Source organism: Stegodyphus dumicola, chromosome X1 (genome assembly GCF_044657685.1).
Source record: "Stegodyphus dumicola isolate Sdum_Otavi_A_Nest chromosome X1, ASM4465768v1".
NCBI lineage: Eukaryota > Metazoa > Arthropoda > Arachnida > Araneae > Eresidae > Stegodyphus > Stegodyphus dumicola.
In genome coordinates this window covers 188,022,139-188,166,317 of record NC_140780.1, presented here as the reverse complement: position 1 = coordinate 188,166,317, position 144,179 = coordinate 188,022,139, and the positions used below count along the sequence as shown (strand labels likewise).

General features: G+C 33.4%; 1 protein-coding gene across 1 annotated transcript; it reads right to left on the bottom strand.

Moving 5' to 3' along the window:
- Positions 1–46,953: 46,953 nt before the first annotated feature.
- Positions 46,954–124,211, bottom strand: LOC118193926 (eukaryotic translation initiation factor 4E type 3-like). The gene is made up of 6 exons (XM_035365087.2): positions 124,024–124,211; positions 98,417–98,489; positions 93,197–93,352; positions 79,260–79,326; positions 74,801–74,953; positions 46,954–56,866 (listed from the first exon to the last, which is right to left on the bottom strand). Exons 1-6 carry the CDS (start codon positions 124,128–124,130, stop codon positions 56,817–56,819), a joined length of 606 nt encoding a protein of 201 aa, XP_035220978.1. The 5' UTR covers positions 124,131–124,211; the 3' UTR covers positions 46,954–56,816.
- Between the last annotated feature and the right edge of the window lie 19,968 nt (positions 124,212–144,179).

Below are 144,179 nucleotides of genomic sequence, written 5' to 3'. Positions count from 1 at the left end.
TTCAGCTTTTAAATGCTATTTTTATATTCGATACAAAATAGTCCATCCTTTGTCAGATACGTTATTGTATTAGGAGGCTGGCAGTAAGTAGTAATTACCAAATGCAGCTTTAGTAAATCTCTTGTTGTTGTTTTTTATGTGAAAGGCAATTATTTTTCTTCGTAAAAGTTGCTATTTTTATCCTTAGTTCCCTAGATTCACTTTTACTGAAATATATTAGTAATAAAAAATTATATGTACATCAATAACAATAAATTTTCTACTACAGCTAAGGAAAATGCTTGACTTATAATTATAACAGAAAATTGCAGTATTTACAACGATTCATTTAATGTTGAGGAATCTCCTGCTATAACGAAAATGTGGTCACACACTTTTACAGTACTTTGTGAAACCAAAAGGAGTTTTAAATAGAGACAACAATAAAACATTTACTGAGCTATTGTCCAACGTCAAATTTGGGACATTTTTCAATCATTAGTCTCCAAGATTTTCTTCCCATTAAATCTCATTAAATCTTATAGAACACACAGTCTCCTATACTTTTCTGAGATTTAATTTAGTGATGTCATTAACACCTGAATATTTTTGGCGGTTATCCTATCACCTACTAACGCGACAACTTGACCTTCCTTCCACTACACATCTGCGAAAATGTCCGCTAAACTTTGCACATATCCTGCTGTACGTGTACTCATTGACACCCATCCGCTTTCAAACTTTACCGCTAATTTAAATAATCGTTCTAGCGTACCGAGCTTTTCTTACTCAAAACAAAAATCCTGAAATTGAGGAAGCAACCTGAGCAATATAATTCCTGGCAACCTGGCAATATTCTTGCATTTTCTATTTCTGTACCACGTAAGTAAGTAATTTCAATTTCTTTAAGTTTAGGATGCATCAAACGATGTTATAAAGATAACTCCTAAAAAAAAAAGAAAAAAAAAGTTGAAACTGCACGCTTCCAGGTTACTTTTATCGTATTTATTTGTTTAATAAGTGAGTTTGGCAACTCTGAAGGTGTAAAGTGTTCACGGTAATTTTTCACTGATGGCATGCCAAGAAAATCAACTTGAGATTATTGAAGTCGAAATTAAAAAAATAAGGGGCTGCAGAAATGTCAGGATTACAGTATTCAGTAGTCGTCTTTCCTGCTATAATAGTTTGCTTGCTAGAAAAATAACTTTACAAAAGAATGACCAATGAAAGAGTATAAGATCATAAATTTGATGGAACAAAATATCATAAGATAAGGTGTCTAACGAATGAAAGTTATATTCAGTTATGTTTTGATCGTTAACTAGTATTCAAGATGTCATTAAAGCGACCTTTAGGGAATTACTTTTTTTAAGGTAATTTATCATTTGATTTGTGAATTAACTGTTTGGAGTGCAGAGGAATCAGACGGGAGACAATGCATAGAATAAGGGCAATATGTTTCATAAAGCTTGGGCTAAAACTTAAAGTTCTGAAATCTAGAGGATCTTAAAGTTGGCTTGCAAAATGTCGAAATCAGATAAGAGGAATTACGAATGTAATAATTAAACTAAAATTGATAGTTTAAAATCGAAACTAAAATCGATAGTCTCACTTCACTATTTGCAAGAAATAGTGCAGTGAGGACGAACCTTTCAAGCTCAGCGTGTCAAAATTCCGAAAAACCCTAGCAACTCGTACCGTGTCACATATAGCAGCCCATTATAAAATCATCCGTCTGCCGAGAATGTTCTCGAACGCATCTAAGGTAAACGCAACCCATGTTGGCAATGAAGAGTCCGTTGCTATGCAATCTTTTGTCTCCGTCGACGGCTCTGAAAATGTGCAATGCATGTCACCTAAAATAAGTTCGGCGACACTCTTGTCGTAAGATCGCCGTCTTTGAAATAGTGTCAGATATTTACAAGAATTGTTCAAATGAACTATCAGCTATTGTATTACATGCATCACAACAATGAAGGATCTCGAATATGAAGATGTAGATTGTCTAGAAATTGTTACCTGAATCAGCGCCACTTCTACAGAATTACGCAGCATGCTTTCAAACTATACGCCAATCAATCCCTTCTCGTTGCATGTATTGCAGATGGTAGTCGTTTATTTAAACAATTCCTTGTAAATAGGGAACATATCTGTAATTAAAGCAAATTCTTCACTCTATTCATCGTACTTACTGTGTCCCCGTGTTCATAGTTAATATTCCACTACCTACTATATTAGGGAAAATGTTATTTTTGCCATATTCTAACATCTTTTAAAGTTTTAATCATCAATCTCTTTACACACTGTGTTTAGAACTTGTCATTAGTTTGCGCATTCTTAAAAATCAGCATAGAAGTTATTATAATATTCTGAATCGAGTTTTATCAGGATTATATATTTTTCTCTTCTTTCCTTGTTTCAGATTTATTCACAAAAAAAGAGGGGGAAGAAAACTTTAGAAATAGGTGAATTCTTCTAAAAAATTATTAAGGCTTTTATTCAGACATAATTTTATTCATTCATGATTTTAGCCAAGAGAAAATAAATTTCCTTAAATTTCACCAAAATACTTTCTTTGCTCCTATCATGCGTTCTTTTCACACCGTTCTTAACTCTTTTTCCAACACGGAAAGCTCTTTATGTTTTAATCAGGATATAAAGCTACTTTGACAAAGTTCATTCGTGAAATTTTAAGTACCACGCTTTTCTTTAAATTTTAACTTGAGATTTTCGATCCTTATTTTGGATAAGAAGTCAAAAAATAGAGTACCTTGGCGCTGTTCCATGAAACTTGTTACATGATGTCAAATTTCAATTGCTGTTTCTAAGCCTTTTCAATTTTATCTATGTTTTATGTACATTTTCTAAAAAACAGATGTTCTGCACAGCAAAATGAACAGTGTAATCAGCGTAATACTTGATGAGCAATACTTGACTATATGCAATACTTAATTAAGTAAACGTCTTTGTATTACGTTTGCCAAATTATCTTTACCCAGAAGCAAAACAAAGTATTTCAGAAAATATATAAAAGGGATAAAAAGAGGAATTCAAAACTTCAAACATTAAGTGCACTTGTAAAGTTAATATCAAAATACAAATTATTTTTCCTTTTTTAGAGTTTAGGAGCATAATATAACACATACATTTTTGAATAAACATTTTTTTTTATCAGAAGGCTAAAATTTATCAATCAACTTGGAAATCTTTTTTAAATATTATTTTAAAACTTTTATTCTTAGACATCACGGAATTTTTCTTTCCATTCCTTTTAAAATAGATGCAGATTATTAAAATAATTTTTGCGATGTCATTACTACTAATTAGTGAATTGAGTCCATATTTCCTCAGCATGTGTGTTATAGAGCATCACACAGGTTTTGAAAGGAAAAAATAATCTTATCATAAATGATGTATCTGCTATTTATTACTGAAATTAATTACTTTTATATTTCTAAAAAGCATTTCTTAGAAACAGCTATATGGAAAAACTTTCATATGGCTTTCACGTTTTTTTTAGAAATATTTCCTTTTCTTCCCTCCTCATTGCAATAGGCAAAGATGCACTCCTCTTCACGTGGTTCTTCGTTACAATAGAATCTTGAAGTAAGCGCACTCAACAACGTTGAGTAGCTAAAGCTATGACACAATGAAGTTGAATGGGTTGACTGCATTGAATTTTCTGATTTTCCTCATATGTAAGGCAAAGGAAACGGTTTCCATCACAAATTCCTCCACGAAACCTTCCATTCCATTATGCCTGGCTTGCCATAATTATTAAATCTAGCTCTTACGGCTGGTTTTTCATACTTGTTACTATACATGTATAGCTTCCTGGTTAAAAGTTTCTGAATATTAAATTTGATAAAATTGCTGAGCGTTTATCTCAACGGAATAATTTGCTGTAAATGACTAGTTCATAATATACAACTGGCGTTAGTATAAAGAGTTTCATTCGCCCAACTGCAAATTATTTTTTTGTTAATTAATTTAATTATTACTAACACCGGCATTACTTTCAAGTTATTTTTGTTCAAAGACATTCGTGGCATCGTAAATAGTGAGATATTTATAAAGGAGTAGCGATATTCTCATGAAGCTTTATTTCAGCATGGAAGGAGGCAAAGTCATTCATAATAGCAGCTATCAATTCTTTTTTTCTCCATACTAAAAAGAAATACTGCAAAATCAATAAAGTACTAATCTTCAAACTATATTCAAGAAGTAAAATTTCGACTTGCGTCAGATGTGAAATAACTCATTTAGGAATACTAATTCTACAAAGGTCCTTCAAATCTCTTAGCAATGTCAATGTCACACGACTTGATGTCGGTTCTTGAAATACTGCATTAAGTACAAATCTTACCAAAAAAATAATTATGAGTTATCAAGTAAAGATTAAGAAGAGGAAAAAAACAGATTTACGAGTGGCATGCATATTTCGCTACAACAGTTTGTAAAGATTCTGTACTGTTTACTTTTAGTTACAGTTGAATGTGAAGAATAAGAATTAGTAAGCGAATAATCGCTTGAGTTCGTGAGACAGTAAATAAACTTGGAAAGGATTAAAAGACCCTTTATTATTCAAATAAGATTTAACAGAATTCCGTCTTGGAGTTGTACAATAAAGCCGACACTCGGTCTTCAACTTAAGAGACTAAGAATTAAATTAAACTAATCTTAACTAAGGAGATATAGCCGAAGCTATCAAGATTCTAACGGAGTTGACCCCTTAACACTAATTGACTGCGAAGCTCTCAAGGGCCTGAATAAAGTACGGCCGAGCGTAATAATAGCTTAAGGAAGAGTAGCCTAAAAAGGCGGACGCGTGCTAAGCAGAACCTCTGGTTCTCTTTCTGGCTAAGACAGTAGAACTTCACGGTTAAATACCACTCTTCCTTAATTTACATTCAGATGTTATTCTAAAACTACGTTCTGGCCGGAAGTGGTCAGTTGAAATTAAGAAGCGATAGGAAAGGAAGTTTAACTCAAAATTTAACTGTTAATAAAATTAGCACAATCCTTACAAGTTAACAAGTCCTTAAGATTCAAGGCCTAGTATAATCAACTTTTATCACAACCTTCTTTGCAACTCGCGTTCATAATTTTGATATACTATTATTTTAGAAATATAAATACAGCTCATTATCACAGAAATAAATGTTTTAGATAATTAAGTAAGCTACTAATTCGAAATTCAAAGTCTTTCATTAAAACTATAATAAAACATATAACTTCAGTTTTAAAAATAGTAGGAAAAATATTCGGCATAAATGAAAATAATCAGAAAAGAAAATCACTTTCATTATAAATGGATTGAAAATGCTGAGTTACGTAAAACGCCCTGTAATAAAACTTTGCAAAGAAAATTTTATTAATATTATTGAGAGTTCATTTTATCATATTTATGGGGTAACATTAGCAGAATAAGAAATAGATTTATTTTATTTCACACTCAGTTATTACATAAAATAACTCAAAGACAGACGTATTTCCTCACATATTTGTCATGTTAAAGTTACTACTTCAAATGACACATCTTCATGGCTTTAATGATTACTCTTCAAATAGCAAATATCCCGAACTCCTAATTATCGGAGTGCGAATAACTTTTACATCTTCGGAGAAAAGTCTTCCGAGAGTGCTAAATGAAGAAGGTGAAAAACTTATAAATGATGAATAGAAAACCTCGATTAAAATTTTCGAATATTAAAATTTGCACGTTTTGTTGATACTGAGAATTTCATTGCTAATGCTTGGAATAAAGTTAAAACCTTAATACTAATCCAAGTCTGAAAAGATCGAACTCCAATATCCTAAAAGAATTAGGTTTGGAAAAAAAACAGAAGTAGCAGTATCGGGTCTTATTGAAATTACATTTTTTTTTTTCAAAGAAATACAAATGGAAGAAACACGCATAAAAAAATAATCTGATCAATTCTCTAAATCTACGACGGAAATTTATCTGTTTTAAGCATTAAATGATTAAACGTTAGTGACCAATTAAATGTTAACTTTGATCCCAGTGAGCTTTTGTAGTGCGCAGATATCAACCAAGTAACAACGCAAGTCAACACCGATTTTTCCATAGTTGCAGTGTTAAAACACAGATAGAATAAATGACTAAAGTAAAGCATGCAATAGATATGTGCTTATGGGAAAGGTTGTCTTCATGGATAACTTTCTTAGAAAAACTGGCTAGTATTTATTTTACACTTGAAGAAAACTACTTAAATCTCATGCATGTTATGTTCGCTCAGATTTAAACCGGGGTCGAGCTAGGATATTAATGTTCGCAGTCTATCCACTCGGCCATTCGTGAGTAAGTTTTAAAATAGAAAGGATCGTACTCGGCAGTTGCTCTTCATCAAAGAAGTAAAACTCAGATTCACTTGAACTTAATGAAAATATGAACATGCAATAGAATTGATGAGACTATGTGTAATACAAATATTTCTAACGCTGACAAATTTATATAATTAAAATCGTAGTTATGAAATTAAATGATAGTGCTCCGATGCAGAAGTCATTGAAGACCAGATGAAACCCCATTTGAAGTCTTGGATCGACAAAGACCTTTCCCTCCCCTCATCAAGAAGCTCTTCGTAGCATGCGAAAGTTCATTTATTACTATTCTAGATGCTGTACTCGCCTTCACTCCTCGATCGATTTGTAGGGAATGAAATAGATCAGCGAGAGAAGGCATGTTTGAGGCAAAAGAACTCTCTCCTTAGATCAAAATCCGATATTCAAGATGCGTGGCCAGAAGCAGTTTCAGCAATAAACCTAAACTTCAAAGGTAAGCTTCGAAATCAATAATAAAGCTTAGCATCCAGGATAAAATTGTGACTAAATCAATCTTCAAGCACGAAAACAGTTATTAAAAGAGCGCAAAAAATTTCCTTCCTGCGTATCTAATTACAGAAAAAAGCAATCCGACAGTTTGGGTAGTGTAAACGTCAGAGAGCATAAACAGGACAAGAACTGCATATATTCGTACATATGCTACAAATGGATACACAAAACAAAAATAGTAAACTTAATGCATTTTTTTAATTTTACTTTATGGGTGCTTTTGAAGCTAGGTTAATCTTTGCATTCAGTGGAATGAGTTACAGCCATATGCGCGTTATTTGCAGCTATAACAGATTACCCATTTTACAAATACGACGACAATGTTTTGTGTGAGAAAGTATACTGTATATTTACAGTAATCGAAATAAAAAAACTGGGTTTCTTCAACCTGCTTCTGCTCATTGTCTTTCGCACCGGATTAGGCGAGTCACAATTGAAGTCCCTGAGGAATATTAAACTCCGTCTTGGAGTCAACGTTTTAACAGATACATCAACTTTTCCAGAAATCAAGAGCTAAAACAAGCACAGAAATTAATTGTCAAAAGGCTGTTCACTTCAAATGCAGTAGAAACGCACTATTTTTTTATTAGAAGTTTTAAAAAAATAAAACATACACGTAATCAGTCAACGAACAGGAAAAAGAATAAAAGGTTTATCTCAAATATATCCTTATATCATTAAACAGTCTTCTCTATTATTATGACTATAATACTTATTCATGCCTCCATAGAAATGAAATTACAATGGGATCGATTTAAGGAAAGCACGAACGCAAAAACATTTGAGTAAAGCAGACCTTAAAATATAAGATATCGTTTTTCTGTGCTTGATGACTTCCACAAAAAGTGATTTCCTTAAAAGGTTGATTTTATTTTATTTTTTTTTTCAATTATAGCAAAGTACACTAGGGCTATCTGCCTAAAAGGAGGGAGGCCTCCGCGGAGGTCCTCCTAAGGGAAATGCACTCTTATCCGTGGAATTTTATCCGTAGTAACAGCGGGATGCTAGAATTTTCGGCCATATTTTTAGAAGGACTGACTGCAAACGTCAACATTTATAGGACATAAATGGAAAGATATATATCGGAGTTCAAAAAGTTAGGTTAGGTTATTTAATTACGACAAAGCCTCGAGGGCTATCTGCCTAAAGGGAGGGATGTCTTCGTGGAGGATTTTCTAAGGGAAACTAGCTCGTATACACGTTATCACATGGGGAAAACCACGAAAACACCCATGCAGCCAGCCCATTCGCGGGATTCGAACCTCGGACCGAACTACCAGTGTTCAGCGACTTTACCGCTCGGCCGCTGGTGGGCCCGGAGTTCAAAAGAGAACAAATAGTTCGTATTCATCTGGCTAGTATATCTGCAACCAAAACAGCGAATCTTTTCGATGCATCGAATGCCACAGTATCTAGGCATATGTCTGTATATCTAGAAAAAGGAATAACTTCATTCAGCTGGACGGTGAGATCTTATTCTTTTAGCTATCATGCAAGGAAAAAGATCTTGTGGGGTTCTAACCTTTTCTCTACTATGTAAGGGTGTAGGAACCTTGTGAAAATCTAAGCGAATAATCGCTTTAGTTCATGAACAGAAAAGTAAACTCAAGAAGGGTTAATTACCCTTTATTTCTCAAAATAAGAATCTCACAGTCGGCTCCTTTCTCAGAGCGTACGAAAAAACCTTGGCTTGAACTCAAGAGTACTAAGAAATAAAACTTAACTAATGCTTAACTAAAAAGATATGGCCGAAGCTATCAAAATTCTAAGCAGTTGGCCCCTAAATATCAACTAAACCGGACAATCTATCAGGGGCCTGAAATACGGCTGATCGTAGTAATAGCTTAGAGAGAGCGTAGCCAAATAGCAAACGTGTACTAGTCAGAATCTCTGGCTCTCTAACGAAGTCAGTGGAGCTTCGACTTAAATACCGCTCTTTCTCATTTGCATTAACCGCGATTCTAAAAACACATTCTGGTGGGAAATTGTATGCTGAAATTAGAAGAAATAGGAAAGTAGCTTTAAGTAAAGCTAACTGTTAAAAACTTAGGATAAACCTTACAATCTTACTAAGGCGACTACAGGCGTGAAGAAATAGCACACACGGAAAGGGTTTAAATCGCTCTTTTATTTGATTAAACTCTTTAACGAAAATGCCCGTACTTCATGTCCTTAATAACACTGACTACTAGTGGTGGGAACTAAGAATATAATAACAATAACTTAAATGACAAAGAGTTGCGCTGGACTACTTAAAACTAACAGGCTGACTCAGCAACCTACACCGGCTAGAGACTTATAAATAAATAGACTTATAAATAAATAAGACTTGTAAATAAACGGCTAGAAGGCGTATCAGCAACTCAGAGTAACAGCAGGAAGGACAAAATAGCAACGTGCGCTATGCGAAATAACGCTCTGACTAACATTCTCTTTTCACATTTTTAAATACTCTTTTTCACTTTAACTTGTAGGGTTTATATTTATTTTAACTAACATTTATTTTAAGTTTAAACTATCTTTCCTGTCAAGCCTTACTTTCCCCTGGAACTGCCAATGCCAGAGTATGTAAATTTTAGTAGAACGCGCAAGGATTCAAATTATCAGCGGAAGTATTCTGAGTTAAATAGAAAGGAAACGAGTTCGAGGTGTGCTGTTCTTACTTCACGAGCGCGGAGGTAGTTAGCCAGAAATTGAAGAACCCCGCGTTTCGGCCTGTGTGCTTGCCTGGAAGAATTGTTAATCGTTCAAGTGATCTTCAAGTTTGCTGAATTACAGCGGTATTGTACAACGCGGTGAGGTTAGTTACTTTTAGAGAGCCTCGTAGTTAGAGTCTTGTCTTTAGTTTCTTTTCAGGTTATTATTTTTATTTTACCGCCGAGTTGGCGTAGTTTGTGAGCGTCAAGAGCACGCACTTGTAATTTATTACGTTGAATAAAAAGGGACTTAAACCCTTAACAAGACTCTGTCATTTATCCAGTTTCAACAGTCACCTCTTGGTTGCGTGCACGTTGGAGGCGCGCAACGCTACATTGGCGCCCGAGCACTTATCGAACTGAAATGGCCGAAACTCGGATGGAAGCCGCTGGACAACACCAAGAAATGACAAGCCAATTGGAAGGATCTGGATACCTGGTCCAGACTTTGAGAGCGTCAATCAAGCCAAACGTCAATTTCGACGGAAAAAATTCGGTGGCCATATTTCTAGAAGGCCTAGAAAATCACTTTCAGCTCTACCCTGTGCCTGAACAACAAAACGTTGCCATCGCCACATCCGCACTAAGAGGACAGGCCGCGCTATGGTGGAAAAATATAGGAAAATTTTTATTAGGGGAATTTGGAAGCTAGACATATACATTTGAAAATTTCAAAAAATCGTTAGTAAAAGCCTTCCCCATAGTGAAAGATCGAGCAAGGCTGGAAGCCGAACTATATAGTTTCTATCAACGGGATATAGAAGAATTGACGGACTTTATTCTACGAAAAATTAAGCTGACGGATATGCTGTATGGGAAGAAACCCGATGCGGAGATTATTGAAATAATCTTACCAAGATTGTTACCCGCTGTTCAAGACTACTTCGAAATTAGAAACCCAAGCACATTGCAGGAGCTCTTCGAATTGGCGGTGAAGTTTCAAAATCGCAGAATAGCGGAAAAAGCTAGAGGGGCAACGTATTCTCAAAGTACCCGAAGGAAATCTTCAAATGAGGAAACCAGAAATGCAAATCGCTCTTATGGGGGAAAGAGCTATCAAGCTAACTCATCGAAACTCGAAGATCAAGGCCCAAAAAGAAAATTCGAAAATAAACATCTGCGTACCCAGAAGGCACAAATTGAAAGGAAAGCTTTAAACGAGTAGAGGGGCCTGTGAAAGGGAGGGTCCAGACCCCGGAAGTTTTAAAAAAAACCTCAAAAAGACATTTAAATACGGTCATCGTAAAAAACTCACATCTACCAATTATACAAGTCCTGGTTGGCGATGTACCAGTAGAAGCCCTCATCGATACAGGAGCAGAAGGAAATTTTATGAGCGAAAATTTCTTCAAAAAGAATTTTTATAGGGTACGATTATTTAAAACCAAAAATACGGAAATTATAGCGGCGCAAGGAAAAACATGTCACTGCATCGGGAAATTATCATTAAACATACAGGTAAAAGAGGAAAGCCTCAAAGTATTAATTATTGTAGTGAAGAATCTGCAAAATCCTCTTATTTTAGGTATGGAGTTTTTAAGGGCCGCGAGGGCCAAGTTGAATTTTCAAGATAGTTCCGTGGTGCTGGAGATGGACCAGAGGGTGGTGGAACCTGTGGAGAAACCGCAAGTGGACCTTAGCCATCTGAATGACAATGAAAGGCAAGCCATCCAGCAAGTGGTGAGTAATTTTTCTAACTTGTTTTCAGAAAAGCCGGAAAATTGTCAAATAGTTACGCATAAGATACAATTAACTGCCGAAAAACCTTGTAGGACTAAACCTTACCGCTACGACAAACAAAAAGACGTAATCATCGAAGAACATATTCAGGAGATGTTAAAGAATAAAATAATAACGCCCATAAATAGTAATTACGCGAGTCCAGTCGTACTATGTAGGAAAAAGAACGAGTTTCCTCCTTCGGATAAAAGGGCTTGGAGGTTTGCTATTGATTACAGAAAACTAAATAGTATTACTAAATTCCCAGTTTACCCTTTGCCGGTTATAGAGGAAATTATTACAGATGAAATCGACAAGATACATGTCTGCTTTGGACTTAACGTCTGGCTACTATCAAATAGCTATGAGACCCGAAGACATACATAAAACCGCGTTTATAACAAAATCGGGCACTTATGCATTTTTACGCATGCCCTTTGGGTTGTGTGGGGCCCCATCAACATACCAGAGAGCTATGGACATTGTTCTAAAGCCTGTCCTAGGAAAATCAACTTTAATTTATCTAGATGATATAATTATAACGGGTAGTACGTTGGAACAACACATTAATGATCGAGAACAAGCTTTTAAATTATTAAAAGAGGCCGGTCTTACAATTAACGCCTCAAAATGCAAGTTCGCAACTAAAGAACTTAAATATCTCGGTTATAAAATTTCGCAAAAGGGTATAGAAACGCAAGATTCAAAAATAAAAGCTATCAAGAATTTCCCACCACCCAACACCGCCAAGAAACTTTCTTCTTTCCTTGGGTTATGTTCTTACTATCGGTCTTTCATAAAAGATTTCGCTAATATTGTTGAACCACTCTTAGTAATCAAAAGAAAGAGAGGTAAATTTACGTGGACAGCGGAAGCAAATACAGCATTTGAAAGATTAAAAGAAGCGCTCATCAATGCCCCTGTTTTAAAATTCCCGGAGGGGGCCAAAACCTGGAAATTGCTGCAGATGCGTCAGACTATGCGGTGGGTGCGATTCTTATGCAAAATAGCCATCCTCTGGCATTTTTTAGTAAAACGTTGAATCAGACACAAAGGAATTATACAGCTACAGAAATAGAAACATTAGCCGTATTAACCCTCCTGGCGGCAAGGCCGTATATATGCGTTCGAAAATAATGGATTTCATAGCGGCAAGGCAGCATATATGCGTCCAAATATTTTGGTCCTCATGGCGGCAAGGCAGCATATATACGTAAACTTAAATTTTGGCCCGAAACGGCAAAGCAGCATATATACGGCCTATCTCAGAGTGCCCTCCCCTCTCTGCTCTTAATGTAAACTGACAGGTGATAATTTTTCTCTGCGGGAGGTTATTGAGGAGGGGAAACTATCTATTCGCTAGGGGCAAATGGGTTTTATCGTTAGGTTTTGAATAACAGCTCGGAATAAATAGCTCGTTCAAAACTTCCAGCTGTTCTGTGCTTATACCAGCTATAGTAAACTTAAATGTTTATGTTTGTAAAGAGAATTTTCATTTTCCAGCCTAATTATTCTCCAAATTTTAGATGCAGTTTGGCAAAATGTAATTGGAATTAAAATTAAAGTTGCAAGAAACTGCAACAATATTTTGAAATATGTGATTTCAATTATATTGCAATTACAATTAGAAAGTAAGTACTTTTTAAATGCAACAATAATGTATGTAATTGCATTTTAATTCTTAAGTCTTACAATTACAATGCAATTATAATCACAAACATTATAATTATATAATCTAATTACAATTACAAATTTTATTGCATCTAATCACAACTACGGTAATATTAGCTAATTACAACGCAATTTTAACTGCAATTGCAGTAGGTAATTATAACTACGTAATTAGGAAAGTAATTGTCTCTGATAATTATAATTACTTAACATAGTGAAATTATGATCATAATTGTAATTCTAAGTGTAGTATTCAATTGTAATAAAATTATGCAATTACTAAGTAGTTATAGTTAAAAAGTAGCTGTTTTTTTAATTACAATTACAATTTACGTAATTTCATTTAAATTACAATTACTCTATATTTGTGAAATCCAATTTCATATTCAATTCAACTGCAAACATATAATCTAATTACAATTACACTGTCATTGTAACTCCAGTAAGTAATTATAATAATGTAATTAAGATAGCAATTGTTTCTGATAAAAGCAGTTACGTAGCCCAGGAAAATCATGATCTTAATTGCAAATGTAATTGCAGAATGCAATTGAAAACACATAGTAATTGGAATAATATTATGCAATTAACTTGTAATTACAATATAACAATTTTTAATTATATATACAATTTACTCAAATGCATTTTAATTATAATTGCATTTTAATTGTGAAATCTAATTGAATAAACGGTATAACTGTAATTATATAATCTAATAAAAATTACAATGCAATTGTAATGACCTCTTAATTAAAATTGCGCAGCAGATGATTGTAACTATTTAATCAGAAAACAACTGCCCCTTATAATTTCAGTGACATAGGCTAAGGAAATCATGATAATATTTGAAGATTACAGTCAATAATATTATATTCGAAATGTTTCTGCATTTTGGATAATGAGTTTTTAAATAATACAACGGGATAATCACCTATAAGAAAAATATTAATATTTTCTGTCATGTCTTCTGAATCATCTTACATATATTGTAGTTTGTGGTACCAGCATAAATAGGAGTTTATTTAAAGGAAATATTTTATATAGACCGAAATGCACATAACGTTAGTAAGCAAATATGTATGTTTATGATCTTCGATATACATGTGAACTTAAATTACAAGATTAAGGGAAATCAAGCAAAGAGTTTATGCCAGTGCAAAGGGATGTTTTCGCAAAGGATTTGTTACGGGTCGCTTGTCCAACCTATTGCTTTAGCTGGTAAAAAAGGATTCTGATCAGCAATCAGTATGCTTAATTGCTGTGTGTATTAGACATTTTACTAAATCCATTTATTATGAATTACCGCCCAGACAGTAAAGCGGTTCGTGACTCTGGTTGCCGTACCGAAGAGCCTGGGTTCGAATCCCGGATAGGGCATGAATGTAATTTGTTCTTCCTCTTCATAGGTGGCAACGGTGGCCCACGTATTAGTTCCCTCCTTAATAACATGACTGTCCTTAGTAGTGATCAATGTCTATAAACGGCTACTCCCTGCCATTGGAAAAAAAAATTACGAATTGGTCTTTTATTCAACATAACACACATTTTCCATAAATAGTTAAAATGCATTATTCAGTTACAAGTGAAAGTACTTGCATGAACTATTTTGCATCATTGTTTCACGTAAGAACAAATAAAAGTACAATTTTCTTATGCACCTGTGATTGTCATATTATTTGGAATACGGTAAAGACTGCAAAGATGCTTCTGTGGAGGACTTTCTAAGGGAAACTGGCTCATGTTCACATCACCCGTTAATAAAAGCAGAAAAAGATCTTTATTTAATCGAATGCAACGAAACGTTTAAGAAGAATGATGTACTCATAGAGAACTTTCTAAAATAAAATGATTTGTATTCATGTTGCACATAAGGAAATCCACGAAGCTATCTAAACATTTAGATTGTTTGCCAAAATGGGCATCCGATTTGAACTTGTAGTATTCAAAAGACGACTTATTACTCTGCTGAGCGAAAAATCTAATTGCTTTTGAAGTTATATTGTAATTCGAACAATCATTGTATTACAATTATTATTATTATTATTATTTTCCCCAATGGCAGATTGGGAACAGTTACAGTGCAACACAGTCCATTAGTCTATACAAGGGCAGAAGTTGCAGTCACTTTATCACTATAATCAGAATAATTGGCTAAAGTATTAAATTGTAATTTTTACAGCATCAATCGAATTAGTGGATTTTATTGAAGATAAAAATGTGATGATATTGACAAGCTATATTAGTTTTTGTACTATAATGAATGCTAGCTAGTAGCTATATGAATATAATGAATGTACTATAATGAATGCTACCTAGTAGCTACTCTAGCTAATAGCTAGAGTAAAACTCAGGATATGGTAACATTAAATAAATAAATAAATAAAATAAAATAAAATAAAATAAAAAAAAAGAAGCAAAAAACGAAAGCGAAAAGGAACTGAATACATTCGGAAAGAGAAGGCTTACTATGGTGAAACATTAGAAACGTGTAGACAAAGTGTTAATACTTATATGTGAGAAAATACTAAGGAAAAATTAAAATACATCATAGCTACGTTTGGTGCTTTCTATATTATTTGTATCAATATTAATATAAGTACCGAGAAATACTTAAAAAATAGGTATTTTCGAAAATTTAAAGGAACAAAATTGCAGTCTGAAAATTTATAGCAGCGGAACTTTTGAAGCAATTTGATGCCTTCTGAAGGTCGCCATGAACATAACAATTTATAACTGTCAGCTTTTACAACTTGGAATCAGATAAACTCTATTGTTTGATAAACCGGAATGTCTAGTAATGTTTTCGGTACTGTCTAGTTTCCGGGAATGGCGATATATGCAAGCTTTTTCCTCTTTCTGCCCTGAGAATAAACAGCTCATAGGGGAATTCTGAAAAATATATAACCCTTTCATATATGTACTCATACCCCGATATTCACAATAGCGTTTCTTTATTTAGATATCTTTGAGCATGCAAATTCAGTAAAAATCAGGAAACAAGTACCATACTTATAACAAAGCAGGTTATCTCAGTAAATGAAGGGAATTAAGTACCGGCGATGGCAAAATTTTCCATGGTTTGAAGACTAAGTAATTTATTCCTTTCAGAAAATTTTCTCGGAAAGCAAATCATCACTTACGGATAGAATTATGTTCTAAGAATACGGGATAAATTTATAATGGGAATAAAAGAATGAAAGAAATCGGAAACTCTTTTCTAGTAATCATTTTACTCCTCGAAAGTTGGTTTCAGTATCACCTTTTTAAGGAAATGACACATGAAATGGATTTAAGAAACTGAATCTCGAAATCATCAATAACTATCCAATATTCTGCATTTGTAAATATTTATTTAATTTGCATTTCAACCAAATGTTGAAAACAAAGCGGAAAAAAATCTCCTTGCAAAAGGAGAAAAAAAAAAGATTCCCATTCTTTTACAGTGATATTCCATTAAATTATATCAGAAAATCATATCACTGTTGGATGCAATAAATACTAATTTCAGACATGTTACTTGTTTATGTTGTTAACTCTCTTTTGCAACTGAACACTGGTAGTTTTCCCTAAGTTTGAATTCCGGCGAATGCGTTCGTTGCTTGGTATTTTGGTGAATTTTAGGTTGAATATACCAAACCAGTTTCCCTGAAAAAGTCATCTACAAACGCATCCTTTTCCTCAAGCAGGTGCCCATCGTATGCTGCCTGACGAATGTGCAAGAATTTTTCTTCTTTTACACAGCTTTTATAATCACATATTACCCACCTGCGGCCGAGCGGTAAAGACGCTGAACACTGGTAGTTCGGTTCGTGGTTCGAATCCCACGAACGGGCTGGTTGCATGGTCGTTTTCGTTGTTTTCCCCATGTGTAACGTGTATACGAGACAGTTTCCCTTAAGTCCTCCACGAAGGCATCCCTCCATTTAGGCAGATAACCCTCGTGTGCTTTGCCTTGAATAGTACCATACCAATAATACCATAATCACATATTATATTATTGAACATTTTTAATTTGCAAAACTATAAGTTATGGAAAACTCTATGACATATTTATTTAGATTAATAAAAAGATAAAAATTAAATGCGTCATCGGCATCATTTTCTTAGTAATATCATTATATAATCTATTGTACTTTTTTTTTTTTTTAGTGTACTGGGGAATTAAAGGAAATTTCTCAAAAGTATCATGTTTTCGTAAACTGATATATAGTGTTAAATTATTATATTAAATTTCAGTTTATTATAGCAGAAATCGTAAATAGCTGCATTGTGTATAGCTCTTGCTTCACTGAGCTTTCGGAAGTTAATCTGCGTCCATCCGCATAATCGAGAAGCAGGTCGATTTGTTTCTCAGTGCAATCGCTGTGGGATCTTAATTCTACTGACCGATGTTCTATAAATTTAAAATATTTTGCCCTACCTAAATTCTGTAGCTCTCTACATTCTAAAACTTTTGCCGTTGTCAAGTGCCAAATTCTTAGAATTTCGCCATCCCTAAATTTTCTTGTTCGACGCCTCTTTAAATTCTAAGAATTTTTCAGCCATTAATCTGCCTCCTGGCCAGACGTGTTTTTCGATGCCACATATGTCACTGAAAAAGGTTGAAAAATCGGAATTTTAAAAGCAAACTTCCTACTTTTCATCAAATAAATTTTATAGATTAGCAGTGCTATGGAAGCATTAAAACATTTATGTATAAATACAGAAATACTTCAGAAACATTTTTTTCTCTCTATTGAAGAAAGGCCTGTCTCTGACTACCTGCGAATTTGATTAAGTTTTATCCAAAATCTACTTCAAAGCGTTTCTTTTTGGCCTAATATTAAATTTTACATTGGCATGTTCCTGCCCCTGCTTGATGTTGACAAGATTTAATTAAAACTGACTGTTCTTATTTTTTATTTTAAAACAAACAATTTAAATGGAAATCCTCAGCTTGCTTTTATTTATTTAACTAATAACATTTGATAATGTGAATTGAGATCTCTAAGTAATTTGCGTATTTGAACCCAAAAAAATGTTAAACACCAATTTTGAAGCTTTTGTTTTGGTTTGCTTTATTTTTCCTTCAAAGCAAGGGAGAGCTATCTGCCTAAAGGGAGGAATGCCTCCGTGGAGGACATTCTAAGAAAAACTTACTCGCGCCCACATTATGCACAGAGAATACCACAAAAATTCCACTTTGAAAGGTAAAAGTGTCTAATTTTTTAGAGCGAGATTTTCCTAACAATGAATTTTAGCAATTTAATACAAGTGTTATATTTAATTAAGAATTAAAACAATGTTCTTTTGTGATTTACGTAAGGTAACTCTTTCTGTCAAAAATAATCATATGAAAATGCACCGAATTTCAGTACCATGTAATTTAGTTCGGAAACTGAGAGGTATCTGTGACATCTTGTCTATATGTAGAAAATTTTTAATAAGGTTATTATGACTGAAATTTGTTTCAAAATATTCAATCAACCAATAAATGCGATGAAGGTAAACTCCCTTTTTATAAATATGAAACAAGATAAACGAAATAAATTTGTGGTAAAATGAATTACAAACATTATGTCGAAATGACTGACACTGAGCATGTGTTTGTTATTTTAATAGTAATTTAATTATCAATTACATGTAGCTTTCAATAGGAATTAGGTATTTTAAGCCTCTTATAAATTTTTTCTTAGCGTTAAAGCTCGATAACATGAATCAAAAACAGAAAATTAGTTAAACTACACTGTCTCACTAGTCGTAAGATTATATTACTGAAATATGCATATAAAAACAAATTAACATTCTATAAACGTACATTAAAATACCGAAACGCAATAAAAATTAATAACATTTATACTTAAAGAGCAACAAAGCCGGGCTCATGTGAATCACAAGAAGAGGCACCAAATTGGCTATGCGAATTCGAAAATTACTTTAATTATTGGGGGAAATAAGCTTCGTCAAACTTAAATCAATAAAACAAACCAAAAAAATTGCAAGAAAACCTGAAAATTAATGCAATATGCATTTCAGTGTTATTTCTTATTTATCAAAAACGAATTTTTTAACGTTTTCATTTGAAAATTATAAATAATTGGCTACATTATTTCTCTGAATTTATAAAACTACGATTAAAAAATACTTTAAGAATTATGGTATAATTATGCTATAAGAGTTATGACATTTTGATTTAATACAATTACTTTTGCTTAATACAAGTGTAGCTATTTTTACATTTATATGGACGCGCATTGACCTTTCGCCTCAGGTGAAAAAATATCTTGGCACGCCTCTGATAAGCAATTAAGATTAGAAATATGCACAAAATTAGTAACAATGCAATACAAAACTTCCTTTTCTGTTTTGGATTTCCAGAAAAAAATATCTTTTTTCGTCTAACCAAAGCATGGACACAAAACGTGTTCCTTCCTCCGTAAGGACAAAAGCAGCCCATCTGCTTAATCGCCTCTAGGCGGTAATCAAAGGACAGTAGGAAGCCATCACTTAAGTGAAACGACTTGTTGATTGCCCTACAAGGAGGGGGTAAGAAAATCTAACAAAGGCCGTTTTCAGGACAATTTTGGTTCACTCTTAAGTGAAAAAAAAATTGTAAACATGGTTAATTTTTACTGCAGTTTTCGAGACGTAAATAGATTTGAATGCGAGCCGCCCGGTGGGTTAATGGCTGTACACAAATTTCGAGTTTATTTCGGCAAATCGCCAGTAACAGTCTTTTCGGATCATGCGGCTGTTGGTAGACTTTACTCGGGGAAAAACCTAACGCCCAGGTTAATAAGATGGGCTTTAAAACTCCAAGAATATAATATCACAATAAAATATAAACCGGGTAAGGAAAACAATGTAGCTGACGCACTTTCTCGTATAAAACTGGACGATGAAGGAAATGAACTTAAATGCGCTGTGTTGACTTTAAAAATTTTAGATTCTAGAGATACGGTTATTACTGAACTGAAAGCTGATCCTGAATTTGGAAATATCTATGCTTATTTGAAAGACCCCGAAAGCTTCGAGCACACAGATATCGATGCGATAAGAAATAGAGCAAAAAACTATGAAATAATAGATAATTTATTATTCTATACGAAAACAACAAACGAAAATCTTGAGTATAAACCAGTCATCCCAGCCTCGCTTCGGTTAAGCATTTTGAAGGAATTACACGACGCGAAAACAGCGGGCCATTTGGGGGTCAGAAAGACTTTAAAAAGGGTACGCGAGGCGGTATATTTCCCGCAATTATACAAAATAGTAACGGCGTATGTCAGGTCCTGCAATCAATGTCAGTTAATAAATGATATTAATTACAGCCCGGCCGGGTACTTAAATAGCATTCGCGCTACATTTCCGAATGAAATTTTAGGCATAGATCTTCTTGGTCCCTTCCCCCAGAGCGAGTTAAATAAAAATCGTTTTCTTTTAGTAATAGTAGATCATTTTTCAAAATGGACAGAAATTGTTCCACTTAAACGCGCGTCAGCCAAAACAGTCGCAGATGCATTCTTACACAGATACATTTTAAAATACGGTGCACCGATAAAAGTCATTAGCGATAACGAAAAACAATTCATTAGTCAAATATTTGAAAACATATGCAATGGACTTGGCATACGCCATATCAAAATGGTTCCATGTAGACCACAGGCAAACATAGCAGAAAGATGTGCAAAAACTTATTCATCAGGCGCTTAAAAGCTCGGATACGGCAAGAAATAAGCAAAAAGCATATTATGATAGAAAACGCCGTGAAGCAGATTTTAAAGTTGGGGATAAAGTATTGAAGCGGAAATTTTCTTTATCAAGTGCCCCAGACAATTTTACGGCAAAGCTAGCTCCAAAATTTCAAGGCCCCTATGTAATTCAGGAAATCAAAGGAGTCGTATTATATCTTAAGAACGAGAGAGGGGAGATCTGTAAATCAAGTCCCGACCAGGTGAAGAAATACTATAATCCAAGTGATTTTGAAATCCTTAAAAGTTTCTTGCAGGACTCAAGTCTAAACGAAGTAGAAGGTCCAGAAATAACAACAACTGTTCCACCACCCAAGAAGCAGAGAACTGAAGAGACACCTAGCCCTTCTACAACCCGGACGACGGTACCAAAAAGAAAAAATAAAAACTTTCAAACTCCAGCATTTAAGAAAAACAAGAAGGCAGATGCACCGCGTAAAGAAACCGTGGTAAAGAGCAAAACACCACATACAACGTATCGCACGAGAAATTATACATCAAGGAGAACGCTCCTAGGGCCAGAGAGTCAGGTGCCAGCAAGGCCGCCGTTCCGGAAACTGAAACGGCAGCAGGAGGAACAAAAATACCAGGAACAACAGAAGAAATTCAAGGAGGACTCCAGACCGGAGGATGTCAAGACCAGTCGTCCCATGGAAAAACGGAAACGACAACAACCCGACGATTACTCCGCCAAGAGGCCAGCATGCAGAGGACGCAAAAGAAAAACTAATGTGGACGACACTCGGAGGTCAGTAAGGAAACGATTGACGTCCATGAAACCTATAACTTGGGAACAATATTGCCAGAAAAGAATGACGGAGTTTCAATCATCGAAAACTCAAAGATAAGTTAAAATCTTCTATAACATTTTTTTTTTCTCTTTTATTCCGAAATGTTATGCATAAGTACGAAGTTCTATGTTTTGACGAAAGTCAATATGTCTCGGTTGAGACTTAGTTTTGTTTTACTTTATTTAGCTAAGGCAAAAGTATTATATTCTTTAAGTATAAAAGCTAAGAACAAGCATTTTCTGTTGGTCGAAAGACTAATTCTGTTATGTTAAAGCCAAAATTTGGCCGAAGATAAAAATAACTTCGTATTCTTGTATTAATAAGAATTTTAGTTTCAGTGCCGCCAGCTTGGCGAAGAATGAGTAAAGTAAAAATTTATTTTCTCTTATTCATTTTATGGTAAATTGTAAAAATTATATGTATTAAAATTTTGTAAATGTACGTAAATACTTGAATGTTATGTAAAAGTAGAATTTAATCTAGAAGCATAAAATTGTAGATGCTAAAAGTAAAATGCTCAAAAGCAATGAATTCAAAAGTTAAGTATTAAACTGTAGATAAAGTCATGCTTTAGAGCGAAAGCCTGCATGTTTAAAGATGAATGAGGGGGAAGTTAGAATGAATGTGTTTTGTAGGGTTCTCCACCTACACTTGAACTTTAAGAATGTTAATTATAGCTCATCGAGTTTTAGTATGTCGATTAAGGTGTGTCTATTTGGTCGCTGAATTCTAACAAATCATTGTGGTTAGGGGAAGTGTTGCAATACTAAAACACGAATATTCCCGTTTGACACCACACATGGTGGAGAACCAGGATAAAGTTAAATTCATGTTTGAATACTTGAATGAATGTGAATTAAGCAGTTAATTGAGGAAAATAAAACGATCAAAAACGAAAACTTTATTCAGTGTCAAGAAAGTGTAAATTATAATGTATTTAGAAGATACTGATACTTATTCCTTCCAGATGCTGGAAGGAAAAGCACAAGATTGATTGATGAAGTTCAGGAAAAGTTGCTTTAAGAAGAGAGAGTTATAAGTATCCACAGAAATTTAGTATACAATTTGTTACATAAGATTTTTTTTGTGTAAACGAGGTTCTCAAGAGTTAGTTCAGAATTAGAGAAACTTACAACAGGTCGTTTGTAGGACCTGCTTCCAAGTTTTCCAAATTCTGGCAGCGGCAAATGTAGGGTTTATATTTATTTTAACTAACATTTATTTTAAGTTTAAACTATCTTTCCTGTCAAGCCTTACTTTCCCCTGGAACTGCCAATGCCAGACAGAGTATGTAAATTTTAGTAGAACGCGCAAGGATTCAAATTATCAGCGGAAGTATTCTGAGTTAAATAGAAAGGAAACGAGTTCGAGGTGTGCTGTTCTTACTTCACGAGCGCGGATGTAGTTAGCCAGAAATTGAAGAACCCCGCGTTTCGGCCTGTGTGCTTGCCTGGAAGAATTGTTAATCGTTCAAGTGATCTTCAAGTTTGCTGAATTAGCAGCGGTATTGTACAACGCGGTGAGGTTAGTTACTTTTAGAGAGCCTCGTAGTTAGAGTCTTGTCTTTAGTTTCTTTTCAGGTTATTATTTTTATTTTACCGCCGAGTTGGCGTAGTTTGTGAGCGTCAAGATCACGCACTTGTAATTTATTACGTTGAATAAAAAGGGACTTAAACCCTTAACAAGACTCTGTCATTTATCCAGTTTCAACAGTCACCTCTTGGTTGCGTGCAAGTTGGAGGCGCACAACGCTACAACTTAATTTGAATCCTGGCGAGGAAATGCGAGGGGGATTGAGGAGTTCAGAATAGATAACAAAAATTATAATAATTGGTTTTTCCTACTAAGGAAATTTTTATACGGCCCCGCATGGTGTCAAAGTTTATGTTAGCAAACATTTTAAACCTCCAGAAGTCGTACAAAAGTTAAAAAGCGACATATGTATACGTCATTAACTAAAAATTAAATATCAATTTAGAAAATGACATGCTTGCTATGCAGATTGTCGAGAAAAGTATTGATCAACATAACTCTCAAAAATCAGATCCTTTCGAAGAATCTTGTGGAATTAGTGTTCTATTAGAAAACAGTAAAGGTTTAAATATTTACTCATGGCCAACACGTGACATTATTTGCATAAATTAAAAAATGAAAATTATTTCTAATGTAATGAATATTTTGAATGATTATTCGATTCTGATTCCACAGTAGTAAATATGCATGAGAATATTAATTACGTACTTTTAGCATTAAAAAAACGTAATAAATTACTTGCGGGAACATTTTCTCGGCATTTCCGTTTGTAACAAAATTATAAATTAAAGAATGTTACGCACTAATAAATCACACATTATCTATGACATTAAATGGCACTGAAGGCAAAAAAAAATCAATTTTGGTATATTCTAATTTATTTTTTAATCAACACATCAAAGAAAGTTAAAAATAGCAAAATTTAAATTTAAATATCTCGGTCACTTCTTTTTATCTTATGGGAGTCTCACATTTTTGTGTTACAGCTATTTTTTTTAAATATATACTTTTATTAAACATAGTAAATACAGGGGCCGGAAGAACATATAAAAAGTTAAATGTCGTAATTTTTACAAAACTGAATCATGAATTTTAAGTTCCCAAAACAAGGCTATTTGCACCATTTAAAAACTTTTTGCGTTTGGAAGTACATGTCTGCTATCAATAGTTGTGAAAACAGAAGTTGCATAAGGACTTTTATAGACATATTTTATAATAGCAAACTACTCAGATGGATAAATTTAAAATTGTCCTGAACTCCTCCATTTCTTTTTCGTTAGGAGCTTTACAGGGTTAATATTCACGGTTGCAGTAAAGCAATTGATAACCAACGACCATAATAAACGCTGACTTCAAATTATAAGGTACTTTATGTTAATTAACCACTTACTGTGATTTAAAACTTTACTATAACGTTTTCTTTCCTTATTCCTCACCACAATGCAAATTAGTTGTTTAAGTATTTAAGTTGAGGGTTTTGAATGTCTTAGAGTTAGAGATTTCAGCAACCTTGCCTGCAAAATAGCCGGCCCTCCAGCAGATTATTCTGGCAATAGCTATTTTGCTAGCAGAAGTTGGAAACGGGCCATTAACATTTTGGATCCAACTTAAGTAAACCATTTTGTGTAGTCTCTGACTAAGTCACTTGAATTTGAATTTCAACTTATGTTATTTTAAAAACCCGCAAGGGGCGGAGTTATTTCTATTCACAGGTGGTGCCTGCTTTTAACCATATCAGAACAAGGTCATCTTAATTCAGATCGTACAGGTAACTTGCTTTCAGTCTAGTTGAGGCTGATGGACATTGATTTAAACGTCTACACAAATAAGACCCTATATCTGGAGCCCTAATCTCTCAAGAACAATGTCCGGCGACAGCTCAGTTTTTACTTTGCTCTCCCCTAGACTCCAAGTTAATACAACACGAGTAAATCCAGTGGAAGGATTTGGGTATATTTTGAATACTACGCGTGCATCGATGAAATCATCGAGTAGTTTCGACGGCTGCAGCTCAGTGTCGACGTTTTTAGAGAGCAATTTTTATTATATCCGGTTGCAGGAGTTCAGAAGTTTGCTATAGCAACTGTCACATTGCGAGGTCAAGCGCTGAATAAGTACAAGGACACTGTAAAATATCGGCTAAATAAACCGAAAAGTGATAGTTTCAGATTCGACAATTTAAACCAGCACATTTGAAAGATTTTCCTGTGGTTAGAAACAGGGCAAAACTAGAATCCGAACTGCATAGAAAAAGCCAAAAAAAAATGCGGATGGGTTAACTGATTTCGTTCTAAGAATAGTCTAGATGGTAAAACCTTTATATAAAAAAATACATAATTAAATAAAATTAAATAATAGTACCCAGATTGCTGTCACATATCCAAGACTTTGCAGAGTTGAAAAACCTGTTAAATACGTCTGGTACGTTAGAGCAACTTTTTGAGTTAGCCTTGAAATTAGAAAGTCGAATTATTTCAGCGAATGTCCGTAGACCGGAGTTTGATGAAAGATTTAGCCGAAATTTAAAAAGCCTGTAGCCGAAAGAGGTGACAAATTTCAGGGAGAAGATTTTGGTGGCAGGCAGAATTTATCGTCTACTAATGGCGATCGCCAAGATCTCCAAGCAGGTTCGATAAAAGGTAAGCGGGTATTGATAAGCAGAGACCTTTAATCTAGACAGGAATGCTATGAGTCACACAAGTCAGTCATAATAGATAAAATAAAAAGGCCTATCAGACTCAATTAAATAAGGTTTTAATTAAAAATATTCAGTTTCCCAACTTTCAAATATTTCTAAATTCGATATCATCAGTAGCGTTTCTAGATGCAGGACGCATTGTAACTTTTTGGAGGGAAAGCTTTAAATAAAACTTTTTAAGATTATCAGTTATTTGATATTACAAGAACTTAAAGTGAAAATAGCGGAAGTAAAACATTGTGAATGAATGCATCGGGCGAATAACTTTGGATGTACAAGTTAAGAATGAGCAGCATAAAGGTTTTTTTATCCTTGTGTGTGGTTAGAAATTTGCAGGCAAACGTGATTTTGGGGTTAGATTTCTTAAAAATAGACGCCGCGCTAATTAATTTTCAGGAACATTCGTTAAAACTGGACATGAGCGATTGAAAGGAAACGAGGTTGAGTCACTAAGCTTTGGACTTGAAGGATTTGCCTCCGGGAAGAAAAGATAACATCGGAGCAGTTTATAAGTACTTTTTTCAGATTTATTTAACAGGTTATTTATTTAAGAACGCATACGGTGAGACACTCAATCGAAACGAGAAATAGCCCCCCCCCCATGTAGAGAAAATTTTACTGCTACGATAACGTTCAGGACGAGATCGTACAAAGGTGCGTTTGGGAAACACTGAAGAAGAAAATAATAATCCCCACCAGTAGTCCTTACTCTAGCCCTGTTTAACTTCGGAGGAAGATCACCATTCATATACTTAAATGACATAATAGTCACGAGTAACACAGTTAACGAGCACACTGAGTATTTGAAAGAAGTTTTTAAGCTTTTAAAAAAAGCACGGTTAAAACCTAATGCAAAAAAACGTAAATTCGCACCCAAAAAAACTTCGGCTCCTGGGATATAAAATATAAAATGTGGAATAAAGTCCAAAGACTAAAACATTTCTGTTATTAAAAATTATCTGCCACCTAATACGGCAAAGAATTCGGCATTAGTTTTAGTTTGTGTTCCTAACGTAGAACATGCATTAAAAATTCTGCTCACATAGCAGACCCCTTATTAAATCTAAAAAGAAAAAGACTGGATTTACTTATCCGTAGGAAGAAAATTTTTGAAAAACTGAAACCACATTTTGAACTTTTGGAAGCCTTAAATCAGCATTAACCCAAGTCTCAGTCAAGAAGTTTCCTGAAACAGTTAGACGGCTAGATGCATCTGATTTTGCACTAGAAGTCGTGCTTATGCAAGATCTAAAATTACTAGAATATTTTAGAAAAACACTTTATGAACTCAACAAAATTATGCTACTACCGAAAAAGAAACTACCAGTCCTTCTGGCCGTTCATAAATTTGGAATGGTTCTGGCAAAGAACCTATTGCCGTATACAAGGACCATGCAGCTATATTACGTCTGTATTCTTAGAAGCATATATCGCCTTGACTAATAAGATGGGCTTTAATATTACAATCATTTAATTCGATGATTTTGAATGTTTGGGATTTAGTGATTTAGCAGACTCGCCTGCAAGTTACGCCTTCTCCCCAGCTTTGTCAGAGATTACATCGGCCTATGTCGATTTTAAAAACGCGCTGTTAACATACTTCAGTCAGCTAATTAAAGTAACATACACTCTTGTGCAAAATTAAGAGGATTTTCAAGTTATGTCTACTTTACGAAAAGTATCAAACCAAAGGTTACTAACTATACCACCAAAGAATGATGCAAATATGCAAGAGTCGAATACATAAGCGTACACGTGAGTGTTTGCAAAGCTGTAATTGTGGGGGTTGGGGGGTATATAAGCAAACGAAGGGTTTTTCGGTTATTTGTATGATTACTTGTATTCCTTCATGACTTTCGCCATTTTTCTCTCGAGAGTTGGGTAAATTTTATACGATCAAGTAAAATGTGTAACCTCGAACATATCGATGACGGAATGAGATGGAGAATTGTCGGTATATTAGAGGCAGACCAATCGCAATCGCAGGTGTCTACAGAGCTCAATGTAACACCCAGTGTCGTCTGTAATTTGTGGAAACAGTTTCAGGGCATTGGATAGATAATGAGAAAAACCTAGTTAAGGTCAACCAAGATCCACAACGACGAATGAGGGTCGTTATTTACCACGGCGACACAGGACTGCTACAGCTTCACAGCTCTCATATGAGACGTATGCTGCCACTGGAGACAGTTTCATGGTCTTCGGTTGTCTGAAGGTTTCATGAGATAAAACTGCATGCTAGAAGATTCGCTGTTAGCGCCATGCTCAAACCAGACCGCGTTTAGGATGTTGCAGACAACATGCGTCTTGTACCAGACTTTAGTGGAGCACCGTGCTTTTTACAGATAAGTCGAGATTCAGCGTGCATACTGATTATCCACGTACCTATATTAGGAGAGAGCCTGGAGCACGATACCATGCCTTTCAGCATGCGTTGCACGAAGCTGAAACGCCATGTAGTAGAATGTTTTCTGTTACTATATAGTACTACAGTTTTTGTAATTTTGGGGATATCTCCAAGTTGCTTGCAGCCGTGAATTTCTGATAGTTGCATAAGATAAAGAGCTTGTTTCTGATACATTTTATGTGTTGATGCCAGGAGAGTCTGTTATCTATTATGGCGCTCAGATAAGGGATATTATTTTCCATTTTGATTTTTCTCAATAGATATCAAAAATTATTGGGTATCTAGGATTTCTGAGCGAAGCTCCCGGTTTTGGAACGTAAAGTGCTTTGCATTTTTGTATCGATCTCTTTAGCTGAAATTTATGCGACCATTCTTTGAATTTAATATAAGTGAATTGTTTGAGTTTTCCTTTATTTCCCTGCGGCTTGTGCCGTGCGTGACTAAGAAGAAATCGTCGACATAGACCTGGGCATGCGTGTGCAGGACGTTGTCATACATTTTAGGCGCTTCCATTGGCGATTAGGTTCCAAATGACTGGTTCTAAACAAGACTTTTGTGGTCATCCTCTAGTGATCTCGTATGTTTGAATGCCAGAGTTGGAGGCTTACTACAGCGATCTGTTACTTAGATAATCTCTTAATAACCTTAGAATTCCATCGGAACTGTTTATCGTTGATACGATTTGCAATGCATCCTTCCAACATATTGATTCAAAGACTGCTTGTATGTCCAACAAGGTAACTAGAGAATGTAGATTCTGAATTTATTCTGTTTTAGTATTTTTTGCAGATTCTGGAATGCATGATCTGTGGATTTATTAGCCAAGAAGCCGAATTGGTGCATTAGTTTATTTTTGCTCAGATGGTAGTTTAATCTCGCTAATATTAACTTTTCTAGAAGCGTTTCGAGAGCATATTGGTTGCAGTATTTGAAACATGTGCATTTATATAGTATGATGGACTGATAACTATACTAACTGTAATGAAAAATTAGTTGCAGCATTTGAAACATGTGCATTTATATGGTATAATTGATTGGTATATAATATGTACTGAATAATTTTTGGTATTTCATGTTTGTTACAATTAGGAATTGGTTCCTGTTTTACTGTCGATGTTTTTAATTATTTGAAGAAATTGGGCACTATTATAGCCATTTTATAAGAATGATTAGCTATATTTGAATATGTGCTCTTATATTGTAGGAATACCTGTCAATTTGTATAGATTGAAATTGTCTATTTGTGCTATTTATAATTGTATAATAGAAATTTATTATTTTAACTGTAATGAAAAATTAGTTGCAGCATTTGAAACATGTGTATTTTTATGGTATGACGATTGGTAAATAATATGTGCTGAATAATTATGTATTTTATGTCTATTTTAATTGGGAATTAGTTCCTGTTTTCCATTAGACGTTTTATTTTAGAATATGTGCTTTTGACTGGAATTGTTTAACAAATCTGTAGTTTTGCACAATTTAGAATTGTATTAAAAAATTTTAAGAATTAGTTTTTTTCTTTTCTTATCATCTGGGAGCCAAGTCATTATTTACAAAACATTTGCTTCTGTGGATAATAATAGTAAACTAGTGTACATATTACAATGAACTTCCCAACTGCAATTTCGTGATTGCTTTGTGGATAATTGCGACACAGTGTGCAAATTGCTATGGACACACATAATGAGGTGTGCAAACTGTTAAGAACACTAAATTATGATGTATCGAAGTGGACAAGTAGTATTTACTTGAACAATGAACTTAACAAAAGTGTACTTCTAATTTATCAAAAGTTAACTTAGAATTCAGTTTATATGAATAGTCTACACAACATCATATACTTTGGGCTATGAAACTATCAACTACCTGAACTGATGTGACTGGCCTACTCTGTGGGTAACTGCAAAAATAATACGGACACACATCATTAGGTGTGTAACTGATAAGAACATGAAGTTATGACGCATTGAAGAAGACATAGGTTTAAAAACTGGTTAATATATAAGTTCTACTCTCCACAACATAGATCCTATCCATGACAATTTAATTATTAATTGATCGTATATTTATTTTTCATACGGATTATTATGTAACAATTATTGTATAGATGACATTGTCAATTTAGCAGTGTAATATTACTATCATTGATTCAGTAAATGCCGCCGGCAGTGGATGGTAAATTCTTTTCTTTCGCATGGACATATAACTCTGATTGGTGTAGAACCTTAGGTCGGAGGTCCATGCGACTACGTCTCGGCCATACAAGGGCAAAGTATCAGATTTTTCTGCATGCGGAATTAAACATTCTCCTAGTTACATCGCATGTTAACACACTGCTACACATACTCGTTACACTATATATTTTATAATATGCATTGCATTGATCATTGCACTGTACTTAAGGTTCATTTACAACTCAGTGCTACACTAATACACTATACATTCTTTGCAACATATTACGCTGAACATTATTCTTGACAATTCAACATAGATTCTGAATAATGTAATTGATTATATAAGACATATTTGTTTATATAGTACAAAACTTCATTACATAGTACATAACTTCATTATATAGTACATAACTTGTTTATATAGTACAGAACTTCATTATATAGTACATAACTTCATTATATAGTACATGACTTCATTATATAGTACATAACTTGGTTATATAAGACAGGCTTAAATAAATAACTTGATACAGCATAATATGTTATATACAGCAAATCTTCCGTAAGTAATAAAATCATCATTTTGTGAGCGTAATTTAAATTTATCATAATAAAAAGAATAAAATATCGAGAGGAGCTGCATACTAGCCAATATGCAAACGACTTCCGTCGAAACTGTTTTAAAGCATCTGGTCAGAAACAGCAGCTAGGGTCGTTGTATTGTATCTAACTTATTTCTGATTAGTTGCAGGTCCGCGGCCCTGGAACCCCAAGCCTCAACACCATATAATATAATGGCACTAATAACGACTTTGTAAATTAATCTAATAATGTTACTTTTTAGTGCTAATGACTCAGCTGAGAAATTTCTTTTATAATACATCAAAATAGAGTTATTTCTTTTATAAATATTATTAAAATGTTCTTCAAAATTCGGTTTACAATCGAAAACAACAAGATATTTAAGCATTGCAACATATTTAATTCCAACAGCTTCATATTTTACTTTTAAGAGTCTAGTTTATTTTCCACCCTTTGTGTAAAACAATAAATTAGTTTTTTTTCTAAATTTAATCTCAGCTTTTCTTTTTCATTCCGCACTCTTAAATCTTCTGTAGCAAATGAAAACAGTTTCCCGAATTTCTCCAAAGAGTTTTCACGAATTACCTATAAAATGTCATCAGCATAATTCTATTATTCTTACACCTAGTATTCTTACACCATTGGATGCTCTTTCTTTAACAATTCATACATTACGGTGTTCCAGAGCAGCGGAGGCACTGCAAGAACCCTGTAAGCATCCTTTGTAAACCATTCTTTCAATACAAATTTCTTTATTAAATTTGAAAATATAGCTTTTTTTTTTTTTTTCATTAAAATAACTAAGAAAAAGGTCCATAAATATTTTTGGGTATCCCAAAATCTCTAAGAGCGGAAAGCAAAGATGTCTATCTAATAGAAACAAAGGCTCCTGAGACATCGAAATGGAACACAGCCATCAAGAGCATTTTCTCTGGAGCGGCCTGGTGTAAATCCGTATTGTTTTGTAGATACGAAATCATTTTTTAACAAAACGTAGTACAGTCTATTTCTAAATAACTTTATAAGGTATTTCTCCCGCCTTCTTAGCATGCCTTGATAGAGTACTAGTCAGCACGCTCGGCGCGTATTCGAGAGGCCCGTGGTTCGAGTTCCAGCGAAGGCGTTGCTTATCTTTCACTTCTCCTGCTTCCAAAAAATACGAGTAACTAATGTCTCTACAGTGGCGTTCGAGCTAAAAGGGTGGTGGATGATTCTCCACCACCAGGATTTGGCGATTAGGTCCCCTAATCCCCAGTCGCCTTTTAAAAGGGGGAGTAAATAAAGTATTTCAACCGCCTTCTTAGCATGCCTTCGTAGTGTACTGGTCAGCACATTCGGCGCGTATTCGAGAGCCTCGTGGTTCGAGACCCGGCGAAGGCGTTGTTCAATTTTCACTTCTCCTTCTTGCAAAAAATATCTAATGTCTCTAAAACTTATCCAAAATTGTGCACAAAATTTTAACAAACATATAGGTCTGGTCGCCCCACCAAGCTTTGGAATAAACAAAACTCTAGAAACTTTGCACACTTTAGGAAAATAGCACAAATGAAAGCATTAAGTATATAATAACACAAAGAAATCAGAATATTTCCAAAATAAAAATTTTACCATAGTGGCCGTAACCCCATCCGGTCCCGAGGCACTAAGATTACGTAATTTCTTAACCATGTCGTTAATTTCTGCCAAACTAAACGGCAAATCATCTGAATATGGTACCAGGAGCGCAAAATTTGGGACAGTATACTATGCAAAATTTGCCTTGTTCCTCGATGAGTCCATCTTCACCAAACTTTCTATTTCCGAGAGTATTTAAATTTTGAAAACTCACTTACAGGTACATGATAACGAGTGTCTCGTAGCCAGAGGAAAGCAACATGGGGGATTGTTGTCGGTTTAGGCCCCACTATCGTCGAAGACTCTAGGAATACTGATTGATCTTGGTGGTGCATTACTTTCAAGTACTATCGATGGAGCAAGTTCATTCATTAGTTCAAAGTGAGTATCGAAGTACACTGCTGGCCATTAAAATTGCGACACCATGAAGGAATGATCTGAGAAACGTCAAAACCACATGAAAGGAAGAAGATGTTGGGATATGCAAATGATTAGAATTTCAAGTGCATTTAGACGACGTAGGAGACAGAAACGACTGTAGAAATAAAAGAAATGTTGTGTAGTGGATTTCTCATTCGGAAACCGCTTTGTAAGGTCGGAGTTTGCTCAGAACATCGTGTTATGCCTCGTTTAAGAAGAAATGCTTACCAGCAGGTGTCGGAATTCGACAGAGGTGGGATCGTTACCTATCGAGAGTGTGGATTATATTGATATTATTACTGTGATATTGTCCGCCGCACTGGTCAACATCCAACCACTGTCATGCGAATATGGAATCAGTGAGTTGCTGTGGACCACACTGAATAGCATGCAGGATCTCAACGCCCTCCTATGAATAACAAATGAAAGGACAGACATATTGTGAGGTCTGCCCTGCAAAGCCGTACAACCACATCACGGACAATTAGTCAGGAAAGAGGCATGTTTGCAGCCCACCCAGTATCCGCTCTTTCGGTGCGTTGATGTTTGCAGCAACGTGGACTATGAGCTCGGCGACCATTACTTCGGCTTCTTTTGACAATGCTGCATACAGAAAGACGGCTACTCTGGTGCGCCGAACGACAAAACTGGATACAGGAGTGGCACAATGTCGTCTTTTCTGACGAGTCCCGAATCTGCGTGCAATATTCTGATGGCCATATACGTGTCAGAAGGCTCCGAGGAGACTACATGTCACCTGCTTGCATTCGTTATCGGTATAGGTGCCCTGCACCTGGAGTGATGGTTTGGGTAGCCATTGAGTACACGACACGGTAATTTGAAAGCAAATCGGTACATTTCTGACATATTAGGTCCAGTGATTGTGCCCTATCTTCGAGGCCTGCCAAACACTATCTTCCAACAAGATAATACAAGACCACATGTTGCACATCTTGTTCTAACCTTCCTCGATACACATGATATTCGATTGCTGGCCTGGTCTGCACGGTCTCCAGATCTGCCACACATTTAAAAATCTGATCATTTGTTGCAGAGAGACTCCACCCCTCTCCAGCTAATACGGTTGATGAAGTGAGACATAGACTTGAAGCAGCATGGAATGAGTTGCATGTTTCTGTCACCCAAGTCCAATTCGACTCCATGCCTAACCGGGTAAGGGCCGTTTTAGCTGCCAAGGGTGGCAACTGTTTCCACTAATTTCGCACCCCTGTAAACCCACTACTGCTTACAATTGTAATCATTTTGTCTTCATGCCTTACTGTTTACCTACGTTAAATATTTTTTTGTATTTGCTTTCCTTCATGGTGTTGCAATTTGAATGGCCAGCAGTGTAGTTCAAACTGAGAGCCCTAAGGAAGTGCCATCGGAATGACAACAGAATAGTTCATATCGAGAAACTAGAAGCAAAATGGGGACGAAGCTGAAAAGCGTGAAAATGAGTTTGAACATCTATATCAGACCTGTGCAACACGCAGGCCGCGGGCCAAATCGAGCGTGAGTCCTGATATTGTACAGCTCACGATGACTTTTTCAAACATCACTGAATCTGGCTAGTCGTCGGATTAAATTTGAACTGCTAGCACTTTTTTAAGGATGAAGTACGTGAAATCCATCACAGAGACGGGAATTACTGAAAACGCGTTGCTAGTTTCCAACGCCTAATGTGCCTCAGAATATTGACCATCATGAGTCAGCCATGATGCTAAACCGGCGCATTATTTTTTTTAACTTAAGATTATTACCTTATTTTGTATTTTATATTTTTATCGATTTTATGATGGGATTTATGAAGAAATGCAGAGATTAAGCTAATTAAGATGTAGTCATTTTTACTTCCTTATACGAAGTAAAAGAAGTATATCATACATAATCCTGAATAATTTCAGGTATTATATTTCAACGGAAATATCAATTTTGACAGTTCTCGGATTCATTTGGCCGATTTTAAGTCTGTACGTAGGGACAGAACAATTGACTTTTTTTTATCAAATGTATTTAAAATGAATTCAAAAGGGATTTTTTTCGCGACGTCTGTACACATATATGTATTTATTTCGCATAACTCAAAAACGATTCGGCGTAGAACCCTGAAATTTTGTATATGGGACTGCTATAACATCTAGTTGTGCAACTTCCTTTTTTATTGCAATCAAAGATACCAAACTTATATATGTGTATATCTATCCCCTTACGCGGCTTAAAAATCCTTACTCGGCTTTTATTTTCGCAGTCGTTGCTCTTAGACATATGCTTCCAATTACGGAAGTGTCTTCCAATTACAGAAGTAAAATGACGAAAATACTCATGCTTTAGAAATACCAAATTTAAAAAAAAAATTAATTTTCAACAATTAACGATATCTAACTTTCAATGCGATCTCCCGGTTCCTATATTTATGTTTGGGAAAGATTCATACTCGTTATAAAAAAAAATAAAATTTTGGAAAGTTTAACTCCCGTAGAACGAAAATTGACCGGAATATTTAATATCCAAAATTTGCAATTTTTGATGTTATTTTCAACTGCCTTAAGGAATCTGTTAATTAAGTTAGAATAATTCGAGGAAATAAGTTTAAATGATGAGCAGCAAAAAATGTATATAATTTAATAAGCCGTAGAAGGAAGTCATGTGTGATGTTAACATTCAGCTATTTATATTTTCGTATAAATAAACCCTGAAGAACTCTTGTCCACAAAATACTTTTATTTTCTAATCCGACCCATAATTCTGTCAAAGTTGCACATGCTTGATCTATACTCATGTCCATAAATTAAGGATAATTCGGAGTCATGCAGAAATCGAACTCTAAAATAAATATATCACCTGTAAAATTACTCCACACATCTTCAAGAATCATATGGAAATTTCAGGAAGTAACCAGATGACACCAATGGTACGTCACAATGGCAAAGAAGTAACATTGTTCGCAGGCGCTTTATAAGCATTTCAGTGCAATAACCCAATAGTTATGACACAAAGGACGCATTTGGATGATTTTTTACGTAGTAGAATTATCGGCCGTCTGGAATGTGGGCGTACCCAACTGGAAGTATCAGACGAACTTGGAATTGCCCGGAGTGTCATCTCCAGGCTTTGGCAACGATTCCAAGATGATGGTAATGTAAGTAGACGTTACAGCACAGGTCGCCCCAGAGTTACAACGCCGAATGAGGACCGGTATTTGGCAGTTACTGCCAAAAGAAACAGGCGGAGCACAGCCTCAGACCTGTCTCGTCAGCTCTCTTCAGCCACTGGTACGACAATTTCAATGCAGACCGTGTACAGACGCTTAGGGCAGATTGGTCTATATGCTCGTAGACTGTCAGATGCGTTCCACTTACTGCAACTCAATGTCGCCTGCGGTTAGCCTGGAGTAGAGAGCATGCATTGTGGACACCGCAACAGTGGGCTTGTGTGATGTTTTCCGACGAGTCCAGGTTTAGCTTGCAGTCTGATTCTCGCCGGACTTTCATATGGAGAGCTCCAGGTACCCGATACCACCAAGAAAACATCATTGAACGACACCGTTACGGTGGTGCAGGAGTGCTCGTTTGGGGTGGAATTATTCTGGGTTCCAGAACTGACCTACATGTTCAAATTGGAACCATGACAAGCCAAATCTATCGGGACGTCATTCTGGAACAACATCAACGTTTGTTTCGAGGCGCCATGGGCGCACAATTTGTGTTTATGGATGACAACGCCCGTCCTTACCGTGCAAACATCGTAAACGAATGCCTTCAATCGGAGGATATCACCCGTATGGACTGGCCAGCATTCTCACCGGACCTGAATCCAGTAGAGCACGTGTGGGACATGCTTGGCCGACGAGTTGCAGCCCATCAACCTCCTCCTACATGTCTACCGGAACTTCGGAGAGCACTGCTTTTTGAGTGGTGTAATATCCCCCAAGATCAGATCGATAATTTGATACTCAGCATGCCTGGGCGTTGTACGGACTGTATTGCATCGTCTGGGAGACATACAATGTATTAACAATCATACCAACCATGTAATATTGGTTTTTTGTAAATAGTTTTTTTTTTTTTTTTTTTTTTTTTTTTTTGTAATTTGCTCCAGGGAGAAAAAAACGCTAATTTTTTTAATAATATCAAACATATAGCATCTTTTTTTGCTCTTTACCTTTTGTTTAATAAATAAGCTTTACAAATAAGTCAAATTTGTTTTGCTTCTAACTCTGCCTTTGCCTGATTTTGCATTATCCTTAATTTATGGACATGAGTGTATATCCTACCCACTACAAGAATCTTAACACCATTTAGTCTGTCTGTGGTATATTAGAATAGAGATTTGAAATCTTTCTCCTCTTCTACCATAATAAAATAGCCAATTTTTTGCAAGAGAAATGATAAGAAATACCTTAAATTTTTGAAAAGCCCACCAGCGGCCAAGCGGTAAAAGCCGCAGAACACTGGTAGTTTGCCATTTTTCGAGTTCCGTCAAACGGTCTGGCTGGATGGGCGTTTTCGTGTTTTTCTCCGTGTGTAACATGGATACGAGCCAGTTTTTCTTATAAAAATCATCACCTGGCATACCTCCCTTTCGTTCCTTACGTGTAGTGCCTAAGGGCGGTGCACGTAATAAGTAAATTGTTGAACAAAACTTGTAAATATCATTTCCAAAAAGAATCGCTCTAGTACTAGTCTCCAAAAGAATCCATACACTATGTTAATTAAGGATTACATTTTAAATCAGTATTTCTCATATGATTGTACATTACACTGTTTCTGGAATTATAATTTTTACACAAATTATTTAAATGAATGTACATTCATGACCATGAATGTACATTAAGAATAACTCAGAATCACACGGAAATCAAACTCTAAAGTAAAAATTTCACGTGTAGAATTATCGCACATACCTTCAAGAATAATATGCAAATTACAGTAAGTCATCAGAGACGCCGATAGCACGTCACAATGATGAGAGTGTACGAGAAGTGTATATAAGGAATGGTAGCAAAGAAGTTAAATTGTTCACAAACGTTCTGTAAACCGCTCAGTGCCACCACCGAATAGTTATGACACAGAGGACGTAAGTGGAGGATTTTTTACGTCGGTAGAATTATCGGCCGCCTGGAATGTGAGCATACTCAGATGGAAGTATCCCAGGAACTTGGAATAGCCCAAAGTGTCATCTCTAGGCTTTGGCAACGATTCCAAAATGATGGAAATGTCAGTAGATGTTACAGTGCAGGTCACCCCTGAGTTACAACCCCGAATGACGACAGGTATTTGCCAGTAACTGCCAAAAGAAGCAGATGGAGCACAGCATCAGACCTGTCTCGCCAGCTGTCTTCAGCCACTGGTACAACGTTTGAAGACAAACCATTTATAGACGTTTGGGTAGATTGATCTATATGCTTGCAAGCTTGTCAGATATGTTGCCCTCACGGCAACTCATTTTCGCCAGCGGTTAGCATGGAGTAAAGAACTTACAATGTGGACATCGTCACAGTGGGCATGTGTGATGTTTTGCGACGAGTCTAGGTTTAGCTTGCAGTCTGATTCACGTCGGACGTTTGTATGGAAAATTCCAAGCACCCTCTAACACCAACATAGCATCATTGAACGACACCGCTACGGAGGTGCAGGATTGCTCGTTTGGGATGGAATTATTCTGGGATCCAAAATAGATCTGCGTGTATAGATCGGAACCATGACAGGCCAGATTTATCGGGACATCATTCTGGAACAACATGTACGTTTGTTTAGAGGTGCTATGGGAGTAATGTGTGTTTAAAGATGACAACACCCGTCCTCACCGTGCAAACATTGTAAAGAAATGTCTTCAATCTGAGAATGAAACCCATATAGAATGGCTAGCATTTTCACTTGATTTGAATCCGATAAAGCATGTGTGGAACATGCTTAGCCGTGAACTGCAGCCCGTCAAGCACCTCCTACATGTGTACCGGAACTTCGGACTGCATTGCTTGCTGAGTGAAGTAATCTTCCCCAAGATCAGTTCGATAATTTGACACTCAAGCATGCTTAGGCGTTGTATGGTCTGTATTTTCATCATCTGGGAAACATACAATGTATTAATCATCATACCAGCCATGTAACGTTAAGTTTTTATAAGGAAAATATTTTTTGCAATTGCTCCCGGGAGCAAAAATCGTAGCTTTTATGAATGGTATCATACATATTTTTGTTCATCTTTTGTTTAATAAATAGGGCCTTATGAATGAGTCACGTTTGTTTGTTTCTGAACATTTATTTGCCATTATCCTTAATTTATGGACATGATGTCGCGTTTTTTAGCATTTTGGCTTAATGTTTATTGTTCAGATATATTATATACATAAAGAAACATAAGAATAGGCTAAAAATTAAAAACAAATTTTTTAAACCCGTTCTGCGCAATAGCTGAAGGATTTTTGAAGGGCAGATAGAAGCTGATAGGACTGATAAAGCTAGCATTCCTAATTTTAATCTTGAATGTCCCGATGCCTTCAGAAAATGAAATGCTACTGCTACAAGAGAGCATAATAAAATTATTTCGAAAATGCAGTTTTTTGTGTGGGGTGACAATTATGAAAACTATTTTACGAACAATTTTCGAATCACTCAAGAAGCCATTTCTTCTGCTACGCAGTTTTCAAAATAAACTCGCCAGTTTAACTATTAAACCTCCCGAATTTTTTAAACGAACCGAAATGAAAATCAGTGTACGTTCACTGCATTCCTTCACTACAGTCAGCGAAAGAGTAGCGAAAGCATCATATTTGGTTAGTTTGAGAATTACTCAAACCACATGTAGGGTGCTCATGAAAAAATTTCCCCGATATATGAAACCGTAGCGGCCTACCTGGTCAACCAACCAAAATGAAATTTTAGATATTTTTACCTGAAGGTATGTGCTCGAGATTGTGATGATTTAAAACAATAAATGATTTAATCCTTTACGTTCCAAATTACTTAAAGAGAGTTAAATTCGTTAAAGAGAGTTTGAAACTTTTTTGTTATATTTCTTTATGCATGAGAAACATCTCACATTAAATTTACGAAAATGTTATTAAGTTTTTATTGTTCTTTAAATTGGGGCTTAAAAGTCCCGTTCGAACATGAATGAGCGATTTTATTGATGGGACGTCTCGTAGGTATAAATGGTTAAAACAACAGAGCTTTCATAGTTACACTTACAGTGAAATAATATCGAAAGTTCCGAGAGCCAACAGCCATTTTCTTCCGGCGCAAATTGATCAGCGCATTGAAAAACAATAAATGGCGCTGAAACGATACAAGTATGATGAACACTGCAGGTGTAAATCATTTGCAACGAAGAGCATTGCAATGGACCAGTGACGACATAGAAAGGAAGTGTACTGAAGCACTTTAGCACTTTGTACTGAAGAGACAGACAGTAGAAACATCAAGCCCAGCAAGGAATTTTGCCGCCAGGTGCAATCTTTGCAGGTACTAAAATCTGCTTCCTAGGATTTCCATAAATGTAAAAAACGTTGCCGCCTCTTAATTCTGCTGGCCAGCTCGTGCCCTTTATTCTAAAACTTTGATTATTCCTACATTTTGTTGCTTGATGCTTCACTTAATATTAAAATTTTTGTAGCCCCGGTTGCACAGCAAAGCATCCTTGGTCCTTTTACAACACTCTTCTTTTACAAAAGTTTTTACAGGCAATTTTCCTTATATGTGTATCGTTCAAACGCTAAAGATGGTTTTTGAATGCGCCGAATAATTTGCTAAACGTGGGTGTTGCCATTCAAAAATTTCGAAATTTATTCACCGTAACCGTGATTGCTTAGTTTTTTTTTTAAATCATCAGACCTCGAGTACATGCCTTCAAATAACAATGTGTGAAATTTCATTTCGATTGGTTGAACAGATGGGCTGCTAGGGGTTCATACATCGAGGGAGTTTTATTTGACCACCGTTTTCTTTAATATTCCTTGCAGAAGGGCCGAATTAAGATATTTAGATGCCCTAAGAACTTAAAACATTAAGTATCTCCTCATACGTTTACGCCAGTTTTTTTCCTCTTCCCAAAGTGCCCTATTTTTATTTAGTGCCCCATTTCCTAAATACCTAAGGATTTTTTCTGGCGCCCCCTTTCTCTGAAGCCCTAAGAACGTCTTATATAGCTTGAAGGTTAATCCAGCCCTGACTTGCAGCTAAAGATACTGTGATGTCTATTCTTGGCCCTTCTGCAGCAGCAAAGTTGTGTGTTAGTCAAATGAGACTTTCGCGAAGAATAAACGATATTGCAGCTCATGCAAAGCAAACGCTAACTGAAAATATAAAAAAGGAAATGAGGGAGAAACAAATATTTTGGTATTCAGTTCGATAAACCACACATGTAACCAAATTTGCTTAGTTGATGGTTTATATTCAACTTGAAGAAAACAAGTCATAGATGTAAAATTCTTATTCTGTGAACCGCTTTCAAGTCATACCATAGTGGATGAGATTTTAAAGAAAATTATTTAGTTTATCAGAGGCCAAGAAATAACTTGGGAAAAGTGTCTAGTAGTGTGTGCTTATGGTGAACTATGAATAATAGGTGTCGTGGGGGACTTTTCGCTAAAATCAGAGAAACTGCGCCAGATCCAAAGTTCATACATAGCAGCATATATCTTGAAGCATTAGCTACCAAAACAATACCCACAGAACTAAAGATCATTTTAAATCAGTCTGTGCAAATAGTGAATCTAATTAAATGCCGAGACTTCATTTACGCCTGTTTACGGTTTTGTGCGATGAAATTGGTAGTGACAACAATGAACTCATTTTACTCAGTGAAGTTCGATGGTTGTCAAGGGGAAAAATTTTAATTACGATCTTTGAATTACCTTCAGAGGCCTGACACAATCCAAATTTGAACACCGTCATTATTTTACCGATGAGCTTGGGGTATTTACCTGACATTTTTGAAAAAAGAAAAAAAAAAAAAAAATGAATGAATGAGTGAAATTTTAATTTACAAGGTTACAATAAAACTCTATTTACTGTATATGCAAAATAAATGCAGCTGCGAAAAAGCTAGAATGAGCAGCAGAAAAAAAAAAAAAGTTGCTTCATTAGCAACATTAGAAGAGTTTCTCAAGGAAAATAATCTATCACTGACTGAGCAACAACTTGAAAATATACAAAACACTGTTAAGAATTTTCATTCCTACTTTCCTGAAAATTTAGAAAATGAAAGTAGTGTAAGAGGTCAGTCATCTATTTTGAACGTTTTACTAGATAGTTTTCGTGTTCAAGAAAGATGTCTATAGAAATTTTCAGCTCTTTTACTTATTTTGCATGAAGAATGCTCACGAATAAGTTAAAAAAATATAACTTATTCAGCTTTTAATTAAAACGATGAGGTGGATGTATTTCCAACAAAGCGATAAAAATTTTAATGCCTTTCAACACAGAATATCTGCAAAACTGGCGAGTTTTGTAGATATGATGTCCATGCTATCTACAATGCCCTCCAAAAATTAAGGAACAGCATGTTTTTCGTCTCTAATTTGAGAATGAAGCAGCATAGAATAAATTTACAGGACATGTTCACTAAACAGTTCTTTAATGAATGCGACATAGAATGTTTCTAAAGTTCAACACAAACATGAATTACCAAATTTTTGAGGAAAAATGGGATGGTAACATTACAAAAACGGATTCTAATACGGAACGTGTCTATCCCTAGCCGCAATTCATTGGCGGCAGCGTCGTTCCCTGCTGTCAATTAAGTTGTCGGTCAGTGAAATGGGAAGCAACGACCATAAACGGAGCAGTCTTTGTTCAAATTCATTTAACATCATTGGAGGACATAAAGCAGCAACCTCTCTGCCAAAGTAGTCCCAAAGATGCTCTATCGGATTCAGGTCTGGTGATTGAACTGGCCATTTCATCCGTTTCATACCGCGATTCTCAAGATAAGCAACCCAAGCTCGGTGCGGTCACGCATCGTCATCCATCAGAAGAAATCCAGGATCAATAGCATCCGCAAATAGGCGGACATATTGATCAAGGATCTCGTCTCGATATTTCACACCGGTCAAAATTCTTCCATGAAACACACGCAGATCAGTGTGACCACCGAGAGAGATCCCAACCCAAACCATTATTCCACCACCTCTAACTGTGTCTTTCCACAATGTGGGATTGGTTGTATCTGGTGCGTTGTTTCCTCCAGATCAGGACGACCTGAATCACTCTCCAATGTGAACATAGACTCGTCTGTGAAGAAAGCAGACGCCCATTACTAGTAATTGTTGACTGACTGGTCCAGGAGACATGTTCTCTTGCCAAACTTAAACGGACACCTCTGTGTCCTCGGGTCAAGGGGACACAAACAACTGGTCTTCTTGCATACAGATCAATATTGTGCAGGCGTCTGAGCACTGTAGTAGCTGAGATTCTTATTCCTGTAACCACTAAATAATCTGCCATGAGCTGATGCACAGTAATGTTACTCTTCTTTCGGGCCGAAAGAGCTAAATAATGGTCTCCATTAGGTGTCGTAACGCTTTGTCAGCCTGTAACATGTCCTCTAGCCACAGAATCCTCGGTTTCAAACAGATTCCACGGTCGGTGGACCACATTGGGACGTCTAGCAGAATCAGCTTGTGACATACACATTTCCTTTTACCCGATCGCCCGCCACCTCAACGAATCCAGGTAAACGACTTCTCTTGGACACTGATACACTCTCCTGAATATTGTCAACGAAACTGTAATAACAACTGAAGATCAACACTCGTGAACAAAAATTTCAATTTTAGAATTTTTTCTCTTATATAAGTATTCATTTCCATAAAATAAAAGTGGTAGTTATCGTTTTTGCAAATATGTCCTTAAACTTCGTTACTGTCATGCATATAAACTGTGAATTTGAATGTTACCGACACTTTTGGAATGGTGAGCCTTCAAAAACATGCTGTTCCTTAACTTCTTAACTATATTTCTCTTATACAAATTTCATCTCTCATAATCTTATTAGTCCCTTACAAAAACAATGCAAGTGTTGGAGGTCTCTGACTGTCTTAATCGGGCTTTCGTAGGACGAGGATATTTAGCACTGCTACAAACAAATGGTACTCTAAATATAAACAGTTCCTTTCGCAAATGTACCAAGCCATGTGAAAGAGAAATCAGCACTTAATACTCAATTTAAACCATTGAAAAACACCAAAACATGCTTTCTATTGAAGCAAAAAGATAAAAATTTCCTTTATGCCAGGGCAAGTTTAACCCATCGATCGCGCTGAAGCCCTTTCGGGAAACTCGTGCTCACGAAAAGCGGCCGAGCGGTAAAGTCGCTGAACACTGGTAGTTCGGTCCGAGGTTCGAATCCCGCAAACGGGCTGGCTGCATGGGCGTTTTCGTGGTTTTCCCCATGTGTAACGTGTATACGAGACAGTTTCCCTTCGAGGCTTTGCCATAATCACACACACACGTGCTCACGAAAATGTTGAGTACCAGCAATTTTAAAAAAGTATAATTTTTTTTACCTCCAATCCATTTAAAAAAAATTCAGTGCAGTACATTAAAAATTCTTAATATTTTACTGAAATGAGATTCACGAAATTATGTAGTATGATCTCCTTCAAAATAACAAAACACGCTTATATAAACAACACAAGCTAAAACATTGTTAGAAAATGTCCTAGTTTTTTCTGTATATTTCCAAGGAGGTTATATTCTAACTTCCTTGTATATTTTTGGAAATTCCCTGAAGCTAAACTACGGGGGTCGGCTTATATACAGATCCGCTAATCTCGCAAATATTTTTCCGTTAGTTGAACGCAGGTGATAAATCTCTAAATATCGCACCTTATTTCTTACATTTATTAAAAGAATTAATTTTAAATGAAATGAGTTGTTTTATTTTCAGAATTGTTTAAAATGCCGGTTTTTTGCGTCATTGTCAAAATGAAAAATCTGTTGGCGAAATTAGCGCCCAGCTTTTTCCACTCTTGAATTTGTTTCATTTACGGAGAACTGTCAAGCAGCCATACTGCTGTTACAATCTTCAGCAAATGCGACCGTGTGAAATTTGCCACATTAGATTTTCTCTCCCAGCTCATCTTTTAGACAAAATATAAGACTAGCAAGATAAGACTGCATAAAAACAAAATGAATGGAATAAGTGTGCTAGCATACAACTGAGTTACTAGTAATTAAAACTATCGTCATTGGCGGTTGGCGTTTTATTTTCGGCTTACGTACACGTTTTGAATTTTAGTAAACATTAGATGAAAAAAAGCACGTTTGGCTTATATTCGGAAAGTTCGATATTTCAAAAAATACCAATAGTGTTTAAAAGCTTAATTACACATAAAATTTGGAATGAATAGCTTTTAGAACTTAAAATCCTCCAAATTTTACTCATCTATTTCAATTCACTGACGCGAATCAGCCTGTTTTCTCATTTACAAAATAATCCCAATAATGTGCGATTCAGACCATTTATTTCCCTAGTTTCCTGCACCTTTACTCAGATATAATTATTACATCACTGTGACCCACTTTTACTATTTCCTTAGAAAATGTTTTAAAAAAACAGGCCATGCTTGGTTTCTTCCTTCTTCTTACTAACTCAGCTAATGAATAACTTGCAGACATTTACATAACAATAACTAAAATTTCATTCTCAGATTTATTTTTGCCCATGCCTTGGTTTCAGCCTACAAAATCAGTGCAAGATTCTTCTAGAGTGCTACTACTGTCTCCAGATACCATTCTTTTTTCATATCATCTTCACCTGATTCGAAGATATGCAATTTTTTTTTTCTTCTTTGCTAACTCATTGGTTTATTTACTTATCGACTTTTTTGAAATTTTTGAGCATGTACTTGGGCAATGGTTGGTTGAATTAGTCTCACTTTTTCAAATGAGATGATTGCCTCAAACAGAGAAAAATATAACCCTGATTAACCTCAAGTGTTCTTAGCATTACTAAACTTTTACTGGTTTGGAGAGGGCATACCTGCTACACTAACTTTATTACATTTATTTTTGGAGCAGCTATCTTGCACTAAACTCAATACAATATTATCTTTCTTTAAGCCAATTTTCATAATTCGCAAAGTAAAGAGTTAGCAGGATTTAAATGCTCAAATTTCAGTAATTAAATATACCAATATTAAATATAAAGAAGAGGACATACGTCAGAATATATGTTATTACACCAAAACTATGTTTTTAGGAGGTAGGGAACTCCTTATGTCAGCTACTAGCCTCTTCATTAACTAGTAATTTTATTTTATTACGAAGTCTTCTGGAAAAGTTGTTATAAGTTGGATAAACAATTGTGCATATTCCCCCTGTTAACAGTAAGCAAAAAACATAAATACACATACAGGTAAATATATCCAGTTGTGTTAAGAAACTCGAACATTTCAAAAACAGACAAAACATATTATCAAGAAAAGTGAACTTGGAAAGTGGAATTATTTGTGCAGTTTTAATATTCAAATACATTTATACCAGATTTCCAATAAACGCTTATACTGAACTCGAGAAGTTTGCTGAAGATGTTGAATGAAGAAGCAAAGTATGTTATTCATGTCATATTGAGCATATTACACAAAATAAAACACAATTACAACAAAAATGAAAATATATAAATTTTACTAACTTATTCAGAAAAATATGCAGTTTTACACATAATTTAAATGTGAAATGAAATAATAGCTATTATTAGACAGATAAATTTTGAATAAAAAAGCATACGTTTGGTGCAGAACAAGTTTTTTTCCTTAAAACAATCCAATAACAAATGTGACTATATCCTAACTTTTGATAAAGAAATTTAAAAGTTGGTTACATTTCAGGTTACCAAAGCATTAACTGAACTTAACTGTGGTGAATGTAAACTTAATTTATGCATTTTTGCTTACGATGGTAAAATGTAGTAGGCAACTGATGTAGAACGCTCAAACTATAAATGGGAATGATAGCATAAAAGTTAACTCATAACTGCATGAAAATTAAATATAGTAGGTTAAGCGATCATTAGATGAATATGGTCAGTGTCAGAAGATTCATGTTGCTAACTTAAGTAGAAATGAAAAGACTTACTGCATTTTAATGACACTTTATAACATACCACAGAAAATTAATTAACCAGCATAATATTGAGAACACTCAAGTAATTCTTACAAATGCTGCATACACATCACAAATTTGGAGAGATTAAAAAACAAAACTTTTCAACACTAACATCACCAGATTGAAAACTAACAATGCATTCACTTTCAGCTGAAAACAGAAAGTGAAACTCATTTATCTGAACTAAAATGCTTGATTAGTTTTCAGTGTGCATTAAAAATACTTTACTTTATATTAGCCGCAAATTAGTTCACTAAAGTGCCTAAAAATTAAGTAATGTCATCTCTGTTCTTGTTATACATTAACCAAATACCATAAATTTTAAAAATTTCATCACCCCTTCCCTCAAGGTTTATAAATACAAGGGTCATGTGAAGGAAAAAATAGCAATTTTGGTGGTGGTATAACAAATGGCTACAGGGAGAAAAGTGTGGAATGAAATATATTATAAATTATTCTCAGTTTAGTGTTTAAGAATATATATGGACTTTTATTCAGTGCATCCTACTTTTCCAAATATTCTACAGATCTATGATCTACAGAGTTACACTTTAGTTTTGGCTTTGGGAGTAATTGCTAACTCACTCCTCTACTGCTTATGAGACGAATAATTTCATTCCATTTTTAGGTAAAACAACATACTTATTTTTATATGTCTAAAACTTTTTTAATACAAAAGGAAAAAAAAAACACTTACTTTTGCATTTTTAATCTCACTTCTATATATAATATATGCTTACCTCTGCTTATACATACATGTACACAAATTATGAAACTGCTGTACAAAGATATATGAACTACAAATAATATCTTAATTTGATAATTAATCATATTATGAAATAGAAAGGAAAGAGATATTTGTTTAAGACTCTTACATGAGTATGTGACATCAGCCTGTGAAGAAATAAACTACTAAATAAAAATTCAGTTATAAGTCACATGTTATAATTTTATTTTACATTACATTAAACAGATGCTGTAAATGCTAAAAATGCCAGTGACTGGATAAATGAGAAAAAAAAAAAAAACTTTTTTTTTTTAACCTCTGCTGCTCTGTTTTGATTGTCTAGACTGTACTGCAAGCTACAGTCAATATTCCTTCATGTTATTTGCATTATAATTATTAATTTTAAAGGAAAACATCCTTTCTACAGTATAATTTTATACTTCTTTAAAATCAGAACAGAGTGTATTACACACAATTTTCTTCTGTCACTGCTGTGAAACAGATTGTTTTAAACATACTGAAACTAAATAATTATATAGAGTAATAACATAAATCAGGAATACGGATGAAATTTTGATTTCAGCAACAGCAGCCAATGAAGGAAAGTAATAAATAACTTGAAAGTTATTTTCCAAAACATGAATCATTCTACTTAAATACAGGAAAATTTCAGCTGCAACACTCTTACTTCTGCCCTCTTTAATACAAAGAGATGGTGAATAAGGCACTAAAATATGTTTCAACACACAAATAATTCTACATGTATAATCAAACAAATATACACAATACATTTTTCCATCTGTAACATATTTCATATTTCCTTCTTTCTTTACATATAAAAATATCAGAAGTTTTATTAAGAAAATGCTAAAATTCCTAAGAGCATTTGTTTAAATTAAACAGTTATAAATTTGTTTTTCTTACCCTCTAAATTAAACATCAGAACCTAAAAATGAAGGCATAAACCATGGAATACATTCAGCTGGTTTGGAAAGTATTCAAATTGGAAGAAATGCAGACATAATTAGACATTCAATAAACGGTCAGAATTATTGACATTTATATAACTTTCAAAGCAATATAAAGCAATTTTTAGACTTGAAAAATTAGTTTTAAAAAATGAAATTTTTTTTTCTTTCTTTTCTAAAAGCATGGGACATTATAAAATTTAGAGTAACTAAATAAAATCTCCTGAAAGAAATACACCTAACAAAGTTTCAAAATTTATTTGTTAGCAAGTCAAAATGCAATAACAATAATAATTATTTTGAGTCAATTCTTAAAAGTGACTATGCATTTAATACCTATATCACAGCATATAATATAACATCAGTTTGTGATGAATTTTTCATGATTAAGTTCTCAAGGGTGCCCAACCCTTGAAGCATCTAGCCACACCAATGGATAAAACAGCTAGGGCTGCATACACAATTTAGTATTATTAAAGACTACAATATAACTAAACCAAAAGATATCTAATTCACAAGTCAAACAACAAAAATCAGCGTTAATTTTCAAAATTTTCACAGGACTACTTTCGATGGTTTTACCGAACCACCATCTTCAGCTGCCATCCATCGAAACTAGCCCTGTGAAAATTTTGAAAATTAACACTGATTTTTGTTGTTTGACTTGTGAATTAGTACTTCTTTGCATGTTATTGTGTCTTAATCAAAAGATATCTATTAGAAATAAGCATTAAAAAAATTATTTTTAATGTGAACATTAAGTCTGTTTTTCATATAGCAATACATATATTAATCTTATAAAAGCAATAGCGACTGATGTAATCTCATAAAAGCAACAGCGACTGATGTATTACACATCCATAGTGCTTTAAATTTTTGATAATTTTTAGAATACTACACATGCAAAAAAGATATCATACACAGATATGCTTTCAGACAAAGACTCTTATGAACATGGAATGTCCACAAATGGCTAGAAATTTTTCCTTAGATAGGTCAGCTAAAATATATTTTCTTTAACGCTGTATATCTGAATACAATTTTACATATTTCAAGTTTGCAGTTAAGCTGCATATCAAGACTAGCCAATGTACCAAAATGCAGTAGTTCTTTCTGAAATATTTTCTCAATTTTCTGATAAATTAACAATCAATGCCATAAATTTTTCAAGTTGCACGACTTTCTCCTGATAGAGCTCCAGCTTCAGGTTGGTTATCACTTTTAATGCACAAATGCAAGAATTTCAGTTTTAAATTTTCCATTCTACTATTTGTTTTTCAAATATCATGTATCAGTTGCTTGGTCTTAAAAGGGACATGTTCAATTTATTAACATTTATAACAATAAGTAGTCATGTCAGCTACAACTCCTTCAGTCATTTCTCGTTTTCTTTATATGATGCCTGCAGCAAGTTGGACACAACCATTTTTAAGCACAATATATTCTTTGAAAATTATGATATGGCTTTCATTAAAGAGAGTTCTTGAAATTTCAGTGAAAATTACATAAGCAAAATTTGTAATGATTTTCAGTTTGGGCATCGAAATTTTAATAATCCAGCACTTAAAAAAAATCTACAGGATAATACTTTAATTTTTTTGCAGAGTGGGAATATCTTATGCTAACTGCATCAGTTTCACACAGCAACAAAAATAATGGCCATTCTCTAACCATATGGTTATTTCAATATTTTACTAATTACTGCCACCTGAATTCCAGATTTTAATCAATTTATGACATATTTTAAAACATTTATGTAAATTTAAGCTGAAACTGTTTACAGAACTTCTTTATCCTAGATTCTTACAAATCTTGAATGCTACATATAAGTCATGACTACACAAATGCAGTGAAAAAATTTTCACTACTCCTCTTCATTTTAATAAGATTACTCAGTAATTGCCACAAAGTTTTGAATTTACTATAAACTGATTAGTCATATACTATTATATGGACTTTTTCAGGTGTTTATAAAAAATCTCAGTCAAATCAACAATTGCACAAAATGTTTAATGCTAATGCAGACTTTTGCAAAAGGAAACAAACTATTTTTAGGACACTTGTATAATGAAAATCTACACGCTTTAGTGAATGAAGTTACGATCATACAATGTTAGAATGAACATTTCCAACATTTCTTTCTATTTCTAGTTTGTGGAAATTTATCATACATTATTTTTGACAGTATTTAGATTGCATGCAAAGTTTCAAGTTGAACTTAAATCTTTACTTTCATTGCAGAAATATTAATAGTGTACATATATATATTATACATATATTTACATTTTAATAGCTATCAATAATAGCGCAAATTTTATGAGAAATACAAGCAAATGTTAAAAGAGAGAAGATTTAAAATAAATTTCAGACACACTTCTATATTAAATATTCAACATATAGCTTGAATGCAAATAATTGTAAAACACAAGGAACAGCAAGTGTGAACACTAACGTTTTAGCCAACTTTTTAAGAACGGTAATAAAAATATGGTTTAATCTTGCCTTGAACCTAAAGGCAAAATTCAGACATTCGATGTATAGTTGAATATCAAGATAAGTTGAAAATATAAATCATTATCTCTATTCTAAATTGAAACCTTTTGCTTGTAACATACATATAAATCTTACAAGCAAACTGAAAAGCCTAATACAGTTGACTTTTGAATTATGCAAGTTTTAATTCAGCAGTTTCCCTCATATGACTTTTTCCAAGAAATATATTAATACGACTATTTCCACAGGGTTCATAGCCACATTTTAGTTAAAAAAAATAAGCACCTACAAACACTTTTCAAGCACATTTTAAGGAAAAATAAGCACCTGTCTAATTATATTATACACAACTGCATAACCTTAAGAGAAAAATTAGACTTGTAATTTCAAATATAAGCAATGCAATATTTATTAAGAAAATGAGCATTACCTCAACCATGGAAAACAATTAACCTTTTTTTTTTAATTTTAAATGACAGTTCAATTTACAGAATTAGTTTACAATGAGAAGAAAAAAAAAACTATGCAAAACTAAACTATATTACAAGATTTAATGAAGAAATCAGTTCAAAATATAGAAAATAAATAATAATAAGCCATATAAATTGTATTTGTTTGGCACCAAATAAAAAATACAATTTATTTTTCCACTCATATTAATATTTAAATAATTTAACTTAAATCAAAATTCTGAACAATTTTTAAATTTTCACTGCATAACTGTTTTCCCTTAACATATATTCCAAGCAAAGTAATTTAAGTAAAAAAGAGGCACATTTCTGAAATCAGAAGAAGGGAAATTCCTTCATGCAGTCTCCTTTAACAGTAAAAGCTTAACTAACCCGCATACTCGGAAATTGCCAAATATTCTGGATAGTAACTGGAAAAAGAGGAGTGGGGGGAGATAGTAGCCGTTCTTTAGATTTCTCGGCTAAATAAATGATTTTGACATTTCGATATGTGCATCATATAAAAACAGACCAACGGAACTGAGAAATATTCTACTTAAAAAGCACAGAAAAACTCTTTTAAGTGTTCATAAACAAATCTCAGACGGAACATCAAAATGAATTATCTCTGCAAAATACCGCAAATGTTATTGCGCAATACATGCGGCGTAATTCTTCCACGTGATATTACGCAATCGGAATCAACAGCTGCCAGTATTCGGAGAATAAAGAACTAAATAAAGGAAAAGAAAGAGACTTACTAATTTGGGGTGTTTCTGATTCTAATTTTCAACAGACTGCGTTAAATTTCTGGAATAGAATCAATCTTCGCTTAAGTTGCGTAGACCGCAAAAACTTTTAGTCCTATTCAATCCAGATTGGACAGTTGGGGGGGGGGGGGAATCCGCTGCTTCAATATTAGAGATTTTGAGGAGAAAGTGGAGAACCTCCCAACCTCCGTACTGTATAATGTATTGGGGGGGAAAGAAATTATTTTGACTATTCGATTACCTTCCTTTTATTTAAGCCATTCCGAATATTATTCCCTAGAAAGCTAATCTGTGTAAAAACACATGCATTTTTGGAAGTTTATCTATACTTCAGCAGTTACTGCAACTATATGATTATAAATATTCATGCATATACTCATAATATAAGCATAACGATCATAATAAACACGAATATGAACTGACCACGCGGAACGAGAATGCAAATTATTAAAATCTTGATAGAAATTCAAACGTGTGTAGTATTTGGGTGGGTGTTGGTGTATTTAATTATGTAATTATGGCAAAGCACACTAGGGCTATCTGCCTAATGGGAGGGGTGCCTTCGAGGAGGACTTTCTAAGAGAAACTGGCTCGTATACACGTTACACATGGGGAAAACCACTATGTATTTGGGTGGGAGGAAAAGAATACCGAATGTAACGGAATTTTCTACCATTTTCACAATTCTTTGACCAATAGAACGACGTGCACCTGTCTGTACTCTCGTGCGCACCATAGGTTACGGTAATGCAGAGAAAGGGGGGAAAAGCAATTTCCGGGAGTATGATTCACCATCTGACATTGCATATAAGGAAGAAAAGTTGTTTATTTAGTTTCGGCTTCGGTACGGGAAAAAAATGCACGTTCATTAAAAAAAAAGCGCTAAAAGCAAAAAATAAGCACTAAAAACAAAATAAAAAAATAAGAGCTTTAAAGAAAAAGTAAGCACCTATAAGGGCCTTTATATTTTATTTTCAAATATAAGGACTTATAAGCACTTGTAAGGACCGCTACGAACCCTGTTCCAATAAATATAAAGATTTAGGGAAATTTACAGAAACTTAAAAAACTATCAGACAAATTAACTGGTCTACAAATATTTAAAGAAAAAAAAAAACTTATATAAGTTAGATATCTATGAGCTTTATCACCTATTATCCCACAAAGAACACCATTAAAGTTTTTAATTTGCCCCCACATGCACTTCGAAATCTCAAATTATGTCACTGGCAATGAAAACATATGTAATAAAAACATACATAAAAAGATGCACTATAGCACACGATACCACTAAAATAGGTTCTTAGCCAAATTATACTAATATTGAGCTGAATTAATGCCACATGAATATCTGCTTAAAACATACTATATGATCCTGGTCATCTCTGCCTGAAATAATTCATCATTCAATGCAATGAACTATTGTAATAAAAGGTGATCTTTTACAGTTCTTGGTTGGTTTATTTAGTTTGTTCCTAAACACATTTTGTAACAAAGCAAATCTTAAATAACTTAATTTCCATATGAAATGCAGCTGGTTATTCTGGCATTGCTTCTAAGAAGCACAGAAAAGTCATGCTATTTCAGAAAGAGTTTAATTGCCTGATATATACACTAGCTTTTACTAATATTTAATTTTTTGTGTCTAGAGAATAACAAACATAGCACATACAATAATTTGTAACCAATATAACAATATTAACATATTGTGCTAACAGACAGATAATTCATATTGGAAAACAGATGACCTAAACTTATGGCATGGATGTATACAGAACAACATTCCAAAAGTATTTTCTCTTTCCTATTATTTTCCTTCACAGGAAACATTTAAAAAAAAAAACTCTAACTTAACTTACAGTAAGAATGCAGCATATAATATACATAAATGAACATATTATATATTAATCTATTTTTTACATACATGGATTTTGAATTTTGCAGTATGTTGACGCCCTTAACCACTGCATACTTCATGGGTCAACTGTTTACTAAATTTTTCATAAACTTAATTATTAAACCACTTAGTAGTTAAAATCAGCTTTTTGACTAATTATACATTCTGGAGATATCAACAATAAATGTTAATTCAAATAAAAAATACTTCATTTATTTGCATTTCCCAAACTATCCCAAAATATCATAAGTTTATTTGCATTTTCATCTCACAACAAATTAAAAGTTACACTGATTTTTCTTTAGAAATTTTTGACATTTCTTTAGAATAATACAGTCAAAAGTCGTTAATTCGGACACCCATAATTCAGAATGATCTATAATCCGGACATCAAAGCTACAAACTTTCTGCGCATGCGTCGCGTTGATGCATGCGCGTAAGACTTTTACGGCTGTGAATATGCATGTGCGTAATACATTTATGCTTGTACATTTAATGTATAATGGACGGTATAAGCTAAGTTAAAATTATCTAATTCAGTTAATGTTGCAGATTGCGTTGTTCCTTAATCTTCGAATTGAATCCGGCTTATTACTTTTTGCAGACTGTTAGAGCAATTTTATAAAAGTAAGCTTGAACTTTTGATTATGTCAACTAGAATTTCCGATATGTATTTACTATTATGTAAGGGATCTACAAAGCAAAAGTATGTTTAGAAGTCCATTAAACAAAAAGTGGAATTGCTGCAAGAAATGGATAAAGGCATACCCTTTGTTCCTCAAACATTCCGAAATCTGTTTATCAATTTCACGCTGCTCTGCGGCCTGGGAGGTGGGGGGATGCCAAAACGCCACGGCGCACAATGATTTGGAAGTTAATCTGTCAGCACTATCCTTATCTTCAGGGCAGATGTTTTTATTTTATTTGGCTTATAATTCCTTACTAAATGTAGTATTTCATCCTGATGTACTCCGTCTTTGATATGATTTAAATCAAATTCCTCGTCATTATAATTCGCTTCTGATAAAGAAGAAAGTAATACAGAGGTTATTGAAAACGAAAAAATTTCGATTGACAAATTAGTCGGTATTCTCGACACAGCAATTATAGGACTTTAACAGCGGAACTTTGTAACTGAAGAAGAAATTATGTCTGTTTATAGAATTAAAGAGAAAGTATTATCACATAAAACGATGCAACTTAAACAACTTACATTGAAAGAAATGTTTAATAAAGTAAACAAATAATATTAAGCTTTTTTTTTTGTAAATTTTGATACCCTTTATATCATAATTGTTCTTTATTTCATAAATTACGGTTTCATATTTTTAATTTTATAATTTCTGCATGCCATCTTACCAGATTTAAACTGATGATCTATAATCCGAAAAATTCGATAATCCGGAAATGCCGAAGTCCCGACGAGTCCGGATTAACGACTTTTGACTGTATAAAGATTGAGTTAACCTGTGATGCAATCGCATTTTAAGATATGCAAATTAAGTTTATCCAAAACCTCCCAACTTATATGTAGAGGTCAATAATACAGTCAATGAGCATTTAAATGCAGTTGTCAGTTTTACAGATCTCTTATAAAAATATAAAATGAAGATGTAAACAGAATTTTTTACTTTGACATGAACGTAAGATTTTAAAACTATCATTTTTAGAAATAGTTTTATAAAAATAACACAGAAATAGAAGAATTTCAAAAATATCTCTGCATCCGAATACGTGTTTCCACAATTTTCAATAAAACAAAGCATAGACTTTTCGCTTTTCTAACACAATATCGCATAAAAAAATTCAAAATCCAAATTTGGTAAATAGTAAACTTTCAGAAACAAGCCAGTTGACATTCCAGATGATAATCTACACAGCAGATGCACATTAACAAACTATCAGCTAGAAATTTATTTTAGAGACACTTCTCAAAATAAAAACTGATATGCATTTTATTAAAACACTGAACAAATCATATTATTACAAGAAATGAAATGTAAGCTCTCATAAAACTCCAGATACTTTGCAAATAAAATTGCAGAATCCATAGTACAAATAATGGAAGGCTAACCATTGTGTATGTCTGAAAAGTAATGATCAAAATCAAGTTGAGTCTTAAAATAACATTTAATATAAAAAATACAGCTTAACAAATGTACATATCTGACATTCTTAAAACTTATTCCTCGGCTCATTGCAAATTCATAAAACATATTTTTGAATTAGTTTTCAACTAAAAACATTTCCATAATATTCATAAACTTGAAAACATACAATATATATTATTAGGCACAGAAAGATTGCACAATGCCCTACATAATTTTGGAAGAAATTAATGTAAAAATGTACAAGTTTATGATTTATTTTACAAGAGTTTAATTTAACATTTAATAGGCTGCACAAGAACATAAAGATTTCATGCATGAAAATAGTTTTTATTTGTACGTAAAGGGGAGTAATAAATCCTTGCAGTTAACAATGCTTCTCTGTAAAAAAATAACATTTCTGTTTGGATATTTACAAAAGCTAATGCTTAAGATTCTTCTCACTTTCATAAGAACGATGCGTATAATGAGCTGGGAAAAAAAAAAAAAAAAAATTATTAAGTGTAAAACATAGACGTTTTCAGTACAAATATTATATACATGCATTATTACAAAGAAAAAAAAACTTTTACACTGGTTGATTAGTCCCTTGTAATTAATATACATTCATTCCAGTAATGGAAATTTTGCACATTTATACTCTGTCATTACTATGTTATGCTCCTCATAGCCAAACACACACAGCTAAAAACATCATGAGCATACAACCATCACTGACCAAATTTGGATGTGGCTGACATTTCAGGTCCTTAAGCTGAAAATGGCAGGGATTTGTCATGGGAATACAAAGACAATTCAGATCAGAATGATAATGGCTGTGAAACTTTTCTAGAGCTTTGAATGGCTAAACTAGAAATGTAACAAAAAGCTTGAACGTATTTTAGAAAATAAAACTCTTGTCTACCTGTAAAATCTAATTTTAATATAACGAGCCCCCAAACTATTTGAAAAGAATTGTCAAACTTAGCAAATTCAAACCTGACAAATTCTAATATCCAATTTTGATTTTTCTTTCATTTAATGCTAATTGCATCTTAAATATCAATTTTTAATTAAAAAATTTAAAGCTTTTAAGTCAAATTTGGAGGAACCTCATATTAAAAAAAAAAAATGAGTTTAGGCACTCCAAAATATCCCTTTCCTGGTTAAAAAAAGGGTTACTTTTTTTTTTTTTTGGCTGTGATGATGTCAAGGATGGAAAGTGTTAAATTGAAGAAATGAAAAAGTAGAAATTTTCTTAATTTTTCTTGGTGCAGGCGGGTGCTAATATTATATTTATATATTAGCACCCACCCGCGGGTTCTAAATATTATATTTAGGAAATTCAACTTAAACAGCTTAACTATTATATATAGAAAATTTTAGGGAAAAAAATAAAATTTTACTGCTTCCATTCAATGCGCAACCCGCAAGTGGTGCTTTGCCTCTAAACAGAAAAAAAAAAAAAAAAAAAAAAAAACTATGATAATAAAGTAAATTCAACAAATTTGATACAAAATGATTTTAAGAGAACGATCAATCAATGATATAGTTCATCTTAATGAAGAAGTAGTAGCATAGCAATCACTAGGATTAAGATTTATTGTTAAGTCTCGGTCATCATATTCCATGTATTTGTTAAGTGATGACTTTAACGAAAAGTTGATATATAACCTAAAATAATATTTGGGGAGGGAGGGTGTAGCATGAAGAAGACTATTTTGCAGCTAAAGGTATAATGTTGAATTAATTGCGTCTAATCTGGTTATATATTATAATTATAGCAAGTTCTGCTTTCTTTAGAAATTTAACATCTCTTGCTATCTCCTTCATTCTTAGAACTTTGAGATAATCTAAATGCCCCTAAAAGGCTGGTATTTCCTACTTTTAGAAATATTAGTGTGCATGGAAAATCAATATTAGCATGTCATGCCTCTGATATTATACAGTAAAAACCTTATGCTCTCAGAAGATTTGATGGTAAATATGGTGAAAGAGGAAGAAACATTTACAGCTAATTATTACTAGCTAGCATTGTAAGGCTCACTCTCACTCACTTGAACATGAAGCTGAGTAAAGAAGCTGTCAATATAGACATGGTAATGGCAACAGTTTCCCAAAGAATTGTTGGCATTTATTAATGACAAAGTTTATCTACCAAAGCAAGTTTTCAGGGCCATAAAGAACTTGTCTTTCAATGAACACTAAAGACCTTGTCAACACTTCTCAGTGCCAATAAAAACTAAGAATATTCTGAAGAAAATGCCAGAGAATATATATAACAAGAAATAAAAAAAAAAAAAAAAAATTGTATGTAAGGGAGAAAAGCACATAAAAAAAGAAGTTATTGACTTGCAGTTCCACAAATCAAAAATATACATTTTGCAGTTAAATTATTGCTAGCAGCTGCAAAATTAAACCTGAGTCAATTATTCCAAAAACTTTAAAATATTTGAAAGTTATTACCCAAGGTTTACTTTATCATATTTGCCAACCTACGACACTCAAAAATCAGGAGATTTTTCACAATGTTAAAAAGACTTTTTAAATGATAAAAATATAGTTTTAATAATGAATTAACTTTAAATAGTAACTAATTCTTAAATGCAAGCAAAACAAAAATACCTTATACATAAAAAACATTTTCATTACTTGCATCGTTTATGAAAAAAAAAAAAAGACACTTTAATCAGTTTTCGTACAAATGTTATGAACAGTGTCAGATTTTGCTTTCTTTAAGAAAGAAACTTCATAATTTTGTTCACAGCAATTGCCACGTAGGCCTGCTTTCGCTAATAAAAGTTTTTCTAATGTGTCATCACTAGTATTAGATCTAAATTTAGTCCTCGTTTTCTCAACAAAACTGAGAATCCTCTCACACTCTGCATTACTATGGGAAACTGTCAAGATGGCCAACACAATTCTAGACAGTTCACTATATTTTAACATTAAATCAGCACCTTTCAATTTTCCAATTAAACTCTACTGGGTGTCAATCTTAGCTGATTTTATAACTTCATCCAAGTTTTCTAATTGTAAACTGCTGTTATGCAGCTGTTGGAACTGTTTCAATTTTTCCTTCCTCTTAGAACTCCTTTCAAGATAATAATAAATATCAACAATGTTTTCATCCATATTTAGTGGTAAAGAAGCTGCCCCTTTTTCAGCTGCTAAATTTAAGAGGTGACAGGTGCACCTCATAATCTGAAAATCTGAATTTTCCTTTCTTAAGATGCCTGCAACACCAGTCTTCCAAGCCTACCAATGCTGGTGCATTATCGGCACCAAGTGCTAAGCAATTATCCAGAGGGCCTGCATTTTCTTTTGTTTAGTTTTAATAATTAGTTAAAGTTTTAATAATTAGCTGTGCTATATTAAAGCCTGTCAAATGTCCTTCTAAAGTGGGAACATAAAGTAAACTGCACTCAATTTCTGAAGACTCTGGATCAAAAAAAGAAACAACAATTGGATATAGTTTTGAATCTGTGTTATTGCTTCCATCCGTAGAGAGGCAGAATGGAGCTGTTTTAATGCAATCAACAACTGAAGATTTATTTTTCAAACCCATTTCTTTAACAATTGCACCTGTTTTGATTCCTGCACCTTGAGTATTTCTTAGCGATTTGGCTATCGGGAAACATTTTTCTAAATAAAGCTGCAGCGTGATCCGATGCATTCAGTGGCAGGTTGTGCTCCAGTAAAAAGGCAGAGAACAGACATTCTGCATTAATAACTTTTTGGTCCTTTGTTTCCGAAGAAAAATTTAATTTTTCGTTTTTTTAAAAACAACTTATGTTATCCTTGTGTTTTTGTGTACACACATGTTTGAGAACATCCGCCCTTCCACCATGCGAAATCGAAAAATCGCAACGACAGGCGGTACACATCGCAAATTTATTACATTTCCTCGAGGAAATAATGGAAGGAAAGTCAACTGTGTACGATTTTTGAAACGTACACGAGTTTTTCACCTTTCTCGCAGACGTAACAAAAGATGATAATTTCTAAAACTTTCTCTAAGGCACGTGTACTCATACAACTCAGGACAAAATAACTAAAGAACGTCCAAATAACAACTTGCTTTGTCCTCATTGGCTAATATATGCCAGCTGACATGCAGTGGAGCTCGAAGTCCATTGGACAACTGGAGAACGTTTCTGGATATGTATAATGCTCTCACTCACAAAGCAGAAGCTATCTCATTCGCAAGGTTTTGTTTTAGATATAATGTAGAGAAAATTCAATTGCTTTCAGACATCCAAAAGCACTTTTTCTTTATTCATATAACAAAGTATTAAGCCAAGTTGCATAAAAATCGTGAGAAATTTTAAGAATAAAAAAAGTCGGGAGAAATATATTGTAAATCGGGTTGGCGGGAGAGTGGTCGAAAATCGGGAGTCTCCCGCCTAAATCGGGAGAGTTGGCAACTCTGCTTTATGCTGTGTGGAAGACATTTCATCTGCCTTTCCCAGCACAAAAAAGGCCTGCCTTTCAACACAGATACCCCTTTCCAGTAGGTCATATGCAAGGGCTAATTTAAGTAGTGTAGCAGTATCACAGGCCCCACAGCATGTTTTGTTTAACCAATGTTTAGAAATATGTTCCATTACAGTAAATATCAGTTATTTATAGCAGTAATTATTTTTTTTAATTATTAGTATCAAGAAGTTTCCGAAGACCACAACATAACAAAACAAAAATAAATGTTAAAATTACATGAACATGAAACTGAAAATGCTATTTTGAATACCTATTTCTCATTTAAAGATTTACTTCCTTAAAGTATAAAGCTTATAGGAACATTAAATATAGTGATGCAGAAAAACACTAAAAGTAGTGACGCAAAGAAATAAACTTTCCAAAATAAATCTTTGATGATGATATTTTCAATATGTTTTGCTAGAAGTCATCAATGAGCTGGCTTCCTGAAGATTTCACAACTTCTGTAATATAAATGTTGCATCGATATACTCAAACAGAACTGCTTAATGTGCCCCTATTCATTAATTTACTTGAGTATTGCATTTACATATCTGGAATAATTTGTTTAATAAAATTTTATACAGTATGAATAATAAGCATAATGCAGTACACATTGCCAAAAACATACAAAAATAAATATGCTTCAGTAAGTCCAAAATCAAAAATAATAATAATAATAGTCATTCCTGCTACAGGCTAGAGAAAAGCAGACTGAGCTCCAGGCCAGCAGATGGCTTTCTCAGCACTAGATATAGCTACAATCTGCAAGGCTGTGTACCTTGATGTGAAATGCTATTGTCTCTGTCTTTCAAGTCAATATATCAAGGCCTCTCAGTAAACTTTTAAACCTTTTGATCTCTGCAAAACTTTGTTAGAGCTGTGACTTTGTTACAGCTGTGAAGGAAACATCTAAGATATGTACAGGCCATCATCTAGAAGCCGATTTAACTGAGTATTTTCATTATGTCTAATCACGAATATCCACACCAAACTTTGTTGCATTGTAAAATGCTATTGAATCGGGCAACTTTTTGAGACTGTCTTCAGTTTTTACAGTAGAATGTAATGAGCTCAGCTTTTGTTTCTTTTGCCTTGATAGATAGTAAGTGTGATATTATCATGTTCCACTATTGTCGATAAATAAAGATTACTATGCATATTTTTCAAGGATATAGGAATTCCTCTTCTGTTCTTTTTCATTGCGTCAACCAGTTATATATTTTTATTTTAGCATTTCTGCTAATTTAATGCTAGTAAAATAGTTATTCGTGGTAATATCCCCCCCTTTGTTTAGATGTGGCTCGATTAACTTTATGACAACATTTTCAGACAAACTTAATTGAGGATTTGCTGTTTCATCTTTTCCTAGGTAAGGAAATCATTTCAAGAGGTATTTAGTATCAACGTCGACAGATAACCAAAATTTTATTCCAAATTTGTCAGGTTTATTATTTTCATTAGGCATATATTGTGTAAATCTACACCTAACTTTAGATGGGAATAATTGTTCATCAACCATAATATTTTGTCCTGGCCTATTGCACATTTTGCAGTTTTCAATAAATTTATTCCACATGTCTGATGCAAGAGCAAATTTATCAGTCTGCAATCGAGTAGATCTTGTTGTCTTTTCATCGAACCTTAAAAATCATTTTATTTCTTTGAATCTATCTCTTGATATAGTTTCTTTGCAAAATGGTATTCCCCACGCTTCAGACAACAAGGAATATAAATCTATGCCCTTTGCTCCTATTACTCCTCAAACACACAATATAACGACGAAAGCTTCTAACTCAGCCATAGATAACTTCCAGTCTTTATTTCCAAGTTGCCGATGAGCTTCAGATTCTGTACATTTTTTTATATCCAGCAAGATATCATCATCAATAAAAAGCTTGAAAGCACTAGACACTTTGTCCTCAGAAACACAAATCTTTGCAAAAGATGTTGGTCCTGCTGTTTCTTTTAGAATATTATAAGCAGGAACACGGCTGCAGACTGAATTTTTGGAATTTATTTCATTCCATATAGTGTTATTAGGAGCTGTAAAAACAGTTTTGCAAATACCCTGGTCCGTTTTTGCCCATTTATTTCTGCTGGGTTCTTTGTTTACTTTGCTGTCCTCAGATTCATTAATAGTTTGTGTCTGGAATTCATGTTCAGTTTCTACAGAAAAATTATATCAATTTCACTTTCGTCAGACTCATTTTTAAATAGCTCCTGCAACATTTTTTTAAATTTCTTCATCTGTAAGACTTCTTTTCTGCTTATTAGACATATTTTGTAAAAGTTGAAAAATAGAAAAATATCAGACTATCAGAAAACGTTAAGGAATATATTTTAGCATATGATTCTTACAGTGTAAAGGAAAGGTGATAATGAACTTGATGGCAGAATTCATATCTACTCACATACTGATTTGGGATTACCTAGAAAATATCTATCCTAACTGTTATCACCTGAAGTAAGTAAGCTGAACTAACAAACGGGAAAATACATCTGTAAAATAAACTATTTCTGAAAAGAAATGTAAACATGAAAAACCCTGCATCTACCTTCCTTGCAGTATTTTCTTCAAACGATGGATAATTTCAAACAAAGGAACAACTTATGTAGACATTACAAAGTAGTGAGACCACCGAGGTTTTCATCCCTCTGGGAGATAGTATGAATTCAATAGAAAAATGCTTATCAGTGAATGCTTTTCATGGGTTATTTGACAATGCCTCGAGCAGAAATAGGGATAAAAGTAAAGGAGTCAAAATGACCCCCGTCCGCCATTCTAGGAATACATGCCAATATTTCAAAAACTAATAAACATAGAATGCTGAAATTTTTTTTACAAATATTTGTTATCTATTTAGGAAAAGTAAAAAAATTCCAAACGATTTCTTCCAATAAAATAAAAGTAATCAACGGTCAAAAGTGTTCAGGGGTTAAAATTACCCCTACCGCCATTCTGATGTTAAGCAACCATCTCAATTATTCCTTGGCTATAAAGAGTTATATATACAGGGTGTTTCATAGATCATGGGACAAACTTGGAGGTTTGGTGGAGCATACTAAAACATGCATTTTTTTGTATAGGAATGTAGGGTCTAAAGTGACGGTTAAGGCAGGAATGCAAAAAACGACACGAGAGGAACATGTGTTTATGTACAAAATCAACGCAAAGTGCTTCTTTGCAGCAATACAGTATTCACAATAAATGTTCAAAGAAGGGAACACTAACAGTAATAGGAACCACAGCTGTGATTGGCTGCTATAGAGGGTGGCAGTGAGCCGGACAAACCCCGATCCGATACATCAGAAGATCATTCGCAACTCTGATGTTGAGCATGATGGGTGGAGTTTATGCACAGGGAAAAAGCTGATATGCATCTCATGTATGGTGCTGCTAATGGGAACGGCAAAGCAGTGCTACGGTTGTACCAGGAATGGTTTCCGAACAGGCATATCCGAAGCACACAATATTCGAGAGGTTGCATCGGTCTCTGTGTGAAAACGGGTCATTTGAAGCCACGTCAGACAGAGTGGAAGAAGTGCACGATAACCTAGCATTGAAGAATCCACCTTGAGCATTGTGCATGAATCACCTCAGACAAGTACAACAGCTATTGCACGGTGTCTGCAGCCGAGTCATTCCACCATTTGGAGAGTATTGCATGAAAATGGTTTGCACCCACACCATTTGCAGAGAGTCCAAGCCTTGCAAGAGACAAATTACCCTCTTCGAGTTCATTTCTGTCACTGGTTCTTGCAGTAGTGTGTGGTGCAGGCAGATTAACCATCGGATATGCTATTCACGATCAAGGAAACTCTCTCGCAGGACGACATCTTCAATAGCCACAACATACACATGTTGGCAACTCATAATCCACAAGCCACACATCCACATGCATTCCAAACCCGCTTCTCCATGAATGTGTGGGCGGGTAGTGTTAATGACTACCTCATAGGCCCATTACCTGAACATACATATGGCTTATGTTATCATACTTTTCTGCAAGACGTGCTACCAGAATTGCTGCAGGATGTTCCGGCTGTCGTTCGTGAATGTATGTGGTTCTAGCATAATGGTGCACCAGCTCATAACCACGTGCGGGTCCACAATTACTTAGATGGGACATTTCCAGGCCAATGGATTGGCCGTGGTGGATCCGTTCGACGGCTACCTCGTTTGCCAGATTTACCCAGCTTGGATTTTTTATGGGGGCATCTGAAGAGCATTGTATACGAGACTCCCGTTAACTCACTGGAGGACGTCGTTGCATGACTATCCATTGCGGCTGCAAGCATGTGTGAAATACCTGTTGTTTTTCAAAATGTTCGTCAATCCCTTCTACGATGTTACAAAGCATGTATTACTGCTGGTGGTCGAAATTTTGAACATTTATTGTGAATACTGTATTGCTGCAAAGAAGCACTTTGCGTTGATTTTGTACATAAACACATTTTCCTCTCGTGTCCTTGTTTTTGCGTTCCTGCCTTAACCTATCACTTTAGACCCTACATTCCTATAAAAAATGTATGTTTTAGTACACTCCACCCCCTCCAAGTTTGTCCCATGATCTATGAAACACCCTGTATATACAGTAAAGACATAAATTAAAAAATTTAGAACTAATTTTTCACAAAGAACAAAAATTGAAATTCCTAATTAATAAATTTCAAATAATTCTATAAATACAACAGAGAATTTAAAAAACTTTAAAAACCAAAACTCTTAAACAAGCAATACCCCACTTAAAAAAATTTAATGAAATTTAAAGAAACAAGAACATAATAGAAGAGGAATTCAATCAACTTCCTCAGGGGAGAGGAACACTGAAATCAATTGAAATCTCTCTTCTATAAAAATCCTTGCTTTTTTGTATCCAGAATCAGCCAATGAACTATTTTAATATAGTGTAATTATAATAGTTTGCCCAAAAATTCTGGCCTTTCCCTTGGAAGTAAGGAAAAAACAAAGTAAATTCTAATTAGAATCTTGTACCTTAAATAAAGAGAATTCTAATTTATTTAAAGAATTGAAAACGTAAGTGAAATAATAAAATACTTCAGTAAAAATTATAAATCAAAATTTTACTTTTAAACACATAGCATATAATGCAAAGAATTTAAAACATTATTGAAATTATAAAACTTAGGTGAAAAGTCTTAATTACAACTCACAATAAACAATTAAAAACTTCACTTCACTTTGAAACTGTTAGATGTCAGTTGAAACTAGGAATATCGTTATAGTAGTGACATACAGGTTTGCCATTTTGGCTTTATTGGCGATACTAAAAAACCTTAGCAAGAAAGTAATCGCTCAAAAGGCTACAATTTGGAACAAAAGATGGAATTTTGAAACCAAAAGAAAACTTTTAAATACTTCGATGAATTTTTTTTTTAAATTTTGACAAAGAAAAAGATTACTTTTTAATTGAATGAAATTAAAGTAAATTAATGTATTTAAAAAAATGGAAATACATATTATTCAGTGAAAAACTTTAATTCAATTTTAAAATTAATTATTCTTAAAAAATTTTATTTTTAATTGAATGAAATTAAAGTAAATTAATGTATTAAAAAATGGAAATACATATTATTCAGTGAAAAACTTTAATTTTAAAATCAATTATTCTTTAAAAATAGTACACTCAAAAAAGGCATCTAAAAAATGGTCAAACAGTTTTTAATAACTGTATTGTAGATATGATTAATAAAAATCCATAAAGTTGAATTTTAGATTTTTTAATATTGCTATTTAAAATTACAGAAAAAGGCAGAAAAAGAAGTAAAGGATCTATTGTTAGAAAAGTAAAAGGTCATCACATCATGGGCTTATCATGACGACTTTAAATATATATGGCCCTTTTTTAGTAACAAAACAGTAATAAAGAGGGAAAAAAAACAAATAAAAAATAAAGTGTATTATAGGGTGTAGACAATTCCAGATTTTTTAGCAAGACTATTAATGAATTTTAAAGGAACATCATCTTTAAAAATTTTGATGAGAATTAGAATTTCTTCTTTTTGTGTTTCTATTTTTAGTGTAAACTTTTTTAATTATGCTAATTTGGTTAATAATAGTATTTGCAATAACTTTTTTAGATATGTTGGAATTCCAATTTATTACTAGAAAAAATAAAATCTTTTCTTTTATCAAATAATTTAATTTCTGTTAAATTATGAATGCTTAGATAAAGATACACTATTTCTCTTTGGTTTTTATTGGTCTAAGGCAGTGTTTCTTCAGGGCTAAAGGGCTGGCTCATCAGCTCCTCGCCGCTGAAACCGGAAGAAGAGAGTGATGACGTAGATGGGTTTCGCTTGCTGCTTTGAGAGTGCCTTATACCACCTTCGGTTTCATGAGTATTTGCTTGAAAATCAAAAGTTTTTGAACAACTGTTTGGTAAATAATATGAGGAAGAGATTTTATCTAATGAAATTACAATGTGTATGGATATATAGCTGACCTAGTAATGTAGCTATGGTCGATTTAATTAAACTATAGTACGCGTAAAATATAAGCCTTAAACTAATATTTAAAGTCCAATATACATTAAATATGGTTAATTTTTTTCTACAATATTTTTTGAAATGTATGTAAATAGAGTAACATATCGATAAAAAACATTGACAAATTTCTATATTTACGAATAATTCTTTTTGAGTTAAAATATGACAAGTTGGGTTATAGAAATATCAAATAAAATTATGCAAACGTATTTTCAGAATACGTCCTTACAAACTCATCTGTTTAAAAGCTAATGAATGCTAACAACAAATTTCATAATATATTAAATCCAAACAAATTTCACTTCATTTAATTTTGTCTTTCAACTAGCACTGGAAATGAGATAATTAGGTTTTTGTAAGTCTTGACAATGACTATTATGAAAGCATTATTATTGATCATCAGGATTACTATGCAGTGTCCATTACTCAGAAATTAATAAAAATATTTTAAATTGACATTTATATACTTTCTTATGAATAGTGTAGTCTTATATTTTAAAAGCATGTATTCTAATGCTAATTTATCTCTATGCAGAATTTCATGACTTGTTTTGTATAGTTTCATAAATAACCAAAAACGCATAAAATAAATCACATAACACATTATGAATAATAAACCAAATAATAAAATCTTATATTTAATACAATAAAATGAATTAGTTTACATGATTTATTTCCATTTACCTATTTTATGGTTAACTTTTCTTGCCGACACAAGGGATGCATTCCAATTTAAGTGTCAAACTCTTATGACTGTTCATAATCAGCAAAATAAACGAATCGTGTTCTTATTGAGGGACGAAAGACGTTTTTTAAGTTTAGAAATATGATTTTCAATTGCTCACATACATTTTGAAGAATTTTCTTCAACCTTCGGGGAGGCTTTTCAAGGAAAATTGCTGATATCTACCAATCATTTTACGCATAATCATTTAATTACAATGCTTTCTGAAGTGCCATTTGGAAACAATTTAATTCGCTTTTGTTTCACTAATGCAGTTATTTGTATTTCGATGGTTAAAACATAAATTTTCATTTTCCATAATTTTCCATTTTCTCGATTAATTTTTAGGCCCGAAAGGGATGTTATTCTCGAATGGGATATTAGTCTCGATACGGCGTTTTGAGTTGAATAACTGTAAACGACGTATGCGTTTCAAATTGTTGCCACCAAACATTATCACACTGTATTATATTTAAAGAAATTACATAATGAAGAATCTGCATGAATGTATACATGTTTCTCGAACTGTAAAAAAACAACTGTACAGAGCCACCAAATTTTGAATAACATAATCCTCCACCTGAACATGGCCACCTGGAAGCTCGAATTTTGAATATCGTATTTGTTTTATTATCTATTTCATATTTTGTAAAATGTTTAATGAATTTTTAAATAACAAGCTCAACGATCACAAAGCAAGCAGTGGCAACACTGTACGGAAAAAACCATTTTTATCTCCAGCGCTCGAGACTGTCTGTCGGAAATTTTAAGAAAAATATTTTTAAATATTTTGAGATTTTGCTGTTGAATCGAATTTTATGTGTAGGAGGCGCCGAGAAAGGGATGTTTGATAAATAAAGTAAACATCAAAACGTTAATAATAAAAAGGCCAAAACAATTTGTAAAGCCAACTCAGTAAGAAAACTGAACATTGATATGATGAACTGATTAAATACTGGACCACCACCTTTGCACTTAAACCATAAAATTCAATTCAACAGAAATATCGCAAAAGGATTTTAAAAATGAGTATCTCTTTAGAATTTCCGATTCAGATTATCGCGCGCTGGAGATAATTTTTTTGGGGGGGATACAGTGCTGCCACTGCTCGCATGGAAATCGTTGAGTTTGTTAATAAAAAATTCATTAAAGTGTTACAAAATATGAAATCGATAATAAACAAATTCCAAATTAGGGCTTACAGATGCCCATATTCGGTGGAGGATTACGTTATTCAAAATGTGATGTCTCTAGGTACTGTCATTTTATCACAATGTGAGAAACATACATACATTTATGCAAATTCTTCATTATTTAATTTATTTAAATATAATGCAGGGCTCTACAATTTGCTGGCAATAATTTCAAAAGTGATACCGCGTTTATAGTGATTCAACGCAGAATGCCAAAACGAAATTAATAGCCCTTTGGGCTTAAAATAATAATAATAATAATAATAAAAACAGAAAAACGTATGCTTGCTATGCTGCCATTCTTTCGTCTACTGAAGGTTTCTGCACGGAAATTGTTGAAATATCACGTTTGTTTGTTTCGTATTATGGTACGCATTACCGCAGGTAGCAACGGCACAGGGCTCCATTTTTTTGAATGATTTCCCGTTACAAACACTAATTCATTTTAAAAATATCCTCAGCTATAATTTTCAATTCAAAGAAACCTCTTTCAAAGAAATAAGAAGTAAAGATTTAAGCTTTCGCACTGTGAAGCTCTGGTCAGTAGACGAGGCGACGAACCCAGTGACGTCACACTGCTTCCCAACTGGGTTCGTGTCGGCATCGTTTCCCCTCAAACGGATGACCTAGCCCTTCTTTTTCTTTAGCCCTGGTGTTTCTTAACCTTTTTAGCAAGTCGCACCCCACTGAATCTGAAAATATATCTCCCGCACCCCATTGAAAATTGTGTTTTAATTTTTTTAGTCTAGAAAAATACATTTTTTGCGAAACTTATTCTTTATAGAAAAACATTGTATATTTTATATAAATACAAAACAATATTATTTTTATTAATGACTAGTCTGTTGTTGTTTTTTCATTATTATACTGGCGAAGCGAGGTTCTTTTTTGAAAGACATACGCGTAAGTCACCACTTGCATTTAAGCGATTTCTGGCTTTAGATTTTATATGCAAAAGTGATGAAAATCCCATTTCGCACAAGCAGGTGGTAGCAAAGGGTAAGAGTAACTGCAGTGCTCCGTTCACCAATTCTGGATAAGGTTGTAACTGTGAACACCAGAATTGTTGCAATTCTAATTGTTCGAATTCCATTTGAACATGTCCACTTGCTCGCATTTCAATAAGTTGATCTTTTTTCAGATCACTATCATCCATCAAATTTAAGTCAAATAGAAATGGATCCAGTTTCCATCTCTGAGTTTTGGTAATATTTCCGGTAGAAAAATATCCATTGAATGATTCTCTCAATCGTCTCAAATGTATTGCAATGTCGGGTATAATTGTATTCTTTTCATTTTTTGCAATAACAGAATCAAGCAAGGGAAAGTTTGCAAAATTCCCCTTTTCTACTCGACGTATCCAAATTTCTAATTTTGCGATAAATGAAGATAATTTTTCACTAGATATTATTATATTTACACCAAATCCTTGCATTGATAGATTCAATTCATTTAAATGGCTAAATATGTCTGTTACGCAGGCCAGCCTCAGCATTGCATCATAACTCTCAAAATCTTTTACTAAATAACAATTTTGACTAGTCAGTAATTGAATAATTTCCTCATCCAATTCAAAAACTCTGTTAAGCATGTGACCCTTAGATAACCATCGTATTTCGGTGTTATATAGGAACACGGTATGATCAGCACCGATTTCTTCGCAAAATGCACGGAAAATGCGATGATTAAGTGCTCGCCGTCGGATGTATTTTACTATATTTACTGCTGTAGTTAGATGTTGTTTTAAACTTTCTGGCAATGCTTTCAACGCAAGTGCATGACGAATCAACATGTAATGCATCATTATAACTTTCGGTAATTCTCTTTTCATGTGTGAAAAAAATCCTGAATTTTTGCCTAACATTGCTGGGGCTCCATCAGTGCATATTGAGCCAATCACATTCATTGGTAATTGATATTTGGTAAAAAAATCTTTGATGCGATTGAAAATATCAATTCCTCTTGTATTCACCTCCAGTGGTTCACAAAATAGAAATTCTTCTATCACCTCTTTTTCCTTCACATACCTGACAAATATCAAAAGTTGGCTACAATTATCAACATCAGTTGACTCATCCAGTTGCATGCTTATTTTTAGTGGACTGATTTTTATATCTTCAATTACTTGCATTAAAATATCTTCACTGAGATCTTGTATTTGCGATCGTATAATATCATTCGATAATGGAATTTGTTGGAGTTTTTTATGTGCTTCCGAATCTAAAACTGTTTTAGCAATAATTAAAGCAGAAGGTTTAATCAACTCGTCAGCGATCGTGTGAGGTGTCTTTTTTTTTTTTTTTTTACATAAATATGCCACTTGATATGACGTTTCTAATAAAGGTTTTTGAATTGCTGGTCTGCACAATTTTAGGATAGTTCCACTGGTATCAAACCGAACCTTCTTTGACTTCAAGCTGTTAATGCTATGCGCTTTTTCGCCACCATGCACATTGTTGAAATGCTCTAATAACTTTGATGGTTTGAGATTGCTGTTTGAAAATATCTTGGAACACAAGATTCATTGCAGTCGTTGCATGCCGTCTTTTTCGGTTGCGCAGGTAAATCCATAACCGGCATACTTAGCGTTCCATTGTTGTTTTTTTGACATAGTGGGCTTCACTATAATTGATTTAATTATTTAGAAATAATGTAATATAATAGATATAATGTTCTTACATTTGTAATATCACTGAATTCTATTCGGCTTGAACGGGCAATTAAAAATCTATTAGTCTCAAGAGGTTTCTGAACAAGTCAGAATACACAATACACATGTCGCAGACACAATAGTTGACTCTACCTAACACAGTCGCAGTAGATGCAGATACAAATCTGTGAATCCGTAGATTTCATTGGAGTAGCACATGTTGAACTCAGCTCATGCGCAAGCTGGGATAACGTTCTCCTCTTGTATCGTTGCTTCGTGGCTATCAAGGTTTCTTGAAGGTCACGCTTGTATTCCCACAAAGTTTTTTTTTTTTTCTTTTCGCCGTCACCTAGCTGCCTGTTCGCGTTCATTTGTAGTGTTCTATGCCTTTTCGTAGTGTAGTGTATACGCCCATCGGCACCAGCTCTTTCCTGTGTCTTTTGCCGATAAGTGAGCTAAGTGCTACCAATTTTTATGAGCTTCAGTATTGGGGACACTACTGCAGATTTCAAATCTTTTATTATAAGAAATTTAATGAATGATATTTAATAATTTTTATGTTTAGGTAGGGGCTTCTCCCGCACCCCCAAAAATACATTCCCGCACCCCTTGGTCTAAGGTGTGTCTGAATGTGATAAAAATTTAAAGTATTTATGACAAATTTTAACCCTTAGGGTACATTTTATTAATGAAAGAATTAATTATTTTTATGATCAAATTTATATCAATGCATTGGCCTGTCTACTTAGATACTTTTTTTAACTGAAGTAAATGATACATTTACTTAAGTGGACTCATTTTACTTTGATAACACTCATGAAGAAGACATTGACAAAACTGAATTGAAGAATCACCATCTTTATTTTTACACATATCATATAATCTCTTTGGCAGACAAAGTATTTTTCTATCATCGTTGAACATAATGAATTTTTATGTAGGCTGATATTAAAAGTATCATGTAAGCAGGAAAGCATAAGCAGCGTGGAGATGTTTGCATGGCAGAAGTCAGGAAAAAAGGAATGTAGTTCCTTGCAAAGCCGTATTTATACTGCATAGGTACATATGTGAATCTAAGCCACGATTGGTTAATTTTACTTTTAGTTACCTTTTTCAAGTATTGTTATGTAATTTGGAATGGTTTGGTTTATTAGATTACGGCAAAGCACTCGAGGGCTATCTGCCTTAAGGGAGAGATGCCTTCGTGGAGGACTTTTTAAGGGAAACTGGCTTGTATACACGTTACACATGGGGAAAACCATGAAAACGCCCATGCAGCCAGCCCGTTCGCGGGATTCGAACCTCGTAATTTGGAATGATCTCAAATTTGGGAGAAAGGATTTATTTACGGGGAGCGCACCAAATCTAAACAGTTAATTTTGAGTTTGCCAATTATTTTTTAAAGCAGTCATTGTATTTTATTATATCTTACACATATATATATTAGTTGCAAGTAAAATAATTAAATATTTTAACTGGATATTTCCATCAGAAAAACAATGCATAAATTTGTAGTGACATGCACTCACAGGGTGCAATCAAAAATTTAGACACATACATCCACTTGAAATTAATAGTGATTGTTATTGTCTCTAACGACATAGACACACACTTATCTTTCAACAACTAAAACATTATGTGAAAACATTAATTTAAATAACATTAATAACATTTTTGGTAGGTTGCACTTTGATTTCTTAGACCAGGGAATGATGGGTGGAACACATATTTATTCTTTGAATGTAATTTTATAGGTTGACATGGTTAATATACATAATATACAAGAAAGCAGTTCTAAAAATACCTTTTTAAAATATAAAAATTAATGATGGTATTCTTACACAAAATAAACCACTAACAAATTCTTTGGTTTACCATTCGTTGGTATGAAATTTCCTTATAATAATGTAATTTAAAATGTTAATGTGATATTTAACAGTGCATTTCTTAGGATCATTGCTCCATAAATAGGAGAGTATGATAATATTGCTACTTGTAAATAATCATCAAGATGTTTATCTCTAAGTTGACATTTGTATATTGATTCCATGATATTCACTGTTGAAAACAATATATGACATCTTTTCCTTTTTAGCATATACACAGGTCAAAATGAGAAATTGGTCAAGACCATACCTTCAAAATTGGGATAATCCCAATCACACCAGAACAACTGTTAAGCCTATTTAAAATAGCAAACTTATACACACAAAAAGGTTTAAATAAAGTTTTATTGAAAACTTAAATAAATTTTTTAATCATGCACAGCAGCAGGCATATGTAAAAGTACTGGTGGGTGCAATGGTATCTACTAGCATAGCTTTGGGGGCCCGTCTTGAATTAGCATTTTAAAAAATAAATTAGAAACACAAAACATGGAAGAGTTCAATTTTGCTCGGTTCAGTATAAAAAAATAGTATATTTAAAATAATTCTTTAAAGTGCAATTTTTTAAAAATAATTCCTTCTTTTAGTTTTCTTTAAAGTGCCTTTTTAAATATTCATAAAAGCAAGAGAGTAGCTGCTTCAAAGATTGACTAAATGACCCAGAAATCTGGAAATGGCAAATTACTTAATATTTGAAGATTTTATAAAAGGTTTAAGGCATGGCATTAAAACAGTAATTTCAGCCTTATTTGAAAAAAAGTTTGACTACAAAATATTTCTACCATTTAAATTTTAAAAAATTCAGACTTCTTAAGAAAAGTTACCATTAATGTTTAATGCATTTTGCCTCAACAGACATTCAAAGAAGAGTAAAATTATTAGTTCTCAAAGTTCACATAAGCAGATTTTTCTGTGTGAAGGACCTCTAAATCAAAGAAGCATTTTCTACCTAAAGAAATTAAAACATGAATATAATATTACCTCTATAAAATTCTGTAGTGAATTTTACCCCAGGTAAAAGCTCATTAACTTTATGTTTAATTCCTTCTGTTCCTAAATTAGCATCACTATTCCACACCTGTATTATGTCATCCTTCTCTCGGACAGTTACACTTACACCACAGACATCATCACCTATAAAATAATATAAGTCCTGAAATGGTAATTTTATATCAGACCATATGCATTTCAGTAATGCTGCTATAGAAAAATTAATAATATTAAAGGCAACTCCATAGGTGATGCTACTACTACATGCATAATTCACATTTCAACTCGGTACATACAATTCCATTGCTAGAATACATACTATATAGCAATACTTAACACATTCTATTTAATAACGATGAATGTAAACTGTTTTGTTTTCATAATAAAACATGAAAAAATAAAGCTAAGAGATGTCATTGTTAGCAACATCTCCAAACATCTAAAGTTCAATTTATTAAAAAAAATGAAAATGATATAAAAATGAAGAAGTTATTGCCCTTAAATGTTACACATTTATTTTCCAACATAGTTGCCAATGTTTTTTTTTTAATCAATTTGCACACATCTTCATCATCAACTTCTGTATCAGATAGAAAATTATTGACTTTTCATCATCAAATAATTTTGAGAACAACCAAATTTTACATTCCCAAACTTGAACTAAACAGACGATTCTCTTTGATTATCATCATGTGTTGTTGAAATACATTGTCATAATCACTGCTCAATAAAGTCACTCAGATCACCTTTACTACAGCTTCTAGCATATAAAAGCTACTGACAGATATTGCTCATATATATGAAACAATTACCATAGAGTTTTATTATACATCTATGAATTTTGATAGGTGAGTAAACTTTTAGCATCAAAAACTCTATTATGTCTGCTATTTTATGTATATTGAAGATATTATTCACAACTAATGAATTCAAACAGACAAGCAGTGAAATGAAATTAAGTTCTTTTGCACATGGGACTTGCTAGCGCCAAAAGCAAAGTGCTTTTCTATACCAACTACAAATAATGCAATTTTTGCGGCTTGAACTTATGCAGAAAATTTAAATAATGATTAATATTGTTTTATTTGTTTTTTGTTTTTTTGAAATGTCAACAAAAAGATTATTCAATTTTGTTGTTCTAAGATTTTTTTATGTTTTTGCTAAGAACTTTAAAACATTATTTTCGAATAAAAAGTGTGGCTTAAAATTATTTAAAGAAACAGAGTTCTAATTATAAAGATCACTTTGGAGTCAGGAGCCTATAACTGGTGAATTGGAATTTTGATTTTACAGCGACTATGTCTGAAGACGATAAAACTGTTGAATATACTGCACACGAACAGTGTAAGGTAAGTGTTAAAATTTCTCCATTTTGGTTGGATCGTCCAGATGTCCGGTTTTTTCAAGTTGAGGCTCAGTTCAAGATAAATGGAATTGTTTCAGAAGAAACCAAATTTAACTACTTAAAGTTAGAACCCAAATTTGTTAAGAACATCTGGGATATCATAACAATTCCATATAATATAATAAAATATTCAGAATAAATAGCATAATGAAATATTCAGAATCTGCAACAAGGCTTCTGGATTTATTTAAGGAAAGTGAAAGTACTTGAATTAAAAAACTTACTACAGGAATCGATTTAGGCAACTTGAGACCCAGTGAATTATTACAAAAACTAACATCTGTTGCAACATCGGATGTGTCCGAAAAGTTTAAAAACGTTATAGTTGGAGAAATTGCCAGATTCTATGCATACTACTTGATAGTAACGAAGAATTATCCAAGTTGGTGATCATGCCTGATAAAATTTCAGATAAGACACCTTCTAATCAGATTTGTGGTGTATCACAACAGCTGGTAATTGCTCAAATACAGAACTGTGATAAATTCAATCCCTTAAACAGACAATTGCCGAAATGACTGTTCATCATATATCGAGACCATAATTTAGGAACAACTCTCAGTCCCACAGACGATCTTGCAGTACTTCTAGGAAAAGATTTAATCCTAAAGGAAAATATTGTTTTTATCATTTCCGTTTTGGAACAAATTTCATCAGGATAAATGTACTCGGCAGTGCAGTTGGTCAACTGATAGGCCATCCAATCAGGGAAACAACAACGTGTAGTAGAGGAGGCGGCAAGGTCTACTGCCGATTATGTTCCAGATTGTTGCCAGTTTTGCTTATTTATCACAAATAAAAACAATATCTGTAATAACTAGACAAACAAATTTGTGATAAATATGAAAAGTGCATTTCTTACTGGATAGTGATGCAGATGTTAACATTTTACACGTATCAACACAAGACAAACAATCTGTGGATTTCAAATTGTATGCAGCAAATGGTACCAAAATCGAAACATATGGTACAAAAATATTAACACTTGATTTGGGACTTAGGCGTGAATTCTAATTTCCGTTTATAGTAGCCAAAATTAAAAGGTATTTTAGGAGCTGATTTCCTTAACATATTTAAATTAATCATTGATCTACATGGCAAGAAACTGATTGATGGAATAACTCAACTAAAGAACTGGTGAAGTTGCTTCCATCGGTGAAAATAGTGGTATGGGTACAGTAAACCATTTGACAAAATTTCATAATCTTCTAAAACAAAACTCATAATTATGCAAACCAAATTTTTTCTCATCAGCTTTAAAACATAATGTTCAATGACATATGGTCAGCCTATACATTCTAAAGCAAGACAGTTGGATCCTCAAAATCTTGCAGTAGTTAAGCAAGAATTCCACTTCATGCTGGATAATAACATTGTAAGAGCCTCAAGTTTTCAATGGAGCAAGTCCTCTTCGTGTGGTGCTAAAAAAAAGGTGGTACTCTTCGCCCATGTGGAGATTATAGACAGCTAAACAATAGAACAGTTCCTAATAGATATCCTATTCTTAGGATAGAGGACTTCCATCATATTTTAAATGGTACAAATATTTACTCCAAAATGGATTTATTTAAAGTTTACTATAAAATGCCCATTGCCAAAGAAGACATGTAAAACTGCTATTATTACTCCTTCTGGATTACACGAATTTAATGTCATGAGCTTTGGTTTGAGAAATGCACCAGCAACATTTCAAAGATTTATAAATATAGTTCTTTCTGGTCTAAATTTCACTTTTCCCTACTTAGATGACATTCTGATAGCATCTGCTAGTGAGGAATAACACAGAATCCATTTGAAGCTAGTGTTTGAAAGATTAAATTATTATGGACCTCGCATTAATGTTTCCAAATCCATCTTTGGCACACAAGAATTAGAACTCTTGAGTTATTTAATTACTCCTCAAGGATCACAACCTTTACCTGACAAAGTCCAAACTATTGTTAATTACAAACTTCCAACAACCATTCATGAACTTAGAACATTCTCAGGCCTTATTAATTTGTATTGGCGATATTTAAAAAATACATAAAAAAAACCAATCTCTCCTACATGACTACCTTCAAAGAACGCGGAAAAAAGATAAATGGAAAATTCAGTGGACAGATGAAGCTAAGGAACAATTTCAGTTATGCAAAGATGACTTAGTCAATACAACACTCTTATTTCCAAATCATGAACTACCTCTGTCATTATATAAAGACGCTTTAGACTCCACGATTGGAGCAGTACTTCAACAATTTGAAGATAAGGGATGGAAACCTATTGCATTTTATTCCAAAAATCTAAATGAAGCATAAAAGCATTACAGTACTTACGATAGAAAGTTACTAGGAATTTACTTCTCCATCAAACATTTCAAATTTTTACTGGATGGAAGAACATTTAAAATATTCACAGATCATAAGCCCATAATCTTTGCATTTAAACAAAAGCCGGGAAAAGCACTCGTCAACTTAGACATTTACAATACATCTCTCAATTTTCAACTGATATACACCACACAGAAGATCGAGACAACATCGTTGCAGATACCTTATCTAGAATTGAAGAAATTTCTTTGATCAACTATGATAAAACTTCAGATGAACAAATTATGGATAAAGAATGCCATCTGCCAAAGGATGGATACTTTTGCACATATTTTGAGGAAAACTGCCTTGGATTCATATTACACATGGGTAAAACCACAAAAGTGCCAATGCAGTCAGTCCACTCACTAAAATCTATATCCGGAGAAGAAATGCAAGTCATAAAATGTGTGATTATTGCGAATTTTGCCCAAATTCGAAAAGAATCCCCATAAAATTTTAAGTAGCATAACATAAAGCTCTTAAAGTTGAAAAAATTAATATTAAAATCTAGAAATTTAAACAAAGAAAAAAAAAAGTAGAACAATTTAAGAATATTTATAATTTAACTTTTGGTTTTTCAAAAATTTTCACTGTAAATGTCCATTAGAGTTGCAGACAAATCATCTTGATTTATTAAAAAAGAGTAAAAAAGCTTAAAATGTCCTCTTTTTGAAACAGAGCAAATTATAATTACCTTCATTAACACAGTCAGCAAATTGCTCTCCAATGGCAGCTAACAAAAGTTCCTTCCAGACACAAGGCTGCAAGTAAATAAAATAGATGACAGGAATTCAAATTTGACAAAATGTTTTCAAAAAGCCAGCACTTGAAAAAATGTAATTGGTGCTTGTATGCTTATACAGAAAGAAATAAAAATATTAATGCATAAAATACTGATTCAGTAGATACGTGATTACTTTTTCCTTTATACTTAAGTCTTAGCACAGGAAAGGTGAAAAAAACTACACCATTAACAAATCTGTCTAGATTTTACAGTGCAACATATTTATTCAATTTTCTGATTCATTGTGTATAACGCACAAGAATTAATGCATTGACATTTTCCCAGCCAAAATATTTAAAAAATCAATATGAAATTGATTTTATGCTATTCTGCATCCAAATAACAGGTTTAATCTATTTACATAACTAATTATTTCAAAAACATGTCTTTAAGATTTCAACTGTTGTAAAAATGCAGCATTAGCATAATTCCTTACAAACAATCGTGCTTTGCTTGTGAAATATTTCACATGCACAGAAACTTTGCACTTATATGTGGTTATTGTGTGACTGCTGCAATGCAAACATTTTTCCTTCATTTTCAAATTTTCCACAACCATATGATCTAACACATCAGTTCTAGTCACTTACTGAGTTTGTATGTCAGAGGATGATCCTGATCTACAGATGGAGGACAAAATAATAGGAATACCAGTGAAATAAAGTAAAATCTTTATTAATAGGGGGTTGGACCACCCTTTGACTGAAGAACAGATTTAATGCGATGTGGGGCAGATGCATAAAGTCATGGACAATATTTAAAGGAATATTAAGCCATTCCTCCTGCAGAGCTGTCTCTAATTCTGAAAATCTGAATGGGAACGAAGTTTGGATTCCAAATGTGCCCATAAAGCTTCAATAATATTCAAGTCCGGAGACTGAGGGGGCCAAGCGAGATGTTCAATTGCATTGTCATGCTCTTCGAACCATTCTTGAATACACCTAGTAGTGTGGATAGGCACGTTGTCGTTTTGAAAAAGCAGTCGCTATCCAGGGAATACAGTATGGACAAAAGGACAGACATGATCCCCTGGAATGCTTAGATAGTGATTGGATGTGATCCATGCAGAATAACAAGTGGCTCAAGACCGTGCCAAGATATCGCAATCTATACCATAATGGCGCCACCCCCATGCTTTAAAGTCAGCGAGAGGCAGTCAGGATGAAACACTTCTTTGGGCGTTCTTCAGGCATAAAAGTGTCCAATCATCTGAAATGGGGGGAATGACAATTCATCTGAAGCTAAGAAACAATTTTACAACAGAGCTTTAAAGTCGCTTGAAAGCATTAGCTGCTGTCACCAAGGGTTTACGCATTACCACTCTGCTATAAATGTTCGCAGCATGAAATTCCCTTTTGACAGTTTTTGTTGAAATGGGGTCCTGGAGATGACTGTTTATTTTGGATGTTATCTCGGATAAAATTGCTTCTGCTTTCAGACTACTATGTACTTCAAGACCCGTCTATCCCTATCAGCCAGCTTTGACTTTCGGCCACTGTTGTGCTTTGAAGACGCCGTCTTACCCTCTTTCGTGTATGCTGTAATAACGGTTGATGCCATACTCCTTGCACACCCCACAAGGTTTGATGTTTCCATAACCGATGCTTCACTTAAACGCACTCCAAGTATTATTCCTCTTTGGAACTCTGGCAGGTCTGACATTTCAACTTCTCACAGACAGTTTGATTGAAGCATGAAATGCAGGTGACTGCTGTTGAGAGACTGATACCTTCCTCTTCATGCTCACTAGGTGGCAGACAAGTAGCGCGGCTGTACTGCAGGTGTGAAATACATCATATTTTTTCACAGGTGTTCGCATTATTTTGTCCTCCATCTGTATATTCTGTAATATGAATTTCCCTTTCTCCAGATATTCTTAAATATATACAATTTCAAAAATAATATGGTATCTACTATCTGATATTCAATAAATGTATTCTAGGGATAAGTTGCAGTTCTGTAAAGATTCCATACATTTGACTTTTCTACAAAAATAAACTGCACAAGTAATGGCTACCCCTTTTCATTCCTTTGAATTTTATTTCATTAGCAGCAAAACAATTATGAAGGCAATCAATATCACCTGTGCTCTTATTACAAGTCACTATCAATTGCAATTGTGGAATTATGGGGATTTTTGCAACCCCATTATATTTAACATTAATTATATTTAACCATTACATTTACCATTATATATTAACAACCCAAGCAGGTGCAGAAATAGAAAACTGAAATATGTTCTTTTGGTACTTTTTAATACTTTTTAAACCTTTCAGTTGTATGTTCATCAAATTTAACCAAATACTGAAGAAACACTTCCAAGTGTTTATGTTACACATAAGTAACACCAGAAAACACACATGCAGCCACCTCCTCTGCCAGAATTCAAATCCAAGCCAAGCAATCAGGATTTAGCAGTCTTAATGATCTCTGCAGGTGATACCAAATGCAAATAATAGTAGACTTTTCTTCCTAAGGCATTTCTTAGCATATTTTTTTAACTGCAGGTTTTTCTCTTTTTCCAAATATTATTCTGAAAATACTCTCAACTTCCCACAATGCTTTCAGATAATGTTGCATTGTTGTATGGTATACAATCAATTAGAACTGTTCATTTCAAAATGGTTATTACTTTTCATCTGCAACATGATCTATTTTTCATACAAGAAGAATTATAAGAGTATGATTTATTTTATATTTGAAATCCTCATGACAAATTTGATAAGTCATTGCTTAATTCCTTGTGGTACGCAAGCACTTATTTATGAGCCAAGAATAACTTGCAACACATGGACCACTTGCAACACAATGAGTAGAGTGTTATTCATATAGTTAAACTATCTAAAAGTAGTTTCACTACGTGAATAACACTCTACTCATTTTCACAATGATTTATGCTAATGCTGCATTTTTGCAGCATTAAATAAATTGATAAAAATTATTAATAAGTAATCCAAAACAGTTTACAAGAACATGTCTGTTTCATAGAAAACAGCCACAATATTATAGCTTCTAAAAGTTATTTTGTGTTTAGTGTTGTCTGCGAAAAATGTTTTTAATTATTTTTATGAATTAACCAATTTTAAAAATATAAGAAAATATTCCTATTAACAAATACAGCCTGCAGTTTTTTCCAGCATATATTGAGCTGTATTTTATCAATTTATAAAAAATTTATATGAAATACAACAGAAGATTTTTTTTTAGTAACTATAGCAAATCATCATAGAATAGCTTAAAATATATTCATTGTGAAAGAAAATAATATTCATTATCATATAATGACATCTGGAAGTTTATAATGTATACAATTTTTTTTTTTTTTTTTTTTTTTTTTTTTTTTTTTTTTTGTGTGTGTGTGTGTGTGTGTGTGGTGCTATAAGCAAAACTTGGCTCAATGCTCTTCTAAACTACTCTCAAACAGAGGTATTCATGCTTGATGGACAAAAGAAGCATATTTTTCTAATATGTGGCACTTAAAATCAGAAAGATACTAACTTTTGTAATATGTATCTCTATTTCACATATCTTCTATAATTTTGACACTAAACACTAAACACTTTCTCAAGCCTTGGACAGTCTAATACTATGCTATCACAAATAAGTTTCACCTGTGATATTTTAAGAATAAGGACTGAGCTTTGGGGGAAAAAAATGGCACAGCAGACCAGGTTTCCTAAATAACTTTTCAAGTTAAAACTAATACTGGTCACAATATCTGAAATTTAAATAAATTTATACCTAAAACTTCACAACATTGACAAAACAAACTTAAATTTTTGTAAAAATATATATATATATATATATATATATATAAAACTTTTCAGCATTCCACTAAACATTTGTGTTCTTATTGAGTCTATAAATTTTTATGCAGCAGTCAGGAATGCACAGCGAAGCCAAACAAACTGAAATTTTATGCAAGTTTAATAACCTAGGCAAAATTTTGTAAATTTAATGGGATCTAGGAAAATTTTATATAAGTTTAATGATGACATCTCATGCTACATATTTATCTACTTGACTAAAATATTTTAACTAATGCAGGATCATTCAATTATGTTTTGTACAAAAATTACAAAACAACTCATGTTAAGCATTGTTCTATATATCAGAAAAATTTACTAGTCATGCAGCTATAGAAATAGAGAAATTTAATATTTTTTAAAGTTTCATTTTTAAAATTCTGTAATGCTTTGTGAATTGTGTAGATGTAAAATATGAATTTTGATTGACATATAACTGTAATTGCACTTACGTTATTGCTATAGCAGAAATGTATCAATGGACTATCTGCGTCCAAGTAGATAATATGACCATTGAATACAGGTAGTTTTCCAAATTTCAGTTCCCAGTAAATGGGCAGGTTGCATGGGATTTTTATGGCTTTCCCCATGTATAACAAAAACTGTGCACGTTTCTATTTGAAAGTCCCATATTAGTCCTCTTAACAGTCATTATACGGATTGCTATATTGCTATATGTATATTAACCAAACTTTGAACTAATTCAGTGTTTCACATAGTAAGTTCAAACATTGATAAACCATACAGATTTCTGATAACTTAAAATGTATATACAAAGGAGGAAACAATTAAATTATGAAAAAAATATGACTGTTCCTTTCAGTAAAAATAAGTACTTTACTGGCATTAAATTGAACACAAACATTGCTTCACATGCTGCAGAAATAATGTACATGCTTTTTTCACATTCAGTTAGGAATGATGTTTGGATTCATTTCTGCTACTGATGATTATGTATCGAGCATTCTGCTTCACACTGATCTAGACCTATGCTAAAGTAAGTAAAAAATCTCTATTTATGAAACATATATAACATGCTATTCATATCCTTTTTATACTTACTATGGTTCTATTAAAATAACTTTACAAAACCTAAAATGAATATGGGTTACAAATTTCTCATACAATCAGTGATAAGTATTCATGACAGGTCTCTTATTTGCATTTTACTTCTGAAATCTGACTAACAGCAATATGTAAAGAAGTTAAGAATTTTCTGGACCTTACACTAATTTATTACTAGAATTCTTTAAAATACACGACAAGGTACTTCATGGAATGATTAAAGAATCCTGATCATCTCAGTTTGCATTTAATTAAGATAAAATAAATTTTAACAAAAAATATAAAACAAATTTGGAGAAATTAGCTAATTATATTAGCATCCTCACACAAATCACACCTATTGGATTAGTTCAACAGAAATCATATTAGCATTCTCGCACAAATCACACCTATTAGATTAGTCCAACAGGATAGTGAATGCACAATCAAAATTAATCACAAACAAAAACTGTAAAACATTTCTCTTAGACTTTACAAATAAATTTCTAAACTATTCAGAAATAAGTTATTTATATATGAAATTACAATTATCTTAGAAATTCTGCAGTTAAATTTTATCTCAAAACACCAGCTAATGTGACTGAGATTATTTACTTTTTGTCAAACATATGAAGAATAAGTTAGATTGACCAAATTTTACTTTAAAGGCCTCAGGTAATGAGACTGAATATAATTAGCTTAATTATTTAGACTGTTAAAGTATATGAAATCATTAACAAAGTTAACAGCATTTAGCATATTTAGCTAATAATTACACATGAATATACAAAATACTTGCATAAAATCCCTTTACTTTTATGGAATATACATAATTTTTTAAATCATAAGCACTTTAATAATTTACGCAGATTATTATACATCTTCTGTTTTACACTAAAGAATTTTGAATGTCAAACCTATTTAAAATGAATGACTTTAAGCAAATTTTATTAATCGTACTCAGTTAAACATCAATTTTAAAAGTCATCTTAGCATTTTTTCAAATCTGTGTGATTTAAAATAAGTCTACTAAGTGTAACAGAAGGAAAACACTCACATTTGGAAATTAAGGCCTTCTCTTCAATAAAATATGCACATGAAAATTATATTTTTCTAGTTTAACTACTTGTGCTATGATTATTCACATATATATATAACAACTGAACAATGTTCCTCAAGAACAGAATTTTTACATTTTAAACAGTCATATTAGTTTTTTGCATTACACAAAAGTATTGAAAATTGCTTAATAATAGATCAAATTCTACACTCAGAATCTGCTCTGATTGATTTCCATTTCAGAAATATAATACATTATATTTACGAGTAAAAAGTAATCTTAATTTGTAAAACAAGAGTTAATTCCAAGCAAGAGGCACTGATGTAAACCAGCATGCTGTAAAATGATTCTTAGTGACACATAGCTGTCTGCTGCTCCTTCAAATTTTAGACAGCAATGAGAATAGAAATATGGATGCCTCATGACTGCACCATTCACTGACAAAGTACCCTAGTGTGTTTTCTCTTGATACAGAAAGTGGTAATCCATCACCATATGATGGCTCAATATGCAGGAAACACCATGAATGAATTAAAAAGTTTTATGCTGTAAACCAAGAACTTGGTGTTGACCACTAGCGCCTATAATTGAGTAAATGACAGACTGAGAATAGTTGGCTAAAGAATAGATGCATTTGCAATGTATTGAGAAACTCATTTACATTTTTGTGCATAATGCCATAAATAAAAGCTGTTCATGGGACTGGGGGAACATAAGAATGGTGAGATGCTGCGATATACGAGTTCTCAGCTACATAAATAGTAGAAGTAGAAAACAAAGTAAGATTTTGATTTCAATGGAACTTTACTTCTACTTAAGTTACAATTAGAATAAAATGTAAGCCACCCCAATCAGTATAAGGATTAGCAGAGTCAATTGCCATATTACTAGGCCTGGGTTCATATCCCCAGAGAAATGCATGGTTGTTTGTAACTGTTTTAACTTCTTCCTTGGTGATGTAACATTCATTCTTTTTGGTGTACCCTTGGCAGTGTGCTTGGTGACGAGCCGGCTAAATGACCAATGGTTTCAGCCATTTCAATGAAAGCAAGTGTCGCACTATTCCCTAAACAACTGAGTGTCACACGATTATATTTTAGGAAAAGGAGTAATCCTTCTTCAATCTTGAATTTGTATAATTAATGAACAGATAAAACGATTTAACTGGAAAGAACATGTAAAATTAACAAAATTCAATACTACACACAGACATTTATGAAGCAAATGTAGATGTTGTTATCAGAGGAAAAAAAAAAAAAAAAGTTTTTAGAACTGGCTGAATACTTAAAAATCAACTATCAATTTGCACAAAACATTTTTGAAAGATGACTTAGAATACCATGAACTTTGTATAACACTTTGTATAAAATGGGGAATAACCGACCTGCATAAGCATGAGCACAGGAGTTTTATGCTGAAAGCCAAGAGTTCCTGCTACCCTCTAATGACTATAATTGAATAACTGAGAGACAGAGACTAGATCGTGGTTTCATTAGCTATTCCTCGAATATTACAAAGAAAATTCTAGCATCTTGAAAAAAAATAAGTATATACAATGAAATTTAGGTACACCTTTCAAAACTAAAGTGCAAGGTGCAAAGCAGGGAATGCAAACATCCATCATCATCAACAGAGAAGAAAATCAAACTACAGCCCTCTGACAACAAAATCATAATAATGTTATTTGGATATGATGAGATTCTGAGCTATTCTGATATATTTCCAAGCAGATGACCAGATAGCAAACAGCACAAAATACTCTGCTCACAGTGAGACAAACTAAAACCTGCAATTTGTAGCAAAAGAATGCTCTTCTAAAATAGTCTTACAATTCCATGACAATGTACAACCCTATACAGATTTAGCAACAATACAAACTGCACAGCAGCTAGAATTTGAACATTTTCTCTATGCCTTTTACAGCCGTGATCTGTTTTCATGTGATTATCACATTCTTTGGCTTACTGAAGAAAGTACTACACATTTACAAGTTCCACTCTAGTCACAAGAAGAAATAAGAAAAATTTGCTTTGGGAACAGAAGAAAAGCTTTTCTTCTCTGAAAGATAAAAAACACCAGTGGAACAATACAAGTCTCTGTAGAAGAACAATGCTGTTAATCTTGCAATATTCAATGTGAAGTGACTTAAAGGTTTTATATGGAATTTCCCTTTATTTTTTTAATCACCCTGGAATTTGTCAGAACAAGATAGAATAAAGCCATAAACTTATTTAAAGTTCATTGTCAGAATTGGCTCAGACTTCCTTCTGTATGGTCTTTCATCCATGAAAGCTTTCTCCAAAAGATCACAAATACAGTGTCTATGATAGAAAATTAACCAGAGGACATGCATCAATAAAACAATTCCGAGATATACTAAAATTTAGATAATTTATTTACTTATCTTTAACCTTTACTTATACGTATGAATAAAATCCAGAAACATTATCACCTAGACAAAGCACTTTATTCCAAGTTTAAAAATAACATCCATCATATAAGCCATTCAGAAAATGCAAAAGTGGATAATCTTTCCTGCTTAACCACTTAACTGTTTTGCCTGAACACCATTTGGGCGCAACGAAAACGGACTTTTTTTTATTTTCCTACACCAAACCACTGATTTTCCTAGATTTTTCCTATTTTTTTACTTTGAAGTGTTTCTAATAGATGTCTCTAGTAGTTCAGGAGAGACTAGATTGTAAAATCAGTTCAAGGATAGGTTTTACCAGTTTTCGTTAGGTGAAGAAATCCAATGAGTTTGCTTGCACGTGTTCAGTGTATTAGGCTTAGTGAATAGTATTTCTTCCTAGTTTTGGCATGAAATAAAAGAATGATGGGTGACAGTATATGGCTCATAACAAAGCCTAATTCTGATATTGGACCAGATAGCGAATTTCAATTTTCTATAAATGATTCTGGTAGTCCTTGAAAGTTCTTTACCGGAATTCTTTAGCGATGAAGAAACGGAAAGTTCAGATGATCTAATTCAGGTTTGGAACTTTTGTAAAATGGATACTAGTAATCCTCCTCCACTACCTCCGTGATTTCCTTTCTAAGCGAATTCACTCCTATCACATTTATCTCCTATAAAGTGTCCTTTCAAGTTCTGTAGTTTTGTCAGAAAAAAGACAAATTCAAGTAAAAATACCTTAATTTAGCCATAATTGAAAATTACCTTAAATTAATAAATGCAATACTTGTAACAGTTTTGACTGCTGATTTGAATTCATGTAATCGATTAGAATACAAAATTATTTATAAAAATATGCTTATTTTTTGTCACAATATAGCAGGAAAATGAAACGTCAAGTGGTACATAATAACAAAAATGGAGTCCATATACTAGATTATGAAATTGCTGGGGCTCAAGAATTAGACCTTGAAATGGAGACATTGCTCAGACAGCTCAATGACTTACAACTTAACATAAATCTACCAAATCCAAATGTTACTTTAGACTGTAAAATTTCATAAGGACCATACATTATTGATTTTTGATGAACTGCATAAAGTTTTGCAACATAGATCACTACATTTTTTCTAGACCAACTGGACTTTTCTTAAAAAATGATTATAACAATTGTGCTAAAATTTGCATCTCTCATCAGAATTTAAAAATCATTAAACACACTGAAATGCCATTTGATTTTCCCCCTCCGATTTTTTTTTTTTTTTTTTTCAAATGGCTGAATGCTTGCTCCTCAAGCATGTGACAGAAATGGCCAAAATCATTGTTCATTTTGTCATAAAATAGCCAACAACATTACCCAGGGTTTACAACAAGGGGTAGACGATACTCCTGAATAAACCAAAAGGTTTGATCATATTTGCCTTAATATTATAGGTCACTCTTACAATTTACTAAGAAGTTTAGTTTTATTGACTGAATGACCATTTCAAGAGATGGAAAAAGATCATTCCATTGGAGGATATACATACAAACACCTTTGTAAAATTACCTTATGATGGCTGGATCATTTACGCATTTTATTCCACATCATTGTGGACCAGGATAGACAGTTTGAAGTTCACTTACTCATTTTTCCTCTTGGGAATTAAACATTCTTCACCATACCACTGTCTAACTAGCAGATTCATTGAAGAATTTTACCATCTATTTAAAATGGCCTTAACACTGGACAAATATATCCTATCATATTTTTCAATATTGACATGCTTTTTCATCCCACACCCCTCTGGTACGTCTTCAAAACAATTCAAGGCAAGCTTATTTTAAGCTGACTGCCAGCCAAATTCACTCTTCATTCACTTGCATCGAATGAATGCATACATATTTGTATGAAATGACATGGGTCTTCAGACCACTGCTACTTCTGTATGATGGATCTTTTAAGATATTCAGAACTTGCTTACATAGATTGATTTCGGAATGAAGAGACAGAAACCTACTGCTTCTGTATGTAAACTGAAAACTGCATTTCTTGCACAGGATTCTGGACCTGCTCCTTCCACCAAAAGATATTAATTTACTGCTCATATTCAGAAAGAACAATATGTTTTTCAAATTGTTTCAGGCCAAAGAAAGGCAGTAACAGTACTTGGTGGCTTGAAAACACAAAAAAATATCTTCTTATGAAAGATATCTCATGATGTAGAGATAATAGTCCATCAAAAACAAGCATAGTTTGCAAAAACTGAGAACTCATTTGCACCTTTCTTAAAATGGCATTTTATTAGTCTCTCAACTGTATGTAGTACAATGAAAATATATGCAAAATAATATTACATACAGTAACTCTTTTAAATATTAAAATGGTAAAACCAGAAGCTTTACATAAAAATAAGCACACATATGTTGGGTAATTTCTTGACACATTTCTTTATCCTTTAAATAGTAAAGATTTTGAGCAATAAATTTTAGCAATTATTTATGATAAATGTTATGATGATAACTTCTTGCAGTGAAAAAGGAATTCTTCCAGAATGTTTATATTTTAAAACTTTGAAAAAAATTTTAGAATATTTAATAAATATTTAAAGCGAGAAACAATTTAGAAATATCACACTATTTAGGAAATAAAAATACTTTAAAAAATTTTCATTACAATTAATCATTAGCTTTACTTTTCTTAATACCTTCATCAACGTTATTGAAAAAATTTCCACCAAGCATTCTTATTAAATACACTTTAAATTACAAATGTACCAGAACTACAGCAGGCAAAATAGGTGAATTACATTACCAAAATAGGAGTGCTAGCACTTACGTAAACTTATCACAAAATTTAGAACTAAATTCAGATTACTGAAGCTGAAACATACTTAACTTACAATACCTGAAAAACAGCACCTTCAAAAGTATATTACCTTACATTTACTTTCAGAGGACATGCATGACCTTGAACTTAAGTGTATGTTCTGCTGTAAAGTAATTTGAGCATCTGACATAACATAATAATTATGCAAAATATGTAATTATGTCCTGAACCACAATGGCTACAATATCTTACAATGTTATTTGATGTATCTCCTAATGAATATGCGGGTACATGAGACAATACCAAGTGACCTCTTCATAGAATGATGATGTCTCCATCGCCCATTGATTATAAACTGTTAATGAAATACACCAAAATAGTAACCTTATTGAAAAGCTCTTGCAAATTGCTGCTCTCTTGCTATCAAAAAGCTGGTTTTTGTCCATCATGAGAAGAGGTCTGTGTATGGTTGCCACATTAGAACAATTCATCAAAAAAGGGCTCTTTGTGTCATTTAAGGTTATGTTATTTGAACACAACCAAAGCACATGAAGGCTTTGTGCTGAAAGGGTAAGATGCCTTTGTGGAGGACTTTTTAGGGGATACTACCTCATATTCATATTACATATGAAGAAACCAACAGAAGCAGCCATACAGCCAGCTCATTCCCCTGAGTTCAACCCTAGGTCAAACTAAAATGGTCACCTGGATCAAACTCCAGGTCACTATTCAGCAGTTTAACAACTCACCCACTGGTGAAAGCCCCTTGGCACCATTTAAATAATGGAAGCTGTGACAATAAGTACTAATTATATTTATCATAAAAACAGTCAAAACATAAAATACTAGCATCAAGTACTCTGAATAAATAATAATTTAGTACAAGCAAAATTTTTATTTTTGATGTAAGCTTGTGAATTGCAAAAATACAGAGGAAGAAGATGAAGATCTATTAAACCTTTTAATGTTACATAAGTAGATATTTTTTAGAATGTTAATAATGTGCACTTTCAGTGAAATTTTAAATATATTTTGTTCAAAATAAATTTTTTAATTGCAATGATTATAATTAATTACATAATTTACTTGTGTGCTACACCAGCTTTGCTATTTTAAATATTTTTATATGTCACCTATTGCAGTAAAAGCTTAACTTGGGAAATGACGAATTTCAGATATGCAAAAATTTCAAACAATTCAGCATATAAAAAGAGTAATTCATGACAGAAAAACCAGATGAATGGAATAAAAAATTTCTAATCTAAAATTACAAATAGTTACTTTATTTGTTATTAACTGGAACATTAAATGCCTACATATACATTATGTCAAACTTTGAAAGAAAAAAGGGTATTCCAGACATGAAGGAAGTATGACCATATTTCGAAAAACATTCTGTAACCATATTAGGAAATTACATTGACCATGAAAACTGGTGGACATCTCACCAAAATTGCACCAGTTATATCAGGAGAAATTTGAAGATACAGATCACTTTTTATTTAGTTAATCAACATATACAAGTTATGGACATAATATATAAAAACTTAAATCACTTGTCATAATTTTTAATGTTGAAGAGCCAACACTCATCCATTTTCATATAAGTTGCACTTTTCTTGGTGGCAAGATCCCCAAAAATTTAATACTCTTACTGCATGCTGCTACGTGGAAGGCAAGTCAAAAATTTTTATCAGTTTTTCAAAATGCTACAGAAAAACAGATAACACCTGTTAATTCATATTGTATTTTACAAAAATTAAATCGACTTATCAAGAACTAATCCGGTTTATAAAAAGCCAAAGTGTTACATTGTATTTATAACATTAATGATGCTAACTTGCACTGTCTGGTGGTAGTTTTTATTTGATTCGAATCACAGTCCTATTTGTGCTTTATAACAGAGTTACATGTCACCTATTTGCTTTCATATTAAAAAAAAATTCTAAAATTTGAAAATATTCTGATTATTTGAGCTTTCCAGTAAGTTGTATACCAGATAGTCTGGCTTACACTGCAATTATAAATTTGATTTGTGGAAAAATACAATAACAAAATTTTTTAATGAAAATTTTATATCATTTTTTGTGTTATTACCCTAGAAATATTTTTCATTATTATATTTTCTCCAAAAATAAGATAACTTTAACAGAATTAATATTACCAAGGAAAAACCTTGATATCGCCTGCTAGATTTAAACTGCAGACATCTATCTGAAGCATTGTGCATTGTAAGTATGGTTATCAGTACTTGAAGCAAATGCAGGAAATGAAATAAAATGTTGCTTAACATTTTTAGTTTTTCACACTTATTTAGGAAGAATGCACACTAGGTGTCTGAAAAGGCATTCACTTTAGTACTTCTATAATTATGTAAAGCTTGAGAGAAATCAGTTAATCCTATGTCAAGTACTCCATTGCGAGTATTAATTTCCTTTTATTTATAAAATCATATTTGATATGCCTATCTATATCACTATCAGAGGCAAGAAAATAAATAACAATTTAAGAAGTATTAAGCATATCGTACTTAATTTAGCTGTCTTGCAAGGTAATCAATAATAAACGATTTAATTTTCTAAGTATTCCTCTTTTTTAATTTAAACAAAAACAGTACCACTAGTAAGACTGATTTATAATGGAACAAGTCAAATATGCAGGTTTTGATTACCTAATATAGTACACACGAACAAAATTTAAAGAAACAGTACTCACTGAATCAAACTTATTGACTTTAAAATGCCATGAACCTCCTTTCCGATTAGCTTCATCTTCCCACAATGGCCTTCGCTCCCCTCGCATAAGATGATAACTGTACTTTTTCTGAAGTTCTTGAACATCAGGAATGTTGTTATATACACTCCAAAAGGTCTACAAAATAAAACGTCATAAATAATAAATACTGAAAGACTTTTCTTAATTTCTATTCAAAGTACTAGAGCAAGAATTTTTAAATTTTTGTTTAAAAATGAAACTAGAAAGAATTTGCTTTGTGCAACAAGAAACATTTAACACAACATTACTTAAAAAGGCAAAGATTCAGTACTGACATTACATGCAACCAGGCTACATTATCCATTAAGCAAAATACGCACATTCTGTTATTGCATTACGGAAAGGGGCACCACAAAAAAGTCATTAGGAACTCGAGAAAAGGGAACACCACAAAAAATGTCAATTGTACTGGAAAATCGCATAGCTGAAACAAGACCAAGAGAATGGGCAAAAAAAACAGCCATAAAGTACGTGGGGGTCCCAAAATCTTTTAAGTGTTAAGGCCTCTAAATGTCTTAATCTGGCCCAGTACGCAACCTATGATATATCATTCTTAAGTATTAAACCTAGAAATTAAAACACGTTTATCTCTAATTCACCATACACTCCACTGATATTCTTTCACTTCTTCAAAAATTTTCCTTTAACAGTTGCAACTTATTCTTTTAAATTTAAACTTCTTCTCAATGTTCAATAATTGTGCAAGCACTACAACTACCTACAATTAACATCAAGGGAGAAAAAAAAAATTGACTTTTTTTTTTTTCATAGCTACAAATTTGTGATAATTCTGATATATTCTTGCTTAACTCAAAAATTTATAATCCACTTGCTAAAATGCGGTTTATTTTTTTACTTTCATTCTATAAGTTTTGTCAGCAACAACTATTTCTGAATACATAAATAGTAATCTGATAATTTAATCTAATAGTTCATTTGTTTGAGTTTTCAGTTTTCATTCATGAACCAAAAATGTCATTTAATTTTACCCTTTTTTCTGAAAAAACAGTGCATTTTATCCCGTAATTCAGTGTCTTAACAATACCAAAATGAGTCTCAACAAATATCATAATGAAACTGAAAAGTTTAAATATTTTAAGTTGGTTGATTGGTTGGTTGATTTTTAATGGCACAAAACCTTGAGAGTTATTATGCACCAGACAAATGGTGAATAGAATTCAAGATACACAAAAACACTGTATCAAATGAATTGATGAAATGAAACTGAAATGCTGATGAAGGCATGAAGAAATGACTTTGAGAAATGCTCTAGCAACAGGTTGAGCTGGATAAAAGGAAAATAACTTCAAATCACGTGGTAAAAAGTGATGTCTTTTAAAAATCTTATGAGGTTGATGTGGGGGTTTCTTCCAATGAGATCTATTAAATTAACATCCGTTGATTTAAAATGTTGAATATTTTAAGAAAAATTTCAAAAACCAGCAGTATTCTGACAAAGTATATTGCTATTCAATGTTTTGCACAATCAAACCAAATGATATTGTTGATCATTGATATTTTATTGATATGCCATACATATATTTTTATTAATACTTAGCATTGTGAATAGGCAACAATGTTTAATTTCCCAATGAGTGCTGTGTGAAACCAAAAATGACACTGTCTGCATCTCTGTATGAGTAATGTAATGCTTTTATTGTTAAAAAGCAGTTCTTTTCCTTCATTTTTAAGTATAATTGAACATATTTATATTTAGTTTTTTTGTCCAACAACATACTAAGTATAAAAACACTTTCTTCACAAATTTACAAGCAACACACTACTTACAATAACATTTTACTTTTTAATTTCTTCACTCAACAATCATGAAATAAGTCTACCTGATGTTTTTCAAGTTTTCTTACAAAATCTTAAGAATTAATGAAACTAAATTAAAATCAATATGATATTTAAATTTCAACACCCCCCCCCAAATGCAATAAATGTTTTCAAGTATAATAGTTCAATACTATCCTAGTTAGGGGATTGTACCAACTAACAAAGAATTTTTTCCTTTTAATAATCTATTTTAAATATATAATTTAGATAGTTGCATATTTCAAGAGTTCTTGTAATATGAAATTTGCATTAAGCATTTTTTTAATCAACAGCGGATGTTGTAATTTATTGAACCATTGTGTCGTTTTTTTAACTGGTGTATGATTTTCAGCACTTGTAATACCATTACACAAGCTCTCCCAGATACATTATATTCAAAATAAACAAAACTGAAATATAGAATTCTGAAATGAAGAAATTTTACCACCTTTAAAATTTTCTCAACTGGCAGAAATCCATTATCTGCACCATCATCAATATTATGAAAAACAGGAACAAAACAGAAATCAGAAACAGATTTTATTTACCACACCACTTTAGTGTGAGCTTCATAAGTATAAGCAAGGCTACACAAGCATTTTAAGAATTAACACCCATTTTATTAATTTACATGTGTTTTTTACTACATTTCAGAAATTCAGATTCTGCATTCTAATAATTATCAGTAAATTACTTTTGCTAATGCAAGTTATAAAAGTTGTTGCATCAAATAAAATATTCATCCTTATTATTTACAACGTAAAAATATAACATGCAGACTATGGAACTTTTATTGAATGTCAAACTAGTGTGAAATTCAAGAGAAATACGAGAAAAATGTAGGGTTCTTATGGGTCATTCCAAACTATAAGTTACAAAAGACACCAAAAATGCTGGTAACTTGCAAACAAATATGTGCCTCTCTGTGCAATGTCTTTTAACCTTCAGTGTGTAGCAAAATTATAATAAACTGTTTTCATTAAGATCTTAATAACACAGCCAATAATATATGAACTAAGCAAGACTACAGAGAAGATGAGAGACCAGGTGCAACAAACAATTTATCTTGCCTAATAGACTTTTTTCTAACCCCCACCTCATCCTTGTACAGATGGAGGACAAAATAATGAGAACACCTGTGAAAAAGTATGATGTATTTCACACCTGCAGTCCAGCTGTGCCACCTGCAACAGAAGTCTACCACCTAGTGAGCATGAAGAGGAAGGTATCAGTCTCTCAACAGCAGTTACCTGCCTTGAATGCTTCGATCAAACTGTCTGTGAGAAAGTTGAAATGTCAGACCTATAAGAGTTCCTAAGGGGAATAATAGTTGGAGCGTGTTTAAGTGGGGCATCGGTTACGGAAACAGCAAACCTTGTGAGGTGTGCAAGGAGTAGGGTATCAGCCGTTATGACAGCATATATGAAAGAGGGTAAGACGACGTCTTCAAAGCACAGCAATAGCCGAAAATCAAAGCTGGCTGATAGGGATAGACAGGCCTTAAAGCGCATAGTAGCCCGAAAGCACAACAAATTGTTATCTGAGATAAAATCCGAAATGAACAGTCATCTCTAGGACACCATTTCAACAAAAACTGTCAAAAGGGACCTTCATGCTGCGAACATTTATGACAGAGTAGCAATTCGTAAACCCTTCAAGACAACAACTAATGCTTTCAAGAGATGCCAATGGTGCAGAGATCACAAAGGCTGGCTCCCACAGCAGTGGCAACAAGTAATATGGTCAGATGAATCGTCATTCGCCCTATTTCAGACGATCGGACATGTTTATGTCTGGAGAACGCCTAAAGAAGCATTTCATCCCGACTGCCTCTTGCTGACTCTGAAGCACGGGGGTGGTGCCATTATGGTATGGGGGTGAGATATCTTGGCCCGGTCTTGGGCCACTTGTTATTCTCCATAGGAGGATCACATCCAATCACTATCTAAGCATTCTAGGGGATCACGTCCATCCTTTTGTCCAGACTGTATTCCCTGGGTAGCGACTGCTTTTTCAAATCGACAACGTGCCTATCCACACTGCTAGGTGTATTCAAGAATGGTTCGAAGAGCATGACGATGCAATTGAACATCTCGTTTGGCCCCCTCAGTCTCCAGACTTGAATATTATTGAACATTTATGGGCATATTTGGAGTCCAAACTTCATTCCCGGTTTCCCCCTCCATTTGGACTTTCAGAATTAGAGACCACTCTGCAGGAGAAATGGCTTAATGTTCCTTTAAATATTGTCCATGACCTTTATGTATCTATCACACGTTGCATTCAATCTGTACTTCAGTCAAAGGGTGGTACAACCCCCTATTAATAAAGATTTTCCATTATTTCACAGGTGTTCGTATTATTTTGTCCTCCACCTGTACGTTAAAACTATATGAAAAGTGAGAGTAGCTAAGCATTATCTGTTTAAAAAGTGGAAAAAAGTATGCCCCCACTATTGTCATTGTTACTCCACAATAACTAATTCTGAGATCACAGCCAGAGTTAATTTAGTGCCTTCTATAGCTCTCACTTCTGGATACTCCACATATCAAATTTAGTCCAAGTTTTTAGAAAATAAGAACATAAATAAAATCGATTCATGCAATTAAATAGGATCACAGATTACCATCCACTATTTCAGATGTTTACATTCTATTACAAAGAAAGCAATATGACTATCAATTATGTTCAATATATTTATGCTCTCAGATACATTGATCATTTCGAATGAATACTCATCACGAAAAGTTTAACTGTATGCCCATATTATTGAAAATTATATGCACCCACTGATGAATCATGGTAGTTTATATATAAGATTATTTTCAACTTAAAATGCCTGTCTAAAGATCATGTCGGTCTAATATGCACAATGTGACATTTAAAAAGATATATTAAATTAGTTTGATTTATTCAATGACTTATAAGTTAACACATTTGTTTTCCCACAAAGCTACATATTTAAACTATTTTAATTGCATTTTTTAAAAATGGTTTGTATTATATTAAGCTCAAATATGAAGGTCATTTAGTATACAAAAGTTCTCTTCCCCCTTGTCCATTGAATAACAACTGTAAAAAAAAAAAATCTGGGGTGTACCTAACGAAATCCTTTGGCCTATTAAATATGGTGTCATCATACAAATGATTTTACCTATAATCAAGCCCATACATTTACTCGATTAATGTATTAGAAAATTAATATCAAACATCGTGTATCTTGAAACTAACTATCAATAATCGCATATATGATTACCTTTTTGTTTTAAATGCTTCAGAACAGCAAAAAAAAAAAATTAAATTTCATGGCTTATATTAAATTTACAAACTATGATTATTTACCTGAACTGTATCGACAGTATAGACTTTTTGAAGGCTAGCTTCATATTCAGCTGCAGAAGCTCCTCTTTCAGTCCTAATTAAATTTAAACAAAAATTAGTCAAAACACCTGAAAATATTTATTTGTTGTTAATGAAAAGTACTACACTAGTACAATAACTATTAAAAATGCTGGTTATAATTTAATTGGAAAGCATTAAATAAAATTCACAGCCAAAAATATAACCTTGATTTTTTCTTTTTAACTTATATTTATTATATGGATTATACAGGAAAACAAAATTCCAACTGTTATTGAGACAAGAGTTATAAAACAAGAGAATAAATAAACGATTCATTTAAAAAATTCCTGAAACATTTAAACTGTGTTTCATTACATAATAGATTTCAAAGTAAATAAAAAACACAATAATTCTAAAGCTATATTAGACCAAATAGAAATGTACTGAACTAAGATTAGGGTAACAGCTGTTCAGGGTTGGCTTGTTCAATCCTGGATTCCTAATTACATCCAGGGCTGCATTACAAATAGTAAAAAAAAAAAAAAAAAAAAAAAATCCAGGATTTAAAAAAAAAAAGAAGTTATAATTTACAGAAGAAAGGAGGAAAAAGTGTGAAACTTGTGTAATGCAGATATTTTATGATAAGAATTGGGTAATTTTTTAGATCTCAGTGGCTAATTTCATTAACATAACTTCACATCATCTATACAGTGAGCATAAAGTCTTCCCCTCATTAAAAATATTTTACAGAAAACAACCACGTGATAGAAATGTGAATTTTTACCATTGTGTGTCTTAATCATATTTTTCTTTTCCATAATGCAGTAGATAACATTACAATATTGGAAGCAAGGATAAGTAACAAAATGCTACCTATGAAAGAAAAAGCTAATTCTGTGGTAAAAAAAACTAAATCACCCATCAAGAATGATTAAGAATTTTCCAGGGATGCAATCCACCAGATGTTAATAGCATCAGGAACTGGTATGGGAAAATGCTTTAAAGAAGCTCATAGCACTGGTTGACAGCATTTGTGAATTGATGAATAAAAAGACAAGAGTCTTTGCCACACCAGTATGTGACACTGATAATTTGAAAGCTAGAAAAACAGATACTGTGCCAAGTGGTACAAAACAAATGTAGAAAAACCTGCAATGAGAAATAAAATACTAACTTTCACATTTCGCAAACTACAAAAGGGAAATGCTGAAATTTACTAATGTAGCAATACTCATTAAAAAAAAAATCAATTACTGCAGTAACCATTTCTAAAAAACAATTTTTGTCTTGTAATAATTTTTATGAAATTAAATTTTTATAATCAGATAAAGATTCTATGCTCTCTCTATATATCCTAACAACAAATCACTTAGAGCTGGAGCCTCAGTATTTCTCAATTCTGACAGAAGTGCATCCCAAATAATAAAAGCACCCGCATAAACATAAGCTTTCGTACTTTGCTCGGCAACTGAGTTGCAATGCGTTATCAATGGAACATTTTTTAGCAGTTAATAAAATTGATACTGGTACTGGATTCTGAATGTATGCCTCATTTTTCCTGCAAACAGAAAAATACTTGGGAAAACTTAGGAAGCTAAGAGGGTAAAGGAAACCAAGAGAAAATGTGATCCACTCAGAAAAAGGTATTTTTACAGGCTGCAATCATCTGATCAAGAACAAATGGTTAGAAGCCAAAATAAAGATAGTTTTATTTTATCCCAAAGAATGCTGTTTAAAATGCTTAGCTTATGTTTCATATTTTATTTTAGGGCCCACCAGCAGCCAAGCGATAAAATCGCTGAACACTGGTAGTTCGGTCTGAGGTTCGAATCCCACGAATGGGCTGGCTGCATGGGTGTGTGTAACGTGTATACGAGCCAGTTTCCCTTAGAAAGTCCTCCACGAAGGCATCCCTCCCCTTAGGCAGATAGCCCTAGTGTGATTTGCCGTATTCTCAATACACCTCAAATACACATTTTATTTTATAGTTACTTATTTATCATTTATTTATCATTACTTTTATTGCTTTAGATTTTATCTAATTTTAATAATTTTTTATTATCTTATTTACTTTTGTTCATTGTACCAGATGGCCTTCTAAAAAGTTCCAGCACTTCTAATTTTAGAAAGTAATCCTTCTAATTAGAACTGCTGAAGAACGTGATTTACTTTGCATTATTCTGAGTATTTTTGTTGATCAAGTTCTTTGCCTTTACTCCTTTATAGCAACTTTTTGTCACATTAACTTAAAAACCTTACAGATTTTTTATCACTGAAATTAATTTTCAATAAAGAATCCCAGATCAGTTTTCTTAAAATATGGTAACACTTACTATAATAATCACTTAAACCATTGTAATAATTAAAGAAAAAGTTATGTAAATAAAGTCCTAAAATATGATACTTGTCTTCATAACAGAAATAGTTACATTTTTAACATTTAAATATATTACAGTAAAAAATATAGTTTATAATGTGCTGATGCGTTTAAAATTAAAAAGATGCATGATAATTCAAAACTAGTGCACAACAAGCAGATAGTTAATTCCAACTGTTATCACCTTCTTCAATGACTGTAATGCCAATTTGTTTGTGATTAGAATTAAATTATGTAATTTCTTCTAAGCTACTTGCGCTTTACATGTATTTAGCTGACAATGATTTGCAATTTTCTGCCTCTTATTTTACATATTACTGCACACCTTCATCACATTCATTAATAACTTATGATACAAATTATATATAAAGAATACAATTACTATCAGTGAATTATCTCCTCCTCTAAATTCTGAAAATACAAATTACAGTAAAGATATAAATTATAGGAACAAAAAATCAATAAATAGTGAAAACTCAACATTTGACATTAAGCTCAATAAAAACAGAAGTTCAATCCATTTTAAAGAACAAAAATTATGTTGTGCAAGCCCCCTAACTATAATGAAATGCAAAGAATATCAGATGGAGGAAAAAAACAAATACTAAAACCTATTGAAGTGAAAAATATTCATAGGGTATGGTGAGCAAAAACACTTTGATAGTGATGAATAGACTTAAACTGTTAACTAAAATTAATGATTTGGGTGAATTCCTCCTCCTTCCAATGGCCAGCTCTAACTGCTTATATGCATTTGCCACTACTAAGACTGGAAGCAGTGGTCACTTCATTATGGAGGCACCTAATAGGTAGGCCACCATAGCCTCCTCTGAGAAGCAGAAAAATTGCATCCATGCCTTTTCTGGGATTCGAACCTCGGCCTTTGGTACAGCAGTTAGAGACACATTCTAGTGCGGGAAGCATTTGGATGAATGCAAAAAGTTTAATTTTCAATCCCTGCTCTACAACTATAAAGTGCAAGATACAACATGTAACTTGTCATGTTGAGCAAGTTAATCATAAAAGAATGTTTCATATTTCCCATGAATGAAATTTTAATATGTTAATAAGTATTATGTGCAGTATTTATTGCTTCTATGGGGTGAGGATCAAGAAGTAAACTATGAATTTGTTACATCTCTGACAAAGGATAAGAAGCATCGAAGACCATACAACAGACCACGATTCTAAGTATCAAATTGATTACATTCAACAAACTAATAAGTGCTCAAAAATTGGAATAACATAAAAATTACAAATGAGAGAAAAAGGATCACCAACAAGTTTAACTGCCATTCTTATACATCTGGCTAGAAAAATTAAAGCAGTTAAAAATTGCAAAATAGAGTAAGTGGTTTAACGAGCAAAACACGCTTCACATATTACTCATGACATGTCAGTAAAACTGCCATGTTTTCTTAGCAAAATAATTGTACATAACTAGTAGTAAAAGATTATAAAATTTTCTGAATTGAACTTAATAGGATCTTTCCATCAGGGTTACGATAATCTTAAGTAAATTACATTTCTTTGTGTTCATGTTTATTATTGGAAGGTATTACTATTTCAGTATTTTACAATACTTTGTGTTACATTACAGCATATAAATATATTTAATTATGCATTGCTTGCATTCAATATATACTTCAGATGCAAATCATTAGTAGCTATGGCATACATGACACTAGCAGCAAATAACGTAAAAAGTGATACAAAATATGAAACCTCAACGTCGGCCGAGTGGTAAAATTGCTGAACAGTAGTAGTTTCAACCAGGGTTCAATTCCTAGTCAATGGGCTGGCTTCACAGGCATTTTGGTGATTTTTGCCATGTGTAAAGTGCACAGGAGTTGGCTTCCCTCAGAAAGTCCACCATGAAGGCATCCCTCCTCCTTTGGCAGATAGCCCCAGTGTGCTTTGCCATAATCAATTAAACCAAAATGCAAAATATCAATTTGGCAACATTTATAAGCCTAAATACCAAATTTCATGTTGGCTTCAAGCAAATGTTCAGAAATATTTTTCTAACATTATTGACGGTAAAACTATCTAGTGACTACTGATTGAAGAGAAATTAAAAGTTAAAAAATTGATCTACATATAATCTGCCTTGAGAAAAAAAGAAAGTCTAAAGACATTTGTCTCCAAGTAAAGAAGAAATTAAAAAGTTAAAACCTGAAAGCTTCAAAAACAGCAATAAAATGAAAAATCTACCTTCAGAATCTCAGTTTAACCAAAATGTTTCATTGTCTAATCAAAACCGTTTGATAGCACTGTAAATAAAATCTCCATATAATTTTGAAATAAAAATTTCTATCCTAGGTTCCATTTAGTTAGTTACTACAAGGAACACCAATGATAATTTAATTTTATTTAAGTATCTGCAAAACATATGCAGTCTAGTATGTAACTTTTTTCTTTACTGTTTTTTAACCAACTATAAAATATAAGCAAAACTTAATAAAGTTCATATAAGATGACATATTTCCAACCAATATATAAAAAATAAAACCCAACCAATTCAAATAAACTTTAAAAATGTCCCAAAAATTAGATGAGGATTTGGATTTATTAGTTTATGGCAAAGCACACTACTGTAATATACTAAAAAAAAAAAAGGAATATCTTCATTAAAGTCTTTCTTGAGGAACCTGGCTCATATTCATATTACACAAGCAGAAAATTATGAAAATGCCAATGCAGCTAGCTTGCTCACTAGAATTTGAAATAAGGTCAAACTACAAGTGTTCAGAGGTCTTATCAGCTTGGCTACTGGTGAGCCTGCACTGGAATGAGTTGCAAATTTTGTACAGTAAATGGCATCAACTGAATAAACCTGTTTAATTTCAGATTGCAAATTTTGTATAGTAAATGGCATCAACTGAATAAAACTGTTTAATTTCAGATTGCAAATTTTGTACAGTAAATGGCATCAACTGAATAAAACTGTTTAATTTCGGATTCAATTATGATAGTTGTCACATGAAACAGCATACAATTCTTCCATACCACCTATCAGAATATCCTCCTCAAAAGACATCATAAACCAAGGCATATTACCAACATTAAATTTACCATCAATCAAGTTCAGATTTCATGTTAACCCTTCAGCAAATGTATTGATACGTGTTGAGTAAATTAGACTGAAATTCATTAGGATTCACAAATCTCATATATGATTTAAAAAAAAAAAAAGTAAGGTAATGCACTGATGGCAAGTGGGACAAGTGTAAAGCATAACAGTGATGTATGCTCATTATTTCAGTAGAAAGTACAGGCTGTCCGAAAAGTCTTTCCCTGATTACATAAATTGATAACTCAGGCTAGAAGTAAGATACAAATATGAAACTTGTGTCGAATTGTTTACAAACTATTCAAGTTTTTTTCTGTTTTAGGTTCGCAGTACGTAAGTAGTGGATGAGGTGCAGTGCCCAACAAGCCATGTTAACCAATCAGGAGAAGGCACAGTGTGTCCTGTGGTACCATGAGATACGACCATCAACCACAGTACAGAGACACTTCCAGACAACATTTGGAAGGAATCCACCTGATGTCAAGAGCATTAAAGCCTGGTATGAGAAGTTCAAGAACACAGGATCGGTTGCTGACCTTCCGAGGTCTGGTTGACCAAGAACCTCAGCAGACAGGGTGGAAGCTGTGAGGCAGTCTTCTCTGCGAAGTCCGAAGAAATCGGTGCGCAGGGCATCGCGTGAATTACAGATACCAAAAAGCTCTCTCCATGACATTTTACACAAATGTTTATTGTTTCGTGCATACAAAGTGCAAATCGTTCAGGCCTTGTTGCCCAATGACAGTACACGTTGATATGACTCTGCGGTCGAAATGCTATCACGTATTAAGGACGATGATGGTTATCTCGGACGAATTGCCTTTTCCGACGAAGCGACCTTTTTTGTCAGTGGAGTAGTGAATCGCCATAATGTGCGCATTTGGGGTTCACAACCCCCTGGCGAGGTCATGGAGTGCACCAGAGGCAGTCCAAAGGTGAATGTTTGGTGCGTGCTATTGCACGATCAAATTATCGGTCATTCTTCTTCGCTGAGGCTACCATCACATCTGCAGTGTATCTGGACATGTTGCAACTGTATGCTGTTCTTCAGCTGCTTCAGTATCACCCCGATGTCTTGTTTCAGCAAGACGGTGCACCACCTCATTGGGATTTGGATGTCTGTGCCTATCTACCAAGCACGTGTACCAGATCTTGAAACCCTGCGGCAATGGATAACCACAGTCGTTGAATCGATCCCTCCAGTGATGTTGGCTAATGTGTGAACGGAAATTGAATATCGCCTAGATGTGCTACGTGCTACCAAGGGTGCTCATGTGGAAGTTTACTGATGTGTGAAAAAAACTTTGATAGTTTGTAAACAATTAGACACCAGTTTCATATTTGTATTTTACTTCTAGCCTGAGTTATCGATTTATGTAATCAGGGAAAGATTTTTCGGACACCCTGTATTACACATAGCGCACATTGGTTTGGATGTCTTTAAATTGTTGTTGCAGTATGATATGCCTAATATACAATCCTGTACACAATAGCTTGACTTTAACCAAACTCAAATGATTGGGATGTTGAAAGAAGTTGAAGTTAAATTAGTGTGGCTAAAACATTTAAGATTGCTTATGCAATTTTGAACTTTAAGCATCATGTCATTAAGCCCAAACAGCATTTCAAATGACAATAACAGCATTTCAAAGATTTAGTAGTAAATATCCACAAATGACCATAGTGGTTGAGGATCAGTATATTGCCCTATAGATGAGGACAGATTAATAACAGAAAGTATGGGGAATCAGAAGCACACACAGTGCACTACTGAATGCCAGATATTGCATTTTATCCTAGCCAGAATGTGCACAGGTGGCTTGTTCACATGACAACCAGTAGAGTGAGCCCCTTAATGGCTATCTATCACATACTATGATTCCTGTAATCCAGCGCTTTGTATAGACGAGAGCTTATGTCATTAGTGATTCCAGATATCTAAGCATCTGGAGAGAATAGGGAATAATCAGCCCTCCAACAACCTTGAAAAGCAAACAATCAAGTGTTCTTGTTTGAAGAAGCATAATACCTGACAAGTGAATGAAGGTTATCATTTAAGAAGGTTTAGTTATTTGTACATGTCATTATACCCGTAGTTCCTTACATTCACCTTCCAAAGGAAGTTAAGGGCTCCAGATTCTGCTTCATAAATGACAATGCTACATTACAGTAGCTGTCAATGAACTGTTGGAAAGAGAAGAAATTGCTGCATGGATTAACCCACTCAGTCCCACACCTAAATCCAACCTAACACACAAGATATTCTCCAGAAGCATCTAGCAACATACCACCAGTCACTAACAATGATTCTGGAAACGAAATGGATACTACAAGAAGAAAAACCTATGATTTCTCAAGAACGCATTAATGACTCTTTACGGAGCATGAACAGATGATGCACATTTTGAATTGCAGTCATAACTCCAACTGAGGCACACACTTTTCTTGCTTGCCAAGAGAACATTTCTGCCTTGAGAACTCGTTTTGAACTCATTTCACTTTTGCATCTTTTGGATTCCTTTCTTGGTTAGTGTTGTTAAATCTCTCCCTATAGTACTCCCCACATTATCATAAAGCACAGTTACATCTTTAAGATGTTACATTATGCTTTATATAGTTTTGATTTGAAATATGTTATGCAACATTACATGTGAAAAACCTGTCTCAACCTTAACTTCTCCATACAGTGTATTTTAAAATGTCAAAGGTAAAAAAACAGTATACCAATTAATCTAAAAATTGAAGCATCTTTTCTCTGGTTTAATTTCATTACAGATCACATTGTTAGAGGAATTTCTTCCTGCTTATACAATATTTTGGAAGCAAACAAAACTACAACAAAAGGCAAACTATCTAAGACTCAAACTGACCAGAAAGCTCAAGTAACAGAAAATTTTAGAATTTTAAATACCTTTCTTACCCCCAGTTGGAAAAATGAGACTTATAAAGCCATTAAGAGGTACATATAGGACACTGTCACCAAACAGTCTGATTTAGTGCCAATAATGGATAAACATAAAGTCAAAACACAATCATAAGATTTTCACCTTGGTTTTAGGTAAGCCCAACTAATTCTCGATAAGCCAGTTTAGCTTTCGTAGGCTAGGTTAGTTGAAGTTAGTTGATTATGGTAAGCACATAAGGGCTATCTGCTAAAGAGAGGTATGCTTTCATAAACAATTTTCTAAGGAAAACAGGCTTGCATTCATATGACACACAGGAAAAAAACACAAAAACCAACCATGCTGCCAGTCTATTTCATCTGGTATCAAACTCAGGTTGAACTCCAAGTATGTTTTAATCACTGGCCATTAGGAAGGCATTTTAGTTTTTGTAAAGAAAGATATAAAGTAACTGATACTCTCATTTCTTCCTTCATATTTTGAAAAAATAATTAAAATTGAGAATCCGTCTTCTATGGAACAGCATGTGGAGTATTTCCAGAGTTATGGGATCCTAACATCAAGAGAAGTATGCATTAATGTCCATTATTTGCAACTTCATTTAAGAACAGATAAACAATGATAATGCAGTGTGTTTCTTTTATATGCTACACCCATCACTTGTACCTGTTGATTACTTAACTAAAGAGAAAAATTATTTAGCCCATTAAAATTCTGCTGCAATAACTGGCATAATTGTCATGCTTTATAGGGTTTCATAATCAGATAAAATGCACTGTTTTTGTAACATTAAACAATTTTAAGTGTAAGCTTTTGATAAGCAAGATATTAAATATGATGATTATATGTACAATCTTAGACTGGAAACTTATTCCATTCATTTGGTTTTTTCTAGCATGAATAGCATTTTTTATATGCTCTTTTATCCATAGTTTTCACAAATCTTGCATTTAGCATTTCCCAAGCTTTCCAGACAGTCGAGCTTTTACTGTCACTTCTGAAAACATCACAGACAAAATCATAAAAAAACTCTCCGAACAGAATATACATGCCAAGACAAAAAAGGCCAGTGCTTCCAGCAAAAAATAATCCAACTGTAACGAAATTTTTTACATAAATATCTCACAATCCAACATACAAATGATTAAAATTTGGCATCAAAGGAATGAATAACTGGAGCTCCAATGCATCAGAAGCAAGCATCCTGAAGGTGAAACCACATTAAATAAACAAAACTTGATTTTAAAACAAAATTTCTATTATATTTTTAGTGCAACTTACATTCTTGATTGCAGTAATGCCTCTTTAAAGGGTTTGCTCTCATTTTGAAAGTATGCCGTAGTTTTAAAGAACTCTTGCTGAAAGCTTTGGACTGAAACCGAATGGATGAGCAAATCAAACAGGTTTTCAGTATTTGGGTCAGAGATATGTGCTGATTAGATGATAATAAAGTATAGTAACAGATGCTTTACAGCATCCAGTTTATCTGCATCAATGTAGCATGTTACACTGCCCTGTTATCCTAACTTGAATTACAATGCCTAATGCCTTGCTATTTAAAACATTTTTTTAAAAAAATCAGTTTTATGGTGTGTGCCATTTAAAATATTTTTAAATAAAAAAAATTATAATTTTGCAAAATTTAATTTTTTAAAAATCAGTTTTGAAGAAAATACGAAATCTGACTTCTTATACATTTTCTATATAGTTATATTTAGTTGAAATTTATATTTATTCCAAAAAAATCAAAAATGCAAAAAAAAAAAATGTCATTCCTGCATGACAAAATCGACTAATATACTTAAAGCTTGGGATATCTGTTAAAAAAATAAATAAGGATATTTCAAGGTTGAATTTGTTTTTCCATGTCATTATATGTTTCCCTTTGTGTTTTAATAACATGTAGCATTCTATAATACATAATTTTGTTGCATTTGGTATGCTGAAAGTATATTCACTAAATTAATTTACAAGTTTTCAGATGTTTAAAATACGTTAATAAAATTATGTGCAGTTTTATTACTTCAGGATCAAAATCTAATCATCACACACACACGAAAAAAAAAAAAGAAAAGAAAACCTTCATTGAACTGGAAATATTTTGTACTTTAATTTATGCTTTTAATTTTAATGCCTATATGCCAATATTTGAGGACCGCCACTATTTTCTAAAACATGAATTCTACAAGAGTATGTGAATAAGATCTCCTTTTGCAAAAAATCTGCATTTTCTAGAACACAAATTATGCAAATCAGTGAATAAGATCTCATTTTCAAAAAATTTGGAGTGATTATAATTTTTCATGAGAATCTGCATATTAGCGTTCATTTATTAACCTATTAATATCAAAAATCTCTTTCTAAATTGTAATTTCATTTTTGGTTACATACAAATTAAAATATTTCTTTTTAATTTATGTACAACCCTGAATTTTCAGAAAACATGATTTCAAGCTTTAAAATTAAAAATCTTGGTAATTTTTTACCATGTGACAGTCTACGACATTTTGGATTTTACTTTGGAATAAACTCTTATCAAACATAACAATAGGATTTGGAGACTACATAAAAAATTAGATTTCATAACCTTTATAAAATTGATTTTTAAGAATTTTGAAATCCTAAAACATGAATATTTGCTTCATTTGAACCCTTTCTGTAGTTGAAATTATTATGTCTACAAACAACACTTGCAAAAATAATAGCCATACAAGGACTTTCATGGACATGGTATATATTCTGAAGGGGGGAAAAACTCAAATTATTTCCCAAAGCCTCCAATTTCAATCCTCCTTTCACTTTATGGACAGCCCATTTCACAAACAGCTCATTTTACAATTGATCAAGCCAAAAAAAAAATTCTAGTGTGACCCCTCTTGCCTTGATGTCTTGCTATCTAAGAATTAATCCAACTGTAACAAATTCATTAGTATTTCAAATATTCGCTCTTGAATTTTTTGTTTTTACTTTTTCTTGGAGCTATTGTAAAGGAAAGGAGTTCAGAAAACTTGTATGTAGGGACCTAAGAGTTTTAATAATACATCTGACGATAATTATAAACGTATGTTATACATAAAATTTTAAAACAAAAATTTTCATTTTATTCTCACAGAAGTTTATCAAATCAGATAACAGTGAAATTGCCTTTCAAACTTTCATCAAACTGTTTCAAAATTTTAGTATGATTCTCAATTACAAATTTTAAAAGTTACAGCGCTTTAATTTTAAATCGTTAAAACTTTCCTGGTGATTTACTTAAGGATTGGTTAGTGAGGAAAAAGTATAAAATAATATTTTGGGAATTTTCCGTTACCTACCTTTTTTTTTTTTTTTTTTTTTTTTTATATATATATCTGTCTTCCATTTTCCTGAGACAGCAGTCTCTTAACAGATAATGACTTAAACTAATAAGGTATGTTTAATTAGGTATGCTTTACAATATTACCAATTAAAGATAGTACATATTTAAATAAATAACTCAAACATACAAAACAAAAGTAGGGAAACTTATGTCTGTTAAGTTCAATTCATTCTGTTGGCCAACCTAAAATTTCCACTGGTGTGACCTATGAGCCAAGGCATAAACTGTGCTGAAACCCTGCAGAGCTCAGTTCTTTTTTCAATTTTCGAGATAAATTAATTCTAGATAAAGTGCATTCGAGGCCAAATAAGATGAGCTAGGATTCTTTTATTTATGAAACTGAACCATAAATATGGCAGAAAATTCTTTTTATGTCGTAACATTTTATTTTAATAAAAGTAAAACCTGGAAATGTACACTAACAATATCTGTCTTTGCCTGGATGGCAAGAAAAGCACCTACCCCCAAATCCAAATCTTACACGGAATGCAATAAATTTATTACAGCATGTCTAGGAGAACATTTGTTCTCAATACTAGTGGTGATCATGCTGGTCACCATCGATTTGGTATTGGCAGTTTCAGCTACCTGTGGTTTACAACAGAATAAAGATGAGAGCCACTATTTTTATTCATAAATGAGCTCCAGATTACAATGGACCTGATATAGTGAAATATGAAGATAAATGGCTCAAACACACCCAACATCATTGACCTGCCAAGGGAAGAAGCATCTACAGACCTTTCAGAATGATGTAATTAACTATGGGGAATGAAAATGGTAACATACAGAAAGCGTTGCACTTATATTCTCAACTTACAGATTGATTCTTGGATTTGGGAGTCTTATTTTTCCTCTGTGACTCTCTCTCCTTTACATTTATAACCACATCTGTGCATGAACATGACTAAAAAATTTTAACTCTTCTTTGTTTTCATTTAGAAGATTATTTTTCCTCTTTACTCTCCCTCCTTTACAGTTATAATCATATCTGCAGCTGATCCTAAAAAAATGAAATCTTCTCTGTTTATGCACCTAATTTTCTCTGTTAAGATTTTTTTCCCATGCTCTCACACTATATCTAGCATTCTTTTTTCTTGGTAATGCTTTGACCATTTCACCTTCTTTCACTGGTGTGCTGGGAAAGAATGGTTTTTGTTTCTACCATTCCTTGAAATAGCACATTACACTATATGTTTAGACAGAGCTAGGCTTTGTTCTTTTTAGTTTTTGAGTGGAGCTGTAATTCCAGCTGGCATGCCAAATAAGATAAGGTTAGATTTATTACATTATTTAGTTATTTGCAATTAATTTAGCTTCATTAAATTTTGTATTGCTTATTTTAATTATTTGTTCTTTTATTACTTTGTCTAGGTTAGTTTGAAGCGTGTGTGTGTGATTATGGCAAAGCCTCGAGGGCTATCTGCCTAAGAGGAGGGATGCCTTCGTGGAGGACTTTCTAAGGGAAACTGACTCGTATATACGTTACACATGGGGAAAACCACGAAAACGCCCATGCAGCCAGCCCGTTCGCGGGATTCGAACCTCAGACCGAACTACCAGTGTTCAGCGACTTTACCGCTCGGCCGCTGGTGGGCCGTTAGTTTGAAGCAGATATGAAAAATGTATAATGCCTTCACCAGGACTCAAACCTGGATCTCTCAAATACGTGCCAAATGTGCTACCATTACAGCACAAAAGCATGCAGGATGGAGTGAGAAAATACCTTATGATTTTACAATTATGTTAATTCATTAATATTTGACTATTTAGTAGTTCAGCTTTTCTGATGATGTTCCATAAGACTCAGACACCTCTAATTTTAGAAATTAGCCCTGCTATGAACATTTATGCAGTGTGGATGTTTAGATCATAGTAAGAAAATTAAGATTTAAACTAAAAAATGGAGAAAAAATAAAAAAATCAAACAAAGCACATAAGAACAATTAATCGCTTTTTGACACTGATTATTTAGCTGAATGAGGTCTTTTAAGTTTATCTAAATTTTGTCATCAAATCCACAATGCTGTGTTTTTAGAATACTTGATCATTTTCCTTTAATTTCTTTCCCACAGAGAAGCAATACTTTAGTGAATTCATTTTAAATTCAAAAAAATTCCACCACTCGCATACTATTTTGAAGAAGTGAAATGCCCATAAGTTGTACCACCCATTTATCAAGATAAGTGTAGATGCAGAAGTTTTCAGTACTTAGCTTTGTGGTTGGGCAGTCTTATTATTTGTAAATTTTACTAATTATATCTGAGAAGTGTGGATATCAGGTGTTAATGGGTTTTCATTTGGTGGACTTCTGATCTTCTACTTACTGTAAAAGCATTTAAGCATAGCTATTGAAAAAGTAACTGAAACAAGTTTTCAAACACAGTAAACACTAGAAAATAGCTTTGTTAAAATAATCACCTTAATAAGTTTTTTTTTTTTTTTTTTTTTTTTTTTTTAAGGAAATTCTAAATATCAGAAAAATATTTCCAATTAAATGTACATTCCAAACACCAACTTAGCACATTTGCTTCAAACCAAGACCATATTTTACGTTTTTAGAATAAATTTTAAAAAGTACTGTAGATGAATAAAAAGTGTAACATACAGTGCCTCACAAAAGTGTTCATACACTTATGATTTTCATTGAAATAGGGCTCTATCCATTAATTAAAAGTAAACTTTCTGAATGAGATTTTAATAATAACATCTATAATCTATTCTTAACAAAATTACATTAAATAATTTTAAAATATAGTGAAACTTTATTTTTAAGAAATTAATAATCAAAAAATGACAAACATTTTATTTCAGAAAAGTCTTCGTATACACTTCAAAAAAATCTTAACATATTAGTAAATATTTTCATTTTTCATTAAATTAATATTTAGTAGGATACCCTTTAGCATCCACAACAGTTTTTAAAGTCTGGGAATAGATTTTACTAGTTTTTTTGTAATTTCCGTATCAATGTTGATCCATTCTTCCATCATGGCTGTTTTGAGTTCGCTTTTCGTTTTGATGTCGTGTTTTCGTACTCTAACCTCCAGTTCTTTCCAAATCTGCTCTATGGGGTTTAAATCTGGTGACTGAGGTGGTGCTTTCAAAACCTGTGAACAATTATAGAGACACCACAGGCGAATGTTTGACAGCCGTATCCTTAGGACCGTTATCATGATTAAAAATAAAGTTGTTTCCAATACCCGAATTTTGGGCTGATAATTTTAAATTGTCTCTTAAAATATTTAAATAAAGAGAATGATTCATTATACCATCAATAAATACCAAATTACCTAGTCCTGATGCCATGCACCCCGACACAAGAACACCTCCACCGCCACGCTTAACTGCTCCAACTAAGTTCTTAGAATGAAGTTCCTCATTTTTTCTTCTGCATACAGTTATTCCACTATCGGAACCAAAAATGTTAAATTTGCTTTTGTCAGCAAATAGGACATTATTCCAGAAGTTTTCCAGTGTATTTATCATTGATTTTGCGAAAAAGCCTAAGCTTTCTGTTTTTCTCACTAACAAAAAAATTTTTATGGGCAGAACGCCCATGTAATCCAACTTCTCCGAGAACTCATCGAACAGTTTCAGTTGAAATTGAAGTAGAAAACTTTGCATTAAATTCAGCAGAAACTTTTACAGCACTCAAATGTGGGTTTTTCACTAATTTTCTAACGATAAATTTCTCATCACGTTTAATTAACTTTCTCTGTTGATCTTTTCTTACCTTGTTTTCAATCCGATTTTCTTCTTTAAAGCGTTTTATCACATACTACACTGTAGAATGGGATAAATTAATTTAGTGATATTGAGTTCCCACTACTATGGTGAAAAATTATCACTTTTCGAATGCTGTTTGTAATTTCTTTATGACTGTGACGCATTTTTCAATAATAGAATATTATGAAGTAAACTATAAAAATTTAAAGCAAATGATTTTTTAAATGCCACAACACAAAAATTTTTGAAAAGCGGCAAACGATAATTCTAATTTTGATTTTATCCAAAAATATTTCAGTGTATGAAGACATATGTGAGATAAAATAATTGTCATTTTTTTATTATTAATTTCTTTAAAATAAAGTTTCGCTACATCTAAAAAATATTTCATGTAATTTTGTTACGAATAAATTATAGATGTTATTATTAAAGTCTCATTCAGAAAGTTTACTTTTAATTAATGGATAAAGCCCTACTTCAATGAAAATCATACGTATACAAACACTTTTGGGAGCCACTGTATATGCAATAAAATTGTAGATGAATGTTTGATAACTGATTAGAAGTCATTTAATTCAGATTAGAATAAACAGCTAGCTAGCTAATCAAATACAATCTTTTACTATGGTATAGACAGAAAATTTTTTTTTTTAATTAATGGTATAATATTATCTATTTGTTTCCCAGCATACCAGTAGTTGATGCAGGCCCAAACTGAAATCTTTGAATTGGGTATGGCTATTGTAATTAGCAGTAGCTTTGCAGTTCATATACATAGTAATAGCGGTGTGATTTATTTAGTATTTAAACCATGTAATTATTTTATACAGCATGACGATTAAACTCCTTCTCATTCTGCAATTTTATTATTAAAATACTCGATTATAAGGCCCTACCAAATTTTAGAACAAAAATATGGCAAAAAAAAGGGTGTCTTATTTTTGAGTAAATACAATATTAACCTGCTATATGAGAATTTTACTTTCAACTTGTTAGTACTTCTTTAAGCATCTCCTTTCAAACCAACACCTTTCAAACTTCTTTTTTTTTTTTTTTTTTTTTTTTTTATTTTATTTTAACGTATAAGAAAGGCATACTAAATAATAGAAATGGACGTTCTCACTATTTTAAAATATTTATTTCTTTCATTAGGGAGAAAAATACTTGACTGAATGCAGGATTTAAAAGAGTTACATTGCAAATATAACAATGCATATGTTAGGAAATAAACTTCTTTGAATAAAAAAATGGTTATGATAACATCAGTTGTTGAAACTAGCAGCAGTAGATCTCTAGTAGCTTGTTCAAGTTAGCAGTTTTAGTTTTGAGGATATTTTTCTCTTAAATCTGGACATCTATAAAAAATCAAAAAGCTTATTTTCTTACAACTTTTGTTGCTCGTGAATCTATGAGCTGTTTAAAAATATAAATTCTAAAAACTTTACTGTTTTGACATTTCTATGAAATATATTTCCAGAATAACCAAACAGATGAAGGTAAAGAAAATTTTTAAACCTCAAACCTTTCAGTTTCATTCAACAAAACGTAAATTCTTTCACTGTTAAACTTAATCACGGATAAATTCTTCAATTTAAATGTTATATTTAATGAGTCTGTTAAGCACTAACAAAACGAGTTACTTAAAAGTAATTAACTTACTTCTTGATTTTAGTTCATATTTTGCTTTCTTTAATCATATATCTAACTGATACAAACTAAAATACATTCAATTTATAATATATCCAATTGATAAGTTTTTTTAATTAATAAAAGATGCTTGAATTACATTAACAGGAATTATTTACATTAACGGGAACAAAATCCTTTTTCTTGTTTTTTTTTTTTTTTAATGATGCTTTATAAATTTCCATTTATTTATTTTATTTTTAATCTTGCTTTCTGATATTTTTAAGAAAAAATACTTTCAGGTGTTAGATCATAATCTAAAGTTTTGAGATTCCAATATTTTTCTTATACTCTTTCTTTCTTATTATAGACAAATGTGCTGCTCTCATTATCAAGCTATGTGTTTTCAATAAATAATAATTCTTTTTAATGACCATATCTCACTTTGATATTGATGTAATTCAAGTTTTCTTATAGAAAATAAAATATTGCATTATGAGAAAAGTAAATCTGCAAATGAAACTGCTGTAGCTATGCATTGTTATGTGTCATGATATGGATAAAGTCTTGTGAACATGTGCATACACATACTATTCATAAAAGTTTGGGGAAATGGTTTTTTTTTTTTTTTTTTTTCTTTTTTTCAAAAACTTCTGTGTAATACTGACAATGATGAAATTTCTAATGCAAACAGATTTTTAAATATGCAGTGTTTTATCAATTAACAGCTTTCAAATGATAAGGTATACATGCTGAAAATTTTAGTACTAGATAAAAGAACAGCGATCTCAAAGCATCAAACATCTATAAGTAACTTGTTTACTGCATCATGAATAGCTGTGTTATACTTAACTTGTGCAATGCCAAATTTATGTAATTCTTTGATCTCTTACCTTTAAAAAATCACAAATTTCACAAATTTGGCATGGTACATGTTAAACATTATGTATGTAACATTATATGTTACATTTTTGTTATTACAAGTTCATTTCGCTTTTCATGAAGCTTCAGGTATTAAGGCTGTTGTCATCTAGACTGAACCAACATTTATGTTTGGCACAAAGTGGCACTTGTTTAACAGAAAAGTACAAAAGTGGTTTATTTTTACTTTATTTTTTAAATTTTTTGACAGTGATAAACCATCATGTAACAGTTTAACGATTCAAGAAATCTTTAAACAATGACATTACTAATATTACTTTCAATAAATAGAAAATTAAACAATATATTTTTAATACTGGACCAAAAAATGATGCCCATTTATGATAGTGAAAGGGAAGATATGTGTTAGAAAATTAAATCAAATGGTTTATATAACTTTTTAAGGAACTCATTAGGAAGATAAAAAAAGGATATAATTTCAATAAAAATATTTTAATTCCCTTCTCCTCTCTATAATAGAAATTCAATATAATTTCAGATTATAAAACCAACAGTGTATTTAAACACATCTTCATGAAAAAAAGTCATTTTTTATTACATTAAAAAGTTTAAAAATACGCTATTTGATAAATTATTACATCAAAGTTCTTTTAAACCTCTCAAATGTGTATAATCATGCCCTATTCTTATCACAGTGAGTCAACAAGTACTACAAAAAAAAAAAAAAAAAATGCAGTTTTGTGCTCTACATTTAAATTCTTTCTATAAAGTGACCAATGTTTTAGTCCTGTGTATACATATTTGTAATCTATATCTGAAAAAAGAAAAAAACTTACATTTGTAATGTAAAATCTTATTTTCCTACAGGACACAGACTAACTTTTTATATATATTTAACATAATGATATACAGAAAATTAAAAGTACATAAATCTTGTGAATTCAGAAACTTCCATTAAAGGCTATTAAAACATTATCTAGTAAATATTCATTTGCATTTTTTACTTTCTAAATCAATATATTTCATCCAATGAAAGGCAATGCTTTGGAAGAGAAATACATGAATGTATAACTAGGCAAAAATATTTTAAACCTACATCAATTCAAGGTTGTATGCATGTAAAATAATTAAAAAAACTATTTTACATGCCTACAACTTTAATATAAAATACAGCAGCTAACTTTATGCCATAATGGTTGCTCACAATTTTTTGTTTTCTTTCTGACATTAATATTTCTAATATATTTCTGTATTAAAATTTCTGTACTTGCATATTATTGCAACCACCTTGGCACAGTTTGGCAAATTTTATCGAAGGAAAAGGAGAATTATTTTTATTGTAAAACATTATATTTACATACATATGCTACATTTCAACTACATATTTATTCCAAAAGGCAATGAGTAAACCTAATTACGAATTACATTTATTACATTTATTTATGGACGAATTACAGTTCTTTAATCGGAAAAGGGAGGAAATTTGGAAATATATCTGCAGTACTTTATAGCATTTTGTATTTAGCTTCATTGTGTGTTGTGTGAAAGAGTGTTGATTAATTTTTGGATCCCACAGCGCTATCTAAAGTGAATTCTAAATTTTTATTGCATTTATCTGATAATCAAAAAGAATTGCTTGAATGGTGTATGAGTGTAGGATTAATTGTGGATAAGTATGAATGTCTAACATGTGTGAATGAAATGAGATTGTGTGAAAGGAAGGATATTACTGATAAGTTTGAATGGCGGTGCAAGAAATCTGGTGAAAATGGACATTTTGTGAAACGGAGTGTAAGGAAGGGTACGTGGTTTGCTGAAAGTCGTTTGAGTATGGGTGAAATTTTATTAATTTCTTATTACTGGGTGAACAGACTGCCAGTTGACTACTGGATTATTGAATCTATAAGAAAAATTTATCCGCCATGCAATCAAGATTCTGAAGAAGATTAGGTAAGTTAGTATTTTTAATCATTTGAAGATATTATTTTTATGCATGTAAGGAATAAATAAATTAATATGATATTATTGGAAAATTGTTATTAGCAATGAATTAGTTTAAACTAATTAGGATTGTAAGCTAATTTTTATTAATTTAATGTATGTGCTTATTTATATTTTAAGTAGTGTTTTTTAATTTAATTATATTTTAATTTAATGATCATGATTTTGTGAGTTATATGTTTGTAGTACTTTGGAATACGTTTGAGTAGAAGTAAATGTGCATGGAAAGAATTTAAATATTTGACACTAAGTATTTGGAACCATTTTTAATGTTTGCGTTATAAATTTGCAGGTGACATTTATAATAGATAATTTAGAGGGACTACGTTTTGACTACTTTGGAATACGTTTGAGTAGAAGTAAATGTGCATGGAAAGAATTTAAATATTTGACACTAAGTATTTGGAACCATTTTTAATGTTTGCGTTATAAATTTGCAGGTGACGTTTATAATAGATAATTTAGAGGGAAAAGTTTTTGGATATTTTATTTATTTTATACGTGCAAATGTTAATCCTTGGAAAGAGTATATAATTTTTCGCGATCAGGTAATTTCATATATGTCCTTTTTACCGAATTTAAAGATTCACAAAATTTTCCTGCATTTTCGTGAAATTTTTCCAATTTATGAGAAAAAAGCAGTGTACATGGATATAGTGAAGAGTGTGCGCAATGCCATTTTTGTGCAATTCTGGGATGTTTTTTTAAGGAAAAATAAGTCGACGTGTACATGGTTTAATTATATTTTAATTAAATGATAGTTATTTTGTGAATTATATGTTTGTAGCAATTTCGAATACGTTTCAGTAGAAGTAAACGTGCATGGAAATAATTTCAATATTTGACACTAAGTATTTGCAACCATTTTTAATGTTTGCGTTATAAATTCGTTGGTGACATTTATAATAGATAATTTAGAGGGAAAAGTTTTTGGATAGTTTATTTTATACGTGGAAATGTTCATCCTTGGAAAGGGTATATACTTTTTCGCGATCAGGTAATTTCATAATGTGCTTTTTACCAAGTTTAAAGATTCACAAAATTTTCCGGCAAATTTTTCTAATTTATGAGAAAAAAGCAGTGTACATGGATAAAGTCAAGAGTGTGAGCAATGCCATTTTTGTGCAATTCTGGGATTTTTTTTAAGTAAAAATAAGTCGACGTGTACATGGTTACTGTGTATGTGCGATTCTGAAAAACGCGGCAAGGAGTTTGCGATTCTGCACTTTTTCCCAATTTTGCAGTTAATATTTGTCAAGATTAAGCAGCTTTGTTCCATAAAATTTCTAGCATAAGTGTAATTCGGCTAGCATATTGCTGGAAAAAGTGTTGAGTAAATAAAAAGAAAAGAAACATGCCTTTACTTCGTGAAGACAAAATGGCGCCGGAAAAAAAAAAGTAAAAGTTTGCTGTAGCAGAGTTGGTCGCCAAATTTTCGCCAAGTTACCATAATCCAAAGATTAACCCTCCTTCTTAATTTTCAAGCAATAAAGTTCAAAAAAGAAGGGGAAAATCCACAAGTAAAAATGATAATTCTACAGAAAGGTTGGGGGGAAGAAACTATTAATAAACTTGAAACTTGCTTTAAATTTTTTTAATATGTCAACTTTACGAAATAACTTTTTGAATTAAAAATTCATCACATAAGTGGAAATTGTTATTATTGATGGTACAAGTGGCAAGATTTGGGGCTAGTAATATTTCAATTAAATTCCGTGTTGTAATTTACAATATACAGCATAAGTGTTTATTTGGCGAACATAACCTTCTTTAAAAATTTTATGATTTGTGTGTGTGATTATGGCAAAGCCTCGAGGGCTATCTGCCTAAGGAAGGATGACTTCTTGGAGGACTTTCTAAGGGGAACTGACTCGTATACACATTTCATGATTTGAATAGCACAGTATATGTACTGTAGGTATTTTGCTTAATTAATATAACTTGTTTTTCACAAGATCTATATAAAAATAACCCCAGAATTCACAGTAAACTCTCTACATATTTTATATATATCCATGGTGTATATTTTTAGAAGACTTGGAGGAGGAGAGAAAAAGGGGGACAAATGTTAATATCTTATTTCATTTCTTTTACCATACTAAATAAAAGGTACTGAATAAAAAATATCACCTAAAACTTTACAAAAATTCAAAAGAGACAACAATTTCCATATAACATAATAAATTTCTTTGTAAAATGTATATTGTATTTGAGAAAATAATTTATGACAAAATCAAAAACTTTAGATCTGAAAAGAAGTAAATTGCCAAATACATATCACATATACAAATGATTATTTGACGAAGAATTCAATGGTTTTTAGATTAGCAAAGTACTGAGAATTGCTTTCAAATTAACCATACAGTTTCTATTACTACCTTAAATGTCCTAAACATACACACACACACACACAAAAACAAAAAACAAAAAAAAAAGAGAGAGAGATAACACAGCATTAATATTAATTAAAACCTTAAAAATACTGTGAAATTGCATTGATGAGATAAATAAGGAAATATGGCTGGAAATGCATAAAAGAATGCATATAAATATTATACGAAAGAAATATTACTTAAAGATTCAGGAGCAGCCTGAAACATTAAGTCAAATGATGGGCTGACTTTTAACAGTCATTTAACTTAATGAAAATGCCATCAATGTAAATTATTATTCCTATTTACTATTACTGGTAAGTAAATGTTTTAATTCAAAAATGATTTATCCAACCGATTTAGAGCAATTTTAATTTTCATGTATAGTACTGTATTTACTCGACAGTATGACCCCCTTTTATGGCTACACATTTTTTCTAAAATTTGGTAAATGTAGAATGAGATGATGGAATTTAACCATATAACATACAGTAATTAGCCACCCAGACGATATAATGGTTAGGAGAGCCTGACGGCGATAACGAAGGGCCCGCCCGGAGAAGGAATAGATGTAAAATTGTCTGTCCCTTCATGGGAGGTAACAGCGGCTGCCTATTAGGTGTCCCCAGAATAAAATGGCAACCACTTCTGGCCTCAGCAACGGCCAATGCCATTATAGACAAGTGATTGCCATTGGAAAAATAAAATACAGGAATTATGTTGGTTAACTACTGTATAAATTACAGAGGTTATTACCCTTCACAAGAACTAAAAAACTACTGCTAAACAGCCACTTCCAGCATAGCAATTTTAATTTGGACATCCATCTACAATACTCATTACTGGTATGACTGAAAAAAAGCAGGTAATAATATACAGTCGCTCCCAAAAGTGTTCGTACACTTACGATTTTCATTGGAATAGGACTCTATCCATTAATTAAAAGTAAACTTTCTGAATGAGATTTTAATAATAAGATCTATAATCTATTCATAACAAAATTACATGAAATATTTTTTAAATATAATGAAACTTTATTTTAAAGAAATTAATAATCAAAAAATGATAAACATTTTATCTCACTAAAGTCTTCATACATTGAAATATTTTTGGATAAAATCAAAATTAGAATTACCGTTTGTCGCTTTTTTTAATTTTTGCATTGTGGTGGCATTTAAAAAATTGTTTGCTTTAATTTTTTATTGTTTACTTCATAATATTCTATTTATTACTGAAAAATGGGTCGCAGTCGTAAAGAAATTACAAACAGCATTCAAAATTGATAATTTTTCACCACAGTAGTGTTAAATCAATTCGAAATATCGCTAAATTAGTTAATTTATCAAATTCTACAGTGCAGTATGTGATAGAATGCTTTAAAGAAGAAAATCGTATTGAAAACAAGGTAAGAAAAGGTTGACCGAGAAAGTTAGCTAAACGTGATGAGAGATTTATCATTAGAAAATTTGTGAAAAACCCATATTTGAGTGCTGTAAAAGTTTCTGCAGAATTTAATGCAAAGGTTTCTGTTTCAATTTCACCTTAAACTGTTCTACAAGTTCTTAGAGAAACTGGATTACATGGTGTTCTGTCCGTAAAAAAAATTTTTTTAGTGAGAAAAACAGAAAGCTTTGGCTTTCATTCGCAAAATCAATGATAAATACACCCGAAACGTACTGGAATAATGTCCTATTTGCCGACGAAAGCAAATTTAACATTTTTGGTTCCGATGGTCAAATAACTATATGGAGAAGAAAAAAATGAGGAACTTCATTCTAAGAACTTAGTTGGAACAGTTAAGCATGGCGGTGGAGGTGGGGTGCATGGCCGCATCAGGACTATGTAATTTGGTATTTATTGATGTCAAAATGAATCATTCTCTTAATTTAAATATTTTAAGAGACAATTTAATATTATCAGCCCAAAATTTGGGTATTGGAAATAACTTTATTTTTAATCATGATAACGAGTCTAAGTATATGGCTCTCAACGTTCACCTGTAGTATCTCTATAATTGTCCACAGGTTTTGAAAATACCATCTCAGTCGCCAAATTTAAACCCCATAGAACACAAATAGCCATGATGGAAGAATGGATGAATATTTATACAGAAATTACCAAAAAAAACTTATAAAATGTATTCCCAGATGTTTAAAAGCTGTTGTAGATGCTCAAGGATATCCTACTAATATTAATTTAATGAAAAATGAAAATATTTACTAATATGTTAAGATTTTTTTTAAGTGTATGAAGACTTTCGTGAGATAAAATGTTAGTCATTTCTTGATTATTAATTTCTTTAAAATAAAGTTTCGCTTATTTTAAAAATATTTCATGTAATTTTGTTACAAATAGATTATAGATTTTTATTAAAAATCTCATTCAGAAAGTTTACTTTTAATTAATGGATAGAGCCCTATTTCAATGAAAATCGTAAGTGTACGAACACTTTTCGAAGCCATTACTGTTGTTAATTTTTCTGTCTAATATTATTGCTAAATTCATTACTTCATAAGGTAGTTTGCCTTTCATTCTAATCAGAACCGTTCTTTAAATGAATATTCACCTTACAATTTTATTTCTTAAAACTTAACCTAATATGTAAGACATCTTTTATTTGAAGGGGTCTTATTTCCGAGTAAATACGGTAGAAACTGGACTCTAAAATGCTTAAATATACATTTTACATTATAGCATGCAAAATTAAAGTAATATAAAATTAATTAAAAATTATCTCTTTGGTGAAGAAAGAGAATATTTATCCCAAATTGAGAATATTCACAATTTTCGATGCTAACAGAAAATAAAATTTAAAACAGAAAAAAAAAGATCTACATGAAAAATATACAGATAATTAATGGAATACTTCAGTTACTAAGTACAACGTTTTTCTGAAACACTAAGCTAGGATAATGAATAGAATATTATGCTCTATAAATATTGCGCGAATAGTTGGAAAATTTTTAAACAAACATCACATATTAGAAGGAACGCTATACAATAGGAAAAATAAAATTTGTTTATAGAACAGTGATAACATGCACCCAAAGTTAACTAATCAAAATTTGCGGGAATGACTGCTATTCTTATCGAAACACCAGCTATCAAATGAGTACTCTTTGACAAATTAAAAGTTACAAAAGAGTTATAAAATTTTTATATATAGTCCAATTTGGCTGAAACAAAAGCAATCGCAGAGGACTGGAAAAAAAAAACCCTGCTAGTTACTACCGCTATTACATGTTACTAAGCGGAGTATCAGAGAAGAGAAATTTATTTAGCTAACTTATCAATCCAAAATGTCCAACAGGTATTCAGAGGTACAGGCAAGTTATCACAGTTTTTATTCTTCATAGTCGATTCAGCTACTTCGAAATTTGCATCAAGTTCCATTCTTTATTTACAGGATAACGTAATGTCAAAATACCTTTCCCCGGTAGCTAGAATAGACTACACTTTACCGTCTGTGGGAACACAGGTGGCGCGCACAACATTTCGAAATGTTTAGAATGACTTAACGAATTCCATGTAGTCATATGGTTCCTCCTACAGACATGTTTCTGGAAAATAGAATTCATTTTTCCAACTGGGTGCGGCCGCTACGGGCGGCAGAATTTTTCGAATTTAACAAGGAACTGCCCGGCATAATTTTTAGAGACAGAATTTCGGAATCGCAGAATTGGCACCGGGTAAGAAAAAAGGCCTAACACCGGCCATATCTGAATGTTCATTGTTTTGAAATAATATATTTGAAACATGTTTTGAAATAATATATAAAATGCTGATATTTTGAAAAAAGGCTCATTGATATTCAAATACTAAAATAAAAATATGAAGAAAACAGCTTCTAAATGATTCATCTAAAAGCTAACATTAGAAATCGCCCTTCTTTAGCACTTTCGTTACTGTCTTTTGCAAGTTTTGCTTATGGATTCGTAAGGGTGTTCTTATTTGTAGCTAAAATAATTAATTTCTTTATTTCTAACTTTTTCTGAGAGTTTTTAAATCTTGGCTTTTCTCGAAACAATATTAGTTACAGTAAGAAAGAAATTCTGCTAACAAGGAAGATTTCCTTAGCCTGAACTCTAAATTTTTCTGAAAGTAAATAATGTATGAATCAGTTCATCTAGGAATGCATAACAGTAAAAATTTTAGCTGCTAGCAGTTTACAGATAAGTAATTTTAAAAATATAAATAATACAAGATTTAAAGATGCAATGCAGTTACCAAAGTTTTAAAACATAGCTTTGAGAAGCATAGCTAGCATAGAAAATTTGGAAAGTCATTAAGCTATCGATTCATACAATAAAAATGTTAAATAATGAATGAAGAGTAAAAATGGAAAAATATAAATTTTGGTTCTGAGTATATGGTAACTCAATAGGAAAAGCAAAACAGAACTCAGAAAGAATTAATCTTTAAAAATTTAAGACATAATGTAATAAGATACTGGAAATCAGCTTACTGTAAAAAAAAATTTCATATGAGCAAAGTTTTATCGCGGTACAAATAAATATGTAAACTGTGGAATGAATGTATAACCCAAAATAGGCACCCTCCCCCCCCCAAAAAAAAAGGCACGGAACACTAATCTGTTTTGAACCAGCTGCAATAGAGAACTGAATCGAACTACAAGTTTCAGAGAAATGTCTACGATCAGCCGAGTGATAAAATTCGCTAAACACGATTTCAAATTCTGGACAACGGATTAACTGCTCGAGAGTGTGTGTGAATGTTCTCCATGGTAACATGAATATCAGCCAATTTCTTTCAAAAAAAAATTTTGTTTTTCTTTTTTAGACTACCATTCTTCTGCAGCTCTTTTTCCCAATACTAAAAATCCTAAAAAATTTTTCACCTGTCTAAATTCATTACGGACACACTGCAAGACATATTTCATTTCTTTTTTGTTTTATGCTGCACCAAAATGCTTCCGCCTTTTCCTCATGAATCTGTTATACGGGAGTGAGACTGATTTTATTCGTATTCAGTATTTGACGAAATATCAGTTAATTTATTTTAAAATGTGTCACCTGATTTATTTTCAGACAGATTCTATTTAGATCATGAGGCGAGGTTTTCTTATACAGGGTGGGGCAAATAAAAGTGGCCCGGAGAACAGAGTTCCAGGTTGCAAAGTAACACAGCAAAGGAAAGTAATAAAAGTGGCCCGGACGAGCGGATACGATTCGAAGCAGGTTGTTTCGACGCCGACGGTTCGACGCCAACGTTTCGACACCGGGGCAGTTCGACGCAGGGACGGTTCGACGCCATATTTTTTTCGTATTTTTATTTATTTTTAGAATAAATATGAAGTAATATGACTGATTTTTATTAAGTAATATGACTTAAAAATCAGTCAATAATAGTCAATAGTTTAATAAGTAATATGACTGATTTTTTTTATTGAATTAGCGATTGTTTGCATGCATATTTGAAATAAATATATGTGTGTATATATGTGAAAGTGTTCTAGATTTTTGTTTGTGTCCCAGATTAGTGAGAAGCCCCATCGCCAACGTCAAGGCCCCGGGACATGGAGGGTTTTTTTATTTATTTATTTCACAAAACAGCATCAAAAGGCAAAATACACAAATGGTAAATAATGGTTACAAAGTAGTTATATTATATTGCAGACAAATATAATTACAGATAAATAAGATTACAGATAAATAAGATTAGAGATAAATAAGATTACATCACAGAACTGTTATTATACTAATCCATTGCAAAATTATGCGCCCCACCTTTCAGGTATTCCATTATTTCTCTATTTGCAAAATCTTCAATTATTACTTTAATTCTCATATCAGCTCGCAGATACCTATTCCGCTTGGGCTGCGGTTCATCTCCACGTAAGAATTGTTCATAACCTTGATCAATTGATTTTTGAACACGCCTGAGACCATCTATGAATTCCCTTAATGTGGGGTGTGAAACACCAAATGATGATGACACCAATGAATGATGATGCAAACTTATTCTAAAAATAAATAAAATTACGAAAAGTATGGCGTCAAACAAAAGGAAAAAGTATGGCGTCGAACTGACCCCGCGTCGAAACGACCTCGTGTCGAACTGACAAAGCGTCGAAACGCTGGGGTCGAAACGCTGGCGTCGAACCGTTGGCGTCGAACTGACCTGTACTGGATACGATTAGACATGCAAACAGGCATATTACCACGCCACGCAGAGTCGTAGCTGGGGTTTTCAGCGTTCAGGGACAACTGAAAATTTCGCGCCCCCTACTGCTTGTCAAGGATGGAAAACATTTAATTCTAAAATGTCGTAACATCAGTTTGGCACCCCTTGGATTCTACGCCCGGGGACAGATGCCCCCCTTGCCCCCCTCTAGCTACGCCTCTGACGCACACATCACGTTTTCCAAACCGGTTCAGATCTTAGTGCAGTGTCAAAGTGAAAGCAAAGTGTGCAATGCAACGATTAGTCAGGAAATGGCGTCAGACAGGATCTGTTTTGAACAAGTCAAAAACCAAATAGTCAAACGTGCCTGAACACCAGAAAATGTGGCTGCAGTTCATTCATTAAAACCAGCAGATGCTCTTCATCGACTCCAGTTTTGTGAGTGGCTGTTCACTGAGATAACAATGAATGGCTTGGAAATGGATCTTTTCTCTATTTATGATGAAACCTGGTTTCACCTGAGTGGCTATGTCAACTCACAGAATCACAGATTCTGGGCGAGAATCCGCATACCTTCCACCAAACACCATTCATGATCAGAAGGTTGGAGTTTAATGTGCAGTGTCTGCACGCCATATTATTGGTCCCATCTTCTTTCATCAGACGCTGAATTCGGAGTGTTACATTTCCGCCAGTTTTAATCCATTTGAGGCAGCATTAACTCAGGTGGAAAAGACCTACAGTTGCTTCCAAAAGCATGGGGTAACTGCCCGTACAGCCGGCTGCCCCTTGGATCACATTCATACAATCCTCAAACCTGACAGAGTTAGCAGAAGTCAGTCTGATCTCGGCCCTAGATGGCCACCCAGGTCACCTGATCTGTCAGTGGGAGATTGCATTTTGTGGGGAACCTCCAAGTCTAACATGTATCGCAACAACTCTCATATTCTTCAAGAAGTGCAGCAGACCATTTCAAATGAGATTTTAGAAATTTCTGCAGACCAGGTTTGATCTGAATTCAGTAATTTGATAACCAGGGCCCCAAAGTGCCAACAGATGAATGGTGGTCAATTTCAACATCTTCTATACTTAGTACTGTATTTACTTTCCTTTGCTGTGCTTCTTTGCAACCTGGAACTCTGTTCTCCGAGTCGCTTTTATTTGCCCCACGCTGCATTACTTAATCAACTGTAATTGCCCTTGAACTTTAATGTTCGTTTAAAATTTCAGAAATCGAATTTTCCAGTTTAATGTCCTCTTGCGTCGTCTATTAATATCAAATGATTAGTTATACAATCGTAAGCGACATTTATGCCATATTGTATGTATTTGTATTCTCAGATAATGATATAGCTTAAAATTAAAAATCTAATCCAATGTATCCTTACTATTTTAGGCAATGGAAAGCCTCCTAAGTATATATTAAAATTATGTTATTTGGAGCCTTTAAAAACATAAATATTTACAAAATAGTAACAGCAGTTTCTCTTTAAATGAATGTATTACTGCGAGCTACGGGTCCGTGGGTGTTTCTTTAAATGATCACACTGGATGAGAAGGAAGAAATCGACAATTTATTGCAATTAATAAGAATAAATGAAAAAATAATGATCAGTAAATAATAATTAATTAATAAGAGATAGTAGATATTAGGACTTCAATTTAAGAGGAACGTCGTAAATTCCCAATATTACTCCCACAGTAAATTGAGTTAACATTGAGTAAATGGCTATCTCTCTAAATTAGTGACATATCAACGGTTGGCAACGTTTTGGTGACTAATTTTTGTCGCAGAACTTAAGGAGAAATCGACAAAAGTTGTAAAACTTGGCTTTCAGTTTGCGACATTTTGGTCCGGTCCCTATATAACTGTAATAGGTATTGTGATTGAATGAATGTATTTGATTCCTATATGTAACAGCAATCGCATCTGGCCTTCACATGCCCTTCCAGTAATTTCGAGAAGTTAAAGGTACTAGAGACTTCTCGGGGGCCGGGGAAACACTATATAAGACCGGAGAAAGCATCAGTTCCTCAGTTGTTTAGCGTTAGTTCGAAGAATTAACAGATCTCCGTAGGAGCTTATCCTTTTTAGATGCGCTTTGCATTACACTGTGTTTAAAGTTCTTAGTAAGTGTAACTGCTGTTTAAAGTTCTTATTTTAAGTGTAACTGCTGATTGTAGTCTGTGACAATGATAAAATCTTTTCAAGTATTCTTGTGAAAAGTTCCAAAAACGTAGTGTTTCTTTTGGTAACAGTAAATTTTATAAATCTATCATCAATTCTGTGTGCATTCAAACTATTACGAACCCGTACGCATACAACAATTCTTGGTGTCAGAAATGGGATTGAACACTAGTGACAAGAGCGATGGAAGTGCAGTTAAGACAGTTGGTGGCAGCCTATGCTGCACCTGCACTCAAGGAAGAGATAAAAGCCGCCCAAGAAAAGATTGAAGCAGGTGAAGAAGAAATGAAAAGAGAAATAACTACCAAAGTAGTACACATTCGAGGTTATGGAGACAAAATAGACAAGGTTGAAGACAGAGATGGATAGATTCAAGAAAGAGTTTTTGCTGTCAAACAACAAATCGAAGAAAAAGTTTCATCTGTCCAACAACAAAACGAAGAAAGTGCTTCTGCATTCCAATAACAAATCGAAGAAGAGTTTCTAGTGTCGAACAACAAATTGTTTAGAGCGTTTCTGCTGTCCCGAAAGAAATTGATAGCTTAAAGAAATTCATAACGACAGCAAGGAGCAATTCTGACGGCTGTAAATTTTTGCCCATGCCTTCTCAGTCCTCTCTAAGGCTGTCCACTTATGATTGAAAAATCTCCTGGCAAGTATATAAGACTCAGTTCCCTTTAGTAACGGACGAAAATAAATGCAAATTCCCAGGCTAAGGCCTTCCATCTCCCCGCTTCTCTGCAAGCAGACGCAGGGGATATCCTTCAAACTCTGCTTCAGACTCAGAGGCTAGACTTCGAAGCTTTATCCAGCGCGTTGCAGCTGAAATTTGGTGAGAAGTGTTTAAAAGACTACAGCAGATTTTGATTAAAATCTCGCCAACAGAAGCCCACGGAAGCACTCCAGGAGCTCGCCACGGATGTTGAAAAACTCTCTTGTCTCGCCTTTTCTGACTGAAACAAAGGATATCCTGTTCCTACAATGCTTCATCGATGGCATTCGGAATCCTGAGCTACAGAAAACCCTGCTGATGGCGGATAACAATTCTCTAAAAAGCGCTTTAATGTAAGTCATGAAATTTGAAGCAGCCTAGCAAGCAACTGATAAAGGCTGCCATCGAATCAGAACTGCTAAATTTCAAGAGCCAATGAATCAATTGATTGCTCATCTCGACGATTTAAACAAGAAAGTCAATGCCTTGATTAGAAACCGAGTGTTCTGGAACAAATGGCAACACTGTGCGTATATATATGGCTGACGTAGATTTTGTTCAAAACTACCATACGTTGATTCTTAAACTTTATAGCAAATGGGCCACAAAAATCAATATCAGTGATGTTAAATGGGTAAGATGGTGTAACACGCTCTTTAGGCAACTCAGCCATTAAGTGTTGAATTGTGATGGGCTTGTTCATAAAACATGTCACAAATCTGTAGACGATTTTTCTGTAAATGTTTCTGTCATTAAGCGGCCAGAACTTTTTTCGTACCTGGACGTAACAGAGATTGTGATCCTAAATGAAAGTACTTCAAATGAAAAGCCTCCATAATAATAGTAGTTAAACTATGCTTTACTGGTAAAATGATAGTCCGTTTACATGAACGAGCAGGTTCGAGTGGGACTATGGTCCGTCCACTCTAATTAGTCCCATGTCATCAAGAAAGATATTCAGGCGTGCTAGTTCACTTTGAGAGTGAACTCACTAACCCCTTCTTAGTTGATTTATCTCTTCTCCAAACTCATCTTTTGGCTCTCTAATAAAATCCATACCTCAGCAGCTTTCATGCCTTGTAAAGTAAGTACTCCATACCTCTTTGCTTTGGGTTTCTTATAATTACGGATAAGCGTGACAATGAAACTTGCAGCACGAATAAGATTAGTATAATTAGCAAACAAACTAATAATATCATTAAAAAAGGTTTAGTTCACTCAGACAATTAAAAGCAAGTTAGAATCGTTATGCAGTTCATTGTCCTTTTAGAGTTCGTTTGGACACACTTCTTCAGCTCAATTTATAAGTCCTGATAAAGAATCTCTGGCCGTGTTAGAAAATCACAGCATAACCATCATTTGAAACTGTTTATCAGATAGTCAGTTCTAACACCACGTGTCAGAATATCTCCTGGGTTGTCTTTCGTTAGACCATGGAATCGGTCTCTCGGCTGTGATAACTTTTTAATCTAGTAATTCTGCTGGCGATGATGCAACAAAATATTGTCAAGGATTTCTTTTTTCAACGTTTTTACTTCTGAATCTAAACGCGCTGCCAATAATGCTCCAAGTAACTCAAGACTAGGTAAAGTATCGCTTTTCGCAGCTGCAACACGACATTTCGATGCAACAAAACTCACAGAAATTTTCTCTTGCCTACGCAGTCTTACGTAAACAACAGTACCCTACGCATTTTGACTGACATATGAGAAGCAATGGATCTATATAGAATCAGCTTCGGGATTCCAAAATAAATCTAGGAACTTTAATCTTACTTAGATGATGACACTCACAACACCACTTTTCCAACTCTTGACAGAGATCTGTGGGTAGTTCATCATTATAGCATTATAAAGTTTATGAAATGTTACACACATCCCTATATGTTGATGATTTAATTTGCAGTTCAAATTCTGATGAAGAGGCGTAGTATTTATCTTCTACTGCCACTAAAATTCTTAAAGATTTTGGGATGCATTTACGCAAATTTAATTCTAATTAAAAAAGAAAATTTGAGTTAAGAAAAAGAAATTTCCACATTTCTCTTACACATTTAAACTAAGCGAAATGTGGAAAGAAAATAAGTCATGCAGTAAACAAGAAAATCCTGGTCTCCACTTAAAAGTTTTAAGAATATTATGAAATACCGATTCTAGTACCTTTCAACTGGATGCTCAGCCTCTTTTAGATAACATAGAGAGTGTCAAACCTACAAAGCATTGTATTTTAAAGATTATGCTAAAGGTAGGATTCCGTAGGGTTTATAACTCCATTCGCCATAGGAATTAAAAGCTTATTGCTAGACATTTGGGAAAAGGTTTTGGCCAGGGATGATCAGTTATTTCTAGATTCGGAAAATGAATGGAGGGTTTAGGACTTTTCGCCGTCATCATTTCACCTTGGACGTTTCGCCGTCGGGACGTTTCACCGTGGGGACGTTTCGCAGTCGGGATGTTTCGACGTTGGGACGTTTCCCCGTCAAGACATATTTTCTTTATATGACTGTATTTTATCTTGCCGTGTTATATTCGTATTAAATTTATTTGGTTTAATAATTCTGTTTAACTTTTGTATACTTAATAAACTGCTTTTAATATATATAGTTTTTTACAAATATGAGATACAAAGAAATTACACATAGTTAGTTGGAAAACTATGTTAGTACCAAAGAGAACCGGTGCTGAACTTCTGATATAACAGAAGTTAAATTATCGATTTTAAAATTATGCGGGTACGATTGTAGAGACATTAGGTATTTTTGGAAACAAACAAGATGAAAAATTAGCAACGCCTTCGCCGGGAATCGAACTGAGGACCTCTGGAATACGCGCTCAGCGTGCAGACCACCACACCACGAAGGCATGCCAAGAAAGCGGGAGAAATACCTTATATACTCCCTCTTTTAAAAAGCGACTGGTTTTTTTAGGGGACCCAATTGCCAAATTCTGTGTGAGGAGAATCATCATTCAACATCCTCTTAGGCGCCACTGTAGAGACATTAGGTATTTTTGGAAGCAGGCAATATGAAAAATTAGCAACGCCTTTGCCGGGAATCGAACTGCGGACCTCTGGAATACGCTCTCAGCGTGCAGACCACCACACCACGAAGGCATGACAAGAAGGCGGGAGAAGTACCTTATACAATATTTACATGATTCGTCAAAATTTCTTAACATTTAAACGGCTAATTCAGAGAAATCCGAGAAATTCACATTTTTATGAAATCTGAATGGTAAACAGAATTACTTTGGAATCTTGTCAGCATCTTACTCTCTTAAAACTAAACATGTCATGTGAAACGGTGTATTTGTATAAAACTGTACACAATTTTTTTTATATAAAATGTTTATTAAATTAAATTAAGTTATTAAACTAAACAGAGTTATTAATTTAAAGCAACTTAATATAATACAGTCGTGTAGAGAAACGGCGAAACGGCCACTGTGAAATGGCCACGGCAAATAGTCCCCATTCCCTGAATGGAAAGGTTGGTGCTCTGAAACGGAACATCTTAAGAGATTAAAGATACCTAGAAAACATTTCCGACAGGGAATGAGTTCGATAAAAATCAGTTACAAATCCACATTTTCTGTGATTCTAGTCCTAAGGCATTTGGTGCAGTACTTAATTTAGGTACTTGATTAAAGACAATGAAATTAAAACAAGTTTCATCTGGGCAAAAAGTAAAATGGCTCTTTCGAAACGAGTTACGCTTCACCGGTTAGAATTAACGGGTTCCGTAATTGCTGCAGTGATATTTAAAACTTTGAATATGGCACTAGACTTTCAAAATGCAAAGGTAAAGTTGTGGACAAATTAAAAGCTGAATTGGGTAAAAGCACCTGATACGAATTGGAAGTGCATCACTGATTTTGCACACTTAACTTTGCCAATTTTTTGTGGCAACTCTGTTGCATTTTATTGTTAGGATTGTTTTTAGTACCAACTGAGTCGGTAATAATAATTTTGAAATCTCGTTTGAGAGTAATTTAAAACAACGAATAACTTTGTAAATAAACTTTGTAAATAGTTAGCTTGTGTCTTGATCTGTTCGCATATTGAAGTGATTTTCTTGAACCGTATTTACGGTAAGGCTAACGTGCTTTTGAAGGGCAAATGGCGCTTCACTCCTGTTTATATAATTCCGGATCCACTAAATTCATTTTCTCGGGTATCACAAGGTTACTAACATCGACAAACTTTGAGTATGTTTGTAGAGTCATTAGGTTAATTGGAAGCCGGAGAGATGAAAAATTAACAACGCCTTCGCCGGTAATCAAACCGCTGACCTCTGGAATAGCGGCCCAGCGTGCTACCGTTACACCACGAAGGCGCTAGGGAAGTGGGAGAAATACCTTATATACTCCCCTTTTTAAAGGGTGACTAGGGTTTTAGGGGACTTAGTCGAGAAATCCTGGGTGCGGAGAATCATCATCCACAACCCTTTTAGTTCGGGCGCCACTGTAAAGTCATTAGGATTCTTTGGAAGCAGGCAAGATGAAAAATTAGCAACCGCCTTCGCCGGGAATCGAACCACGGACCTCTGGAATACCGGCCCAGCGTGCTTACCGTTACACCACGAAGGCACGCTAGGGAAGTGGGAGAAATAATTTATATGTTAAACCTGCTATTTTCGAAATTGCTGAAAACTCTTTTATAAGTCTGTTTATGATTATAAGAGCAACTGTTTTTTCTTCTTTCCTTAGTTGAAATACCTGATGTACAGCAAACCGAAATGTTTGTCTTTTCATTTTTGAATTAAGTTATGAGTCATTTCTCCCGCTTGCTTAGCATGCCTTCGTGGTGTATTGGTCAGCACACTTGGCGCGTATTCGAGAGGTCCGTGGTTCGAATCTCTGTGAGGGCACTACTCATTTTTCATCTCTCCTGCTTTCAAAAAATACCTAATGTGTCCGCAGTTGCGCCCGAACTAAAAAAGGTGGTGGATGATGATTCTCCACCACCAGGATTTGGCAAATGGGTCCCCTAATTCCCAGTCGCTTTTTAAAAGGGGGCGCATATAAGGTATTTCTTGCGCCTTTTTGGTGTAGTGGTCAGCACGCTCGGCGCGTATTCGAGAGGTCCGTGTACGAGTCCCGGCGAGGGCACTGCACATTTTTCATGACTCCTACTTCGAAATCATCTAATGTTTCTACAGCGGCGCCCGAACTGAAGAAGATGGTGTATGATGATGCTCCACCACTAGGATTTGGCGATTGGGTCCCCTAATCCACAGTCGCCCTTTAAAAGGAGCAGTATATAAGGTATTTCTCCCGCCTTCTTAGCATGCCTTCGTGGTGTAGTGGTCAGCGCGATCGGCGAGTGTTCGAGAGGTCCGTGGTCCGATTGCCAGCGATGGCATTGATCATTTTTCGCAACTCGTGCTTGCTAAAAAATCCTAATGCCTCTATAAGCTCATTAATAGTATTAACTCGTGCTCTAAGTGTCACTTATCTTTGCGTTATATTTAGTGACAAAGGTGTGCTTGTATTTTTTTGCGCAGAGTTTTTAGTCTAGTTCTATTTATGTTATCTGCAGTCGCATTTCACATTCAGCATTTTGTTTGTTTCTATATTTTATTTTTGTTGCTATATGCATTGAGAAAGTGTTTTTACGTAAATACGTTGTTCCGAATTGCATTAAAATATTTATAGCTGCATGAGGAACTTTTAGGGATTCTGCATGAGTCTACAACCAAAAATTTAGGCGGTGTTCTTACTCTTAAATTTAAATTTAAACGTCGAATATATTGATATATCGATTAGTTGTTCAATTCCTTCATTGGCAAGCCTTCCCATATATCGTAGTACCTTGAACGGATTTTTTATTCTGTCATACTTAGATTTTACTTCAAGGAAATATTCTGTTACACTTTTCGTCAATTGAAAAAGATGCTCCGTGTATAATTTCTAACATTGTCTCTGTATTCAACTCGTTATTGTGACGTCAGAGATCATGTGATTCTTATGACGCCAAAGGTTCGGAAACTTACATGACCTCTGACGTCACCAGAAAATCAATCTCCTAGGATCTACTTAAGTGTTGTACCTTACAAATCCTCGCACAGGCGTGAAGATGAACACAGCCAGGAAAAGAGTGTAAAAGACCCTTTTATTGATCACAAGCTATTTAACAGATAGCACGCCTTTACATGCTTACACAAAACACCGACCACTTGCGTTGAGAACTTAAAATGTAATGCAATATTAAATTTAAAGGTAAAGAGTAGTGCGAGACTGCACAATTCAATTTAAACTAACCGGCTGACTCAAAAAGCATACAACAGCAGGATCTTAACTCGACGGGAAGAATATGTAGCTGCTATTAAGATTCACAGCTTGTAGAAACTAACAAATGTGCGCTCACAATAGCGAAATTATGCTCTGTTTAACACTTTCGCTTCAACAGTTTGAATACTCTTGTTCACTCTACTTAATTCACATCTCGGCGAGGAAACGCGAGAGAAAATAAAAGATTTTGGGAAAGGCTCACAAAATAAAATAACTATTAATAAAAATAAACAGAACTCTACGTACTTATCGACCCTACATACCCTACCGAAAGGATTCTCTGGCCGAAAAGAGTAGGTCAGGAAATCCCTAGCGCAACCGGAAGGCAAGCATAATTCACCACGGTAACTACTTGAGAAGGTGACCAACTACTCAGTGAAGACGAGCCTTTGTACAAACGGTGAATTAATTCGTGTGTCGAATTGAACAAAACGTCTTGGGGTTATCTTAGATAAGGATTAGGATTAGGATTATTCAGTTATGACAAAGCACACGAGGGCTATCTGCCTAAAGGGAGGGATGCCTTCGTGGAGGACGTTTTAAGGGAAACTGGCTCGTATACACGTTACACATGAGGAAAACCACGAAAACGCCCATGCAGCCAGCCCGTTCGCGGGATTCGAACCTCAGACCGGACTACCAGTGTTCAGCGTCTTTACCGCTCGGCCGCTGGTGGGCTATCTTAGATAAGAGACTTGAAGAATAAAATGACGTCTTCTATATACATGACAAACATTTATTTAAACTATGAAGACGTGGAACAGCAGAGTAGAAACATGATATTACACAGCGCTTTGCACTTCTCTCTTACATGCAATACTCACCATTGACTTTGGCTAACTGCGTATTAACTAAGTATAAGTATTACGCAGCAGAGAACTTGCTTATCATGGGCATGTGCTAGGCGAATCAACGGCGGTTGCCAACATACCCCCTTTCGACGTCGATTCTCCTATTCCTGAGATGTAAAACAAAATACATATTAAACAGTATTCAATCCTATAATTGTACAACAGTTTTGATGTTTAACGGAAGTCAGGGGTTTGGTTAACACATCAGCTCCCATTTCACTGGTAGGTATGTACTGCACATCTAATTCACGGCGTTCATATACTTCACGCACAAAATGATGGCGAATGTTTATGTGCTTTGTACGGGAGTGAAACACCGGGTTCTTCGTAATTTTCTGAGCTCCTTCATTGTCGCAGTATATTGTTGTTGGGTGTTCTATGTTGTAACCCAGCTCCTTCAGGAAACGACGTAGGTAGACGGTTTCTTTGGCGGCCTCAGACAAAGCCATATATTCCGCCTCCGTTCAAGATAGAGCTACACTGCGTTGTTTTCGTGATTCCCAGGTTATGGCTGAACCACTTAATATATATACAAAACCGGTGTAGGATTTTCGATCATCGACATTTGATGCCCAATCTGCATCCACAAAGGCGATGAGTGGTTTTCCTGTTTTCGTATAAATTAGTCCTTGATCTGGTGTTCCCTTTAGATATCGAAGTATTCTTTTCGCAGCATGCCAATGTTCTTTTCCAGGATTGTTATTAAATTGACTTAAGAAATTCACGGCGTATGTGATATCTGGCCTAGTAGCTACTGAAAGGTACATTAGTGATCCGATCAGATTTCTAAATGGAACATTTTTCATGTCACCGATTTCGATTTCGTTTTTAGGACTCATCTCTTTTGATAATTTTTTGCTGTTATCTATAGGTAAAGACACGGATTTAGCATTTTCCATATTATACCGATTTAAAATATCATCAACGTATTTCTTTTGAGAAATTTTAATTGAATTCTCATTTTGGTGAAATTCATAGAATTTCAATAATAAGCAATAATGTAATTTCCCCAAGTTTTTCATTTTGAAAGCAGAAGCTAAACTATCGCGAATTGTTTCATACGTTTGCTTTGAATCGGTAAAAACGATAAGATCGTCTACATAAACGATTATAATAGTTTTCCCGTTAGGCGTCTTTTTAATATAAACACAATTATCTGAATTAAGAGATTTAAATTTCATAGATTTAAATTTTTCATCCAACTTTTTGTACCACTGACATCCTGATTGTTTAAGACCGTATAATGATCTATTTAAAAGACACACTTTATCTGAATTAGTTTTATCGCGAAAACCTTCGGGAATTTCCATGTAGATTTCTTCATCTAAATTTCCATTTACATAGGCCATTACAAAATCTAATTGGTAACCTTTGAGATTGTGTTCTACTGCGTAGGCTAAAACTGTTCTTATGGAACTTAATCTAGCAACAGGGGAAAAGTTTCAGTGAAATCGAGACCAGGGATTTGAGCGCACCCTTTAGCAACTAGCCTAGCTTTGTATTTCTCGATAGTGCCGTCGTGATTATATTTTAATTTAAGAAACCATTCACTACCAATAACTTTCTTGTTTTCAGGTCTTTTTACTAATTCCCAAGCCTTTTCCTGAACAAGCGAATTATATTCTAACAGCATGGCATTATGCCAATTTTCAGCATATGGTCCTTTTAATGCTTCTTGCACCGTAGGATTTATGCTTTCCTCAACAACATTTTGAGTTTGTTCATTTTTATTTACAACTGTATAGTGATATTCCTTTTTAGGCCTTCCTGGCAAACCTGTTTTTATTTTCTTGGGTCGACCAGGCCCCCTTTTAATCAGGATAGGAAGCATTGATTCGCTATCTAAATCACTTCCGCTTTCCTTTTCAGCTTCAGAGTGAAGTGGCGACTCGCTACCGTCCAGAGGTGATGATTTTTCACAACATGTTTTATTTATAATTTTTTCCTCCGGAGCGAAAGGCAGATTTATTTCTTGCTCTGAGTCATAACTGCAGCAGTTTTCAAACTCATTAATAAATTTTACGTCTCTGCTTATTATCACTTTACGTGCCTCTGGATCCCAAAGTCTATACGCTTTTGATTCGTCAGAATAGCCAATAAAAATACATTCTTTAGATCGAATATCAAATTTGCCTTTTCCTGGCCTTTTATTTAGCAAAAATGCTTTTTGGCCAAAAGTTCTGAAGTGAGAGACAGCTGGTACTCTGCCAAACATCACTTCGTAAGGTGTTTTTATTTCGTTTTTTAAACTTGGAACACCATATAAGAGAAGGGGGAAAAGGATCTTTAAGGTGGTTTGGACAGGCATTATGTTAGACTACCTCACATACCTGCATGTGTTTCAGAAAGGCTCGCTGTCTGGTATGAGTTATAGATAGATCTTAGACCCTGGATCTGGGTTCCTGTTAATGGACGACAAACGCTCGTTTACATAGGGCTCAGCTGTTCGACGATACCTGGAAAGTAAGGATATTCATCGCGTGGATTGACCATCCAGATCTTCCGACTTTAAACTTATAAAGCATGTCTGGGAAGCTTTTGGGAGGGCAATTAAAAAGTACCTTGCTGGAGTGAGATCGACTGCCACAAGGACCCCTCAGTTGCCTGCTGTCCAATATGCCGTCACGCTGCGCTGCCTGTCTGACTGTGAGAGGTTACCATAACCCATATTAGACACATTTTCAGTTAGATGACCCAACGTGGATTTTTGACATCCGTGAGAAATGAGATTTACTGATAATCATAGGTACGTAAAGCGACTTTTGAATGGTACATCACTTTCTTTTTAGTAAATGTATGTTCATACCAAATTTCATTAAAAACTGTCCATTAATTTCTGAGATCTGGTGTGATAAAAATAAATTTGATTAAATTTCCTCAGATATTCGTACAATATTGCAATATCTCGCAGTAGTTATCTTTTAAACTACCAAAACTTTCAAGAGAACTAATTCAAAATAGAGAAAGCTAATCCGATTTCACCGCGAATTCGCTACAGTAAACAACAACAGTTTTCTAAAAACTGAATTGAGAGGTTTTCCTCCCGCTCTTTATAAGCTTTCTAAATCCACGAGAATTTTCTCGATTTTTTCCGAAAAGCAAAAGCGTACAATTACGAGATATATATTTATTAAATGCTCGTGCTCCTGTATTTTTAATTTTTCCGACGTAGCTTTCTTTTCAAATAAGTCTCGCGCTGCACTGCAAGGTAATATAAAACAATTTTAATTAATTCTATTTAAAAATAGCTAAATTAATACAAAAACCGTAACACGTCCATTCCCAAGGACTGCACGTCCCTGGCAGTACAATCCCTGGACAGGAAGTCAAACTTAAAACTAAGGCATCAATGCAATAATAAACATTACATTACAATAACAAATAATATAAACAATAAATGCAATAGTAACTTAAAACAATTCAAATACTATCAAGTGCTGAATACAAATCAAATACTAAATACAAGTCAAATCAAATACACATTTAGAAACAAAAAGGACCATGGTCTTACACTATTTACAATTATTTACACAGCGTACTATGGCCATAGTAAGGTGCTAACTTGTCGTAATGAACGACTTTAGGTTGCGAGTTCGATGACGGACGATTTCGGATTCGAACCACGACGGTGCAAGGACCATCCCAAGGTGACTGTAATTTAGAACTGACGTTTTTTCGTTGAATCAGGTTCGCAACCACACCTTGTCTCCTTCGTTGAATCGATATCCAGCAGCTCTCGTGTCGTATCGGGTCTTCACCTTTTCCGTCGACAAGCTGACTCGGTCTTGCATCACTTCAAACTGGGCCTAGAGATCTTGGACGTATTCTTCAGGTGATGAAGGTGTATCCGGAGGGCTATCAAACAAGACATCACATGGAAGACGAGTGGCACGACCGATGAGCCCGATAGTCTGGTGTTTCTCTTCCACCCTAGTAAAATTTCGGCGGCTTTCTGAGCAGGGTCTTTTAGACAAGACGTAGGCATTTCCAGGTGAGAATCCCTTCTGATGACGGATTGCTGTGCCCTCTGATGCTAAAAGCAATCTGTTGCTTTTGAAATCCAAGGGAAAATTGTATTTCCTTAAAACGTCCAGTCCGAGTATGCAAGAATCTGTAATCTCTGCCATATATGCCGTGTGATGTTAGGCGGCACATCCAAACGGTATGTTTACGTTTAACTTTCCATCTATGTCCATTTTATCACCAGACGCAGTCTGGAGGGTAACACAGGATGGCATCCAAATGAGTTGTTTTTCTAAAAAACTGATGTTGTTTACTATAATGAAACTGGATTAGCTTTCTCTATTTTGAATTAGTTCTGTTGAAAGTTTTGGTAGTTTAAAAAATAAGTACTGCGAGATATTGCAATATTGTACGAATATCTGAGGAAATTTAAGCCTTTTGTTTTTATTTGTTGTGATAAAAATTAATTTTATTCACTTTTCATCGGACTTGTGCCTTCAATTTATTACGAACCCGTACGCACGCAACACTTGGGAGAACATTTAGAGAGAAAGCATAAAATTTAGAATCGTTAATTTGAGTTCGCCAATTATTTTCTTGAAGTAGCTATCATATTTTGTTATATCTTACACACATAGATATATATATATATATACGGAGGTCAGTCAACAAGTTAGTTGCACTGCCTAAGAAAACAAAACAGGAGCAAAATATTACAATAACTTTATTTATATCTTAAAGTTCCATTCAAAATCTACTTTTCAACGTAATTACCTCCGTTATTTTAAGCATTTGTCGAGGCGTGGTAAAAGTTTCTCAATGCCTTCTGCAAAGAAATCCCGTCCAATGCCCGATAACCATTGTTGGGCTGCAGCTTTCACATCGTCATCCGAATGGTACTGTTGCTTTGAAAGTTCTTGTTTCATGGGACCAAACACAGGGAAGTCAGGAGGTGAAAGGTCTGGGCTATAAGGAGGGTGATTCGACACTTTCCACCTAAACTTTTTCAGAAGGTTACACGTTTGTTTTGCTGCATGCGGTCTTGCAATGTCATGCAGGAGAACAATGCCCTTCGACAGTTTACCTGGCCGTCGATTTTTAAGTGATTGTCGCAATCGTTTTAGTGTTTCACAATAAGAAGAGGCATTAATTGTGGCACACTTCGGCATGAACTCTGTATGCACACGCCTTCTCTGTCGAAAAACAGCGTCATCATCACCTTTCCTGCAGATGAAACAGTTCGACACTTTGTTCGTGTCGGGGAACTGCAATGTTTCCACTCGAGAGAGCTGCGTTTCGTTTTAGTGGTGAATCCAAGTTTCATCTCCAGTCACAATTTTGTCCAAAAACTCATTTGTTTTCGTTTGGTAACGTTGCAGAAATGCAAATAGAGTTTCAAAACGCTTACCTTTGTGTTCCTCCGTTAATAGACGTGGTACCCATCGTGCACAAACTTTACGAAATATAAGGTGATCGGCAATAATTTTATGCACACTTCCATGAAAAATATCCTGTTCATTTGAGATTTCGTCTATTGTTTTGCGTCTGTTTGTAAGAATGCATTCATTCACTCGAGCAGCAATTTCCGAATTTGTTGCAGTTGATGGTCTTCCCTTGCGCTCAGCATCGTCAATATCTGTACGTCCATTCTCAAACATGTTGCACCATTTCGCGATAGCTTGACGTGACAGTGCATTTTACCATACACTTCATGCAAGCGCTCATAAATTTCAGTGCAGTTGCACCTTTTTGCCCACCAAAAACGAATCACTCACTTTCCAATTTAGACGCTATTTGTAGCTGTCGAGACATGTTTGCCACTGATTATCAGAAAAATTAAACTTGCCTCGGGGAAGCCGCTACGTCATAAGTTACATGTCTGAAGTGTTGCTACACAGTGTCATCCAAATAGTCTTAGACGGAACATATTTACGCAGTAGCGCAACAAACTTTCTGACTGACCCCCCCCACATATATATATATATATATATTGTTACGGATTTGGTATTATGTTGTTTAAAAATATGTTGTTTTCATATACTTAGGACTCTGAAGTGTTGTAGAAAAAGAAAATATATACATTTATATGTATATTTACAATGTAATTACAAAAGATTTACATCCGAACGCGTCAAATCCCATTGAACTCAATGGTAAATGACCCAATGTTTTGGTCACCACGTAGGGATCGCCGGTGCTTCAGAGCAGGGTACGGGTATATCTTCTAGTACACTATAGTACGGGAGAAACTTGTTTAGAGCAACTCCATCTTACTTCCTACCTCCATGCTATACGTACAGTTTTAGAATGTTCTAGAAATATTTCAAGCGAACTGGATTGGCTGACGAGGCTGACGTCATTTCATGGAAGCTCCGCCTTTCCAGAGGCTATAAAAAGACTCGCAAAAGGAATATCGGGGCTTTTTCTTAAATGTCACGATGCAGTAAACTTCATACAAAATATTATTATTAGTTTTTTTTTTATTTACTCCGGAGATCAGATTTTTGTAATTGCTATTTTCTCCTGAAATATAATAAATGGATCCTGTTTTTTTAAAACTATCGTCTGATAATTTAAGCTACGACTACATTGATGATTCTTCAACAATCTATTTATTCCTGACAAAAGCTGGTACATCACATATATATATAGTTACAGATTGCAGTGGGCCAAGCAAACTGTATCTGATAATCAAATTTTTTGTAAGTTATGAATTAATCAAAGGATTAATAATTAAATGAGTTAGGTGTTGCTAACCCTCTGTATTTTGGTCACCATATAGTTCTATATGAAAAATTAAACGATAGATTTTTATGCAAACTCGTGCTAAGCTGACAGCATTTTAAACATATTTTCAGTAAGTTTGAAATTTGTCTTCACCGTACGCTGTCCAAGTGTCCTTTTCTTATTCTTTGTCTAGAACTGTGTATGCATTGTGAGTAGGAAAAAAAAGTTACTCTTCTAATATTCTGAACACAACAAATTTCTTAACTTGAGTTAAAAGCTAGTTTCGTTATTATAAAGATTATAGCATCACTTTTTGAATTCCGTTTACTCTTTTTAAAATCAATTGTCAGTTATGCAATTATAAAAAGATAAAAACGAGAATTCATAAAAAATACAATTTCTAACCTAATAAAATATTTTCAATGCAGAGCAGAAAAGTTTAAAAATTGTATAACGTAGAAACGTACTTCTCTCAATACAGAATAACAGCAATAAGATTGCTTTATTTTTGTTTATAAACAGCAGCATTAATTTAAAAACTATGAATCTTTATCAGTTTATTTGGAA

Coding starts and splice junctions, on each gene's coding strand:
- LOC118193926 (XM_035365087.2), bottom strand. CDS start 124,130: ATGGAACTTGATGCAAATTTCGAAGTAGCTGAATCGACTATGAAGAAT. Junction 93,353..98,416: donor ATACTGTCGATACAGTTCAG/GTAAATAATCAT, acceptor TTTATTTTGTAG/ACCTTTTGGAGTGTATATAA. Junction 56,867..74,800: donor CACTACAGAATTTTATAGAG/GTAATATTATAT, acceptor TTTTTTTCCCAG/CTCATTATACGCATCGTTCT.